This window comes from Aphelocoma coerulescens, chromosome 2 (assembly GCF_041296385.1).
Source record: "Aphelocoma coerulescens isolate FSJ_1873_10779 chromosome 2, UR_Acoe_1.0, whole genome shotgun sequence".
In the NCBI taxonomy this organism is placed as follows: Eukaryota; Metazoa; Chordata; class Aves; order Passeriformes; family Corvidae; genus Aphelocoma; species Aphelocoma coerulescens.
Window position 1 is genome coordinate 94,901,535 of NC_091015.1, and position 144,179 is coordinate 95,045,713.

General features: G+C 39.9%; 2 protein-coding genes across 6 annotated transcripts; both read left to right on the forward strand.

Moving 5' to 3' along the window:
• The first annotated feature begins 19,708 nt into the window (after positions 1-19,708).
• VWC2 (von Willebrand factor C domain containing 2) lies at positions 19,709-79,167 on the forward strand. 5 transcript variants are annotated; one of them, XM_069005908.1, is made up of 4 exons: positions 19,709-19,772; positions 22,838-23,619; positions 30,296-30,425; positions 78,710-79,167. In XM_069005908.1, exons 2-4 carry the CDS (start codon positions 22,906-22,908, stop codon positions 78,859-78,861), a joined length of 996 nt encoding a protein of 331 aa, XP_068862009.1. In that variant the 5' UTR covers positions 19,709-19,772; positions 22,838-22,905; the 3' UTR covers positions 78,862-79,167. The 5 variants fall into 5 exon arrangements, with proteins under 5 accessions (XP_068862009.1, XP_068862011.1, XP_068862010.1 ...); XM_069005910.1 differs by lacking the exons at positions 19,709-19,772; positions 78,710-79,167 and adding exons at positions 21,433-21,717; positions 39,889-39,971; XM_069005909.1 differs by lacking the exons at positions 19,709-19,772; positions 78,710-79,167 and adding exons at positions 21,433-21,717; positions 30,884-31,141.
• A 33,308-nt stretch (positions 79,168-112,475) lies between these two features.
• On the forward strand, positions 112,476-133,090 carry SPMIP7 (sperm microtubule inner protein 7). The gene is given in 8 exon segments (XM_069004927.1): positions 112,476-112,548; positions 112,551-112,649; positions 112,652-112,841; positions 112,843-112,884; positions 112,886-112,928; positions 119,639-119,814; positions 129,793-129,900; positions 133,066-133,090. Coding segments are annotated over 8 exon segments (756 nt in total).
• The last annotated feature ends 11,089 nt before the right edge of the window (positions 133,091-144,179 follow it).

The window sequence follows — 144,179 nt, forward strand, 5'->3', positions numbered from 1 at the left end:
GTTTCCTGAACCCATTTCCATCCACAAGATCCTTTGACGATCAATTTCACTGTTCAGTATGGAAGGTGTGGTCAAAATATGTGTTCAGCTGCTTCCTTCTAATTCTGGTATTATGAAAAAATTGAATCACCTTTATATATTCAAATTCTTTATGTCTCTCCTGACTATCATGTTTTCATAGAGTCATGTCTTTGATAAGTTGAGGAGTCTTGGTATGTACAGTGTCTACTTGGTGGTTGAGCAAACGAACGGTTCCTGCTTGTCACATTTTTCTGTTCCTTTCCTCAGTCAACCATATTCATTAGGAGATGATGAGAATCAAATCTGCAGGTATGGCAGTTCTCTATACTTTTCAAAAGGATGCCTAACATCCTAGTCCCTGTTTGATTAGCATCGACCTGATATTGTCTTAGATCTATTGATTATAACTCCAAAACCTCTTTCCTGAGTGGCAACAGCTGTTTTACAGCTCATCATTAGGGACTTGCTGGAATTCTTTTCCCCCCTCATTATTTTTGTTTCCTAAAAGAGGATCTATTCTGCTTTTTTATTGGTAATCTTTTTCATTATAAGAAAACATCTGCACTGGTTTTCAAAAGCTTCTCTTTTTACCCTTCAGACCATTTTCTTTGTATCCAATCACTTTCTAGATCACTTTTGAATGCAGTAGTGAACCCCAGCATAAACATCTATTTCTTTCAATTTCAAAAACTAATGCTTCATTAATGCCTTTTTTTTTTTGTCCTATGCTTTAGTCCATTATTAGTTCATGAGAATGCCTTCCTTTTTACCCATGTCAATTAAAGTCTTTTGGAAAAGATTTCTAAAGCCTTCTACCCTCCAGATTAGTGTCATTAGCTGGATCATACTCAACTACACCCTTCTCAGTTTCCTCAAACAATGCCAACAGATTTGTGGGGCATAAATATTCTGCTTGACTCTCCCATAGTGTACTATTTTTCTTATAGGCCTACAATTTTTATTTGTCAGTATTGTTTTAGCCAGTACACTATTTAGATTTTCTTCCACAGATTTTCACATCAAGTCAAGCTCTTCGGGTAAGTGATATCTCTGGGACTCCATGAAACCCTTAGAGTTAGTATTACAATCTTCTGATATGAAGGCTGATGTGAGAAACTGCACATTGCTGTAAATTTCAGTATTAGGCCAAAACTCTTGGTTGAATCCTGAGAAATGGTTCCTGTGCTTTGTATCAACTTTGTCCTGAAACAAAGATTTGTTTGAGATACAACCTCTGATGGGCCCCTGTAAAAAAAGATTCTTTCACAGTGAACAGACACAAAAAATTAAACTAGCTTCTCTGTTATGGCCTCATTTCCTCCAAGAGCGTCTGATGTAGCTTGTTTCAAAAAGATGCCGAGGCTTCTATTTCCTCTGCAAAACTAAAATATATTATTCTCCAGTGAGAGGAATCAAGGAATAGAATACACTGGGGGTTATCCTGTTATGGTCAGTACCAAGAACATACATGCACTCTTGGGTTGTACCTACATTTGGGATACTGTGCAGGAGATGGGTGTATGGCATAAAATGGGAAAGATGGGAATATTCATTCTAGTCTTGCTATACTTTATACAAATACAGGAGTAAATCTGGTGAAGCAGTTGAATAAAATCAGTATTGCAACTAAGTCCAGACACTCAGAGAAGAACACTCAGTGAAGGAGAAAAAGTCCATCTTGAGCAAGAAACTGAGGAAATTCTTTTCTGCCACAAATGAAAGCCTTACAATAGAGTTCTGCACTCTGCCAGGTGAAGATTTTTTAATGAGATGTTTTTCCAAACAGTTCTGATTAAATGAGTCAGACTGAGTACAGCCATGGAATCGTAGCTGCTTCACTGGGATTTTCATCAGAAGGTATTTGGGTGGCACTAAAATAACTGTCACTCAGGGGTTGTGGCAATTGCACAGGGTGCAGGAAATCTTCATGTTTATTCTTTACTGCCCATACAAGTTGCTAGTGAATCAGTTCCATTGGGTGCTCTTTGAGTCATGAATTTCTCTCTCCACACTTAAGTGTATAATACTTGATAGGGAGAGAGATGTTGGTATCTATAAATCATAGATGTGGGTCTGGACTATATGAAAAAGCAGCACTGAGAGTGCTACTGAAGTGTGGCCTTTGAGAATGAAAACCAGATATTCTAGAATTCTATGTACTCTTCACCATCAAACAAAATTTGATATGAATTATTTAATTTGATCACAATCCAAGTTTCTACTTCTTAAAAAGAATTGAAAATCACTTTACTTTTTTATACATCAGCGATCCAGAAACACCACAGAATTTTTCTCAGATGTATTCTCCCTCCTGAACACATCCTTCCATATTCTACCCTTCATGGTGTGATGGTCTCAAAGAAAACTTTAAACAGAGACAGTAAACCAGAAGATTAGGCTAGTTCAGTAAACTTTCTAGCTATACTTTTATCTGAATTTACATACCTGTCAAAAATCAAAGGATTTTGCAAACAGCGTGATGATGATCCAGCCCAATCCTCACAGTTAAAACTGCTCTCTGGTCCTCTGCTGCCTTCTTGCTTCCCTATCTGTCTCCCAGGCAGGCCATTTGCTGCATTGCCAGAGCAGTTCTACAGGCTGAGTTGAGACATCTTTTATTTTCCTATCCAGTGAGGCTTTATTGTGTGGGGAGGGAAAAGATCAGAGGAAGGAAGAGGATTTTTGTTTTGGTTTTTGTGGGGCTTGTGGGATTTGGTTGACTTCTAACATTTAAAAGATGCAATTCTGGGATGACATTTTCAGGTCTATTTTCCCAATTCCTCTTAGATGACTAGAGGTAACACAATTAATTATTTCTTTATGCTAGTTCGATTCTGAGTATGAAAAATCCAAGTTGTGATGCTCCAGCTTTGCCTGAATTACTGCTTCTTTCCCACCCTGACACAGTATCAATGCAACTGACAAAATATGGCATGTATCTGTGCTGAGAGATTTGACCTGAGGCTTGTCATCAGGTTCCTGCAGGCTTGATATAATTGACTGTTTGGTTTTGACAGTCCTTTCCAGCAATTGTATCAATTAACCCTGGGGACTGAGGGTTCCTCACACCAGCCCAACACTCAATATCTCCCCACTCGGCAAGGACTTAATGGATCATCTGAAGCAGAATTCTTCCCAAATCACCTACTGATACCTTGTTTAAAATGAAGAATTGGGGGACCTATGTGCCATAGATCAACAAACAAATAAATAAAACATTTTGAACAATTCAAGAGCCCTTGATTGTCCAGATTCCAGCTGGCAAATGAAAAGAGTAACACCTATGCACCCATCTTCTTGTGTCCTGTGGTGCGTTCAGCAATCTTGAGTTGCTAAGAATAAGGGCAAAAAGGTATTCTTTAATTTGAACCCAACTTCCTGGCAAATTAATCTCTGTCAGGCACATATCAAAACACAGTAACTTTCTCTTGGATAATCTGAGCACTGCAGCACAAAAACCAGAGAAATTGAATTACAGTTTGATCTGTGAAATGCAGACTCTAGAAAGCAATGTAAACACCAAACCTGGAAACCAAACATATGAACTAAAGCAGCAAAGGAAGCTGGGAACATTTTTGCACTAAATCTGTCTTCTATCAAAAGCCTGAGTCAACTTATCAAAGAAATCCCATTAGTACCAAAGCAAGAACCTAGATACAGATCCAGCGAACTACTACTGGATTTTTTGCCTCTGCTTCAGGGATTTTTCTTCCATCTACAAATCACCATGGATTTGTTTAACAGCAGGAACTGTTTGTTTAAAACCTCAGGTGTGCTTGATATTTTCTTTTTCCAAAATCAGTTATAACCTCTATCTTTCTAAAGAAAAATTAAACCCAAATGAAAAAGAAAAGCATTGGAGATAGAGGAAGGTTGGTTTTTTCCCTCTATCTCATTCAGTTCTGTTTAATCCAAAAAGTAGAAAAGTTCTGAGAACCTGCACTTATGTTTACTTCTTACTTAAGGCTTGGCTTGAAAAAAAAAAAAATTGTTTTAAAATAAACTCAGGCAAAAAATTTTGAGGAGAGTTGAGAGTTTGTACCATAATCAACCATCTCACTTCTGTTTAAAGCACAAAAGTGTTTTTCACCAGGCTTTCAGCCAAAGATAGCTAGCTCTTATTAATAACATATTCGTACTCTGGGAGAAATCCAGCCTAAGGGTCTGAGCTATAGAGGCACCGGTCACCTGCAGCTCTCATCAACTTCAATGGGAAGTAGATGTCTCTGTAGATCAGAATTTACTGGAACAGAATTTCAGCCTCAGGATAAAATGAGACTTTTTAAAGAAATTTAATTTACAGAGAGAAATATGACTGCTTGGGGTGGTTGCAAGCTGCTATGTAAGAATCTCTCCAAAGGCCCGAGCCAGAGTTTGATGGAGTAATGGCAAGGGCATCTCTACGGTGGCTACAACTCATATCAATTACTATTCTCCTTAATTTAAAAAAAACAACCAACCAACCAAATAAACCCCAAAACAAAACACCCTCACAGCTGAAAGTGATTGGTTCCAAAAGATACAGGAGGAAAATGAAAACTCCAACAGACTGTCAGGCATAATATGAATGGTATGACAGCTTTAGCACTACAGAATAACTTAGGCTCCCAGTTCCTTGAATGATCTTTATGTAGCAGTTACTGGCATTAAACAAAAATTACTTCTTGAATGAAATACCTATAAATCATTCCAATAGTAAAAGAAAATTGTAAATTTTAATGTATGTAAACACCTGTTCTTGAATCTATCAGGGAAAACAAATTTAAGTGGACCCTTGTAAGAAAAGAAAGGCAAAAGATGACATGAAGCAAAAGGAACCTAAGTTTCAGAAATCAAACAGCTGGTGAAACAAAGCTCATTTCAATGTCAACACCTAGATTACTTTCTCAGTAGATAGCTATTTTGGGGACAATAATGATGGGGGCTCAACTGTGGTTAGAAACCAAGTAAAAAAACAAGGCAGTGCTTATAGGGCATGCTGAGGACCAAATTTTCAGAAGTCCTGGACATTAATTAGTTTTTCCTGTAATACTAATTGCCACATTACTTCTGATTTCTCAAGAGGGGTATGGACATATTGTTTTCCACTATTTATATCTTCAGTTTTTTCTGTAATGTGCCAAATTATACACCTTGAATACTTGTGAAATTAACATATGCTATCAGTTAAATTACTACTAAGCAAAAATTTTTTTGAAATATCTTGTACATGGAATTTTGAGACTGTTTTCAAAGATAGGAATGGCAAAATTGTTTTCAGCCTAAAGCAAAATAAAAGAAAACTGTGATATTTGATCATTTTGTTTTCTCTGGGACAGGTGTCCCTGCTGGCAGCAGGGGTGTTGGAACTAGATGATCTTTAAGGTCCCTTCCAATCCAGGCCATTCTATGATTACATGATTCCTCAGAGCAGGCCACTGACCAGTGGGCTGAGGATCTTTGCCAAACAGGCTCCTTGTTATTGTAGCTATTTTCTTGGCCTGTCAAAAGTCCTAGCTAGCCAAATCCTTCCTGAGTCTTGAAGGTGCCAGATGCATTGATCTTCCTTGTCTTCTCATACTGCTGCTGCTGACCTTAGGCAGAAGCTGAGGTATAGATTTCTATAGAATTGGGTCAGCAGCCTGAATCTGCATTAGGTATCAGTAATCATGTTAAATCTCCATTAATTTTAATAACAGGGTGTACCGGTTTGGCCAAATTTAGAAATATATACTCTGAGAGAAGGCACAACCACCCCTCCCCCACCAGGTTCGGGAAAAAAAATAAATTTTCCTCGAAGGAAAGTGAAGAAGATAAAACTATTTATTTAACAAACACACGGGAAAGGAAAATGAGGTTAAATGGTAAAATCTTTTGCTGTGGAGGAAAAAACCTGGGAAAGCGTTAGAGTCCTTCCTTTGGTCTCCTCGGAGCCGGGGCTTGGCCCAGGGCCAGGCCCTCTGTGCCCGACGAAAAGTCCTCCCGATGTGCTCTGAGGCTGAAAAGCAGTCCAGTAGCAAAGGGAGAAAAATCCGGAATTCCAGAGAAGGAAAAGCAAAGTCCAGCTCTCAGTCTCTCTCCGGAGAACCAGAAACTGAAACAACTGGCCAAAAGCTGACTGGAACACAGCAAGTCGGGTGCTTCCTCACTCTCCTGCCGCGGCTGGGAAGAAAAAAACCTCCTATCTTTAAGTGACCTTGAACAAGCTGCAAACTGCTTTGAGAAAGTTTTGCTCAGTTTTTTTCTTCTCCCTCTCAGGCTCAGTTTAGAGGCACAGAAAGGCACAAAAATTAATTCCTGGGCATAGGCAGCGATATGGGATACACATCATAACGTCACCCCAAGACATTCCACCCCTTATCCCATATTGTTGGCTCAATGCCCAAACTAAGATATTCTAATCCTACACACACATTAATACATATATATATATACACAGCTATATATGAACAGTGACAGTGACAATCAGCAAGCAGGGGTATACAAGCATTTCACACTACAATCAGATCTCCCTGTGGTACACAACGTGTTGTTCCATCTTTCTTCATTACCCACCATGTGCAACCAGGTCCCTGAGCAAAGACAACCCCACGGGTGGATTTGTCTGTACTCGAGGCAGATTTTACCCACACAGTCTTTCCTAACAGACCTCTGACATGCACTACTGGGACCTTATCTCCATCTGTTGTATGCAGGGATTCAGATTGGGCTGGACCAGCTCTATTGGTGGAACCTCGGGTGTTAACTAACCAGGTGGCCTTTGCTAGATGCTGTTCCCAATTTTTGAAAGTTCCCCCACCTAGTGCCTTCAAAGTGGTTTTCAACAATCCATTACACCGTTCCACTTTGCCTGCAGCTGGTGCATGGTAAGGGATGTGGTACACCCACTCAATGCCATGTTCTCTAGCCCAGGTGTTAATAAGGCTGTTCTTAAAATGAGTCCCATTATCAGATTCAATTCTCTCAGGGGTACCATGCCTCCAAAGGACTTGCTTTTCAAGGCCCAGGATGGTGTTCCGGGCAGTAGCGTGAGGCACAGGGTAGGTCTCCAGCCATCCAGTGGTGGCTTCTACCATTGTGAGCACATGGCGCTTGCCTTGGCGGGTTTGAGGCAGTGTGATGTAATCAATCTGCCAGGCCTCCCCATACTTGTATTTGGACCACCGCCCACCATACCACAGGGGCTTCACCCGCTTGGCCTGCTTGATCGCAGCGCATGTCTCACAGTCATGGATGACCTGGGAGATACTGTCCATGGTTAGATCCACCCCTCGGTCTCGTGCCCACTTATAGGTGGCATCTCTGCCCTGATGGCCTGAGGCATCATGGGCCCATCGAGCTAGGAACAACTCTCCCTTGTGTTTCCAGTCCAAGTCTACCTGTGACACTTCTATCTTTGCAGCCTGATCTACCTGCTTGTTGTTTTGGTGTTCTTCATTAGCCCTACTCTTGGGGACATGAGCATCTACATGGCGGACTTTCACAACCAGCTTTCTTACTCGGGCAGCAATGTTTTTCCACTCTTCAGCAGCCCAGATTGGTTTTCCCCTACGCTGCCAATTAGCTTTTTCCCACTTCTCTAACCATCCCCACAGAGCATTGGCTACCATCCATGAATCAGTGTAGAGGTAGAGCTTTGGCCACTTCTCTCTTTCAGCAATGTCCAGGGCTAGTTGAACAGCTTTGAGTTCAGCGAGTTGGCTTGATCCACCTTCTCCCTCAGTAGCTTCTGCAACCCGTCGTGTGGGACTCCATACGGCTGCTTTCCACTTTCGTTTCATCCCTACGATGCGACAAGAACCGTCGGTGAAAAGAGCGTAGCGTGTGTCTTCTGATGGCAGTTGGTTGTACGGTGGAGCTTCTTCAGCACGTGTCACTTGTTCTTCTTCATCAGCGAGACCAAAGTTTTCACCTTCAGGCCAATTTGTGATTATTTCCAAAATCCCAGGGCGATTCAGTTTTCCAATACAGGCGCGCTGTGTGATGAGAGCAATCCATTTGCTCCATGTGGCATTGGTGGCGTGGTGGGTAGAGGGAACCTCTGCTTTGAACATCCACCCCAGCACTGGTAGTCGGGGTGCCAAGAGGAGTTGTGCCTCAGTTCCAATTACCTCTGAGGCGGCTTTGATTCCTTCATAGGCTGCCAGGATTTCCTTCTCTGTGGGAGTGTAGTTGGCTTCAGACCCTCTGTAGCTTCGGCTCCAAAACCCCAGTGGTCGACCATGAGTCTCACCAGACACCTTCTGCCAGAGGCTCCAGGACAGGCCATGGCTCCCAGCTGCAGAGTAGAGCACGTTCTTCACTTCGGGTCCTGTCCTAACTGGGCCAAGGGCTACCGCATGAGCGATTTCCTGCTTGATTTGGGTGAAAGCTTGTTGCTGCTCGGGGCCCCAGTGGAAATCGTTCTTCTTGCGGGTAACCAGGTAGAGAGGACTCACAATCTGGCTGTACTCGGGAATGTGCATCCTCCAAAAGCCTATGGCACCTAGGAAAGCTTGTGTTTCCTTCTTGTTGGTTGGTGGAGACATTGCAGTGATCTTATTGATGACCTCAACAGGAATCTGACGTCGTCCATCTTGCCACTTTACTCCCAGGAACTGGATCTCTCGGGCAGGTCCCTTGACTTTACTCTTCTTGATGGCGAAACCAGCTTCCAGGAGAATCCGGATAACTTTCTCTCCTTTCTCAAACACTTCTGCTGCAGTGTTCCCCCACACAATGATGTCATCAATGTACTGCAGATGTTCTGGAGCCTCACCCTTTTCTAGTGCAGTCTGGATTAGTCCATGGCAGATGGTGGGACTGTGCTTCCACCCCTGGGGCAGTCGGTTCCAGGTGTACTGCACACCTCTCCAGGTGAAAGCAAACTGAGGCCTGCACTCTGCTGCCAGAGGGATGGAGAAAAATGCATTGGCAATGTCAATAGTGGCATACCACTTCGCTGCTTTGGACTCCAGCTCATACTGGAGCTCCAACATGTCCGGCACAGCAGCACTCAGTGGTGGAGTCACTTCATTCAAGGCACGATAGTCCACAGTCAATCTCCATTCTCCTTCAGATTTGCGCACAGGCCAAATGGGGCTGTTGAAGGGTGAGTGGGTCTTGCTGACCACCCCTTGGCTCTCCAGCTCACGGATCATCTTGTGGATGGGGATCACAGCATCTCGAGTTGTCCGGTACTGTCGGCGATGCACTGTCGAGGTGGCAATTGGTACTTTTTGTTCTTCCACCTTCAGAAGGCCGACTGCAGACGGGTTCTCTGATAGCCCAGGCAAAGTGTTCAATTGCTTACTGCCCTCTGTCTCCACAGCAGCTATTCCAAAAGCCCACTTGAGTCCCTTTGGGTCTCTAAAATACCCGTTCCGGAGAAAGTCTATGCCCAAAATGCACGGGGCCTGTGGGCCAGTCACAATGAGGTGCTTCTTCCACTCAGTTCCAGTCAGGCTCACCTCAGCTTCCACCAAGGTCAAATTTTGTGATCCACCCGTTACACCAGAAATAGAAACAGATTCTACCCCCACATGCTGCGATGGAATTATTGTACACTGCGCACCAGTGTCAACCAAGGCATCATATTTTTGTGGTTCTGATGTACCAGGCCAACGAATCCACACAGTCCAAAAAACACGGTTTTCCCTGACCTCTACCTGGCTAGAGGCAGGGCCCCTCTATGCCTGGTTATCCTTCTTTCCCTGGGCCTGTATCTTAGAGGTTCCTTCATGGGAATTGGACATGCCATCGTCTTTTCCATCATTTCCGGCAGTTTGGCTACAGGCAACTGGTGCTACTTCCTTTTTGGTAGATCCTCCTTTCTGAGACTTGCGCTCCTTCAATTCACGCACTCGTGCTGCCAGAGCAGAAGTGGGTTGTCCACCCCACTTCCTCATGTTTTCCCCACTGTCACACAGGAAATCCCACAGCTCACTTCGTGGGATGTGCCTTCTCTCTGGGGAACGTCCGCGGAGAAGGCACTCTTTAATCTCCTGGAGACTCTTCTCCATCTTATCTTCCATTCTCTTCACATGTGTTTCCACAGCTGCGATCCTTGCATGTGTTGGGCCATGCACAGAGTCTGCATATGCTCGGAGCTTCACTGCCATATCCTTCACAGTCTCATTTGCACCGTAGTCCGGTTTCATTATTGCTAAAGCAGAAGCGTATTCTGGTGGCCCAAGTTGTATGAGTTTTCGCCACATGTATGGAATAACTCTGGCCCGGTCTGGACTCCTCAATCCTGGGTCATTTGCGAAGACAACCTCTACCACCCCTAGTTCTCTCAGGCGTTGGATCCCTTGCTCTATGGTCTTCCACGGGGTTTGCTGCATGTAGAGATCATCTCCACACATATATCTTTCAATCACGCCTGTCAAAACTCGTCTCCAGACACTGGTAGAGTCAGTCCCCCTTTTCATCGCTTGGTCAATCACTGGATCATGTGACAGGGATCCCAAATGCCTCGCTTCAGCACCATCCAGCATCACATCATCACCTGCCGCATCCCAAATACGGACCATCCAACTTATTATGGATTCATCAGACCGTCGGGTGTAATCCTTTCTTAGGCTGTGAAGGTCCTTTATGGACATGGACTCAGTAATGGTTTCTGTGCCTGAGTCAGATGGTGGTTTTGAGGTTCCTTCCCCTGCATCTTTTGAGGTTCCTTCCCCTCCATTATCCTCATCTTTCACTGGGCGATCAGTTTTGGTTATGTGCTTTTTCCTTGTAACAGGAGCCACTGTCAGTGGCTTAGACTCTCCATCTGGTTTGGGCTTGCTGTCTGGTTTATCTGCAGCCTGAGTGACTGGGGTATCTGCAGGCTTTGCTGATTGATCTTCCTGCCTCTCTACCCTTACCGGCTGCAGTGTGCGATAGGCATATGCCAAAACCCAACATATTGCAAGGAGCTTGTTCGTATTAGAATTGTCATTGTATTTCTCTTTCAGATATTTCGCCACCTCAGCTGGTTTCTGAACTTGTTCAGGGGAGAAATTGCAAACCATTGGGTCAGAGAATTTCTTCAGGATTAGGCCTATATCCTCCCATTCCCCACACCACTCAGGATGCTCCACCTCTGGGTCAGGTGTCTCATCAGTCACCCTGGAAATCTGAGCTCTTATTCTAGACAAGCTGCAAACCACATAGAGGAAGATTACCAGATTAAATACCAGGAGGGTGGTCTCTTTAACATCCAGGGGAAACTGAACACTCTCAAAAGAAAACCTATCAAATTTAAAGGGAAGGGAAACCCCGACTCCTCCTCCTCTAACAATCTGGGTGCAGTTACTAATAAATTCCCAAAACAGGCTACTGAAGCTAGGACTGGGGTTAGGAGGGAGAAACCATTTATCATACACACTTTGAACAGATGCCTGTACCTCTGTCAACTTCTTATAAATCATTATCACCGAGCACAGCAAAATAGAAATCCGAATTCGTGTCCCTGCTCTGCAAAAATTCCTTATCAAGGATAAGATCGGACCAAGTTGTGGATAGGCAAATAAGCCTAGGGACCAGAAAGGCACTAGCACCTTAAACAAGCCTACGGACCAGAAATACATGAATATATCAAGCCAGAGAAATGTTATGAACTCAACCAACATGATGACTATTTTACTCCAGCACAGAATAAGTAAAAACAAACCAAAATGTAATTAGCACAGGTTTTTCACTTTCCTTCGAGCCCCACGTTGGGCGCCACTAAATTTGTACCGGTTTGGCCAAATTTAGAAATATATACTCTGAGAGAAGGCACAACCACCCCTCCCCCACCAGGTTCGGGAAAAAAAATAAATTTTCCTCGAAGGAAAGTGAAGAAGATAAAACTATTTATTTAACAAACACACGGGAAAGGAAAATGAGGTTAAATGGTAAAATCTTTTGCTGTGGAGGAAAAAACCTGGGAAAGCGTTAGAGTCCTTCCTTTGGTCTCCTCGGAGCCGGGGCTTGGCCCAGGGCCAGGCCCTCTGTGCCCGACGAAAAGTCCTCCCGATGTGCTCTGAGGCTGAAAAGCAGTCCAGTAGCAAAGGGAGAAAAATCCGGAATTCCAGAGAAGGAAAAGCAAAGTCCAGCTCTCAGTCTCTCTCCGGAGAACCAGAAACTGAAACAACTGGCCAAAAGCTGACTGGAACACAGCAAGTCGGGTGCTTCCTCACTCTCCTGCCGCGGCTGGGAAGAAAAAAACCTCCTATCTTTAAGTGACCTTGAACAAGCTGCAAACTGCTTTGAGAAAGTTTTGCTCAGTTTTTTTCTTCTCCCTCTCAGGCTCAGTTTAGAGGCACAGAAAGGCACAAAAATTAATTCCTGGGCATAGGCAGCGATATGGGATACACATCATAACGTCACCCCAAGACACAGGGGAAGGAAGGATGTATTTTGAAAGCCTTCAAAGGCAAGAGTTTAACACTGTGAGGATACCAAGTTAGGGATGGTTGATTCAGGCAAACCAATTTATGGCTGATTTAATATCCTTATATTTCTCCAACAACCATTTTATCCCTAGAGTAAGATGCAACTTTTTTTTTTGTTTTTTTTTTTTTAGCTAGAGTTTTTTGTTCTTGATCTATGGTTTCTGCTCTAAAACCAAGTTGAAGAACAGGCAATGCAGAAGTAGGGACTGACAAATTAGAGCACAAGGCCTGTTCACGAGAAAATTTATTTGGGTCATGTTTACAGAATATTTTCTGGTAAGGTTAGAATTATTAGAAGAAAACACATAGAATCACAGAATTACTAAGTGAGGGAAAGACCTCTAGGATCACATCTCAAATCCAACCTGTCTCTAATCTCTGAGCAGAGCTGTAGATGGGCATTAGATGAGGTTTGCTCACCTTTTCCTGCTGAAGTTGGTTGCCTTGACAATGGGGATGACTGAGTCTTGGTCAATCTTTCTCCAATAAACTATTTTATGTATTTAAAGCAGAGCAGTATTAAGTGAGTAATTAATTGCCAGTAGCCTGGTGGTTAGGGAAGGTAGGACTGTAGGGTTAAATATCCTCAGGCAGGGGAGGGAAGAAACTTGTAGCTCTGTCTGGTGTTTGGTCCCTGATTCACTGTCACTAGTGTCACAGGGGATTTTTTGTGAGCATCTAGGCTGTCAGTTTCTTCACTGATTTGTCAAGGACCCAATCTGAAAAGTCAGTTACTTACCAGGTCCTGTCTGTAATAACTCTCAAGCAGCACTGTGAGTAGCAAGGGACACTGTGTTGTTCCCTGTTATCTTCTCCCAACAAACAGCAAACTCAACCAGCATGACCAGCTTGCATTCATTATTGCAATTACAGAATACCTCAATTTCTTTCATATTAAACCTTGTAACATGGTTCTGGAGTACCCTGCTCGCTACACTTGACCTGAGGACATCAGTACTTCAAGGACTGGTGGTAAACAAAGCAAACAAAGCACCAAGATTTTTGCACAAATGAGCACCTAAATTTTTGTAAATATATAAGGGATGTAGTACACCAGCTATGCAGCAGTGTGGTCAATATTCTACTAGGGAAGAGAGTCAACATGGACTAGTAAAGGTGGAATGAAAAGAGAAGATGAGAGAGAAACAGGAGTTTTACATAAACTTCTCAGCCCAGACCTGCTATATGACTTCAGGCCACTTATTTCTGCTATTTTCCTTCTTTCTTGGTCAATGAAAGATGTACAGTTCTAGGGATCCCAACCAATTTAAGGATTTGCGCAGAGCCTAGATATGGACACCCAGTTGCATCTGGAGTGTCTCAGTCCTTAGTGCAAACACAGCAATAAGCCTTCTGCTTGTTTCCTAATTCAAGTTCTAGCCCGAAGATTGTCTACTCTTTTTTGGCTCTGCTCTGTTAGCCTGAAGCCTAAATCATGAATTTTGAGCCATGTAACTATTTTCATTAGAGAGGAAACAGTATCACCAGGCACTGTGATTTCAGAAGTCCTCAATGTAATCTTCCTCCAGTAATTAGATCTAAGGACAGAACACTTGGGAATCTGCAATTCATGAAACTTTCAATATGTTACAAATCATAATTTACCTAGTTTTTAAATTATGACATTATCAAACGTATCTGAATTAATTTAAAGGCCTCATTGGGCCTTTAATTTAAGAAAAGCAACAAAATAATCCATCGCTCACCTGGTACTGTATCACAGACACTTGCTAAGGGACAAAGGGACTTCCACAGTAATGTAGGGAAGGGTAATGATAGGAAAGAAAAAGCATATGAACACAATAATTAGCAGCATTTTCTTATAGATTGGTGTCTTTAAATCAGTGAACTCCAGCATCCAAGGTGCAGACTGTACGTGCCTAACGTGGCCTTGGCACTTCTATGGGTGCTGTCCCCTGTGGAGTCACTGGTGGGTAACAAGGCACATCTTTGAGGACAATCAGTGTAATGTTGCTCATCTCTATCAATTCAAGTCTTTTTGTGAAACTTTCGGAATGCAATTCCTTCATCAAGTTTGGTTGAGCTTAGACAGCAGGTTCAAAAAGTAAGGAAGGCAGTAGGATCAGATGTGTATGCATTATGCATGAAGTGTCATTGCAAAAGCTTCAATTTTTACAAACTAGATAGTAATAATGAGAAAAAAAGAGGGCAAAGAATAGGAAAAGTTTGAAGATGTCTTCTGGAAAGCATATCACTGAGGCCTTTGTATCTAGGGGTTTATGCTCAGTAAGTTTTGGAGAATATCACTTAAGCTCCACGATGGTTCTCTGAGTCTACAGACTGTTAAGATTTTGGATTTTTTTTTTTTTATACTAAAGGATCAGGTGCCTGGAGGTTATGCTCTAATCCTATAAACTATGGGCAGAAGGCAGGCTTTTGCACAGATACTGTGAATTCCTTGTCTTTCTCATTCTTGACATAGGAAACAATTTCATTATTTTTAAGGATTTGTCTTGGTAGGAGACGAGTTTATAATTAACAACCATATAATAAATGGTTTTACTCTACACTAACAATATTAACAGAGTATTTGAATAAGAGCAATGTGTTTAAACACATTTTTATTTCATATCCATACATATTTCAGAAAACAACCTATGTTGTTTTGCAAATACTTCAAAGGAAAACAAATACTAAACAGTAAACTTCCTGTTATTGAAGTTCCAAAGAAAGTTATAGAAATAAATATTGGTGTTAGTTATAGTGCTAAATCAATTTTGTCATTAATAGTTTTTATTTTTCCCTATCTTCCTGTAAGGTACGTAAGTTGAGATTTTTCCTTCAATTGCATTTGTTCATTAAGTTTAGGTCAATGTTTAATACAATTAAAGTCAAGAAATCTTGTGAGAACTGGAGAGAGAGCAAAACTAGGTTTTTGATTTTAGGGGGTTGTTTTCTCTCTAGTAATACCAAAGAGCAGTGGAAGGATGAGACCTATTAACTTAAAATGTGGAACAACATAAGAACAAATTTTTTTATTAACTTTGTGATAGTTGATATTGCCTTTACTGAAGAAGTTTACTGTGAACAAAAATGTATCTGGAGAAACTTAAATATTATAAATAAATAAAACAAGAATCTAATCATAAATAATAAAGGAAAAAGTAATACTGATCTGTAATTTTAACTGAATTTCAGATTCTCTGTGAAGAGACCTAAACACAAGCCTAAGAAATACTTTGTTCACTTTTCCAAAACAACGACAATGTAAAAACTAAAAACATTGGTAGTACATCCTTTGGCTTTGCAAAACAGAAGAACAAGTATTAAGACTTGTTTATACAAAAGATTGTGTATTTAAGTATTTCATGTTATTTTGTGCATGTCCATGTGTATGTACATGCAAAAATTATTTATCTTTTTGAGAAAAAGGCACAAATATAAAAACATCTTTTGAGCCATGAATAACGTCTATTTTCCCTAGGCTACTGAAATTATGGTGAAAATAGGGGCATCAAAATTCATTTAACAATGTCTCTTATGTCCTGTAATTACAAGAACAAAACACTGCACTTTGAATAGAAAATTATTTTTTCCTCAGAATGAGCCCATATGCACAGGTCCTGAATTGAATCATCCTCTCCAAGGGTTTCACCGTGCAATTTTAAGTATTATTTAATTATTATGATTAAGATGGTAATAACACTTTTCTGAAGTTTATATTGCCAATACCTCCATTAGAGATGCAAGTCATGTAAAAATAGAAAAATTATTAAAAGTGGTGGAACTTGTAGACATCTCATATACAAAAAGGCAATCTCTACTTCCCTCTGAGGCAAAATATGTGCATCAAAATCTCTGTTGAGCTTGCAGGGCAAAGTTGATATTTTCAAGAAGAGCTTTGCAGAGTTTTTTTAAACAAAACCAGTCTTCTTTCCAACATTTTGAAACAAGCTTCATTATAGATACCTTTAATTAGGATATTTTGCATTAAATTAAGTATTTTATTTCTATTTGTCATGGTTTAACTCCAGATGTAATCTCAGCCCCATGCAGTGTCTTCTTCACTCACTAGTGTGATGGTGAGAATTGGAAGAGTAAAAGTGATAAAACTCCTGGGTTGAGATAAAGACAGTTTAATAGGTAAAGCAAAAGCAGCACACATAAGCAAAGCAGAACAAGGAATTCATTCACCCCTTCCCAGGGGCAGGCAGGTGTTCAGCCATTCCCATGAAAGCAGGGCTCCACCACACGTAATGGTGACTTGGGAAGACAAACTCCATCACTGCAGACTTATTCTTCATCACCCTTTGCTATTCTTCCCCCAGCTTTACACCCTGGCCATGATGCCATATAGTATGGTATGGGGTCAGCTGGGATCAGCTGATCTGGCTGTGTCCCTTCCCAGCTTCTTGTGAACCCTCAGCCTCCTTGCTGGTGGGGTGGGATGAGGACCAGAAAAGGCTCTGTGCAAGAATTGCTCAGCTACAATGAAAACTTCCCTGAATTATCAACACTGTTGATAGCCTCCTTGCTGGTGGGGTGGGATGAGGACCAGAAAAGGCTCTGTGCAAGAATTGCTCAGCTACAATGAAAACTTCCCTGAATTATCAACACTGTTTTCAGCACAAATCCAAAACATCTACTGAGAACCAAATTAACTCTACCCCAGTCAAAACCAGCGCAGCATTAGATTTATATTTTGCTTAATAAGGAGACAAATCATAAGCAAAAGGGGAGTTCCTAGAACATAAACCAGTAGCAGCAAAAACCTTGTTTAAAAGATGTTTTCTAAACTTACGACTTCTAAAGTTCAAATCTCCCCTTGGTCTACAGAGATTTTTTTGGTTTTGTTTTTGCATTACAGGTAATAAGCAAAATTTAAACCAAAAAATCATTATTAGTTATTTCCCAGCATGCAAACTGTGATCTACAGAAGTGTAAGGAGAGTACTGAAGATCCTAAACTCTAAATGACAGAGGGAGTTTTTAAGTTTTCATGAACACAAAACAGACAAAATAATGTTATATCAATATTTGTGAAAAACTAAATAAAATAATTTAAAAACAATTAATGAAGACAATTGTAACTACAACTTGTGCAATACTGTGTAATACTTCTTCAATAACTACTTATCAGAACTAAACAGGCATCAGAAAAGTGAAAAAAGAATGAACAGGAATATGTCTTGAGTATCCTTTGACAAGTGGCATAAAGAAAACAGAAGAAATAAAAATGAAAAGATGAAAGCTAACTTACTTTAAAAATAGTTATGGAAGCTTGCTTTTCTTTATTTATTTTTCAAGAGTTGTTTAAACTGCTTATTTATAATTGAGCCTTTCAAATACACATGATTTGTTAGAGTAATATGTACTTCAGCTTTGTCTCTCTCTTTCTGTCTTCAGACTGACTGCTATTTGAAGGCCTTATTTCATATGGCTGGACTAATGCTATTGCACAAATTGCCACCTTTTGAAGGCTGTGATTTGAACCTGCCTGAACAACTGCCATTTTAGCACCACAATAAAAAATACCTTTCATTAACAACTCTCTTCCTTTCAGGAGGAACAATGAAATAAAGCAAAATAAAAAGCCACAACCATCCCTTTTCCTAGAGGAGTCATGCTTTGGGGACATCTCCTCCCATCTCACCTTCCAGAGTTTCAGACACGGGCACTGCAGCACACAGTGGCTGCGGCAATGCTCCCCCCGAGCACGTCCTGTCCTCCCCTTGGCTCTGCAGATACTCTGTCACCAAAGCCAACCTCACTACTGTGTGGGGTTTTCCAACACCCACACCCACTCCCCAATTGCACTGGGGCTCCTCTTCTGCTCCCCATACCCTGCCCAGCTTCCCAGGGTCCAAGGAGCTTCCTCCTCTTTTCTCTCCCTGTCTCCTGACTGGAGGTAGGGGACACTTCTTTTAATAAAATGGTGCCTGCATGAGAACACGTGAAGGGATTGGATGTTTTAGGTGATTCCCTGGTGTGCAGGGTTGCATGCCTCCACTGGGGTGAGTATGTGCTTATCCAAGACTCACTTTATCATATATGAGGCTGAAAGTGGTTGTCTTCAGTACTCTCAGATGTCCAGATCTTGTCTGCCTAGCTGCATGGTTTTGACTTTATGTGGTAATTACCCAGCCAGACAATCAATTTTAACTTGGCAAAAGATCCTACATCTGAGTTCTTGTTATCCATAAAAAGGTCACTCTTAAAAAATATTCATCAAAATTTCAGTCCCCCTAATCACATGGAGCAGATGTTTAATTAAGTATTTGTGACTAATAGCCAGCTATCTTCAGCATGGATGTCCACTCTCAGTGTCTTGAGTCTGGTCTAATAGAGATGGTCAGCTTAAGTTATTCCTCACCATTTTTATTTCAACTACCAAGTTCTCTTTTGTTTTCCATTCAACTGCTTCCTAGTAAAATTAGGCCAATTCTTAGTAAAACTAAGCTATAAGAATGAGGACTGTTTTGTGCACATGACAGCTCTAATTTAGCTAATACACAGTTCTCATCATGCAGAAAAGACCCAGAGGAAGGGAAAGTCTTGAACTGGATGCAGAATTTGATCCTCACCCAGATACAGGGTTGTCCTCACTGCTGTTGACTAGGGAGAGAGCAGAGTAGGGAAACTTGGAGCTGTATTTTTATGCTGAGTTTGTCCTGTGAATAAACAGGATTTCAGTCTCCAGGACCTTAAGAGTTATAGCAGAAGTACACAACTTCTCATTATAAATGTTTTTAGAAGCTGCCTTCAGATGACAGATTTTCATTATTCTCTCTCTTTCAAGCTCGGACTTCACTTCACTGAAGAAAACACCAAACATTTCTTACCTACCTTTTATTTAACCATTTGGACTATAACATATTGCAAATTGATTCTATGACATTAATGAAGTGGTCAGGTGTCAGTTCTGCAAGGGTCCTAATGTCAGATACAATGCATCACTTAACAGACCTAAAAATCTGAATAAACAGAGACTGAAGTCCAATGATAAATCCTTTAGAAAAATAAATGAGGCTATTTACTTCTTACTTTGTCCGCTAGGCTAGGATGAGCTGATGATATTGTTAAGAAAGCTCTCTGAGGCTTTGCCCTTCTTGCTACAGAACAATATCTTGGACCATCAGCCCCAGCTGATGATCTGTGTGTTATATAACCAGGGGTGGGAGAGGCAGAGCTCCTACAAAGAGAGTCCTGGATGCTGAAGATCTCAATTTTGTACCAAAGTTTCACCTGGGAACACATGAAAATGTCAGAACCATAATTTGGCTTCTATCTGCTCTTTATCACAGATATAGCATTGCCTTCCCAAGGCCCTTATTTTCTTCTGCCTTGCTCTAGCCACAAGCAGATGCTGCTCAACAGCAGTGTTAACAGGCTTTTGAACTCAAAGGTAAGTCCCTCATTCAAGTCATTCTTCTACAATTAGCAATGGGGTGTACTGGTTGCTCACCCCATGTCAGGGTTTAAGCTATATACAGCATAAAATTAATAGGTTTAGAGATGGCAAAGATGAAATTCTTTATTCAGAGGTAATGAGATGAAAGGAAGTACTTAATGATTATTAGTCAGATAAGGAGAAAAGTCTATCTTAACTCCTTAGGAATTTGTCTGGAAACCCCCTAGCAATATGGGATTTCATTTTATTAGTTCAACCTATGGAAAAATTTGACTTCTTCATATCTTTCAAAACTTAAGTACTGTATTTTAAAGTTTCAGAGAATTAAAGCATTATTTAGCTGGCAAGCATCTGACTGGAAGATATGAGGTGGTTTCAAGAGAAATATTTTTGAAAACTAGACAGAAGTCAATGGCTTTTAATAGCAACAACCCAGCAGACAAAAGAGTTTAGCACCTGCATCCTCCTGTGGAGGAATTTAAGTATCTGGGTTTTCACAAATAACAGGCGCACATGAAGGTACTTAACAATGAAACATTAGTATCCAGCAGATTTTCATTGCTCTCCTGAGTACTAATATTGCAGTGCTACCATTTTAATGGGAAAAAAAAATCCAAAACCAACCTGAAAATTATACCTAGCCTAAAAATTTCAGATACAGTACCAAATACATTGGGAAATCCAGCCCTAGTCATGAGTAGGGCACAGCGGATGTTGAAGTGCTACTGCAGCAGAGGGTTAGTGCAGCTGGGACTGTTCTGGAACATCTGTAAAGCAAAATTCAGAAAAGAGGATTATACTGGTATGTCATCTAATGCAGCATAAAAATAAATAACTACATAAATAAATAACCTTTTGAGCTCCAAGCCCTTGCTTAGATCCTGAACCAGAGTACCTCTAGCTTTTCTTGTGCGTTTGTGTCCCGACACTCCTTTAGCAATCATTTCATTAACAGACCGTTCCGTCCTTTTTTTTTTTTTTTTTTTTTTTTTTTTGGTATCAAGAAAGTATAAAGGAAAAAAATGCAACTGTATTTAACTTCAGAACTGTCTATGAGCCATGCAAAAGTATAAGTATTTCAACTAGTAAACCACGTAGCACTTCGCTGCTATGGCAGGCTAGCGCTAACGCAGAGTCCTGCGGGATGCTGCGGCGCGGGCAGCCACAGACGGGCACAGCCCGCCCGTCCCGACTAAACGCTGCTCAGCCGCCCCGTCCGCGCCCGGGGCGGGTCCGCCACAGGATCCGCAGGTGTGCGCGGCGGTGCCCGCCCGGCCCCGGCAGCGGGGCCGCGTCCCGCACCGCGGGGAGAGCGCCCATCCCCGCCGCGCCGCACCGCGCCGCAGCGCGCAGCTCGCGTCCCGAACCGACGCCCCTCACACCGCCAAAAGTTTCAGCCGCCGGCGTGCGGGGCCGACCCCTCCCCGCTCCCCCACGCCCGTCTTGCCCCGCTTTATCTCCCGACAGCCGCTCGCCGTTCCCGGAGCGCGGCCGCGGCGGGGCCCTGCGGCAGGAGCGGGCTCCCCGCGCCCCGCACACGCTCCGGCGGCGGCAGGGGCGGGCAGGGCCGCGGCACTGCCGCCCCCCGGCGGGCACAGAGTCCCCTCCCCGCGCCGCGCCCTGCCCGCACCCGCGGCGCCGAGGGAGGCGGGGAGCGAGGCAGGGAGCGCCCCGTCCTGCCCCGCCGCCCCCGGGGACGGGGGCGCACGGCCGCCATGTGAGAGCAGCGGGGCCCGCGGCGGAGCCCGTCCCCGGGGCGGCGGGGCCGGACCGCCTGTGGCCGCCGCGCCGCGCTGCGAGCTCGGCAGGTCTGCGGAGGCGAGCGGGCAGCAACAAGCCGCCGCCGGCCGCCCGCCCGCGGCCCCGCCATGGGGGCCGGGCGCGGGGCGAGGCTCGCCGCCCCGAGCCGCCGCCGGGGCTGAGCGCGGCGTCAGCGCAGGTACGGACGGCGGGAGGCAGGGAGGGAGGCAGGCGTCGCGCCGGGCCACGGGGGAGGCGGCCGGGCTGGGGAAGGGGCTGGCCCGGCTCCCTCCCAGCCCCACCGGGAGAGGATCGGGCGGCGCAGCCCGGCCCTCCGGAAAGTTTGGGCGGGCGGCGCGGAGCCCCGGGTCCCCCGCGGCGGCCGGGCCGGGCCGGGTAGCGCTGCCGGGCGGGCGGAGCGCGGTGCCCCGCGGTGGCACCGCCGAGGGCCGGGGAGGCGGGCGGGCAGAGAGAGAGGCTTTTAAATGGCTTTGGGGAGCGGTACCGCGGAGGTGGGGTCCTGCCGGGAGGCTGCAGCGGCAGTGCTTGAGTGGCCGGAGTAGTGTACGTATTTTGGTTTGGGATTTTTTTCCGATTTGGCGTGCAGTGTTTCAGAGAGAGGAGCCGCGAGCGCTGCTAACTCCTGGAGGATGTGTGTTAAATGAGCTTCGGCTGCGGAAACTCGGAGCGGCTCTACCTTGCCTTTCGAACACGGGCGAGGAAGAGGAGGTGTTGTGTGCTGGTTTGGTTAGTTCGGAAGGCAGGTAGTTTGTCTCTGTTCGCTTTAGTGTGCTTGGTTTTAGTTGTCTGCAACAGAAACGTGCTCACTGGTAGGTATTTAAACAAAACCCCAACTAGCGTACTTCAGACTGAATAAGAGGTTAATGAAAATCATCGTGTGTGCATATAGTGAACAGCACTCAACTGGGTAATTTCTATTCCGCACCCTGCTGGATTTTGGGGAGCTCCGTTTAATTCATCGGGCGTCCGTCCTCTTCACATGTTGTCATCTGAAAGTTAAAAATAACTCCCAAGTGCTCCGGGTTTTGCCTGCACCTGCCTCTGCAAACGCTGACTCCCCGGAGTTCTGCGTGGTGCTCTCTTGGAGACGAAGACGCCCGGTCCGTGTCCAGAGCCCTGCTATTTATAAGACTTGGCAGAGCGGGGGAGGAGGGATGCAGCAGCAGGCTGTTTGCCTTTTGCATAAACTACCGAGGCAGGTTGCACATTGTTTGAGATGTTGCATCGGTGGAGGCGAGGCGGGGTGCTGGGGGGAAAAAGTGCAGAAGCTGAAGTATTCCTAATCCTTCTTTTCCTAGGGATTGTGGATCTATGAAGCGCTTCCCTCCGATGTGAATGCAGTGTCCCCTGTGGGATGCAGTAGGTGATGCCCAGCTCTACTGCAATGGCAATTGGAGCTCTCTCTAGTTCTCTTCTCGTAACCTGCTGCCTCATGGTTGCCCTCTGTAGCTCCACCGTACCTGTACAAAAACTGGCCAAGGCTCAAGACAAACAGGAGATAAAGGCGAGCCAGGAAAAGAGGGATCACACATCTACAAGGGACAGCCAGACAGGTCCAGGGAAAATGAATGAGATTGGCAGGAGCGGGAGGGAGGAGGGTGGCAGGGACTGGAAGAGCAAAGGAAACAGGAACTACTCGAACAAGGAATCTTGGACTAAGCAAAAGCAGGCTTGGAACAGCCAGGGGACAAGCAGTAAATCTGGGAGCATTCAAGTGCAGGAGCAAAGGGATGCTGCTCCTGAGGAACCTCAGGTGGCTGAAGATTCATCTCTCCCAGCATCTGTTGCAAGTGTCACTCCCGAGCCTCCGGAGGAGTACGCCTATCCGGACTACCGTGGGAAAGGCTGCGTGGACGAGAGCGGCTTCGTTTATGCCATCGGGGAGAAGTTTGCGCCGGGCCCTTCTGCCTGCCCCTGCCTCTGCACTGAGGAGGGCCCGCTATGTATCCAGCCCGAGTGCCCCAGGCTCCACCCTCGTTGCATCCATGTGGACACCACGCAGTGCTGCCCGCAGTGCAAGGAGAGGAAGAACTACTGCGAGTTCCGAGGGAAAACCTACCAGACCCTAGAGGAGTTCATGGTAAGGACTGAAGCCAAAAGTCATTTTGTGAATTCTTCTCTTGTTTAAAGAGGTATTATGTTCTTTAACTGCTTTCTCTGAAGGTGTTCTGGGTCTCCCCCTCCTCTTTTCATTTTTGTGTTAATATTACTTCTGCAGTCCTGTAAAATATTCCCCTTAAACATGACCTTTCTTGCTCTATGATACTCTAACATTTTTGAATGAGGGTGCTGATCTTTATTAATTCCTTTGGTATTTACAGTAAAAAATGCTACTTGGAAGGATGCTACTCGGTGGTGTTATGGATTTTATGAAAAATTTCAGCAGTACATTTGTTTCCTTATTTAACTATTAACTGGTAAACTTCTGCACTGCAGGGATCAAGCAGGGTTTTGTGGGCTGTCTTCTATTCCTAGTAATCACTCTGTGATGATCCCTTCCTTTTTAACAATTGTTTCTTTTTCCTTTTTAACTATTTAAGTAGTGCTGCCAAGGTTGCATAATGTTTGCTTTCTGAGAATGGGCCTTCTTTTTAATAACAGCATGGTCTGCAGTCTAGGTTGCAGTGATATTTAAAGAAAGGACTTGAAAAGCTTTATGTCCAGGGAAATCCTTTTAGAGTAGGGTCTTTTTAAGCATTGTTGTGCAAAGTCATTATCATTGAAAATGCAAGATGTTACAATGCACTCAAAAGTTGTGGAGTTGGGCCCAGTTTTCTGGTCGTTTACCTTGTCTTTTTCCATTTAGTATTTTATTGTGGCTGAGCAGGCTCTAAGAATGACTTGTGAATTTGCTTGTGAAAGACTGGTAGGTACAGAGCTGGTGCAAAACCCATTTCTGAATATGCCAGAGAGTTTCATGCTGAATATGTTGAGGGGAGTATGAAATACAGTTCAAGGTTCTGGAAGCTGAGCCCCTCTCAGGATGGAGAAAAAGAAAATGTATTTGTGAATGCTGAAAGTAAGTTGCCACATTTGCTGTCTGTGGTATTTGCGTGTTCCTGAAAACTTAACTTTGGTTCATAATGTCTTTCCATGTTCTTCAATTTAAGGGAAAATAAATAACGGAGCAGAACTACTTTCTCCATAATAAATAACAGTGTTGCCCTTTACTCTTTTTAGGCAGTAATGCACAGAGCACTGGTGAATTGCATGGTATGGCAGAAAACATTGTATCATCTTCCTTTTTCCATGTCACCCTCAAGGACTGCATTGAACTTCAGGGTGGCCGTTCTCTACTTATGAGGGAGCAGCTGCCCTAACAGCAGCTAGCTGGTGTGACCTTTTCAGAGATGGCTTGTGAGATCCTTCCTTTCCCAGCATACTTAATTCTTGGGGGGTGGCCAAAAGATGAAGCTTCTCCACACCTTTTTCATAGCTCATAGTTTTAAAGACTAATGAGTCTTAAAGAATTTTAAAGGCTCCTCCCTGGTCTTCATTCACACTCTTCTACAGAGTTCCATTTCCTAGCCTGTTTATGTAGTGGTGTTGTATTAATGGCTATAAAGCAAGCCTAAAATACTGTGTTAAATGTGTAGTGAGTGTAGAACCTTAATGTTCCCTGGTACATTTGAATATGGCTGGCAGCCTTGGTAAAAATGGAGTGTTGAACAGTGACATTTACAGAAATTTTCTGAAAAGATCTTGGCTTTCAGCTTTCTTTTCAACCCCATTCAGCTTTCGGCCCTTGTCTTCGTATCCTTCTCTAATGAAACTTCGGTTCCCTTAACCGCCTTCTTTTACTCAGCTTTGGAAACACAAATGAGAAGGGATGTCTGCTCAGGACAAGCAAGTTATTGATGCAGTTAGGCAGTGGAACTGCAGCCTGATTATTTTCCTATGTGAGAACCTTGTTTTTTAGTTGAGCTTCAGTGTTGGTTCCAATATTGTGAGCACAAGCTGTAAATGCAGCTGTTTGCCCAGGCCACAGCAATCAGTGGAGTTGTCTGGCAACACGAGGTGCAGATGTAGTCAGGTTGCTGCTGCTCAGTGGAAGCAATTGCAAAATGCAAGCAATTGCACACAGCTTCAAAGGTAATTTTGTGAGTTTAAAGTTGATGGTCTTAGAGAGGTTACTAATATGCTATCTCTTGATCAAGGTCAGGGAAGGAGTTGTGAATGGATAGTGGTGTGACTTTCTCTGTGTCTGCACCTACTATTAGTGGCAAAGAGTACCAGCCATCACTGAAGGAAGAAAAAGGTGACCTCCTAGCATTTAAGTGACATTATTTGCACAAACATTTATGTATAGATGTGTAATTGTGTGTGCAAGTTTGTGACTCTGCTTATATAAAATTCCTATGTGGCTTGGCATGGCACAGAATTGCCCTGACTGAAGCCAGAAGCTGAGTGTGCCAGGGAATTTGAGGTTTCATGTGTTTCTTCTTTGATTTGCAGTCTGTTCTTCTTGTGTGTGCACATTTTTCTGTTTTCAAAAAGGACATGGATGTCAACACAAAACACAACTTGGGTGTAGGGAAAGGACAAGGTCTCATAAAGCTGTTTCCATCAGCACCACTCTGGTCCCCTGTGGGTTTTGTGAGGCAGAATAGCAGTGTGATCACAGCATCCGTATGAGTGGAACTGGTAGCAAAACCTGTGTTCGGTGAAACGCAATGGGGATAAAGTTCTGCACTGAAGATGGAGATTTCTAAAGCACATGGTCCAGATCTTTCAAGTAAAATTTGAAAATGAGGGCTGACATAGAAAGTCTTACAAGAACCATAAATTATCTTCAGAAGTGCAATGTTTTGGAAAAGATCTATATTTTTGAAAGTTGTTGCTTTGTGTCTTTTAGAATTTTCTTGCTACCATGAGGAAGCAAATTGGGGTTTTTTGTGGGTAAATTACTTGGAAATCTGGAAGTCAACAAGCCCAAAAGAGTTTTGAAAGAACTCTGGTATTTTGAAGGCAGAGAGGAGTAAAAGCATGGCTGGTATGTTTATTGTCAGTGTAACCCCATTCATGTTCTCCTGAGTTGTGTAAGTGGCAAGAAAATATTAGTAAAAATTCCAGTGCAAAAGCAAGGAAGTTTGGGATTATGATTGTTTTCGGCGTTTGTTTTTTAATTTAGGTGTTTTCAAGGCTCAAGGAACCAATTGTAGGTTGTATATATATTTTTAATTCAGCTTTTTTGTTGGTTTGGTTTAGATGTCTTTTTATTTTCTAATTAAAGTTTGACATGTGGAAGGGAGTAGGGGAAAGCCTCAAATTACCTTGGACTACGAATGATTTGTCACTTCCCAATTATGAAAATTTGCACTAAGCTGTTGGATAAACCTACTAAGCTAGAGCTTTCTTCACACCCCACTAGTGGAAAACTTAGCGGTTTATACCATAGTGCATTTGCTCTTTTACAATGTCTGCAACTCCATTTGTACCTCTCCTCATAAACTTCCCTTTAGACAATTCTAAAGAAGTAGGGTTTTTTGCCATCTGCACTCTATTTTCTGCAGGTTTTATGGCTGCATGGTGAATACACAAGACTTCTGTTGCTCTTGTTGCCTTCCTGCAGTTTTTTCATAGGCAGAACTGCTGCTGCTATCGAGTTAACAGCTTCATCTGTAGACCGTGGAGACGTGGTATCATTAGTCTTCAGAGAGAGGTTGATAGGTGATATTATTTCCAGTCCGGCCTGGTTATGTCAGAAGTGCTGAGTGTTGAGTGCTGCTGGGCTGGTCGTTTCCCACAGGAACAAGTGGGATGCTCCTTGCATTGACTGCCACTAGGAACTGTGCAGCGGGGTGTGCTTGCATTGCATGAGTAGAGAGGGGAAATGGAGGACCAAATGGGTCTTTTCATTTTGATTTATTTAGCTGCTGTTACATACACAATGCTGTCTTACTGTCTCTCTCTAATGATTATGTCTCCAAGTACTGAGCTGCCATTAAGTTGTGGACAGTGGGGGTTTTCTACAATTCCTGCTATATCCTGATCATCTATAAAAAGAATGCACTGTTTAGTCCAAAGATGAACAGATAATGGCTGACACTGATACCATTTTAGCAGCCACTGTGGTTTACTTACATGCCTGAAAAGATCTCTCTAGAAATAAGCTTGTGGAGACCTTCCTTATCACTGCTGCCATTACTCAGATTGGTGGGTTGTGCAGATGACTGTACTTACCAAGGGTGTACTGTAAGTATTCCCCTAAAATCCCATGATCTATGACACTAGAAGTGTCTTCATTATGGCAGTATCACATTAACAGTGCACTCTGTTCATGAAAGATATAGTCTTCAGGTGTATGTGCTGTATAGGACAAAAATGTGTATTAGAAATCATCATTATTAGATAAGAATTAGATCAGCTTTATTTCTCAATCAATAGTATTTTCAGTGCTTCATCAAGTGACTTACTTTTTTGAGAATTTCAGCCTTTGTCAAATTTGGAAATCTAGCAAACCTATTTAATTAAAACATGCTTAAATTTTACAGAGGAGAGATTTTAGGAATAGCATCTGCGTGCTTGTCTTGTTTCCTGATTGTGATCAGATACTTTAGTTTTTATACCACTTTCAATATTGAATGGCACAGCTACTAAGCAGTGTCCTGGGCTAAGGAACATCTGTTGTCGTAGCTACTGGTCTTATTGAACTTTGATGGTTGGCAAATTTGCATCTTTTCCAAGTCATGGCAAAAAGTGTTAAAATCAACTGAAAGCTGTAGGTTTGGCTTGTTGATCCTGATCCTTGGAACTGAGTTCTGGTGTCTTTGATCAAGTAGAATTACTTAAAAATAATATTAAAAAAAATGAGTCCTCCTTAAAAACTATGTTTTTATCATTTAGTAAGTATTCTTTCTAGATGTAACTCTAGAAGGAAGGAGTCTTATTGTTGACTTAATACTTAGGATCTCAGGTTTGCTGACACTCAAAACTTCACATGTGGTTCAAGTGATTACTTAAAATACCTGAGCCTTTCAACTCTGAGCACTGGATCAGGAACCTCCTCATCTGCTGACACTCTAGCTCTGGAAGTGAATGTGGCAGTTTAAAACCAATTACAGGACAAAGTTGTCCCAAAGTCTGTAACAAAGATCTGCTGCACTGGGCTGTCAGCCTCTGTGTAGGATTTTATAAACATTCACTGTGGTGTTATGCTTGGTAGAGTGTAAAGCAAAGAGAAAACACAAACTGAGTAGGTAGCAAAGGAAACCTGAAATAAATAATAGTAATAAAAGCAGAAAGCAACACAGCAAGAGACCCTATTTAGGCTTTCTAAGCAGAGGGGAGGGCGTGAAAGATATGTGCATAAGCAAATAGCAGCTTTGGCAGGTGGGAAGGGAAGTAGCAAAGCATGAATGAGCATTTAGTTGGAGATGATGCTGTGCAAGCATCCACATGTTTGAACTTTGGAAGTGAGAAGGATGTGAGAGGCAAGTAAGAAGAGAATGGATTTGAGGAAAAAATGTGATAGACTGCCTAAAAAATAGGGAGAAGAAGCAGATGATCTCCAACTTAGACATCTGGGTGATTCTTCATAGCGAATAATTATTTTCTTTTTTAGCTTTTATTTTTTTCTGCTCTTATTGGAGAAATGCAGAGGGGCTTGTCTGCATCAGCTAGAATCTGGAATGAAAAAGGGTCCATAAAAAGAACAACCTCCTCCTTAAGTAAACCAGTAATCTGCACAGATTATAGATTTAGAGGATCACTAATAACGTTCAGCTGCATTTTCATCCTGTGTTCTGAGCATGGGTACCCATGTGGTTTTTTGGAGTGCAGCAATGAGATTTACAGTATGGCATTTATTGCTCTGCACATCCTCTGTCTTGTGTGGTATGAGGATGTCAGCAGTGCAGTGTGATGCGCCTGGTCAGGAATGCTGAAGAGGACAGCTGGAATTGTATATGTGGCAACTGCAGACATTTCAAAGTCCATTTTTTACTAAAGAGAGTCTTGCTACTGTTTTGTTCGGAATTAATTTCTTTGAAGTAGGTCTTTCAAGTAACTATCTCATGGTATTCCTATTCTGTAAGAGTTCTTCAAAGCCAGTAACGTTTCACTAGGTATAAAGGATTACCGGTATTTTCCTTCACCCCTTTCTTTGAATTTCAACTTCCTTTCAGAAAGTTACAAGTATTAGAAGAGTGGTCCAAATACAATTAACCTATGGCAAACACCTGAATTCAAAAGCATGTGTTTTTTCCTGAATTCTCTTTGAAAAATATAATTTTCAATAAAATTTTACTTCCTGCTATCACAATACTTTCAAACCTGAAAAAATTACGATAAGGTTTTACATTAAAAGAAGCTTCTAGCTTCATTTAGCAAAACTTTTCTTCTTAAAATAGAATGTTTTTCTCTAAAGTGTATTTTGAACCTCTAATAGAACTAAACTAGATAATGAACTTAATTTTCAGGAAGTTCATTAGAGATTCAATAAGGTAATTGTTGTTTTATTTGTATTAAAAGTCTTCACTGTTCTTGTTTTCAACATCCCTCTGACTTTCCCATTTGGTGTGTAGGTACAGAGAAGAACCTGCTTTGTTTTGGGTTTTTTTTCCTGCAGTAGTTCTGTAATTTTGCAGGAGCCCAGTCTTTCTCTCTGCATTATTTAGGCCACAAAACCCATTTGTTTTAGAGTGGGGAGGAAAAAGATGTGAAGGAAAGAACATTGCAGATGAGAAGGTGGGCATTGCACACTCCAGGAGTGCATGAAGTGAAGGAGTTAAAGGGTGACTGGGTTTGTGTTTCAGGTTTCTCCATGTGAAAGGTGTCGCTGTGAAGCCAACGGTGAAGTGCTGTGCACGGTCTCAGCCTGTCCCCAGACCGAGTGTGTGGATCCGGTGTATGAGCCCGACCAGTGCTGTCCCATCTGCAAAAATGGTGAGTGATGGCTGCAAAAGTAGGAGGAGGCCTCTGTCTGAGAGATCCATGTTTGCGGATACAAATATTGCTGCTAGCAAGAATTTTTCTTGCTTCTTTCCAGTCCCGTGAGATACTTTTCTCTCTCACGGAAGATACTTGTAGAGTTCTATAAACTATGAACACCTGCAACCTTGCAAGCCTTTGTTTATAGTACAGTAGAAAAATATTTTGACAATGGATGTTTTAGGATTTTAGCCAATCACCCCAAGGGGTGGCTGATCCCTTGACCAATTAGACTATGAAGAAAAAAGTCTATAAAAGAGTTGAAAAATAATTAAATAAATCAATCTTGCTGCACAATTTCTGCCTGCTGGATCTCTCTTCTCCTCCCTACCCCTGCGGGATACTGCAACACATGTTGTTCTATTCTGCTTTTGAAAAATAATTCAGATATTTTTCTTTTTCCTCGAGTGGAGATGGAGAAGAGTTTTGTGTGGATGGTGTAATCTCCCTTGACTGGGATGGACTCAGTTATGATCTATGGGGATTTTTGTTACCCAAGAGACAATTAAGACGTTAATACCAGCGGTTCATGTATCTCTTGGGTATAAAATCTGCATTAACTCATTGTGGCTGTGTTTTATATAGGCACACAAAATGGAACTCAGACTTTTCATGTTATCCACCTTTCAACATGAACAGAGAAAGCTACTTTTGTTCTCCATTCATATTTGTTTCCCTTTCAGATATTCTTCTCCTTTTTTTGTTTTGTTTTTTTTTTTTTTTTCTTAAGGCAAATCAAATGTACCTTATTGAGCTCATCTAATTTTCATAACTAAATGAATTAAACTCCGAAGTTTAATTGAATATTTTTCATAACTAAATTAGACAGAAAGTCTCTCTACTCCCAGCAAGGGCTTGCATTAGATCAAAGTCTTAGTCTATTTAGAGGAAAAAAATTACATGACATACTAGCTCATCACTTATAAAGAAGAAATGATAATTTATTAATAGAAATGAAAGCTGCAAAATCTCAAATGAAATTATATTTAAAATTAAAAAGGACATTTAGAAATACTCAGATAATGTGCAGACATCTATTATTTCTCTTGAATAGGTAGGTTTCATTACATTAGCTAAAACAAACTGATTAAAACTGTGGAAAAGTTGGGGGAGGAGTGAGTGTACAGCATATGGTTTCCACAAATTCAATAGTAGATGATAAGGGATTGTTAATTGCATTGGAGGAGTTTCATTTGTATGGATATAAAAGTAATTGCTTCACATCCCTTAATTGGTTGTTACAACCCTGAAGGAATTTGTTCTTGGCTGTACAGCTTAAGGGCACTCTTGTTTCTGGAGATGAGGACAGGCATTTTTTGAGGCATTTAGGGACAGTTCCTGAGAAAGTCTGAATTTGGAAGCTGGTGATATCATAGCTAGCTAGTCCGAAGGATCCTTCAGCACTTGTTTGATGGCAAGAATGTTGCTGGTGTTGTATGTGACGTGCTACAGTTCCCCAGGTCAAAGTGACTTTAGCTGGCAAAAGGTCTGTTTCCAGTATCAGGGATGGAGTTATAAGCAGAATACATCAAGACGCTGTATTCTTTCCTGCTGAATTTGTCCAGTTATCTTAACAGAGTTTGGAGCTGGATGGACTTTCCAGCAGCACACATTCTCCCACAAGCAGCAACATAAAGCACAGTAGTGGCAGTCTCCCAGTGATGGCTCTCTTTTGGCTTAAGGTGGTGTAGCAGTGCAGGGCTTGGCTTGGCTGTGTTACGATCCTGTTTAAACCCAGAAGAGTAAAGAAAATTATGTCTCAGGAAGAACTTAGAAGGTTCAAAATATACCCAAAAACGAGATTAAAACCAAACGAAGTTAGATGTTGGTGCCAAAAAATTGATGTGTTTTATTTAATAATAAAAGAGGCAAAGAGAAAGAAAGAGGAAAGAAAGAAAAAGAAGTGTGGGTGGGGGAACAGGAAGAGGTGACAGGGATTAGGTGGAAGCAGATCACCCATCTGAGGGTCCCAATGACGTCTCATTGCTCCCCTCCATCTGGTCTGATGGTGGTGAGGGTCCCCCGTTGCCACCGTGGCCACCACACACTATGCCACGCCATCACACGCCGAAGAGTACAGAATCCTGTGGATTAATACACACTGTGGGCCAGGTGGGAGCACCCACATGCCTCCTCTTGCAGGGGCTGGCTTGACACACTGTCCCTTGCAACACTGAGGGTCTCTTGCATCATCTCTGGTGCAGGGTCTGGGGACCCCTTTGAGGGGGCCCCTGTGATGGGCCATGTCACCCCCTTCTGCTGTGGATAAGCTTCCCCCCCCCCAGTGAGGACCCCTCAGCTGGGCTCCTCTGCACAGTGGAGGATGGGCAGTCACTGCACCTCTGACCAGAGGCTTTTCCAAGATACCCAAAGCCTCTCCTCCCCCCACCCTTTGGTGGAGGGTCTGTTGGAGCCTAGCAGCTGATAGCCCTGGGGCTGTGGTCTCCACCTTTGGAGGTGTTAAGCCTGTGCTTTGTGAATGTCCCCAGCCCTGAGTTGTTACTTTATCTTATCTTTATCAGCAAGCAATGTAAGGCCTCAGTCAGGGCCCCATTCAGGCTGTGGTAGTCTTCACTGCAGCTTTTGTAATACAGTTTTAAAAGTCCTTCATGAAAATGTTTAAGTCATAAACTGTAATATTTCAGTCTCTGACAGGCTGTTCACATAGATTCCTTGACACTTTTTCCAGAAATGAGGAAAAGTTACCAAAAATTGTACATGAAACATACCTTTTGTTGTGAGGAAGCTGCCTTTTCTCAGAGCTGTTAAAGCTCTATTGCTTGACTTCTGCCAGCAAGAAAAGGATGGTCTTGTCCTCAGCCTCTGAATCCCTAATATTACTTGCATATTTCTCCCGTATAACCATGAGCTGGCATCTCTGACCCAGTTTCAGACCAAGGTGACCACAGCTGCCTGTTTCTAGTGAGCTGTACTGTCACTTCTCTGCATGTCAGAGAACCAACAGTGGCTTTCCTTTAGCTTTTAGATGAAGAAGAAAACCATTAGCAATAACAACAAAACCAAGAAAGCTCAGAAGTAGCTTAACTTTTCCAGTTCAGCAGCTTCAGAATAATACCACAAAAAAACCTCTGAGGAAACTTCTCCATCTGGGGAGTGCATTTGAAAAAATAAAGGACTTAGAGCTTATTTTAAAGTGTGGTACACGTGCAGTTCTCTAGGAACTTCAGTGAATTGCTGAATGTTTTTAATTAGATTGGAGCAAAAACCTACGAAGCAGGAAAACCTAGCCTGCCTCATCCTCTCATTTTCAAGCCTGTTGGAACAAATGTGCTGTGAATGTGAGTTGAAGAAACAATCATCATGTTGTGCTTCGGGGTTGATTGTTACAGCGATGACATCAGTGACATCATGTTAGTGACACAAAAGAGCTTTGGGAGATGTACAGGGAGCTCAGCCATATAACCTGAACGGTGGGAAAGTTGGAGCCACAGAAAGCGCCTGAGTGAGGTAACTGCTGTCATGATCTGCAGTAGAGCAAGAAGGGCTGGGAGGTGACGTTTGGGTTCACTACATTTACTAGCATTTTTGTGTTAAAAATGCACACAATCAAACTGATTTCTCTCCCTTTCCTGACACTTCTTAACATACAACACCTTCCCAACTTGCCTGATCTGCAGATAGCTAGCAGTGACCTGACAGTGAGAACTGAGCAACTACCTCTCACTGATGAGAACATACACAAATGCCCAGTTAAGAAGTATGGAGGAGATCTTGTGAGAGCTTGTGATTGTTAGAAATTAATGAATTCACTGTCTTGACAGGTGTGAGACACTGCACCTTATCTCTTGTGGGAAGGAGGGTATGTAGCTGACCACTCTGACCTATTTTCACAAAATTGCTGGCAGCCCTTACGAGGAGGGGCCAATGTGTAACTGCACATAGGGCTTACACAACTGTGCACGTGTAGGTACAGACTTGCTTTGAATGTAAGAAGTGGTAAATGGAAGACTTGTGGAATTAAAGAATAGTTGTATGTGTAGTATTTAATAATCTTGTATATCGCATCCTGACTTTGAAAAAGAAGCCTGGATACTTCCATAGCTGAAGATATTATTTCCTCCTTTGTGGGCAGGGACAGCAAGGTGCTTTAAAAGAACATTTACTCTGAAAAGTAGCATGTAGAAGGGACAAAAGATAACACCTCACTGAGAAGATCTTGGGGTTATGGGAATTTTCCTGCTTTTTATGTCTCAAGTCACTGCAACTGTGGGAGCCGTTTTGTGTTTATAAATGCCCTGAAAGGAAACAGGGTGAGGACAGAGTGGGATGGAGAAGAAGCTTCCTTCCCATGTGGATTGACACATTGAGCTCCATGCTTTTGGTAAACATCAGCACCAGCCACAAGAAAAAATAAATCTGATTTCAGAAAGTTGCTTTAGCGAACAGGTGCCCAGTTCAGACCTCCATCCTGCTTTACAGTATTAGCATTGTGGTTACTTTTGCAGAAGCTATCCCTGTTCACAGTGATATCAATAACCTCAGATTCAGGTACAGTCACTTCTACAGTTTGTGCAGAGTTAAGGGTAGAGATAATGGGCATACGCTTGCCCTTACATTGAGAAAAGGTGGAGTACTTGTCACTGATGCATTTGGTGCTGTGGAAAAGGGTGGGGGGTAAGACTGGTAGTGAATTATCTTGCTCTAGATTGAATTGCCTTGGTTGTGTGTTCCGCTGCTATTCCCAGCATTAGAGCCCTAATAGGCATACACAGCTGAAGTCTGTCTGTTTTGCCTGAAGCCTGCAGCCATGGAGCAGCCGATGGAGTCAAGGGTGGCCCCACTCCTGCCGGTGCCTTTGCAGGAAGATGAGATTAAACCTGTAACCCACGTGGAGCCTGAGGGGGAGTTGTGGTTGCTAGACCAAAAAATGTTTTGAGCTAAGGTCCCCAAGAGATTTTTATTTCATTATATGGCTGAAAGATTGCCCCAGATAAAATGAAGCAGATCCTGTTGTCTTCCTATCATTTATCTATCTGTGTGTCAGTGTTGTTTCTCTGTCTGCAGCAGGGAGAACTGAGCTTCTCCTTTTGGCAAAGGCTCATAGCTGTACAGTCAAAAATAAAAACATTGATGCCCGGAGGATCAAGTCTGTTCTCAGGGCTGTAACATTTGCAGAAGATGTCTATTCTTACTGGCTGTGCACTAGGGAGACTTTACTCTGATTGCAGTCATTTCAGGTACATTGGGTGGAATGAGTCAGGACCTTACTTGGTATTTGTATTCATAGTTATGGTTGAAATACATGCATCATTTGGTTGAAATGATTGCTGCTAGTGAAGTGCAGGCCTAATGTGCTGTGGCTGGGGAGGGTGAGTGGTGATGGTTTTGTATCTCTGTGCTGTGAGGTTGACTCGCTGAGACTTGCTTTAGTACCTTTGTGTACAGTTACAGGATTTAGGCCCAAGGTGACCTGAGACTGCTGCTGAATGGCAAGTGGGACCTCCATTTGTGAGAAGGGACTCTCAAGGGAGCAAAACCCTGGTCATGGCTGGCAGAGGTGCTGTCCCCTTTTGCTACCGTTCGTACAACAGGAATTCAGGACTCAAATCTGTTAAAAAATGGTGCTGGTTGATGCAGTACTGTTGCCCCTGTCATCCCTCTAAAAATCCAGGTGGAGAGAGGGCTTGGAGAGCGGTTGGGCTGAGAGGCCTGTCTGGCCTTAAGAAAGATGAAGGTGTTTATTCTGGGCTGCTAAAGGGAAGCTGCACCTTGGCAGCTGTCACGTGAGTTGGCTGTTTGCTCTTCCCTGAAGCCCAAGCTTAGCTCAAGTACCATGCAGAATCTGAACTGTAAAATTTCATGTCCTTCTGCAGTGTGTTTAAATAAAATACGATATGGCCTTGACCATAAATGCCTTAATCTCAGCAATGAAGGAAGTATCATCATGCTGCTGTCCAGGTAGAGGTCAAGGCAGGACTATTGCAAACATCAGGAGTGTCACGCTGTAAAATTTAAGTAAGCAATGCCTTTGACTGTCCTCTCTTCCTCTTTCTTTTGTCACTTTAAATACTTTTTCAGTCATGCTTTGGCAGCTGATTTATATATAGCAAATGAGATCCAGAAGTTTTAAAGCCAGAGTGGTTGCTTCAGTCTGCATTTTAAGGAGGGGATTAAATCAGATGGTCAAGGTGGTCTCTTCTAGATGTAAAATGTAGGTACCATAGAATGATTGTAAATTCTAGTTGATAAGATTGAAACAGTATTTCATTTATTTAAAAAATGAAATGTACATTAAAAAGTAATAACCAAATGAACAAGAAATCTTTTCAAACTATTCCCAGTTCCACCCACACAGTATGCACCAATGTGATTTGCTCCCTTCTAATGTGTTTACTTCAGGCGTTTGAATGCTTGTGTATGCAGGGTAACATTTGCTCCATGTTTCTGTGCACACGAGTCGCTTAGCAAAAACTTCTGCATAGACTTTCCACTTTAGTAGACTGTATTTCACAAAATGATTTATAATGTGGGACTCTTAACCAAGAAATATTAATGTTCTAGGGGGGATGAATGTTTCAGGGAGAAAAACACCATTAAAATTGCACGAACAGCTGTATGTGATTAAAATTGCCTAGAGATTATGCAGGTAGGTTGAAAAACTGTAGCAGATATTTTGGCAGCCATGTATTGAAAACAACAGACGTGCTTCTTTTTGTTTGCATTGGGCATTGAAAGTGGCTTCCAAATCTGGTAGGTGAAGTTGGTAAACTAGTTGCAGTAGTTTTTATTCTTTGTTTCTGCTGTTGATGAAGTTGAGAATAAGTTTGGCCTGTATTGTCTTAAGGAATTCCTTTAAACTCCTTTAATCTCTCTGCTCACTTTCTCTCTCTACTGTGGGAAAGTTGGTGGCTCCATAAGCCATGTGTGCTTCCTGGGCAGAAATCACAGAATTTTATTCTTGTGCCATTTTTTCCACTTAGACCCAAAGCTGCTTAAATGTGCATGGATCAGCACTGCAGAGTGGGCTGAGCAAAACCTTCTGCCAAAGCCATACAGGCCTTGTTGTTTCCAGCTCACATCCATGTGTGTGCATGCATGCACGCAGATATGTGATCCACTGTTGGCATTGTTCCTGTTCAGCTGGCTAAGCAGTGGTAGGTGATGTTATCTCCTCTAAGGGTGTTTCTTTAGCATACAAGTTATGTTGGCTTCCAGGGTATACAATTATTTTCCTAACTATAGAAACCCATCAGAGGATGAAAAGGATCTGTCTGAAGACATGGCAAAAGTACCCAGTTATACTGAGCCTAGGTCAGTTACAAGGATAAATCAGTTTATATAGTGTATCTGTTGCAAATAAATATTGTGTGCATTTTTTTTGCACCCAGAGGCCAAAATGCTCTCAGTTGGGAGTTCTGCTATCAAGAGGCAGCTGTAACTGCCCCCGAGTATATAATGTCCCATCATTTTGTTCAGACACATGAGGACAATCCGAAACTCTACTAACCTTGGTATTTAAAGTGGTACTTTATACTTAAGTAGAAGGATGTAGAAAAGCCTATTAAGCTATAAAAGCAGTGTATCCTATAAGGTTTTCAGAACTCACTTTGCAATATTTTTTCATTCTATGCTGCTACAGTGAGTCTAAAAAGCATTCAGCAGTCAGTTTTTTGCCTCTTACTGGATACTGCAGGCTTAAGTCATATATCAAAGCTTAATTCTGCTGTATCAGTCTACTTTCATGGCAGCTACTTGCAGGGATTGTCATTTTACTGTAGGTTGAAGCAAAAGTCAATGATGATGTGCCCCAAACTGTTGTTTAGTGGTGATAGTCCCAGGTGAGTGTGGGAAACAAGCCACCAGTTCCTCATGGTGGTCAGAACTTCCATGTGTCACAGCTACCTGGCTTCTTAAAGGGTGTTTTGTGTCAGCCTCAGGAGCAGAAAAATGAAAAGGCTTACTTGTGCTTATAGAAAAAGAACAAACACTGAAATCCTGGGATGGGAAGAGAAAATAATTTTCTAGCAACTTTCATGTGTCTGATGTACCTTATAGTGTTTGTGATGGCAGTTTCATGTATCTGTCATCCTGTGTAGTTCTGGATGCTGGTTAGGGTTCAGACAGGAAAGTGCCTTCATGCCAATAGCCATAAGAAATTGGAGTAAGGAGTGGGCTATTGCTTGATTTGTCTTTACTGACACTTTCCCTGTTACACAGAGCTGTGTTTGGGCATTTGCTTGGTTTCTAGCAGAACAGCTAGCCCATGCTCCCCCAAATGAAGTCATCAATTGCTTTGGGGTTTTGTTTGCCTGTTTATTTTGTATTTTTAAGTTCTTCATGTAAGAATTTTCTGAGTTTATATTGCAGTTTTATTTACACACACACACAGATAGGTAAGATGTGAAAAGAAAAAAATTAGATCCCAGGTCTCACCTGCGGCCCACTCCTGTTCCGTACGCTGCCCCCAGTGCTATTCCTTTGCTGTTCAAAGAAAACAAACATTAAGGGAGTTGCTTTTTATCCTACATCCAGTATGCCTTTATATGCTGTTCCTTAGAGAAAATACTCCCAGTGTTAATTCTGCTCCTCCATTCTGCTATTGGATGTCTGTTTTAATTTTGTATGTGTCTTTAGCTGAAATTGTGGCAAACATTTGGGGGGCATGTAGGATTCCAAGGTCTGAAATATTTGTGTGCATCTTGCTGTATCCTACATCGTTGGAATAATATTTCCTATGAGTAGAACACAAAACTATTTGATTAAATGGTGAGCTCTTAGATTCTGAAACCCTGTCTTGGCCCAGACTGAGTTACCATAGTTTAATTCATTATCCAGCATTAGCTGAGCTACTGTCACTGTCCATGTGAGCTCTTAGTTGTGTTCTTTGCAGATAATCCTGCTTGTAAATACAAGCTGTTTACTAGCTAGGTGCTACAGTAGTCAGTCTGCATGGCTGATTAGTATTTTGTGGTGTGATCAAAAGGAGCAATGAAGAAAGATACACACCTTGTGTGTTTTGCTTTATGTTCTTTTGCATTTTTTCATTGCTATTTCATTATGTTCAGTGAGGCATCCAAGAGTTTGCTTGGCTTTGAGGGGAAATGGAGGCTTATATTAAAGTGCTGTGGCATGTTAGTATATCTCTCTCATATAAGAACACTCTCCCTCTGATGATAAATGATAAAATCAAAATCTCCTTTACTTCTAAGTGCAGTGTAATTTTCTCTGCTTATTTTTTCATAGGAAGTTGAGGTTTAGGCATTAAGGAAGATGTGAATTGATCCAAGTGACTTACTGGTTGATGGAAACAGGGAATTAGCTGATTTCATTAAATTTCATTTCCTTACCACTTGCTTTTCTGTGGTTGAGCTTTGCAATCACAATGGCCTTTCCACGCAGTGCAGGATTGCTAATGCCAGGTTTGTCTTAACTGAACATAACTCCTCTTTCTTTTCAGTCTGTCGTTGGTCTTACCGTGAGCATGACAGCAGCCTCAGAAGTTTTCTTCTAGTCCTGCTTAAACTGTATTTGTAAATGAACTCAAAATCTGATCAAGAACAGGAAAACCTGTTTCCTTTCCTGACATGAGCTTGACCAGGGGCTGACTTGGACACCTCTGCCAGTGTTTGGAAAAGGGTTCTGAAGAAAAAGGAATGATGAGTTCTTAGGGAAAAGGCTAAAAGCTTCTGTTATTTTTTATTAATGTTTGTAAAATTGCAGTGCTTGTTTTTCTTGTTGCTCTAAGTAGCATCTTACTGTTTCAAACTTCTGCACTGGGGATCCCCCCTGTGTTGTGTGCTGTGAGAGTCCTGAATTAAGTCCCTGGCGATTACCTTTGCCCAGCAGGTCAAACATCTTTATCAGCTGGAGACTTAAGTACTTTCCTAATTTAAAACCTTGATCTTTAAGGTGGAAGGAGCTTTTACTTTGTGAATGTTTGGATTGCTTCCATAGGGGTAATTAACCATACAGTTTTGTTTCCTTGAGCATGTGCAGCTGTAAAGGAGCAGTGATTAAAAAAAAACAAACAACAAAAAAACCAAAACTAGAAAAGAAAATAACACACTTTAAGTAATTCCTTACCTTCACCAACACAGCTACCATAATGATTAGCATTTCAAAGCTGATAGGCAATCAAAACCTTTGATTGCTGTTTTCGTTTAGGAAAACTGTATTTTTTTTTTTTTCTGCCTACACTAGTGCTTGTTAAATTTTCATTAGAGGAATGACTTCCTACTGGTAAACATCACTTTTTTCTAAATGCCCTGTTCTTTTGCTGAGTCTTCAGCTCTGTTTGCTTAATTCTGTGCTGCTAGCCCTTGGATAGGAGCCCATTAAAAAACTGCATGCATAAATTCTACTTACCTTACAGTCTTGTAGATGATGAGTTTTTTTTCTCCTGCATCATTTCTTCTCACTATTGCACACTGGTTACTGACCACCTTTCTTTGAAGCACTTGCAAGCAGGAAGTCACACACTTTTTATTACCCATGGAAAATATAACTGTATCTTCACTGTGTGCTCACCCAACGAGTTATTTAATTTTTTTTTGCTTTTTAAGTGGAATTGATCAGATGGAGCAGTGGCAAGAAGAAAAGAACAAGCAATGCATTGTAACAGGATTGAAAACACTGTTTGGTGAATAGCATTGAATAAAGAAGATCCATATCCAAACAATTCCTTTTGGGCCTCCTGTGTTTCAAATACTTGCAGCGTTATCTCCTTTCTCAGAAGTAGTTTCACTGAAGTGTGATGTTTATTCCTTTTTCCAGAAAAAGTGATGTTGTTGCTTGTTATGCTCCAAAACAGTTCCCATTCCTTTCTGATAGTACGATGTCAGACCTTCTCGAACATTTTGAATCCAAAAGGGAAATCACAGGTTAAGCTGGACAATTTGGGGGGAGATATGCAAATAATGAGTCCTGTTAAAGACAGGAAAGAAAGAAGGAGTAGTGACCATGAATAATATCTTACGGAGCCAAGCAACGAGGCAGCACAATAGTAAATGAAATTCGGCAAAACCATATGTTAAGTAGTGAAAGAATTTTTTGGGGTATTTTGATGACTTTTTGTTAAGATTTCTGCCAAGTGGTTTTATTTACATATCAGTGTGAAATACTGTTTGCAGACATCTTTCAGGCTTCATTAAGAAAGGCTTGCATTTATTAAAAGTACGCTATTATTTGAAGACTGGTTCCTCCCACCTGGTTTGTATAATCTTCTGTGTTTGCTGAGCACTCAGCAAGAAGAGCTTGCAGAAGTACAGAGAAGAGCAGCAAGAAAGCTGAATATTCCCTTGTGAGAACAGATAAGGTCTCTAGTAGTGATAGCACATGAATTAAAAATCATGTGATAAAGTGTGGTACCAGGGGAGAGGGATGGCACCAATGAAAATCTTCCCTGTGCTCACAAGTCAAGGGAGAAGCAAGAAAACCAAAGGCATTGTGCATAAGGTCTTTAAAGCACCATGTGATTAACCCATGAACTCACTGCAGAAGATAGTGCTGAAACACAGTTTCCTAGGATTAGAATAAAGATCTTGTCTTTGATAGAAGGAATAAAAGTACCTTCACCTAGCTACAGTGAAACTGCCTGGGGTGACATGCTGTAGAGCCTCCCAGAAACCTCATTTTCACATTAACAGAAAGGTAACGTTGTTTTCTACTGTCCACATCTTACAATTCCCTTTTGATGCCTTAGGTTTTAACTTTTATATTTTTCAAATTCTGTACTGCTTGGTGTGTGACTCTGAAGTTTCTTGTAGCCTGTTAATTTCTGCTCTCTCATGCTAGGTAGACATAACAAAGCCTCTCTGGCCCTGCTTTCCAAGGACCCCAAGAGTGTCCTAGGCCAAAAGTATAAACCAAAGAGCCTCTAAGGGGGGGGCAAGCTGAGGGGAAAACTGAAGCTTTAATTGGAGAATTAACCCTGCTATGCAAATGAACCAAACCTATAAAAGGGTGAAGAACTCGTCACGTGGGGTCCATCTTGGGGTCCATTTTGAGAATAGCTTCAGAGTCCCCAGGGTGTACCTTTGAAGGCCTTTTAAATAAATACCTCTTTTAATCCTTTACTCCTGTCTAGTCTCTGTTTCTAGGAGGCCTCTTAAGGCATCACTTTTTGATCTGCTTGTTTTTAGAGTACTTTGCAGAAAAAGAATTGGGCTATCTTGACTTTAGCCCAGCCAAACCCATCCTGGATGGGTACTTCCATGTTAAGGCAAGCAGACAGACCTAGTGAAGGGATGTTAAAACAGCAGCAATCCTTTTCCCACACAACCCTTGCACAGCCCTGGTGTTGTGTGCTGGGCCACAGTAGCACCTTACTCAGTACATGTAGGTGATGGAGATGAGATCTAATGAGGGTGCCTTTTGGCATGGTCTGCTTTCAGCTCTTCTGTCAACCTTTCTTTAAATGACCTAAAGGCAAGTCACCCATGAACTGCTTGTATAATAGCTATCCATGCTGCCTAAGGTTTCTGAGACTGGTCAAAGGACTCTCTGTATTTATAGTTTGTGCGGGTTTAATACAATCTGCTGAAGAACTAATGGGAAAAAAAAAGGCTCAGAAGCAAATAAATTATAGCAGTTTATGGAGTTATTTATTATGTCAGTGTGATACAGAATGTGCCATCCCACAATGAAAACTAATTATCTTCTGGCCATGACAGCTTGCTAACTTGGTATTTTGGTAATGAATGGATTAGATGGAGCTTTGACAGCCACTAACATGAGCGAATGATTGTTTTTAAGACCACTTTGTGCTGATGCCCAAGCTAGATGGTGATTAGGACAACTTAGAGACAATTCTGTATCCATTATTTAGCCCCTGCCTCCCTTTCTCTCTCCCCTACACTCTTCCGCCCCAACCCCCTTAGATAATTAAATCTAATTATACATGTAGGTCTTTAAGCACTCCTACATGCAGCTGGAATACATGAGGAAGCTTCATTTACTTAGTTTGTAACCTCAACATTAAATCTGCAAGTTAGGGTTTGATTTCAGTGTGTTTAAATAAGGTATGCTTTCCTTCCCATGTGACTGTTGTGTTTTGCTGTGATTAGATAAGCTGCTAAGACATGGAAGAATCATCAGGTCCAAGTGTTGGGGGAAGGAAGATCCAGGTTTGCTGCCAAAGGCTGCCTGGCTTGCTGGCAAGCAGGTGTTGAGTGTACCATTTATATGCCTGTGGAGCTGAAAAATAAATACTTCTTTGGATTTTCTTGCTGGCAGCTTGTTCAGCACAGAGGTTTTAACCATCATGCAGTCTTCATTATGAGAAGGTGATGTATTTGTCAGCATGAGAGGACTTTTTAATTTCACATCAGCTGAGTGTTTAATCTTCAGTCTTCTTAGTTAAGTTTGTTGTGACAGCTGATTCTTTCCAGTCAAAATGACTGAAGAGTCAAGTCAATTATCTTGAAATACATGGGTTTGTATTTGTGCCTAGGTATGACTGATTAGTCTTTGGCTCCACATTCTGTTGTGGTGCACGCTCCCTCAGGACCATGGGACTCTCTCCCTGACTGTGCTGCTGTCTGTGCTGTCACCTGGCCATGGCTGTGCACCAGAAGATGCTTCCATAAAAATCCCTGTGTTATCAGCTAAGTGGAGGGGCAGTCTGGAAACTTTTTACAGTCCTTTAAGCAAGCTTTCAGGAAGGCAGAAGTTTTCTCAGCTCTGGTTTTGAGGACTCTACCAGAGACAAATATTTGGGACAGACAGCTGACAGAATGTGAAAATCTCCTCTGACACCAGTCATGTCGATGTAAATGACATACACAGGTTACAACATCTGGACAATGTGAAAGGGAACTTCATCGATTCAGATAATGTAAAACTCACTTATATTCATCCCAAGCAGGGATCAGCTCCAAAGGGGGTTCCTCATCCTCTGAGGTCTGCCTGGCAGATTTCTAGCCTTCTGGCTAAGCATGCTCTTTCAAAGTGTGTGTGTGTGTATACACAGATATATATACACAAACATGTGCTGCAAGGGTCATCAAACACCATTCTTAATGAAAACATTTCCCACTTTTGAAACCCTCTCCAAACAGTTGTCTACAGTGGTCCATGGCCATCACCGTCTTACTTTGCCTCCCAGACACTGGGGCAAACTTTTTACTTGGGTCTCTTGTGATAGGACAAGGGGTAATGGTTTTAAACTAAAAGAAGATAGATTTAGACTTGATATAAGGAAGACATTTTTTATGATGAGGATGTTGTTGATGCTCCATCACTGGAAGCGTTCAAGGTCAGGTTGGATGGGGCTATGAGCAACCTGACCTAGTTAAGATGTCCATAGCAGGGGGATTAGTCTAGATGAGCATTAAAGGTTCCTTCCAACCCAAACTATTCTATGATTCTGCATGCAAAGACAGTAAGATGGGCTGCATTCTGGAGTGGCAGCTGTCATTTCCTCCCTGCTTTCATGAGACGAGGTGGTTGGTAACTTGCTGTAATCTGCGTGCTCTTCCATCTGGACTATGTTGCAATGGGTGTGTGGGTGAAATGCCTGCCCCCAAGGGCCCACAGAGCATCACACCCTTGTTTTGCAGAGAAAGCTGCAGCAATACTGCTGAAGCTGCAGGGCTGCTTTTGCTACAGAGCACTAGAGGACAAGAGGTTGCCTTGTTATTATGATCCCTGAGATGAAAGATGACATTTTGGTTGGCTGCCTGAAGATGTGGGCTGTTGTCTGTCATTAGTTGTGCCTAGCTTATACTGTAATGCATTTGTTACAGTTATGAGGCTCAAAATCTAGTATTTGTATTTTGTTGCCTTTTCCCCTTTTTAATAAGTGAAAGCAGAGGTTTGGATTTAATTATAAAATTTCTACACTCAGTTGTGAATTACCCTTAATTCACCTGTGACTGTAGCTAATAAATGTGCGTTCAAGGTCTCTCCTTGACTGCACACACCTTGCAGTGGGGGCAGCTGTGAACTCTGAGGCAAGCTCTGTGCTTAGAGAGAAGCCCAAAGATGCGTTCCCAAATGGGCAGGCCCATAAAAAGGTAAATTCCCATCAGTTGTCGCTAGAGGTCAGCGTTAAAGTAATTTTAAGATCAAATCTCTTCTTACCATGTAGCAAATTGTCTGTAAATTTGAGCTGTGGATGATTGTGACACAGGTGGGACTTGCATAAAATGAGTAAAATATGGAGCTTAAATAGTTGGGTTGAGTCATTTCATACATTTTTGTTATCTTGTTTTGATGGAGTGACTGCTTATTTACCTCAGGATAAGTAACAAAATGATTTTACTTACTATCTTCTCTTTTCCCATCCCTGCTTACTTGCCTGCTTTATAATAAAAAATCTGTGTTCCTTTTCAAATTTGTGGGTTATTTCTTTAGCAGAGTTCAAATCAAATAGCTGTTAACATAATTTTCAGTCAGGGATTGGAATCAGAAGTTAAATGTACAGATCCTGTTACAATTCTGTTGTGATTCCCTGGTTTTTGCACATCAGCAGCTGGATATATATATAGGAAGTGGTGTCCATGTGTATGAGTGCATCTTGTTTGGAATCAGAGACATAAAACTTGCTTACCAAAGCCCTGCCTCTAACTTTGGTGTAGGTCCCTTCAATCTCGTCTGAATACCCCAGCCAAAGAAGCACCGTTTGTAAAAGGCACATGCTGCTCTGAGTTGAATTAGAATATTTAGTTATTTTGATTTTTTGAATATATGTGTTTTATTAAAATGAGGACTAGCCCTTGATGCCTAATTTTTCCTTGTGGAAATAATATATACAGATCTAAGTCTCAAACAGCACAATGATCCATCCGTGCCAAGATGTCCAGGGCATGGCCAAGAGGAGCTGCCTGTCTGTGTTGGGGTATGAAATGTGTTTGTAGGCTGTGCCCATAGAAAGCTTCTGGATACATTAAATTTTTGGCTGCTTGAGAATGCCAGGCCATGGGTATACAAGAAAAGATGCTGCCAGTTGCTGCAGCTCACTGAGCCAGCCCTAATCTCCATGGGAATGATGGGCCTCTTGAGGAGTTGCAGTTATCTTCTGCCTGTGAACTTGCAAAATTGCTTGTGTTTGGGCTTGCAGTTTGGTCATAGCAGATTGTGCTTAGCAATAATTGGCACTGTGTCTAATCCTTTCTGGTTTAGGACATGGAAGAGAATTAGATGACATGACAATGCCTGGAAAATAAGAGAGTAGCCTTGTGTGAATGTGGTTATTCATCAACATGGGTATAAACGTAGTGGTACACATCAAGGAGGGGAAAATAGACTTGATGGGGGAAGGATGGAAACCTCCCTGACTTCAGGGAGAGTGTGGTGTCTCATTTGGCCTTTGAAACTCTAAAATAATGAATTTATTTTCAAGCATCAGATTATTTGATTATATTTACATTTCTAATTCCAGATAAAATGATGTTATTTAAATGGGTGTCATGCCTTCCATTTATGGAAGGTGAAAATGGCATTTGCATTCTGAGCTGTTTGAAAGCCTTGACTTCTCCAAAATTGCTTTAGTGTGAGAAACCAGCCTCAGTGATAATTATAGAGAGAATAGCTTAGCATAAATGCATGTGTATGTGCTTTCATCATTTTCATAGAAAGACAACTGAGTAGTTCCCAGCAGTGAAATCTCAGTGCATGTTTTCCATAAAGAAGATTCAAGAAATACTTAAGAGTGCACCAAACCAAATGATTTGTGCCCTCACAAGATGCACTAAGTTGCTGGGTGAGTCAGTATAGATGGCTTTCCATGGTCTGTTTAGGAGTTTGGTAACATGACACAGATTTCTTCAGTCAACCTCTATTTCTGGGTTATTTTTATTAGGAAGGTCAGTGAGCTGTCTGAGCCTAATTATCCCATCTGGCGAGTGAGCTTGAGGCACAGAAGTTTCCTGCAGTTTGTGTGCACAAAGAAATGCTGTGGTTACCACGTTATTTAGTCAGCTCTGACTCTTTGGCTGCACAGGAAGGTGTCTGCTGGCAGCTGCCTTGCCCAGGGTAGCCTTACATGTGACTCTGGAAAAGAGTTTGCCTCTCCAGTTTTATCAGGAGAGCTTGCTCTGCTGCTCTTCACTTTGATCCCATAATTTATTTTTTTTAACACATTGTTTTACTGGTCTCAGTTAAAAGCTGTGTGTTGGTTCAGAACTTCTCTTCAGTGTTTCAGAAGTTTCTTTCATTCTTCTTGCACCATGAAACATTAAGTGGACTTTACGGAAGGATCTCCAGGTCTTCAAGCTGCATCATCTTACAGCTAGCATTGTCTGTTTTAAGTGTTGATACAGACTTCTGCAAGCACAGGATGTAGTCAGCCCAACCATCTCCAGGGCAGTTCAGCCTCACAGTAACACCTGTAACAGCCTCTGTAACAAACAGAATGAGTGTTGGAGAAGAATCCTGGTGGGGCAAGTACCACATCACTGGTCATGTGCACATGAGACATGGACGAAAAAGGAAATTACATGTTAACTCTTGGGTTATGTCTTAGCCTATGAACTGCTAAATCCCTCTGTTCTTTCCTAGGGTACCCATTCAAAATGCCAGCTGAAATGAATATAGATTACTGACATATACTGTCGCTATATTTAAACCTTCACCAAGACTTTGTGCAAACACAAAATCTTAAGAGACATCTTTATTAATGAAGCTGCCTAGTCATATGCAATAATATAGATATATGTTTTATGACATTAATTTCCATGCTTTGTAATCCTATTTCAGATCTGAAAAGAATGTAATATAATTCTGGCTGGAAAATTTTTTAGATAAATCCATGAATTCAGTAAAAACTGTATGTTCTTTATCTGCTGCTAAGCTCTTTCATTAGTGGCTCTTGACAAAACTGTGCTGTGTAAAAGGTGGCAGTGAAACTGATAAAAATCCAATTTTCTTTGTTTAACCAGAAACGGGTGTGCAGTCTATGTATTTTCTCTGTGAGCCTTGAGACCTCTGGCAGGATTGAGATAGGTCTGTAGTTACGAGGTTTGCAGCTTCAATTCTGTCACTGGCCATTTTCCCATGGTATGAGCTATACCTATTTGCAGAGGCACAGAGCAAAGCCGTGCCAAACTGTGATAAAGATTATGTGCATAGGAATGATAAAAGGATACAAAATATTATTGTATCCCGGGAACACGCTGATGATAGGAGGTTTGAAAATATGCAATAAAGGAGGGAAAGCTTGCCTTTTTTCCCCCCCCCCCCCACCTCTGTCAGAAGAATTTAAAAAATGAATAAAACAAGAGTGTGCTAGCCCTTGTTATGTCCTCGTACACGTGCAGACTTGTAAAGAGAGTAAATTCATCTCTTCTGGTGTTGTAGTGAAAATGTGGGCACTTTTTCTGATATAATCATTGAAATGTGAAATGTTTCAATGAAAAGCTTATCATTCATTTGTTTGGAATATAGCTCAGAAGAAGTCTGGGGTACCTTGGCAATATGGAACAAAGTAATATTTTTTTCTTTTCCCAAGGAAGTTGTTCTGTGACACCTGTCTGGTGCGGCTATTTCTTGGTCCTCTAAGCTGGTCTTTAATTCTGCCAACATCTCTGTTCAAATAGTGCTTAAGTGATTTATGGAAAGGAGATGGAAGGTATGGGAATGAGGAAAAAATGAGAGAGAAGAATGAAGAGGAAGAAAGAGCAGAGAAGGAGTCAAAGAAGACGAGAGAGGGAGAATTAGGCACACACACTTAAGAAAAAGATTGTGTACCCATAGTGAGGTAGGCAAGAGATGCTTTTATTGCAGTCTGATGTATGTTGTTATCTGTGTTTGGGGAAGAAGAATATACCCAGCCATAGGGTCAAGTCCAAATGTTTGTCTAGTGAAGAATTAGGGAGTGTGAGGCATGGAAAGCAGAGCTGTGGTGGCCATATATTCTGCACAGACCCAGCTTGCATCTGCTTGGCTGGTCATAACCCTGCAAGGCAGACGGGAGCAAACTGTGTGGTGCATGTGTCTCTGTCTTCCCTGAATCCATCCGTCACCAGCACCAGATTTATTTCATTGTTGTAATCATCTTCAACAAAGTCATCCATCACCATCTTAAAACTTTCCACTCAGCATAGGAGCTAAGCAGCCATTTTACTGATGAGATTATCGAGATTTTATGTGTCTGACAATGTGGCTTTCGTCAAACCACAGTTCTGTTGCTTTGGCAGGAGATTTTTTTCTTTTTCTTTTTTTTTTTTTTTTAATGTATGAAACATAGCAGGACCTTGGCACAGATAAATGCTTATTAAAAATAAAAGGGAATGTGGTGGTAGAGATCTGTAGTCAGTAGAGGCACTGGGTGTTCAAAAAAATTGATAGGGTTTTTTGTTGGTGATTTGATTTTTTTAATTAGTTACTGCCTTTAGTCACAATAGATTTTTCATGACCTTGAAACTAATTGTGAACAACAGAGGAACTTGAGGAAAGATTGAATGATTTCACTTCTGAGTTGTTTTTTTTTTTTCTGGGTGAACAGGCATGATGCTTTTCCTTGTTGGCAAAATCTTTCAGTGCTGCAGATTGTAAGATACCATTTTGTCTTTTTCAAGTACAAAAATCACAAGGAAATTGTTTTGGTTTTTTTAAGAGAGTGTAGGAAAGATGAGAAGGTCCCCCTTTGTTCTAAGGTCAATATCATATGCAAATTCTGTGTTAGATACTTTAGGGACTCCCAGATTTTCAGTGTCTAGGGCAAGTATCCTAAGCATGAGAAACTTGGAATGGGGACCCAAGGGCATCTCATTCAGTATGAGTTCATTATATCCCTCTGCTGTGTTGTTTGAGGGAAGCCCATGATGCCCAGTTCTGCTTGTAGCCATCAAAGCTGGTGTCGGCAGGAAAAAAATATTTGAAGTTTGGGGAATGACTTGCTTTTTCTTCCCCTTTCATTTTAAGGACATGCCATCTGTTTCAAACAGGAAGTTCTGAAATAAGCATTTCTGATGTCTGGTGACACCTGCAGCTCACGTGACTTTTTGGTGATGGTAATGAATTCATTACTTGGATGAAATGACTCCCTCTCAGCTGCCTTTGGGTGGTTTTATGTTTACTTGCATAACTGAGAAAGGATTTCTAGCACAGATTTCTTGACCAGATCAAGCAGTGTATCTCAGCATCTCAATGCCTCCTTCCTCACACCACATGATCAGAAAAGTCTCTTGCTTAGAGAGGCTTCTAGTCTTGGGGCAGCATTCACTACATTTGCAGTTGGCTTATCTTGGAAATAGCAGTAAAGGTTCTAAATCCTTGAGCATTTGTATGAGTGGAAAATAAGACGTAAATCCCTGCTTTAACCAGTATACAGTCTAAATGCACATTTCTTGTAAGGAGTATGTTGTTATTTTCATTAATACAGTTCTTAATGCCATAGTCCCCACACTATCATTTCTTAAACTATCAATTGCCTATCCTATACACAGGGTGGTTTCCTCACCCTGACACATCATCTATTATAGCCACACAACATAGGGGATTTGGACAGAACTGAAGAATATGTAGTAAGTATGGAGGGAAAAAAATCTGATCATTATTATTACTAATGAGTGGAACAATTTAGTACATTGGACTGATAAACCTGTGCCAACATGGTTTGAAAGTATTGAAAAAACAGGAAATGGTGTCAGTCATTGATTTTGAAGCTTGGCCATTGAAGGAATCAAGGAACCTTCAGGACACCTTTAAAAGTAATTATTATTCATAAACATGCTTGTTCCAGTTTAATAAGCTTGTTTGTTTAACCCTGACTTCAGTTTCTTTAATTGCTTTTATTAAACCACAAAGAAGGTGTACATGTCTAGGTAAATGGGGAACTTTCCACTTCCACATTCCAGCCATTTATTAAGGGTATGTGTACTCAGGCGTTTATGAGTGCCATCAATACTGCCACGTTGCCCAGTTCATCTGGAAAAAAAAAAGTATAAGAGGCATTCTTAGATAAGGACTTAAGTCAGAATGAAGGTGTAGTGTCCCTCGGGTAGTTTTCTTGGATTAATATAATTGCCAACCTTCAGATTCAATGGTTTGGACCATAGCCAGGTCACATTCAGGTCATTGCCTATTTATAGTGTTTTCAAAATAGACAGGGCAGGTATTGATTTGTGTGCACTCTTGTGAGTGTTTCCTATGAGCTTCTGCTGTTTGCAGTTGTGCAAAACAGGAGAATTCAAATTGCCATTGCAACAATTTTACAGATTTTATTTAGCACAACTGCAAGGAAGGAGTTCCTTGTCCTAGATACAGACATCTAGAAACAATGATTGAGCTCCTTGAGTTACCCAGTCTGATTTAGCTGTGTTGCAGGGCTTGTGGTCATGCAGTCCTAACAGACTGAAACTAGGATACACTGTGCTCTAACCTTATCTCTGGAGAAAAAGGAAACAAACAAACAAAAGAGAAAAACCAAAGAAGATAACAACAGGATGACAGCACTTCAGCAGCATCCTGATCTAGGACAAGGTCTTTTGTTGCTACCTGTAATAAACACCAACAGTTGAGTTTCACCACAGAAAGAAAACCAATTAAGTAACCCACGTATATGTATTACATGTGCTTTACAGTAAAGTCAGAGTTTGGTTATTTTAAGATTTTTGATAACAGAAGAGCAGTTGTGAGGTGAGAAAGCAGATGGTCCTTCCTCTGAAGGAGGAATTACATCTTAAATAAATGATTGTGCAAGCATGAAGAGAACAGGAGAAGGAGGAGGGTGAGTTTGTGCACACACCGTCACGGTGTGTGAAGATGGCCTGTAACCCAGTACTTCTCAGTGCTGAAAGTGTTCAAGGTGTTGAACAATTCAGATCTCTTTTTCCCCTCTCCAGCCCATGAGTTTAACTCTCTATTGAGCTGTTGACCTCTGTGTCAACAGATGACTTGGAGTGTGTCCGACCATAGGAGACCATCCACAGCTTTCCTGTGTCTCTCAAGCTGTGATGTGGATGGCTTGGAAAGGTTTGACTGAGGAGAGGTCTCTCCACTCTTCCTTTGATCAAGGTTCCAGGTTACCTGCAGTGCTTCCTAGTCTTCTCCAAGATATTTAGGACTCTGTTTCTGCTATCTTTGGCCAGCAGTTTTCTGCACTTTTCAAGTTCCTATTCATCTGCAAAGGGACAGGAACCCCTTCCCCCTCAGCTCTTCACATGTGGATTGCTGCTACATCCTCTTCTGGCTTCCAGGTGTCCCAGCAAGCAAAAGAGGATTAAACCTGAGACTCAGCAGCTCATGTAGCATCAAACAACTGGCAGTGGAGAAACCAGGAGATTTTCTAGTGTGACCGCAGAGGGAGTTTGCACGTATGGCTGAAGCTGAAGGAGTGAGTTCTGCAGTGCCTCAGGAAGCCGAGCTGGCCAGCAGTGCTCAGCAAGAAACTTCTGTGGCACCAGAAAGCTGCTGTCGTTCAGGGCAGGATAGAAGCGAATCATCTCTAAACCACCTTGTTGTTTAAAGGATATGCTTAAGTATGTGGCAGTGTCATAGTCAGGTGTCCCCTCATATGGTCAGGGGCAACTCTGTTAAGCAGTAGAAACCAGGACAAAACCAGCAGCAGAGTTGGTGCATCAGAGTTGTCAGTCATGATCTCTTCAAGTCATCTTTGGATTACTGATAATTAGAGGATATCTTGGCTCATTTGCCTGTGCTGTGAAGCTGACAATTATTTGAAGAGGAAATAAAGTGACCTCTGAGAGAGGTGGTGCTGGCTGCTCTGAACTGGGGGTTGCCACTGTGAGAATCATGCAGCCAGGCATTTAGGATTGCACATCTCTTCTTTGCTGTAGGTTTAATGTGATTTTAAATAAATGGGAAAATTGAAAGGCGCGACACAAAGAGGAAAGTGCAAAGGAAAACTGGATGTCATTTAACTAAAAAAAAACCCCAACCTGTTAGAAAATGTAGTCTTTGATGTCTTGGTTGTTTAGATCACATAGCATTAAAAATTAGATTAAAAACAAGATTAAAAACATGCTTGTTTTATACATCATATCTCTACCATTGCCAGCACTTTCAAGTTGCAGTCAGTTAAGGAGCTTTTAATGATAATGATCTAATTATTTTTAAGACTTGGTAGTAAACACATCATGTCGATATTTTAAGGGTTTAAATTAATGATTTCAGTTTTACAACTTGGTAAAAGCTATTGTAAGAAATAGGCACACTGTCTGAAATTCCCTTGGCTTGGCACCCTTTAATCATACCCTATTCCTGCTACATTACAAAACATTAATCAAAATTGGAAGCCTGTGAGTAATTCTTTCTTTCCTTGCTGTTTTCTCTGGCCTTATTATGTTCAAATCCTGCATGGGTGTCGTGGTTGAGGATGTTTTCAACATCGGTGAATAGTTTGAGTCTTTCAGAGGTGAGGAACCACAAACTGGTGTTTTCCTGTACAGTATGCTGTCACAGTTGCACTGTTCTTTGTTTTGTTTTATTTTATTATTAGAGTTTTTAAGTACTTCCTTAAAAGTGGAGGAAGGAATTAAAATGGTTATAGTACAAATAGTGGATGATGAGCACAGGATCTGCTAATAATCTTTTGGGGATGATAGTGATTCTGGACAGGTGATATTACAGATACCACCTCTGTAATAATTACATAATTACATGCCTAATAGTAATTATACTCAAGTAGTTTACCCCTGGTTTTGAGCTTTGTGGAGCAACCAGCTCTGTTCACTGCAGGGATCAGACTCTGCTGCTGCTCTTGGCTTCCTGGCACAACAGCCTAAGTCCTGAGCCTTGATCACACCTTTAAGATATTCTCTTGAACCAGCTCCTTAAAACAGCTGCAGTTTCTCCTTTAGGCAAAGGTTCAAAAGAAGTGGTGAAAGAACTAAGAACGAGTTCATCTGAATTACTTGCCTTGTGTGCTGTTGTTTTTTGTTCCATCACAGCACTCAAAACAGAGGCACCTATCATGGTGTGGATGAGAGAGGGCTGTGCTAGCTGTGTGGAGAAAGAAGTCTGTTCTTGTGCACTCATTTATTTTATTTGCTAAGGGAGGCTGAGCACAGTTTTTGTGGGTTTTGGATAGCATAGTCTTGGTTTTAAAAAACAAACAAACAAACAAACAAACAATGATTCACAATTAAGCCTACAGTTTCAAATTTCATCTTGCAGAACAAAGATGTTGTCAGTCTTTTTGTGCTTTCCTTTGCTCTGAGTTTTCATGCCAGATGAACCAAAGCTGTTTATTCCCAGGATCAGTTCATCTTGCACTGTGGGCAGGTGAACGCTGACAGAGCTGAGCTCTCTTCATCAACAGCTTTAAATGAATCATGCTGAGCCAGTGGCCTCAGCACCCTTCCCACAGAGTCTGGTGTTCCTCTTCTGGAGCTCGTTGGCAGGCAGCTAGAGCACGTGCATATCCCTGCACCTTGTATGCTACTTTAGTGTTAGAAAAAAAATCAGTTGTTTCTAAAGCAGCATGATACAGGAAATCCAGATCTTACAAAAGAGGAAATTATTGTCATGGACAGTCTTGTGTTTGCTGCTATATTTTAATATTTTAACCAAATACATGGCATTTTTTTCTCTGATTTATAATGCTAAGTAGAATACTATCTTTCCTTTTACACTTTATGCAATGCATACAGATGGTGTAAGTATATAATAATTATATGTACAATACATTCTACAGTAATGTACTATATAGTACACACAACATACAGTTAGTTCTCTCTGTGTGTGTATACATAGGTGTATGTGTGCACACATGTATTCTTAATTTTGAAAACCCTGCTCCTGCAGTAGTGGGTTTAGGTGTAATTACAGCATCTCATTGACCAGGAGAGAGTTGTGTATAGAATCACACACTTACAATAAGTTAATGGCAGGATCACATCTTAGTCCCATTAGTGAATGTCCCCTGGTAAATATCCTGTAATTGCTTTAACTGGTCTCTCTCCTAGCTTTCCTGAGCAGAAAATGCCACTCAAAGGCTGCCATAATACATGGAAAATATATTTCAGTCCATGCTTCTAATACGGCAGATGTCTCCACCAATCTGTTTTAGTCATTGAGCTGTACTGAGAAATTTCAGCTTGTTACAGCCTGGAGTGATAAATTTTTGGGGTGTTTTTTGGATTGTGCCTGTTTGTAGGTTCTGATTTGGCCTTGATGACCACGTCTCAGTGGTAGCCTAGAAGTGATGAATACATTCTTACTGATGGCATATTTACAAATATATATATATGGGCTTGCTAGAGACAACCTTACTTAATTATAAAAAAAAAAAGAGTAAGTTTAATATAAGTATCCATGGATAACACTGAAGTACCAAATGTGAACTAAATTATTCCTATGACTGATTTTGTAAGAAAGGATGGAAATTCATTTCAAAAGCCCTGGGTTCCATCCATATACTTTGTTGGTGCTGCCAGGAAGTTTTTGCCTTGCAAGAGCTCTCTCCAGCTGCTACTTTGTTCTCCTATCTGCTGGGCCAGTAGATAGTGAATCAGGTTTTCTTTTGGGAGGGGAGTTTGCAGCAGTGTAAATTGGTAACAGTCATTGTGCTTTTAGGGATGTGGAGGTGGCACATGAATTGCTGGTTTCTTCAAGAGAGCAGTAGAAGCACTGTTCATGAACAGGAACTTTTCACAGATATAGAAAGGTCTACATTTCCCAACAAATATTTGTCCAAATGTGTAGATTGCCCAGTTTTCTTTGCCTGCAAGTGCACTAATTGATTATCATACCAAAAAGGCATTTTGATCTGTCAGTGCTGTGAAGATTTTGAGCCCATATATTCACATGATTAATTTTCAGTTAATTTGTGTTGCATGTTCTGAATTTCTGGTATCGTGGACATTTTAGATCACCAAAGAGCCCAAGCACTGTGTGCACTTACATGGGGACTGAATTGGGTCTGCTAGGTGTAGGATGAAGCACAAGCAAAGTGATTTGTGGTGTACAGGGGTTTTGAGAAAGACTTTTTTGTCTTTGATTAGCTGGAAGAAGAACTCATCAAAGACATGGAGAAACTTTTTTTGCAGCTCCTCTCTGTTGTTAGATAGGTTGAGCCAACTTTCCTTGACCCACAGGTTCATGAGCCTTCAATAAATGTTGATGAGATGATAGTTTTTGACCTCTGCTATTGTAAGCTGCAGCTGTTTGCTTCTGTCGTGGTTTAACCCCAGCTGGTAGTAAATACCATGCAGCTGCTCACTGACTTCCTTCCCTCCCTGCCCCCAGTGGGATGGGGAGGAGAATCAGAAAAAAGGTAAAACCTGTAGGTTGAGATTAAAAGAATTTAATAATTGAAATAAAGTAAAATAAGAAGAATGAATAATAATAGTAATGAAAATCAGCATCTCAGTGATCTTTTCATATATTAAATATAGGGCCAATATGCATCTGTGCTTTGGATTGTTCAGTGCAACATGTCCCACAGCAGTCTTTGGCAAGTGCTTTGATTACCAAAAACCTGTGGTATATCTGAGTAAATTCCCAAAGTGATACCAGCATTCTTATTCACTAGTATCTCACCTTAATTCAAAGTATTGTCAGGAGCTGGAATTGCACTTTGCATGCAGATCTGTGCAACTTACTTAAGAATATTCCATGAATTTATGTCCTGTGATGAGCTGAAACTTGGGTCTTACATAGTGGGACTTGTAGCGTCCCACGTTTGGAAAACTTTACTGAGAATGTAGCTGTGGAATAGTATGTGACACACTTCAAGCAGCTCTTTTTTTTTCCTTTATAGCACAAAATCTTTCTTTTTTAGCAAGTCCCTAGGTATCAGTAGAAGAGCATGAGTCCAAAGGACACTGGCTCTCAGTACAACTCTTTTCCATTGCAAGGCACTTCATTCTGTCTATTGTTGTTGTGAGAGCATGATCAGCACAGAGCAGCAATTCGAGGAGTTACACGCTGGCACGCTGAGGAGACCGAGGAGTGCCAGCTGGGCCTGAGGAGCAGCATGATCCCTGGTTGTGTTTTCCTGAAAGTGCTTGGACAAGTTCCATGTTGTGAGCAAGATGGACAAAACTCATACATCCAACAGCAGTCCTTGCAGCGCTTTTTAAGTGTGGTCTCCAGCTGTGTTTAATTACACCTCTAGCTGACTAAAACTTCCCACAAGTTTTAAAAGTCCCTGGCCTGTACCTGGACTCATGCAGCTTAAGGTATGTGACACTGTTCCAGACTTCCTACTATTTGTCTTCTAATCCTTAAAAGAATCTTTGTCTTTTAATCCTTCAAACAAACATATTTTCAAAAGCCTTTTTCTTTTTCTTTATAGTCAGCTGCTAAAATGATTTGGCATCTGCGCCTTTTTACATCATCTATCAAGGGAGCAGGAACTGAGAGACAAATCCTAGTCCAGCATGTCCAGTGATAAGTTCTGAGTGATGACTGCTTTTCCACTAAACTCTTGTCTGTCTTTATAGAATTAATGTAATTTCTGCAGGCACTGTAAAGGTCTGATGGGGAGAGGAGAGTAATTTTTGGGGAGGTTTCTTAAAAAAAATCAACTAGAATATGTTCGGGGGTTTGCAGAAAATTATTCTAATAATAAAACCAGGGCCTCAGAGGTTTACTATCTTGGAACATATATACTAGTGAGACAAACATCTCAGATGAGAATTGTCAGCTGTACATGCTAGAAGAATTATCTGCAAATCCTGTCTGCAGCTGCTGAGGGCAGGGCTGAGGTTAGTCAGCCTGCAAGCCATGCTCGTTTCTGTGGGCGATCCAAATGCTTCTCCAACACTAGGATGGTTTGGAAGGCTCAGTGCTTATCCTGTGCTGTTCTTCTGGGGTGTGCAGAAAGATGATAGGGTGCAGAAGCAGGTCTGTGTGTAGTCTCTGTGTCATCAACCACCCCTCTGCCCTGGGGGAGCTCTCTGGGGCCCCTGCACATTTCCATGTTTTAGTTCAGATTCATCTAGCTGTGTGCCTACCATGAGTCCCACTCTGGCTCTTCCCTTTCAGGAGCACTGGTCACTGGGAAGGACTGGAGCACATTCTTGGCACACATGGGTCTCTGAAGAGCTTGCAGCTGGGTCTGGCGCAGATTCATGTTTGAGTCCATTTCAGAAGATATTCCAGAAATGTTTTCAATCATAGACCTGGCCACCATGTGTCTTACCCTGATCCATTTCAAAGCCTCATCCAGTTGTTCTCCCAAAGTTATCTCATAACACAAAAAGTCTCTCTGCATCGGACATTTCCCGCTGTGCCAGGCTGTGTGTCTGTGCCGCACTCCCTGTACCGCTTAGGCATCACTGCACCAGGTAGGTTTATCTCCCTCAGGCTGGGCACAGCTTTGCTTCCTTTCCATTTGCAAAGGTGCTGGCTATATGCTGAAACATTAGTCTTGCCTTCAAAAGAAAACACTTAAATTCTTGCCCTCATTCATAATCACATAGTTAACTACTCTGCAGCAAAGTAGCACTGGTCTGCTTTCTCGGCAAGGCCCTATTAATGCAAGTCATTCAAGCTCATACTTCAAAGTCCATGGAGGTAATCTGGTGTATAACAGCCATGGATCTGGCTCATTTTTCACGTGCTGTGAACGCCACTAAACATATTCATACAAACCTTTGCTTTGCCACAGAGTTTCCTCATGACCTTGAAAAAAAGATTTTAGAACTTTCTTATGCTGAAAATTATGAGAATGAAAATCTCTCTTCCCTCATCTGCTTTTTCTTGCTTGAATATGGATTATAGCAGAACAAGTTTTATTATACAGTAGTACATTGTATCATGATTAGGGTCTCTGCTGGAGCATTAAACATTACTATTCTATATAATTTTCATTTAAGCAACTGTTCTTGCTCTTCCATTGCCTTCCATGCTGGTCCTCTGTTTATGTGTGGGCATAGGTGCTTCATTTCATATTGCACAGACAGGTAATACTAAATTTCATAGTAATTTGAGCGTGTGTCTGTGTGTGGGCCACCTGAACACAGAATCAACAACAGAAGTTATTTGTCTTATCTAAAACTAATCTATTTATTGAACAGATGTCGGGAGGGAGGATAGTGGTCTTTCTTCAGAGTGGCACTTTGATTGTTACTCCAATATATTCTTACTTTCCAAAGCCTTGGTAGAATTTTATTGATTTGATATGTTCATTGCAAATGAAAGTTTCAAATGCATATAGAAATTATCATAACAAGCACCGGTGTGTGATCCTATTTGAAATTGATGATGTTTTGAATTACCTTAGCCATGTATAACATTTTAGTGAAGTAAAAAAATTTCATGATGTGAGTTTGGGAAGCCAGTTTATTCTGTTCTCCCCTTCTTCCCAAGCTCTTTAAAAGAAACACCTTCCCTCCATTTGTCCTGGGTCTTATTTGGCTGAATGTGTAGATTCTTTCTAAGCCTGACAGTCTGACATCTCTTTTGGTCTTTGGAATGATCAGCACTGCCCATGCTGCACCAGGGTCTGCAGGAGGACAGGCTGCTTTAGCCATGTGGTCTTGGGGCTCTGACTGATCATGTATTTTGATTTCTTATGTGCATTAAATCTATACCAAAAAAACCTTGACGTGTATCTATCAGAAGATGACAGGTGTCTATTTGTCCCCTCCTTAAAAGTTCACAGGCTGCTATTAATGCTCTGAAAGGTGTTTGGCAGTCTGCTTGGCCTGTGACTTCTGCAAGTATATTACTCTAAAAGCATGAATTAGGGAACATCCAAATACATATATTTATAATATACTAAAAGCATAGATTATAAGTGTCCAAGTGCCCATAATTATTCACTGTGTCTCCTTAGTTTCATTCTTTTTGGGAAAGGAGATTTGAATCCTCCTCAAATCGCTGAACTTCTTTGGAGTTAATCGTTGTAGTGGTTTGGTCCAAAATACTCATTACTTACTTATTTACCTTCTGTGCGATAAGAATTAGGAGAAAGCAAAGCAGGCACAAAACTTAAAAAAATATAAAGAAGTTTATTAACAGACCTAAAAGGAAGGGAAAGAAAAATCAGAAAAATCAGACCACACCTTCAGAACACTTCTCCTCCCCCCACCTTTCCCCTTCTCCCACTGTAAAAAGACAACCCTTGAGATGTTCATTCTGTTGACCACTTCCATAATAACCTTGTTCAGTTCACTTAGGGAGAGGAGTCTCTCTTGCTCATGCTATGGAGACATCTCCACAAGAAATTCTCTCATGGCTTCAGTATCACAATGAGACAGCTGCTCGGGTTGGTTCTCTGCTTGCATGTGAGAGTCCCTTCCCCTGACTTACAGCTTTTCCCACAACTGCTTTCAAGGGTCCAGTCTTGAGCTACTAGGGTACCATTTTAAGGCTGAGCTGTTCAAAAAACAAAGGTTCTCTTCACCCATCTCTGGGAGCATCTTCATCTCTAGGAATAGAGGCCCTCCCCCTTCCCTGGGAGCAAAAGGGTCCTCATCATCTTCATCTCTAGGACTATCTCTGGGAGTATCTCTAGGAACAGGTCTTCTCCTTCCGACTGGAGCAAGAGTCCTCATCACTTCCATCGCTCCCTGTTCAAATTTCTCATGTAATTACAGTTGCTTCAGCATTTGCTTATTACAGCACAGGTGCTTTTGCTCACAAGTTGAACGCTCCACCCCCCATGCTGTCATGAAATTACAACGGGTACTCTGATATATCATAGTCCATCACCACCATAGCTTTACAACAGAATTTCAGCTTTAAGCATCTCCTCTTTCTCCTCCCTCAGGGTTTCAGGTCTTCTTTCTTTACTTCATGTCTGCAGGCTCCATCTATTCTGGAGGGAATTTACAGCACTAAAAGGGTTAATCTCACCTGGGCCTTGCAGCTGGAATTTCGCTTATCTCTGTTGGCCACATGATCTTTGCTGGGCAGCAGAGCAGCTTCAGCTGAATCTTCAGCTGCACTGGAGAGGGGGAGCCAGGCTGCGCTGTCTGCACGTAGCAGGGCTGTGGGGGGCTGCGGCTGGAACAGGGCCCATCAGCTCCAGGATGGCTGTGTCCTGACCTGGGCCCGGCCAAGCGGGGCCTGGCCCGGCCCCACTGGGGCCCCATACAGGCCCAGCCCAGTTACCCGTCCCCCAGCTGGAAGCAAGAGAGAGCTTTCCCAGGGTTTGTCCATTCTTAAATGTAGACCACAGAGGCGGTCAAAATTTTAAGTGGCTTAAAAAATTGTCAATACTCAAACTAGCCACTTGATAGTTTCTGTCAGGTCATAAGCAGCTGTAAGCTGTCAGCTGTAAGCACCTCTTTGCAAGAAAATCACTTCTGGAGTTATGCTAACCCATGACAATCGTTTATATGAGTGTGTGCACAGGTGCATGAAGACAGCAGTTTCCAGCAATGTGACATCAGAGTTTTGGTCTGGAGTTGCATGTGCAACTTTATTTCTTAAAATCTGTGGGGAATCTTTAGGTTTTGGATGGTTTAGAAAAGTCTATCAAAATGCAGAGTAAAAAAATGAGAAAAGATGTGGATGGTCAGCAGTATTCAGTGCTCAAACTTGCAATGTAATAACCATAGGCCAAAAAGTCATACAGCAAGGGACTCCCACAACTGTAAAGTAACACAGCATACTGGATAGAGAAAAAGAAATAATTTGAACTTTGTTAAGGTATTCAATATGCTAATATTGGGTAAATCTTTAAAAGAAAATGTTACTGATTGAAAAGAAATTATATGAAGAAGCTCTTTATGTCCCCAGTGCTATCAACTGAAGCCAATGACTAGCCTGAATTAGAAACAGAGAAATTTTCAAGAACCTGAGCCTGTCATAAAAAAAAAAATAGGCAATTATTTTTCTTGATTTCCACTGGGATCTTAATCAAACTCTTTGATTTCTGCTGGGGAAAAAAGTCCAAAAAATGCCCCTCTGAGACATGCAAACTTACAGTAGCTTTTCAAAAGCACTAAAGTCATCGCAGTATTTTTGATCTGCCTTGAACATACCTCAGAATTTTAGGGACAGCCAAGGTGTCAGGACCAGCTTTTTTATCCATGTTCTGCAGGAGCTGAGGAGATACATAAGAAAGTTCTAAAATCTTTTTTTCAAGGTCATGAGGAAACTCTGTGGCAAAGCAAAGGTTTGTATGAATATGTTTAGTGGCATCCACAGCACGTGAAAAATGAGCCAGATCCATGTAGGAGATACATGCAACATGAATTACTACAGTGAAAGCCGTAGTACTCACAAGGAGAAAGCAAATCCCTCACCAGGGTGAAGTGAATGTGCAGCTCAGAATACTTGTGGTGCCTGTCTGTGAGAACATGATGCAGTGCACCTTTCTGGTCAGGTCTGCTGTCTGTGCTTGCTACTGCACAGCAGACAGGGTCCTGCAGCGTTCTCAGAAATCAGGAGGAGTTAAGGGCAAGAAAGAAAGCAAGGTGGTAAATCTGACTGTAGCGGAAGGAGATGGAAAGGCTAGAGGCAAAGACAGGAAGATAAATGAAATGAGAACTTGGAGATCTTTGCTTACAGCAATTTTATTTTATAGAACTTTAAACTTTTTTAAAAGGTAGGAAAATTTCTTACAGATGTTGCTTGTGGGTACATGGCAGGTGAGGGACTTAGGTAGTAAGAAAAGTAATGTGCTGAGGGTAATGCTGGGGACTGCAGCACCTGTAGACTTGGCGCTGGGGTAGATTTGAGAAAACTTGCTTAGATGTGAGGTGCTCATGCCCTGATAGCTGGAGGAGGAGAAAGTGCTTTTAAGTTTTATTTATATTCCATGACCTCTTTTGAAATCTTTTTAATGCCTTGGGCCTGGTTTCCTTAACATGTAGACTTGCACATTTCTGCATGGGAACCTTGCAGATTCTTTCATTTCCTCACTTTCTTATTTTTCACTTTTGTTTGTTTGTTTGTTGTTTTTTGTTTGGTTGGTTTGTTTTTTTATCATCCCCATTACTCCTCTACTGCAGTATGGCCAAGGTGCTCTCTTCTCCTAAGTCTATATGCTTAAATGCCCTGCACAGTCTTCCTACAATCTTTTCACACAGCTCACATCTGGAAACTGAACACAGGGCAGAACTTAAGGGGGGAAAAATAAATGTGGTGAGGGTCGAAGCTTTTCTTAAAATCTTTCTCTGAACACTAAGCAAATGAATAAGAAACAAAGAGCCACAGGCAGTCTGTCTGTAATGGGAGTCAAATTTTATCAGATATGGCTAGGCAGGCTAGCCCACTCCTTTAGACATTTTTTCGCACTTTCTAACAGCCTGGAAGTGGAATCTGTCTTTCAACCAGAAACCTGTGTTAGAAATGATCTTTTAAAAGCAATGTCATCTGCAGGAAGAACCCACGACAGATTAGTTATTGCGGAAAAATAAGTGACTTAGTGCGGCTTTTAGGAGTTCCACTTTGAAAAGAAGTGAAAGTTAAGGAGAGGAAGTGCCAAAAAGCAAAGTTTTTCTTCTTGCCTTCCATTATAGCTGCAATTTCATCCTATTTTAAGACTTTTCCCCTCTCTGGCTTGTCAGCATCTGTATTCAGTCACACAGTTTTATTCACTGAGAATAAATATGCCATAATTAGCTGAAAGATGAGTCTCATAATGACAGGTATAGAGGTGTTTTATTTGCTAGGACTTTGTGCCCAGAGGAAAAAATTACATAATATGCCAAGAAGGCTTAAAATCTGAAATCTAAATGTATCAATTTGATTATTTAACCATGATTAGGGTATTTTGACTTAGTTCCAATATCCTTTGACATTTCAGGTGTTTGCAGCCCTAGCCAAAGATGAAGATGTGTTTAACCATGCTTTTTATTGCTGGCATATTGAAGAGATGTTTGAAAGAGGTCTGTTTGCATATGATTCCCTCATGGAATCCCATATTTGCAGCTACATTGTTTTGCCCTGCTACTAGATGCTTTTACCTGGAGCAGTGCTCCTAATACAGTAGAAATCAGCTGACAATCATGCTTGAGGAAAGAGACCCCTTGATGTATTTTATTCCTTGAGGTAATGTGCCTGGAATGATACAAATTCTATATAAAAGTTTCCATTCCAAAGTGCTTTAGTTTATTTTAAAGCATTTACATGGTCTTATTCAGTGTTGTGGTCAAGACTTCCCTTAAAATCTGTTGCAGAGTTTTGGTTTTGGTTTTTGGTTTGGAGTTACTTTGTGATTTTCCTTCTGTTCTGACCAATTGTCTCTCCTCTCTAGAAAACCCATCCACAGCTTTCGTTCCACAAAGATTCCATACAGTATTCATTTTTTATGCATGTTAATACATGGATTGCAATTGCACATGCATAACCTACATATAGACTTGGAATAAAGAATCAGAAAATAATTTACTAATCCAGTAATGGTTGTAGACTTTACAAGTACATATTGTGTTATTAATGGTTATGGTATGAAGTGCAGAGGGAGTAATTGCAAATTAAACCCCAGAGCAAGACAGGAATGAGCCTCACCTTGCAAAAGGGAGCAAATTAGAGGATCTGCTGGTTTCTTCCACTTGGGCTGATATTCCCCCCTTTGCTAGGACATCAGTTCTCCTGCAGGAAACATCCCCTTTCCACATCTCTGAATCTCATATGTTTTGCAACACTCCAATCTACTCTGTAATTAAGAGCTTCTCATTTTAATTTGGTTTGGTCTTCTAGGGAGGTTCTTGAAAATAGTAAGTTCTATTCAACACAAATTTCCCAAGTTTTCTTTATACTTATGCTGTGTATGCAGCAGGTGAGCAGTGATCATTTTTATCACCAGAGAGAAGAATACCCCAAAGACAGATTGAGTAACTAGTAGATGTAATCATGCATCAAGTGTTTAATTGTTTTAGGTTGTAATTGGTTGTAGGACATTCTGAAGTAATAACTTCATTAGAAAACTAAAATTTAATTTTTAGTTTCACCACTTTTGTATTATTTTATTACTCTTTTTCTAGTGCACTAATCTGAGTTTTAAGAAAATCAGTTCAAAATGTCTTGGGAATCATTTACAGTTTCATAATGCTTTGGTTCTGCCTAGGAAAAAACAAATGTAACTTTCAGATAAACATAAAAGCTCCAGCTGTTTTCCCCCAGAATTTTTATTTCCATAATAATTGCCTTTGGAGAATAATTTTACAAGAAGAAGCATATAATATGTGGAAATATTTAAGAATAGGTTTACAATCATTCTATTGCTGTAAATACAAAGACTGGTTTTCATGCCTCACTAACTGCTCCAGAGGTCTTACATGTTAGGGAAAAAAAAAGGAAAAGAAAGTTCTAGGATGCAGCCCAGCTTCCCAGTGCCAGCTTGGCCATCTTGGGGGCCATTTCTGGAAGACAATTTGGTTTTTTTCAGAGTTTTCTGGACTATTAAATTAATGGAAGGCCTGATCTGATTTCTTACTTTTCCCTGAGCATCTTTGCAGGAACTTGATGGCTACTTCTGTGAACAGGAACTTCAGTAATATTGGTAGTGCCCGTCTCCTCTTGGGCTTTGTGCCTTGACTTAGTAGTAGGGTATTTACATAGCTCAGCCCCTCACTGGGAATATCTTGTCTGTCCTTAGAAGAGCAGACATCTTTGCAACCTCCATCATACGAATTTTGGCTTCTTAGATTGTGAGTTTGCATTGGCTAAAACCAGAGGGCTCTACATGAGCCCTGGTGTTTTTTGAAGGTGTCTGTATCCTGCTGTGTGACTGGGATAAACTGCTGAATCTTCCTAGCCAAAATAGCCCACCCTGTGATGTTAGTGTTGGTGGCTAAATATGCAGACTCAATCCATTGATACCTCTTAACAAGTTGCCATGGGAATGTTGAAGGGAATGAGCTTGTTATCCTCATTTTGTGTTTCTTTGACTAGCCCCTGGTCCAGCTGTAATCTGTCCAGGTAGCCAGAGATCTGGCTGCTCCAAGGGGGTTGTGCTCTTCACTGGGCTCTGCCCAATTTCTCACACCTGTGGAATGGAATGAAAGAGCCTGCACTAACATCATCATGGGAGAAGAGCACTGCAGTATCAAATGATGCTCCTGGCTTTGCAGCACATGGGAAAATAAATGCTGTTTAAGACTCTAAAAGTGAAGAAGTTGAGTGATGTTATGTGGAAGATTTCTTTTGGGTAGTATGTGTCCTTTTATGCATGCCCCTGTGAGTGACATGCAATTTCTGTGTGGCTGCACTTCTCTTGGATGAAAGGATTTGTGTAACTCAGAGAGGCAATCCTTACATTTAACAAAGCTGGTTCTCGTATCTTTTATGATTCATGTCTCTCACTTCAAACCATCTGTCTTTCCATCTCAATAAAAAGGTGATTCCTTAAAATAATTTTGCCAGTCACCCTGCCTGCTTTCTTGCCTTTTTCCTTCCTGCTTGAAATCCCACTAATTTGGTTTCTTCCAACAGCAGTGGCTTCCTAATCTTTTGCTTTTGCAATGAATCACCCTTCCGTCTTCTGGTTTCCCACTCTTCCTTCTCCAAAGCATCCCTGTATGCTAGTTTTTGATTGATGAGTTGTGTGAGGGTGATGCAAATGGAAATAAGAGGAAATCAACCTCAGGTAGTGATGGAGTTTCATGTTGCAACCTAATACATTTAGATTTGCATAGTACCAGGTTGTACTTCTAAAAAGCTGGCTTTAGACATGGTCCTAAGTGGAGTATGTGAAATCTCCTCAGGAATGTCATCTCAAATTTTCAGCTCTGACTTGTTGAGTTTCTGATCAACAGAAAAATAACTATTATTAAATGCACCCCTTCCCATCCAGAGTATTTCTTTCATCTAAATGGTGGTGTTTTAGCATCTCACTCAGTATGCTGTGCAAGACCTTAACAAGATAAGAGAGTGGTACTAGGAGCCCATGTGAGAAATGGGGCTGAAATGTGAGGAGGATGCCTGTATGCTGGTGAAGGGCTCAACCTGCAGACCAGACTAGTGAGCAGCTGTGGCAGCATCTGTCTGCAGGATTGAGCAAGGACTTGCCTCTTTCTTTTCCTCCATGTACGGGGTCTGTAGGTGGCTGGCTTGCACCAGATCCCTGGTTTTTAGGTGGCAATCCATGGCATCCAGGCCATGGAGCCGTGGGAGCAGGGCTGCTCAGGGTACCCTGCTTGGGCTACCAGGGGCAGGAAGAGTGTGTTCGCACAGAGAGATTTTCCTGTGATTTTAAATTCAGCTTCCTCCACGGGTACAAAATGCAGTCTTTCCAAAGCAAGCTGTGTCAGGGTTGCGTTTCATAACCACCAGGGGAAAATCGTTACAGGGGATGAAAAGGTAGAATTATTGATTGAGTAGCATGGAGGGCAAAGTATAACCTTTCTTTTGCTCATAAAAATACTGTGATTTTTCTCTGTTGTCGAGTAACTTAGGTACATCTTAAAACTAGCTGATACAGAATTTTTCCTTAAAAGTCAGTTCTTTACAGGTATATTCACCCAGTAAAAATATTACATTAAAACAACTAGCAATTACAACTGTATATTTTGTAAATTTTCACACCTAAAGATAGAAATAATTTGTTAATAGTGGTGACTAAACAGGTTCTTCATTTCCCTGTTCTGGTTCCCATGCATTACACCTGTTTTACACAAGGACAGCTTTTTATTTCAGTCAATGAAGCTAACAATGCACAGCAAAGGACATTGTTAGAATTCATTGTATTTTAAAACGATGCGTGACATGCCAACAGTTGTAATTCATTCTTTGGCACCAATCCCTGTCACTTCTATTCCTGTAAGAAAGGGTACTGTTTTTCTGGTTCTAGGAGGAAGATTACTGGAAACATTCTAAATAAGAAAGGTAGAAGAGGGAAAGAAGGTGGTCAGTCTTCTGACCATGCTGAAGAAAGTCCTTTGTGGAACTGTTTGGGTTTTTTAATGTTTTAAATAACAGTTGTGCTGGGGTTCATCTTGGCTGGGTATTACCTTTTGTAACTCAAAGGAAATGGATAAAATAAGCACAAAAATTGCAGATACAGTCAAGAAACTGCCACAGGGCCAAAGTTTTCAAGTAGAAAGCTGAGCAGTTCAGATGGGACAGACCACTTATTTCTGTTACTGCACAAACTTTATTCCCTTTAAGAGTCTTAACCTCTGCTTCCTCTTTCTGCAGCTGTCAGCTTTGCTCACAGCTCGCCTGTATGAGAGGGTTACACAGGTGTCTGAGATCCCAAACTGCAGCTCCTTCAGTGAGGACACCTCTTGCTCGTTGGTGTGTATCACTTCAGCAGCAGATTACCTAGAGGGAGGCACGTTAGGTACATCTGTACCCTACAACCAGAGCAAACCAGCTCTAGTGAAGAGAGGCTAGAAATCTGTGCATGCAAGCCCCTAAGATCATAACTAAAACAAAGAAGCCCAAAAGGATCAGTAATGATGACACAAAACATAAAATAACAAAAAAGCCAAACCAAGCCTTTATACAACACCTAAACTTGCAAGGGGACTGTTTAATTGGAAGAGTTGTCACTGTCTGCTGTGAAGTGTATCAGGACTTGAAGGATTCTGCATTCAGGATTTTGTTATAAATCATTCTCAGTAAGAAAGATAACCTCTGGTTTAACTGTATTCATTGTGTTTATTCTAAAATGTTGTGAAAAATGGCTGATGCTTGACTGATGATGTTTTGTTGGTTTGATTGAATAATTCCTTGTAGTAGTAGGTAGCCACTGGCCATCCTCTCATATTGTATTCTCGCTAGCCAGTGATTTATAGTGACTAAAAAATATACTGATTTAGATTCTTCTTTATACTGTACTTTGGTACCACTTTAGCTTTTGATTTAGTTGAAGTCTTTAGGGATTTTCCAAAAATAATTCTCTAAATCTTATCCTTCATTATCCTGCATTTAGCCTGTGTTTCAGGACATAAAAAATCCTGACTGTATGTGCATTTTTTGCCTAAGTTACTGACCGCTTCTCAGCAACCTAATTAACCTGTCTGATAGACACTACAGCCCGCCACTGCTGCAGTGTTTTGGCTAATTAAAATGTGCTTTTAGTTAACAGTGTTTGCAGCAAATCTCTGAGGCATGCAGTTACTGGCCTGTATCATGTGCTTTTGGAAGAGCAGAATCTGTTTAAACTTGCGTAACAGTTTTTTAGGATAACTTATGGAGGATCTTTCAACAAAGGCATTTCACATGGCTTGCTTAATCTGAAGAGTAAGCTGATGTTCCCAGTGCAGATATCTTAGTGCTGGGCAGGTCTGTCACCAGGTCCCCAGTTATCCTGCCAAGCGCAGCAGGGTCTCTGGGATGAATAAACAGCTTAAGAAAGGGAAGGATTAGCCCCATTAACCTCAACAGCAGGGTTTTCAAGCTCCGATGCTACAAGTGCTGGGGCAGGCAGGCATCTCACCCTGCTGCAGCCACAGACTGCCCCATCACTGTTGCCAGTCACCACAGTGCGTGGCAATTCTTCTGCAGTTTCTGTAACAGGGGGGAAAACAGCAATGATTCAGTTTGTTTTCTTAGATGTGACTGCCCTCTCTGGGCTTCAGAAGTAATTTCCAAGTAGCCAGTGCTACTCCCACGCACTCCCTGGGCTCAACTCCATTGCAAGCACCTCTGCAGAATGCTGCACACAGGTCACGTCCCAGACCAAACCACCAGGCTCTCTTCCAGGCTGGCTTTAGCCCAGGCTGGTTCACAGTCCAGTCTGGATGGTGCAGGGTGGAGCAGAGAGAGAGCTGCAGGGAGTGCAGGCAGGGAGTGCAGGCAGGCAGCTTTCTGCAAGTGTAACCTGGTCCCAGCAGGGAGGGACAGTGCTAAGCAGGGTCAGGAGTGCCAGCCCTCAAGATTTACTTTTTCTCCCACAGCATTCTCCTGGAGAAATTGGCTGCTCATGGCTTGGACTGGTTCACTGTTCACTTGGTAAAAAAGCATCTGGATGACTGGACCCAGTGAGTGGTGGTGAATGGAGTTCCATCCAGCTGGCAGCTGGTCACTACTGGTGTTCCCCAGGGCTCAGCATTGGGGCCACACCTCGAATCCTGTGTCCAGTTCTGGGCCCCTCACTACAAGAACATTGATGTGCTGGAGTGTGTCCAGAGAAGGGCAATGGAGCTGGTGTACAGAGTGCATGTCCTATGAAGAGCACCTGAGGGAGCTGGGGTTGCTTAGCCTGGGGAGAGGGAGGCTCAGGGGTGACCTTACTGTTCTCTAAAACTACCTGAAAGGAGGCTGTAGCCAGGTGCGGGTCACTTCTCCCAAGTAACAAGTGACAGGATGAGAGGAAGTGGCCTCAAGTTGTGTCAGGGGAGGTTTAGATTGGATATTAAGAAAAATTTCTTAATGAAAGGGTGGTCAGGCATTGGAACAGGCTGCCCAGGGAAACAGGGGAGTCACCATGCCTGAAAGCATTCAATAGGCCTGTGGATGTGGCACTTGGGGACATGGTTTAGTGGCAGACTTGGCAGTACTGGGTTAACGTATGGACTCAATGATCTTAAAGATCTTCTCCAACATAAAAAATTCTGTGATTCTTTGCTATCTCAGGCATCTGACATGGTTTTTCTCCATACATTCAAGCCCAATGTCTCTAATTTCCTAATCATCTGGGTTGTGACAGATCTGCAAGAAAGCTGAGCCTAAAATCAATGCACAGCTTGCTGTCTTCTAAGTGCTTATGTAATTTTCTGTGAGATATCCACAGTGTTCAGCTCATGTCTAATTGTTGCCATTTCTGGGTAGAATACAATGTCCCTTTACAAGTCCCAGGAACTTTGAAAACCATTTTAAGTAGCCTATTTTAGTATTTCTGTATTTTCTCTGATAAAGGACGTTGTTTGATGCATTTATTTTTATGGCAGTCAAGCCTCATGTTTAATTGGGCCCTTTATGCTTCAAGGCTTTCTATTTGGCTCATGTGGTATTGGATTGTGTAGTGTTCGATGCTCCTTTGCTTCTTTGTATTCAGTACACAAAAAGCAGATATCTGAAATGCAGCTCACTGGATACACCTGAAAATCGAAGGAGACAGCAGCAGTGGCAGGTTGCAGACTGTTCCCTTCCTGCAGGCCATTTCTATCTGTGCAAAACTGTGCAGCCCTTTTTGGTAGTGGTAGCACTGGCGTTGTCAGTGGTTTCGGTAGAATTTGGCATTGTCATTCCAGGGATGCTAACATCACCACCAAGTGCAGAGTGATGGAGAATCAGAGCTGGGAAGAAGCAGTAGTGAAAAGGACCAGTCCAGTGGCTGTGGTGGCATTGTTTCATGTTCTGTGGGTCTTTTTGGACACTACTCCAATTTCTAGGACTGGAGGCAGAATAAAACACTCATCAGTAGTGCTGTCAGACATGGTGAATGAAAAAGTAAAACAACGGAACATGGTTGTAAACAGGGCTTGCGAGTCTCATCAGCAGAACGCTAAAACCCAACTCTTAAGTAGATTAGAGCTGGTTTATGTTCTGGATTAAAGCACATGCACGCACAGAGGCACACGTAGGCTACAGCAAGTGCCAGAGCTTTGATACCCACTTTGTCACAGCAGTGCCACTGATGACATGGTCACCCTCTTTAGTTACAGAAGAGCTTCCTTGGGTTCTCTTTTGTCTGTCCACTCACAGCAGACACTGTTATACACATCCTTCTAAATTAGATGGCAAAATGTTAATTGTTTCTTCCAATCTGTCATCTCCATATGCATCTAAAAAATATGGCCCTAACGGAGGGACGGGTTTCATTATTCTTAAAATCACCAAAGTTCTGTGAGAATGAAAAATATGATGCTTTCATGGAAGGTTGCATATTGCACCCACTGCTTTTTCGTTACTTCCCATAGCAGCTAGGAAATATCACAAAATGGACGAATACTTTTATTTTGCTTTTCCTTGTCATATACACACACATTTATTGGAAGTCTGTTAGGATATCTGCCATGGTTCTCTGGCTGCCAGTATCTTAAAGCATTGATAAACTATGGAAATAGTACATGGTTTTTCAGGGTCTCAAATAGCTTTTAAAGTTGGGTCTACCTGAATCCTTCTTCTGTAATTGAAAATTGAAACTGGACTTGGTTCAGTTGTGTCCAGAGGAACTGAGGCAAGTAAAAGTTTGGGATAGACTGGGAGAACTCAGAATCATGACAGTAGCAGGGGTGATGAACTTATTTTTGTGCAAGAATGAGAGTCTGCTGTAATCCTGGTCACAGACTCCTTTTGCCAGCTGTTCTTTGTGCTTTATCTTCTAAGCTGACATTTCGCAGGAGCTAGATGTATTATATATATATACACATCCATGTGAGAGGGAAACAAAATCAAGTCAGGGAGATACAGACTCTTTAGAAGAGATTAGAGATTGGCAGGACACAAAGTAGGTACCGATACCATCTCTGGAGAAAGTGATTAGATTTGAGAGGGACGAGGAGATAATGCTTGTATCTCAAAAATCTTTCTGTTGTGGTGCTACGTGGCACAGCAGCCTTATTTTAGTGACTCACCATGCCACGTTAGAACATTTCAAAAACCTATCTCAAATATCTAAGCAGGTGAGAAGGAGCTTTGTGTCCCTGTGCACTGGGAAGCAGGCACAGCCAACATCTGTTCATGGTTTGGTCCTTGGCTGTCCTAGCTCCCCAGTGTAACTTCCAAAATGTCCTTGGCTTTGTATTGTGGCATCCCAGGTCACTGGCAGCAGTAGACAGCTTGAAATGAAGGCAGGTAGCTTGGCTACGTTTTCCAGCTCAGTGTTTCATTAGTCTCCCTGGCACCTGCAATGGAGGAAGTCTCGAAACATCAGAAAGAAGATCTGAGAGATGGGAGGGAAGGCTTTGCTTTCCCCAGCATGTTCCTGGAATTACTGAGCAACAGAAACACTCTTGCTGTACATGGAAGACTGTCAAGTAGCATTTCTGGACAGTGAAACTTTTATGTAACACAGGCAGCGGCAGATTTTACTTGAGTGCAGTGATACGTTTTTTTTCTGTAAGATTTCTATCTGATGTAAAATTCGTAAGTGTAATGAAAACATCAGCTCAACTTTTTCATCAGTGGTCACAACAGAAAAGTGAATGTCAGGAAGTAGGAGGAAGATAGGAAGCAAAACAGGAAATATCACTGTGCTGCTGTACAGGAGAGGTTAATCATAAAGTAATATTTTAACTCCATCCATTAACTCCACTAACTCAGCAAGGAGGAGCCATTTACCAAATTTCTGATTCAGACAGTGCTGGAAGCTGGTTATGTGTGCTTGCTCTGTCCTTGTATACCTCCCCATGCATCTCCTTCTGGCTGCTGCTGGTGCAGGTGGACCTCTGATCTCACCCAGCACAGCTCCTTCTTGTATATTGTCATGGTTCTCAACACTTCCAGGGCAAAGTGGAAATCTGTCTTTCCACGTTTTAACTGTTGGAACTGTCTCCATGAAAAATGAAAAAGAAGTGTAAATAAAGCCAGGGGGGTAAGCTAAATATTGAGGTTATGCAGTTTACAAAGTGCTCTAATACCACATGAATGAAGCCAGAATGAGTGATGCCAGTGATGAATGCCAGAAAACTGTCAGGGTAGATGGGGCTGTTGTCAGGTGCCTTGGAAGTGGCCTGTTTGACTGCTGCAAGGAGCTATTAGAGGGGCAGCTGTGAGGAAGTTTAGTACAAACTAGAGCCCAAAGCAGTCTTACATCAAAGTGTTGAATTACAGAGGTTGTCACTGTAGTTTTAATTGGCAAAAATCTGCTGTGACTTATTCTCCAGGCAAGCACATTAACTTGCAGTTGAACAGATTTCTTTGTCCATGATTTGGTTTAACGCATGATGAAAACAGTTGATTAAATTGTGATTTACCAAATTGCTGTATCTCCTATTTTTTTAACTGATTAGAACATGTGCCCATACAAAAGCAAGGGCAGGAGGAAGAGGAAACAGGAACAGCTCTGTGACATACAGCTGTGATTTTGTGGAAGGAGGGGAGGAGGAGTTTCAGAGAGGCACTTCTGAGGTTGTCAAGGTTACAGGTGCTTCTGTAGGTGAGTGGCTTGGGCATTCTCTACTGAGAATTGGCATCAGCTGTTTCCTTCCGAGATAACAAAATTTGCATTTTAATTAGATTGTTGCCTTTGTCAACACTGAAGCATAGCATATAAGTTGTTGGAAACTTTCCACAGGACCAGTGTAAGTATTTAAAAAAAAAATTACAACAGCAGTGTTTACCCCAATAATATTTTGAAACTTTTTTAGTTTTTTAAGTATTTCTAAGATGAGGATCTCTTTATAATTGCTCCGTGAATTAACCATTCAATCTGCCTTCCTCCTTCTTTAGATCCCAGTAAAAATGTTGCTTTTGGAAGCTAGGATTCAGTGTTTCAGATGCAGGGAAGCCAAGAGCTGCATGCCAGTCTGGTGCTCAGTGTGAGAACTGAAGATTTGCACTGAACTTGCTGCTTTGAGACATCGCTGCAATGGCAGCAACTGTGCCTTAGCCCTGGGAAAGAAATCTGTGCTGATGCCAGCATGGTATGGCTCGAGTGGAGTCTGACAGCACCAGTTGTATACTTTAGGAAAACAAACGATGCCGTGGTAAATTTCAAGCTGTACTCAGAATTGATACAATATGTCATAATGAATTTTCTGCCAGGTTTAAGAGTGATAGAGCAAGATCTTCATCTGCTGTGAAGAAGTGCAGCACCACTGACTGCCTTAGAGCTATTATATAAGTGTACGCAGTTGGGGATGGGGCCAGCAGGTTTATAGAGCAAACAAGCCAGTGCTGCACTGAGCAAGTACCAGGTGCTGAAGTTGGGCAGAGTAGTGATGTTGTCAAGAAGGAGCTCAGAAAGCAGGCAACCTCCTTTGTAGACCAAGGAGAACAAATTCACTGCTCCTGCAGCAGCAGCATCTAGTGAGAAAGGGCACTACTGCTGTGGGGTTGGAACAGCCACGATTCACTTGGAAATGCTTTTCATGTGCTAAGTCAGGTCATTTCACAAACTTGAAAACTGAAAAATGGCTCACCTTTTGAAAATCTTACTATATCAATATAAAATGCCCAGTTTTAAGTAAAGCAGTAGTTTCAGCAAATGCCTTGCCATCGGGGCAGCTCATCCACTCTGAATGTGGAGGAAACACATTTCTGCCTCCCTCTTCTAAGGGAGACTGAGGAAATGGCACTCAGTGGCTTTCAGAACCAGGCTTTGTGTGCCTGCTGTGCCTCCTGGCCTTCCTGGCCTGTCTGTTCAAAATCACCCATTCCTCGGTTTCCCTACTGTCCTTTTAGACTGGCAGAGAATCATTAGCAGCTTCATCATCACTGTCCCTCCAACTGGACTTGATGATCCTTGTGGGTCTCTTCCAGCTGAGAGTATTCTGTGACTGTGTGACAGGCAGGGGCCAGAGCAGGGCTGCTGGAGGCACAGGGGAGCTAGAGCAGCCCTTCACCAAGGGTCCCACCAGTGCTGTCCCACATACACCCCATCACTGCAGGCTGGTCTCAACAGTCCAGCCATGTACGTCTGGGTTCTGTGACTGCTCCTCAGAGGAAGAGGAAAGGGACACGCATTCCCTGGTTGGTGGGAAGGGAGGCACAGGACACCAAGAGCCAGGACAAGCTCATGCAGCTTCAAAATCGAATGAGGGTTTGGGGTGAAGCTCAGAGCTATTTTCCCTAGAAGTCTGAGAGTTTGGAGAAATAATAAAAGGAGAGTTGTGGAATTATTTTCCCGTGTTTGGACACTATATTGCACTGACATTTATGTGCATGATGTTGTAGCAATCCAGTCAGTTCAGCCTTTTAATTGATGACCTTTTCTGTAACATTACCCACAACGTTGTGCATGATATTGCAGAGAAAAAGGTGAGGGCAAGGATGCCACTTGACTGTTGTCAGCTTAAGTACGATGCAAGATTTGCAGTTACCGTAATGATGGGTGCAAAAGCAGAACCAGAAAATGGGCAGTTTTCTAAGGAAAAGTTCCATGGTACTAAAACAGCATTTGTTGCTGCCATTTATTTTTTTCAGGTCCCTTTCCCAGGTAGATGGTTATTGCTCTTCTGTGGATTTACTAAAGCAATGACTTTCCTCCATATAAAATAGTTTAGCAGTTGAGGTCTAACTTGTTGAATCTTTACATTAAATAATTTTCTGATGTAAAAAGGACTCGTCACACATGACACTAAGGTGTTGCTAATTGTGACTGGAGGCATTTACATGCTGAATCCGAGTGAATTATATTATGTGTGTTGCACCCTTTTTACTTCATTCCCTGGTTGGTTTTTATAACCAAGTATAACCTATAACATTTGCTTTTCCAGAATGAAATAAATCCTGTACAGGGGATTGACATCACTTTTGTTCCGCCGGTTTCTTTCAAATAGTGTTTAAATTTCAAGTGGTCTTGCAGGTTTCATACAAATTTTCCATGGAAAGTAGGTTCTGCTTTTAATATTTTAACTCTATATATCATATAGATTTGTAAATCATGGGGCTGTTACAGTCCAACATGCAAAACATCCAGGTATCTTTACCTAATGTGCAGGTGAACTCATCTTGGGATAAAACTTTATTAGGTGCAAGAAGAATATGTATTTTACTGAAACAGAACTATACAGATCAACATTCAAATATTTTAAACAAAGTTCCACCGAGGACAGCATAGTGAACTCTGCTTTATCTTGGTTGAAACCCAGGGCACCTCCCAGTGTGCAGTGGGGACTCAGGAGCCATTGCTTCCACCCCAAAAGTCCTCCTTCCAGTGTTTCCAGCTCAGTAATACTTTGCATGGACAGATGGAGGGACTGAAAACACAGAAGTATCACAGTAACATTAGGACAGTAAAGTCGGTGATTTTAAATGAGATATGCTCTATTTTGCTGGACATTCTGTATCCAGATGGGCAGGAAGTCACCCAAAATTGTGCAAGAAGCCACGTGTTGAAGATAATTGTCAAGTCAATTCCAAAACTGGAATAGGCTGCCCATGGGAAATGGTGGAATCACTATCCCTGGAAGTGTTGAAAAGGTATGTGGATGTGGCACATGGGGATATGGTTAAGTGGTGAACATGGTGGTGCTGGGTTAACAGTTGGACTCAATGACCTTAGAGGTCTTTTCCAACCTTAATGATTCTACAGTCTGTGATTCTATGGAAACAAAGAATGGGCTTAAATATTCAGAGCATTAAGGGGTACCACTTGGGGAAGCAAATTTCTGCAAGTCTTGCAGGTTTCTTCTAGAGATAACTCTTCAGTGAGGAAAGGCTTTCTTTATGGCAAATTTGGCATCTAATTCTCAGGCTGTTGTGTGCACACAAAGGCATAACCTGTTTCAAAGAGATAACTATTGAAACCGATTTCTGAACTATTTGGTTTGTGCTTTAAAATGCGCCCCCCAGGAGGTGGGCTACATTTCTGTAGAAGAAGCAGCCATGCTCTTTGGTGCTGGTCTTGGAGTAAACCCTTAGCAATGGAAGACTGAGCCTATGTGGGATATATTTATTTGTATGGCAAACAGGCAGGCAGTCAACAAGTGCTTTGTGCATCCATCGCCTTTAAGAATTTCAGCAGTATCAGATCAGTGTATCCTGGCCCCTGCTACAAATCCTGCCCTGATGACAGTGGTGTCAAAGTGCTGTGGAGTGGCCAGGCTGTGCCTGAGCAGCTGCTGTGTGTGCTCATTAAATGGAAGGGCCGAGTTCCACTGGCGGCATAACAGTAGATAGATAAGTGGTTGGAGGGTTTAGTGCTGCTCTGCAAGTGCATGTGGATTTTCAAGGCAGAAATAGACTTCTTTTTTGACATAAATATAGATAAAACAGCCCTCACAGCCTTCTGCTTTTTGAAAGAACCAGACTGGTCTTCGGAACGTTGTGCTGGTGGGTTTTTCTCCTGTTTCATCCTTGGAAATGAAGTCATTTCAGTGTACTATGAAAAGGGACGTTTCTAGACTTACTGACTTACATAAAATGGAATATTTCATTTTTTACATGAAAAGTGTCCTCACTCAGAAGAGGCTAAAGCTATTCCACTCTGCTGGAAGAAGACTATTTTCTCATGAAAGGGAAGGCGCTAATATGATACTATGATTACTACAAAAACTAAAATGCTTGTTTCCTGTGGGAAAAAAGTAATAAAATGTGTAAGAGGTTCTCTAGTAGCTTACAGTAGGACTGTTGAATTATCAACAGCTGGCATTTTCTCTAGCTTCAGTCTGTGTTCATCTGCACCATCAGTGTGTGCCCAGGTCTCTGGCACAGTTGCAGGTTGCAAAAGGTTTTATTGCACCTTCCCATGTGGAGGGCAGGACAATCTGTACCAGAAACCTCCAGCCTCTTTGGAGGGCAGGGTCCTTGCATTCTTGGCTGCTTTTATGCCTTGTACACGATGCCCATGTTTGTTCAGTGTGCCCAGCGTTACTCACTTTGTGGGAGGTTTTCCATGCCCAGGTCTAGGATTGTGCTAGGATGGATTGCAGTGTGCTGTGGGTGTCACATAATGAACTCTCTCCTTCTTTTAGGCCCGAACTGCTTTGCAGAAACCCTTGTCATTCCAGCAGGCCGGGAGGTGAAAACTGATGAATGCACTATATGTCACTGTACTTACGAAGAAGGCACTTGGAGGATTGAACGGCAAGCGATGTGCACTAGACATGAATGCAAGCAAATATAGGAAATCTACAATTCTATGGACTTTTCGTGGTTTTTATAAAATATCCCACAGCAGAGAGCACCTGAGATGACCCAGGGAAATCCTAGTGAGAAGATTCTGGCAAGGAGCAAAGAACAAAATACTGATATTTTGTTTTTCAAAGTAACATAATACTGCAAAGCAAAGAAGTGCATATATTTAAAACGTTTGGACATAAGAATACCTGTCTTAAATGTGTTATTTTCACAGTGAGTACACTAAAATACACTATAAAATATTCTATGTATTTCTATAATACCATTATAGAGCTTAAAAATAAATGTTTTATATAGACAATACAGATTAAAGTATCATTGCCTCTCTTCTTGTATACATGTGCCATGGCTAAAACATTACATTTCTGTTCCAGTTTCACTATACGAGGGTTTTCTTGTGTGTTTTTTTTTGTTCTGTTTTGGGTTTGGGGTTTTTTGCTTATTTTGAGTTTATTGGGGCAGGCAAGAGATAGCACATGACAAAACTTTGACATTCTCAGTTTTGGAAAAAAGAGGAGTAGAATTTGCTTTCAGAGAACATGTGTTCTTTTATGCACATAAATTTGCTGTAATGTAGAGGTGGGTCAGCTCCATATCTTAGTTTTATTTGTGCTCCTGTCTCCTGCTCCACAGCCAAGACAACTTGGAGCAGTGTTTTGAAACTGGTCTCTCGTAGCTGCTGCTATAGATATTTATTGAGACAAATTTGATTCTTAATATTCATTTCAGACATAAATTTATCAGAGGGACAAATATCTCTGTGATATAATATGGCATCACCAAGCTGGTGGAAATGATGGTAAGTAACCGCAGAGCATCATTAATGTGATGCATAATGGATATGGAGAAGTGCAGCTTGGGAGGGCTACAGCAGCCAAACAAGCCTTCAGTGATGTGGCTCCACATTGCTCAATTGTGGGTAGGAGAGCTGGTTAGTAGCTGCACCATTCCTCAGACCCTGCTCCTGCCACCTTGTTTGAACGTGGCTCAGCATTTTGTTTGGCAGCGTGTACAGGGTCTGTGACACTCTATTAAAGTGAAAGGTTTAAAACTCCATCTTTGCATCCATCAGAGGATTTCTAGTACATAATCTGAGCCTGACTACATGTGAGGTGAATCACATCTCCCTGCTTCAGCCACCCACAGCCTTTGCTTAAATTCATTTCAGTTTTAGTTTAGTTTATCACCAAATCCAACAATACGTCAGCTCTGAATACCTACTCGAAGGGGATGAGTGAAAAGCAGAGAAGACCTTGGCACTGTGCCCACCCTATTCAGCAACAGCCAAAACACGTGTCTCAGCAGTGCTTTGGTCACAAGTCTAAACCACAGCATCCTAATGCCTATGTGATTCCACCAGCAACCCCACACAGGCACAGAGGCAAACACACCAAAAGACCCCAAAAGCCAGACTCCAACCAGAGACTGCACCAAGCAGCATGTGGGCCTTTGGCAGCAGAGCTGGGGTGCTGACGTTTGCAGCCTGATGCGTAATGTCACTTCACACAGACAGGCTTAAAACTTTCTTGTTATTGGAGTCAATAATGAAAATGTGGAAATTAAAATATTTAAAGATAGCCGTTATGGAATGCATTTGGGAACCATTTGCCTTTAAACTAATTTAATCTCAAAGCAATAAAAAACAACCGCAGAACTGCTGTGGTGGCCACATGTACTAATCGAAATGTTACGCATTGGTTATGTAATATACCTGTTCATATGTAACCTTAAAAAATAAGGCAAAAGCTATCTGCATCACTTCCAGTGAACTGAACTCCAGGGAATATTGTCTTCCCTACTGAAGCCTAGATACTCGGCTGGTTTTTGCTTCAGTGCAAACAGGATTATTCATCCTGCACATGAGGAGTCCTTCAGCTTTGCAGGTGGGTTGTGTCTATTAAAGCTGTATTTCCAGACATACTGATAGCTCATGAATAATTTTGTATTTGAAGGTCTGTTGCTTGGATAATGAATATTCTTCTCAGATGTTCTCATGTAGCTGCATTGGCATGAATATGAGATTTCTGCTTCTGCTTCACTTGCTTCTGCTTATTTCCCAGTTGAAATCAAAACAATCTGTTTCTGTAGCAGTGCATTATACATGAATTTGTCTTCCAACCTGGGTAAGCAGGTGCCTGAAGAGATTACATTCTAGATGGTTTCAGGTAATTATAAAATTGCCCAGTTAGTGTGCAGTAGGATTCTCTATACTACTCATTTAAGCCACAAAAATGGAGCAGCTGATATTCACTTAAATATTGAGTTTTAAAAGGGAAAAGGGGAAAAAGAGGAAATATGAGAGACAGATGAGCTGAGCATTACAATAGGAATGTTCAAAAAAAGAAAACCATAGATTTTCACAGAATATGATAAGAAAATTAAATGAGAAAAGTATTTGGGCACAAATTGAAATACAGGAAATTCTAGTTGGTGATGAAAAAAAAATCATACAGTAATGGTGAATGAATACTGGAGGATGTTGCCCAGAGATGTTTTGGAGTCTCCGTCTTTGAGGATGGCCAAATTCCAACTGGACACAGCCCTTAGCAGCCTGCTGTAGCTGAACTTGCATTCAACAAGGTGTTGGACAGGACGATCTCCAGAGGTGCAAAATTGAAAGCCAGGTTCAAATGACACTGAATTAAAGTCTTTAATACAACTAAGAAAGAAAAAGATATGATGAAAGGTTCCCTCACTTTGGAAAACACCTCTTCTAATGGGGAACTGTACTGTTGTGCTTGTAAATACTTGTAAAGTATTTGATGTGACTTTTGACAGTAGCTTTAATACCTAAATTATGATAGCTCTGTGATACATAGGAGGCTTTTAAAGGCACACATTATTTGAGAATCTAATGCAATCCAATTAAATGCTGCATTTATTCCCCTTATCAGGCAATGAGTTTTCTTCACAGCCTGTGTCAACTCAGGGTTTCTCTGTGCAAAAATACTACCTCCTGCTGCACTAAAAACCAAACTCAAACTGGGGAGACAGCACTGAACTGAATATCACGGACTATTTTCTGACTATCCAAGAATTCAAATTTTTCATCACTTTTTGGTTAAAGTAAGTACTAATTCAGAAAGTACATAATTTGTTCAGTTTTGAGATGACTCCACTCCTTCCGAGAATCCTCTTTCCTTTGAAAATATATTTAGGCTCAACCACACTGAAAATGAAAATTTACAGTCTCTTGAAGTGTCACATTAAACAACTTCCATAGCAGACAAAAAAATAAGCACAGCCTAGTATGTTATTTATTTCTTTATTAATTTTATATGCCTTTAAAAGAAATGCAGGAAAACTCCAAACTAGTGTGTCACTTATTAGTTACAGAGAAGTGGAAATAATGATATGGAATATTAAATTATCAGTAATAGGAAAAAATTATTTTCTTGGCTAACTCAACATAAACCAAGAGTATTTCAGAAACCCGGGTTAATACTGTTAACTGAGATCAGGATTTCTTCCACAGGTAAAAGTAATTAAGTCTGTACTTGACTACAGTCAGTGAATGAGAGGGAACATTCACAAATCCTGGTGTAAAGTGCCTTTGTTCATAGTAGGCAGTATTAAAGACAAACCTTTATAATCATTTACTTTACTTTTTCTAGTAAGTCCTGAAAGGTGTGCAAACTTTGTTTCACAAAGTGAATTTCACCTGTCAGGAGGACCAAATCCCACTGTTTCTATACTCTGCTAAAATCTGTAAATGCGTGCATGGAGAAAAATGCAATATTCTGGTGTGTGTAATACCCTAGGGAAAAATATATTAGCTTTGTTATTGTCCCTCAAAGTATAGATGCAAATCTATAAATGCCTTTAATGGATGAAATCATCTGACAACCAGAGCTTTTCATTTCTGATGTAAAGGAAGGCAAATTATAAAAATGTCCAAACGTTGCTTAACCTAGGTGGGTATTTCCTTAAAAAGCTGCATCCCTTTCAGAGGATAATTCTCAAACTAGGTTGCTATCCCTGCCACAGTAAGGTCCGTGTACTGTATTGGTACAGGTTTTTTAACAAAATCAAAGTCTGTATTTTCACAAAAGCAGTACTGCATATTGTGTTGTTAGCCACTGCTAATTCAAATGAATGCTAGCTAATTTAATGCTGTCATGAGTGGGAAGTCGTGGAGATAACGTAGGCATGCAGTGCTTCAGCCTAACCTAACAACCCAGTGGGCTCTTTAATGCTGGTTACCACAAGAGAATTAGGATTAGGTGGCCTTTAGTCGTTCTAAGGGTTGCAGTAAAAGAAAGTTCAATTTCTTAACTGCCAAACATTTTGTAAGCTTCTTTCCCAGCTCTTTATTTTCAAATGGCATGTCATAAAAAGAGCTATTTTATATATTCTGCTAGTTATGCCATTTGTACTGATGTTTGAGCAGTTAATAGTGTAACTCTGTAGAATGCTAATAATGCCTGCTTTCCATTTTTCTTCCAAGTGCCTTAGTTGCACATGTGTTATACACAAAGCTTCATATATACTTAATTCAAACTGGAAATGCAAATAATACAGTCTAGGTAGTTACTTTCAAATGTACTGTTTTCAGTTTGGTATCCTTCAAATCAAAATATCTTTGGAGCTTGACAGGCTGTGTCACGTTAACAAGATATTAGTGGGAATCTTACATTATCTGAAGATAATGCATCATATTGAGAAATTATTTCTTAGATGTAGGACAGTATTTCTTTTTAGTCCTTTTGTCAGAGTAGAGTTTCTGAAGACACATATTTACCTCTGTGGTCCATAATATTTGTGCTTGAAAAAACAAATACCTGAAAAAAACCTCATTTTCCATATTGGACAAAGAGGTGAAAATGGTGTCATGGTTTCACCCCAGCCAGCAACCAAGGCCTGTGCAGCCATTTGCTCACTGCCCCACCAGCAGGATCGGGAAGAGAATCAGAAGAGTAAAAGCTAGAAAACATGTGGGTTGAGATAAAGACAATTTAATAGGGAAACCAAAAACCACATGCACAGACGAAGCAAAACAAGGAATTAATTCACTCCTTCCCATGGGCAGGCGGCTGTTCAGCCATCTCCAGGAGAGCGGGGCCCCATCACACATAATGGTGACTTGGGAACACAAACACCATCACTCCAAATGTCCCCCCCACTTCTTCCCCCGCTTTATATCTGAGCATGATGTCACATGGTCTGGAACATCCCTTTGGTCAGTTGGGGTCAGCTGTCCTGGCTGTGTCTCCTCCCAACCTCACAGTCTCCTCCCCAACATGGCAGTACAAAAAGCAGAGAAGATCTTGGCTCTGTGTAAACCGTGCTCAGCAACAACAAAAACATCTCTGTATTGTCAACCCTTCAGCGCAAATCCACAATATAGGCCCATAACTGCCACTGTGAAGAAAATTAATTCTACCCCAGCCAAAACCAGCACAAATGACTTTCTCATCTGGCTCATTGTTACACATGAACTAGATGGAAAAAAAAGAAAAGAGTTAGGTGGAAAAAGATTACAAACTGTGTAATATTTATTAAAAACTAAGCAATTTGTGAATACTAAACAAATAGGATTTTAAACAGGAGTCCACTAGTGAATACCAATTTAAATAAGGCCCTTGGTGAATGATGATGACAAGGAATGCATTGAGTCAACCACTTAGTAATTCTGAGCAGTCTTAAAAAAGTAAAGGGATGACTCCCAAGAAAAGTATCGTGGTGTGTGACTGTTTTCTTCAGGTAAGACCAAAAGTCTCGTGCTCAACATGGTCCCTTAAAGATGGACAGATGACTGACCCAAGTGGAATGTTACATTCTTCGGGAAGAAGTTACCAGTTGGTCAGTAGTGATACTGTAATTAACCTTGAAAGAAAGTCTTAAGGATGTTTTTGCGTCGAAGGCCACACGGCATCATTCGTGACCTTTCAGGTACACTGTGAGCTGCTCACTCTAATCCTCTTAACCAAGGACTGAATGGGCAGGTGGCTGAAAACTACAGTACAGGCTCCTTACATCAGCCCTTGTGGAGAGAACTGAGGTCTGTCAGCAAAGGACTAAGTATGCAAAACACCTCTACTTTTGTATTCAAATAGCTTTGTGATTCAAATACTTGTATAATAATATTAGCCTAGCAGATACTCTAAAGACCTTAAAAATCAAATAGTCCTAAGTGGTATGACCTAAAATATTTTACCAATATGATGATAAATCATTATTTCTTAAAAACATATGTGTTCTATTTATGTAAACAAAACAAACTGTACACATTTTAAAAAGATTAATATTACTATGTTTACTTATGTAAGACCTATTGCAAGAGTGAAAATCCCTCAGTTGTTAGCACTTTCTTACCACGTATGTCAAACCACTGTTGCACCAAAGACAGTGAATTCCATTACTGCATACAACTATGGCCAAAAAAAGAAAAAGGAAAAAATGTGGAATTTAAGTGGCATTAATAAATAATATTTACATTCAAAATGTTTAGAATGGATCTTTATTTGAAAAAGGAAATTTCTTCAGCATTCTATGTTGAAGATGAAAAAAATTGTATATATTTTATACATCATCCATTTCTTACATCATACTTTCCATCACTTTTTACTGCATTTACATATAGGGGATATGTCCATCAATTACAGTATAACACGTCCTATATGCAGTAATATTTTAAATATTCTTCTATATCTACTTCTGTATTTCTATACTTCTATACTTCTATAGCTCCTTGTTTAAGTATTACAAGACAAAATAAAGCTGGAATTTAAGCTCCTGTCATTATTAAGAAGTAGTGCAAAACTAATACATCAAACCAGAAGTCCATGTACGATGCAGAACAAGTGTTCTGAACGAAATCTTCTTCTCCTGTTGGCTCACGTTACGCCATTTGACAAAGTCTGCACAGTCACCTGCAGAATGACTTCATCCAAAAGGCAGACTCAGCATTGTGCTCTTGGCAGAAAAAAGCAGGATTTGAGCTACTTGGTTATGACTATCCTGAATCATACTTGGAGCTGGCAATGGTAGCCTTTCTTTGGGATAGACCTTTCAGTCACAGCATTCACTGTGCAAAGGTGTTTGCGGCTTTCTTCCCTTTTGCAGAGTTGGCATTTCCCTTGTTGCTGGGTTCTGCCTGTCTCAATGTTGACATCACAGCCACTGCTACACAAACCTCCAGCAGGATTTTCAGTACTTGGTTTGGGTTATCTTTGTTTGTTGAGGCTGGCAGGATTCCCTGGATCCCCAGTGGCTGTTAGCAGCTCACCGAGCATTTTTTGCCACTGCTATTGATGGAAGGGGTTTCAGAGGTTATGAAATGTAAGAGAGAAGGAGTCCTCTGCAGGTGATGTAGCCTTTCCTTTTACTGTACAGTAGTACAGGCAGACCAAGATGGCTTCATTGGAAAGAGAAAGCTTTACCAGTAACTAAAGGCGTTTTCCAACCTTTCTGTCTGGAAAATCCATCATCTTGTGCACCAGAGGAATAATTCTTCTCTTTTTATTGAAGATTATAAGCATATTTCTACTCAATTCTTCAGAATTTTCGGTTTCTTTAATTGTAGGAAGGTAGACTTTTCTTACAATGGGATAAAAACTCTATTTCTCAGAAGTGTCATCTGCTTGCTGTCTAGCAGAAAGCATGAAAAGCAGAAGGGAATCTGAAGTAAGGACCAGTAGCATATTTAGCCAGCTACTGGAAAGTTTCTCTAACTGTTAAATTGTTTTAGTCTTTTCACTAATGGAAAACTCCTATTTCTCTATATTCACATTGAAAGTATAAAGATCTTAGCAAAATACTCTTTACAGCGTATTTTACACACTTGCCACATCACACCTCACAAACAAAAATGGACACGTCCCAATTTGTTCTTGTATTGTACAAACTAAATAGTATTTTGCACTTTCTTTTGATTTTTAGGACTATTTCAATATTCTTTGAATAATGCTTTTCCTTTTGAACTTTCAAGTTACTATGTTTCTGTAATATAAATAACCACCATACTGTGAGAAAGAGGTGAAGAAAACCAAATTAGAACTGACTATTCAGTATCTAGCCTACTAAAAATACCACAGAAATCAAGCTCTGCAGAATAAAAATATTTCATTAAGTTACTACAGCATCTCATATCAAATTGTCTCTCCAGAGAAGGCCTAAAAGACATGACATTTTGTACTGTATTAATCTCACAGCTGCATATAATTAATATATATATAAAGCATACAAATTATATTTAAAAGTTTTGATGACATGAAAGTGACTCCATTGCTTATGTTAAGTAAAATTTAATGGTGGATCAAACACATATTGCCAAAATATTTAATTAACTTATTCTGAAATAGCATGCTTTATTTAACATAAAGCAGGATTTTAAAAGCAGAAAAGCATTAAAATTAATACAAAATTATATTAAATAAGTTCTGATATGTTTGCACTTATCAATTCTGTTCATTCAAGATTGCTTTAAAGAAATCAGAAGACTAAATGGAATTACTAATCATCATTAACTCTGTGTCTTTAAGGCGTTGCCTCTACAAAATTGCTCAGTAAAGGATTGGCCTGAGGCTTATCTAGTACCTGATAAACAAAACTTTGATATGTTTTACCACCTGTGTTTTCAGCCAAAAAGATTTCTCAGTAGATAGATACAGCACACAATGGCTAATCAGGATAACAAGTTTCACTGACTAATTCAGAAAGAGATTTAGACTAGAAAATAGGAGTAGAAGTTGAGACAATAGCTCATTGTTTCCTGCCATTTTAATAGAAAAGCAGAGGTGGAAAAACAAATCAGGATAGTTTGATATTGAAGAGCATGAGACTGATGTGTGGAGGAGAAAATGAATTCAGACTGGCAGATAATGCAATAAGTGAAAGGGGTTTATGCTTAGTGCACAGATTGTGTGATGGCAGTGTGAAATAAATGATGCATTGCACAACAGAGCCCTGCACAACAGCGTGCAGGAACAGAACTACTGGAACACCATGTGGAAAGAGATATTCTAAAAATAATAGAGGAAAGAACAGGTGTAACTGAACACCCAGCTAATTTGCTGTATTAAGAAGTAAAAGTAGAGCAGGCTTGGTTATGAAACCTGCAGAGACTGTGCACAGGTTTTTAAATTTTTCCATGATCTTGGGCCTACTCCATAACCTCTTTCATTTGGTCATATCCTTATCAAGACATGGAGACTAGAAACAGATGCACTAGTCAAAGTTTAATGTAGTTTAAAAAAAATTTAAAAGTCTGAGTGACATCTGTTCCAAAATAGAACTGGCCCACGGATGATGATATGAGGTTTTCAACATGTCTGTGGTGATAACCTATGACGGGTAAGAAATGTACTATAAATTTTTCAGAAAAGGGAAAAAATTATCCAAGAAATCACAGACCATCTGATCAGACATGTATAATATGTAAAGATTTCATGAATACTGAAAACCATGCAGTTAAGTGTAAAGCAATACAATCTGATGTGTTTTTTGCATTAAGTTAAACATGTAATTAATTTGAAAGCACCTGATATGGCAGCACATACAAATGTAATTAACTACAAAAGACAATGTTTAGAATGGAATTTTAAAAAGAGTACTGAGTGATCCTTAAAGGGAAATGAGAGTTGGAAAGAAATTGCTAAAGGGGTTGCTCAGGAGCTTGCATTTAGACAGACTTTACTATTTCCACTAATAAGATTATCAGAAAAAGTCCCCATGGACAATGCTGACAATAAAATGTGAGAAGCTGTGAATAAAGGCAATGTGGAAGTAGGCAAGAAGAAACAGAAGAATGAGAGTGGCCTGTATATTTGCTTGGTTAAAGAGGACTGTGAGCACAAACAGTCACAATGGAAAGGGGACGCGTGTGCTGTTACATGATTTGAGAAAGAGGTTCTTTGGAGCAAAAGAAAAGAACTAATGATGTAAAAGGCACTTGTAAAAGCTCATCTGAAATACCATGTTATAATCTAGTGACCCCTTTGTAAGGATATTAAAATCAAACACAACATGTAGGATACAGGCTTGCTTTTCAGTGGGGAGGATGTGCAGTACAGAGTTTTATTTCCTTGGGAGTCTGTGTAGCCGCCTGGGATTTTTAAAGATTATAGGGGATACATCTCTCAGGTATAACTGAAACTCATATCTTGCCTTGAGGTAGAATGATAAGCAGAGGATGATAAGCAATGTGATTTGGATTCTGGGAAAGGAAATTCATGATTTTACCAAGAGGTAAACCAGGGAAAAGAGTGTATTTTTGAGCATGCTGGCACTCAAACTATGGGACATCCCCAACTATGGGAAGTAGGAGTCAGTCAAGTTTCAGGACAGGCAGTTTCAGCTTCTTGGGTCCTTCACATGTGGAAGCTTTTGCCACAGCCTCTACCAAAGAGGTGTTTGCTGCAGTCCCTGCTGAGCAGGGATCAGCTCCTTGGGTTGACACTGACATAAGGCTATGTAATATTTCTGTCTAGTGCAGGAGGTAATGGAGCATGGAAGCTAAGAAGAGAGTATTAGTTTTTACTACTGACATTAAAAGGCCACCAGAGCTAATATGGAAGTTACGTTTTGAAGAAAAAAAGAAATACAAATTAGTTTAGTATCAAGTAAAATATTCTGAGGGAAAGGCCATAACAAAACTACAGTCCATGCAAAGCAAGTGATCCTAAAAAACCCCTGCTTTTCTAAACTTGATTTTCAAATTTAGATTTATTTTGCAAATTTATATAGAGTAATTATTTTACCTATTATTCTTATTATATTTAGACTTGGAATGGAGCATTTGAGTTTGTAATTAGATGAAACATTGCATTATGATGATCCCCACTATCAATTTAAGAACAAAAATAATTGTCTTATTTGTCTCACTGTAAAAGGGCCCTTGAAACCTACCTTGTCAGAATACAGATTTTATATCCTAATTACAAAAACACCATCATTGCTACTTAGAGGTCTGAACTCAATCTGATTGGTTTTAATTTGAATCAGGCCATAGAAATTTAGGGTCTAGCTTAAAATCTAAATCAACAAGGTCTTATGAAAGTTCTAGCTAAGTGCTAACCTGATCTAGTGCTTTTTGCCTTGATAGACTTGTTCCAAAATGGTCTGGCATAATAATCTTATAAGGTGAAATATGAAAGTACTGAGTTCAATCAGAGCAAAAAGCATTGTAACAGTATTTAATACTTCATATGATAAATGAATTTGCCTCTTAAGGCAACAGTATGGATGTATTAGAGCATTCATTCCATGGATATTGCCTGGATGCTCCTGGGACAGAAGCAATGAACTCATACCATTTGCAGAGTACCTTCAATGTGGTGTATTGCAGGGAATAAATCAGAACTTTCCCTTCTGACTTCAAGTAGTTCCACAAAGAAAACACCTCCATACAGTATTTTGCCTAAATTGAAGCAAACAATGTTTTTTTCAGAATCTTTGATTTAAAGAGGTCAGAATACAAGAAAAGACAAAAACATCTAAGTATGAGTTAGGATTAAGATGTAAAGGATGTACCACTGAATCTTTGAGCTGTAGCTAAATAGAAACAGGACAACTGATATTCTTGGATATGTTTGGTTTAATTTAGATAAACCTTGATCCATTAGTTCAATGCCTTTGAAAGTGTTCAGGATTATACAAATAGAACTTTCAAAGTTAATCTATGGCAACTTTGCCTACATTAGACTGCAGCTCACTATCAATAGACTTGCAGCTTTCCCATCTGCATAGATACTATTGTTTATGTCCACTTATATTTCAGAAATGCTTTCCATCTTTATTAGCTGTTTCTGTTCAATAAAGAGAAAATGTCAAAAGCCTCCTGAACCCAAGTTAAATGAAGGTGATGATGATGGTGAAGATGATGATGATGGTGATGATGATGATAAGAAAGAATCAATCAAATATAATCATGGAAGACTAAAGCCCTTACTCAGAATTATTTCTACAAATACAGTCCTAGATAGGAAAAAACATTAATTTCAATCAGAGCAGAACCTGCAGCACAGAATCACAGAAATGTTAGGATGCAAAAGAGCTCTGTTCCATCACATGTATTCCATCTCCCTAGCCAAAGACAACGTTCATTTTTAAGAATGCTTTATTTTCTTATGAATTTTGGACTACTTTTTATACACTGTTTTCCATTTGAATATTAACGGTTTTAAGTCACAGCAGTTAAATTTAAAGATGTGACTTCTAACTGAATAAAATACATAGAATACATTAAAAAAAAAATAGACCCATTAGCAATCTGAGAAAATGTAGCATTAAAAGGTGTCCGTGCTCCACATCCAGACAGTGCTTTATTTGTGTAAAGGGACTAGTTATATAGAGAGAAAGCTAAGAGGAAAAAGAAAAAAAAAAGTCTTTATAATGCTTACAAGGTTCAGTACACACACAAATTGGCAAAAACAAATTTATTCATGCTCTTTTAACTTGATCCCCTTGTATCAAAAAGATGCACTTTGCTCATGAGCTTTCCCTATGAATTTAGACTTTTTTCAGTGACAGGATGGAGGCTACTCAATGAATATGATGTTATTTTAGACTCCCTCATCCCTATGTTGGAATCCCAAAGCACAGTAGGTATACAAAAGTATACCTCTTTCTTGGTGTTCCCCTGTACTTCCCTTCCCCTTTATCCTTTCCCCTCTAAAAACCTTTGAATTAACAGTTAACTTGGTAAGCAGGACTCCGGCTTCTGGCTCGAGTGTAACAGCCAAATGCCCTCAAGCAGCTAAAATGCTGCCCAATCAATAACAAAATCACTTTGAAGTGATGGAAAGGCACTCCCATTGCAGAACAGCATGTTTGTTATTTATAAGATAGCACATGTTCAAAATTTCCTGGTTGTCTTGCCACTTTTCATACTCTTAATATAGACTGATAGTGATCTGCCTTACCCATAATGGCAATACAATATTAGCAATTGTAACTGATAAAATTCTATATCCACTAGGACTTTTCTATCGATTTATTAATTTACTAAACAAAGTAAGTTTCATTTTTTAGTACTGTTATTCTTTATTGTGAGAGTAGCTTACTTTGTTAGATGTCTCTTTATTCTTCCATCTACCATACCTTGTTCAGTCTCTGAGGTGCATCACAAGCACTTTGCTAACATAAGGTGATTTTTTGCCTCTGTCTAAGGAAGCTACTGTAACAAAACATAACCTGATTATAGAAGAACAAAGCCGATGAAATAATTTTTTTTTTTTATTTACTTGTTTAATATTCTAGTCAGCTTTGATGCAAGTATTTAGGAAATTTATCCCTCTAATAGATACCACACAGCTACACCTAATTTTCAGTATACTTAAATATTTCATGGGAACTGTCATTTATTTGCAAATTCTAATGGCAAGGAAATGTATAATTCTGGGCTCTACCCAGATTTACGTAATCAGAATCACTTAAACAAAATAAGCTACTCCCTCTCAACTTCCCTGCTGTTGTGGTTTTATGAGGATTCAGCTTTATAATACAGTTGTACAGGAACCATAACAGTTCAAGCTCCTGGCTGTTTCTGTTATGGACTCCACTTTTACCTCAAGAATAATTAACATCTAGTGCTCCAGCCCCCTACACAAACATATCAGTTCTTGAGCCTCCTGCGGTCAGCCCTTTGCATTTTCCCTGGAATGTCTCTGACACATAGGAACAAAGGGAGATTTCAAGTACAGACTGAAGAAGAAGCATAATTACATTTTAGTAATCCATTTGCATGGGTCCACACTCCTTATCAGCTAACTAGTACCAACATGTTGTGGTCAAGACTGGGGAATTATTAACTAAGCTGCTGGACTTCTCTCCAGGACTGACATTAGAGTAAGCTGCCATATTAAGCATGAAATAAACTGTTAGCATTTGATTTTAACTCTTTATATTACAAGCTTTACCTGCCTCTGTCATGGAAGTTATTCTGAAACACCAGATGCTACGTAGAAATCAAAAAGTACTTTCTAAGACTTGAAGCTACTTAAGACGACATATTTTATGACAGGCTCATATCAAAGTTTATGTTCATCTAAATCTCTCACTGAAGAATTCCTCCTACTAACGTTCCAGTATTCTATAAAGCCTGCACATTGGCCAAATCTCATTTGTGTAGTCTCAATAACCTTAGAATTAACCTTAACTAACGACATTTGTGAGGAAAGAGACTTTTTGAGTACGTCAGTGCCATCCACTACAAATACAGTTTTCAGAGAAACACAACTGACTAAAGATTTCATTGCTTTTATGAAAAAGAATGAAGCATAATTGGTATACTTTGTTCAGAAAGGGACCTTTTCAAATTACATATCTTGATACATAGTGACTAATCTAATACAGCATAGAGAAACAATGGCCTTTTTAGAACTGAAATAATTAGAAACAGTAAGTCCAATAAATTGTTGAGTTCCGCTCAACAATTATGAGTAGCATCTCTTTGGTGTTTAGACATCTCTTTTAATAACAAAACACTTCAAGTGAACTGATTGTGTATTGGGACTCTTTTATAGGCTCATTCTGAACTCACAGCGTAAATGAGACTTTTTTTTTGTGTGGCTTCAGTGTTCAGAATGAAGGTTTTAAGAACAGATCTCAGGTAAAAAATCTCTTTTGATTGACATGACACTGAGATTTTGTCACTGTTGTACCAAGAAACGGCAAGAATCACGACAGAGGTCCAAGGAGAAATGGAATTATTTTATTAATTACAAGCTGGGTTATATATGGTCTGCAAGATTTGTCCCTTCATCAACCACCCTCTAGAATGATAGGTGGAGGTTCCACAACGCCCATTCAAAATATTTTCTCCAGTGTACCAAAAACAATAGTTGGAAAACAAGTTTGCAGCTGTGAGATAAAGTCTTGGTTTACAAAAATCTCAAACTGATTCTCAGCTGGCTTGCATGAGAAAGAAAAACTTCACAGGATGCTGCAGCAGCTGGAAAATTCCTCTGCTCCTAGCTTTTTAGTATCCACAAGATTTCTGACTTCCACACTTAATGCCTTTAGTGAAAATCTGGTAGCGAAAATATTTTATAAAAACAAATTCATGCTGAAGCAAAAATGTATTTTTAACAACTTTATCAAAGGAGAATGAGTAACTAAGACACTAAATGGTCTTCATTTTTGTATAAACTCATTTATGTTCAAACATCTAAATACCTGGATATCAAATATAAAGTTTTATAACTATTACAATACACAATCACACTCAATAAGAATCCTTAAATATCCTGTAGTTTGGTGACATCTTCCCTAGACACATAATCACTTGCTATAAATCAAGCCAACTCAATATTTCTGGCAACTCAGTTTTACCCAAATCTCCTTTAGGCTCCTTTTGTTTTAAAGAAATGTAAAATTACAAAATCTCTCTCTTTGACTGCTGCCACTTAAAGAAGAGAAAGTATTTAGGTTCATCTCATTCAACTTCAGTTCCTGAAAATCAGACATCCACCCTTAGACTGTCATTTGGAAGCTGTTTATAAAGACCAAGGCACATCCACGGAGTGATTTATATGCCTGTTGTGCATGGCTAGATGAAGGTTATTGGGGCAGTCAAAGAATGCCCTGTATCACTTTCCTTCCTCTGATACTGTGCAACAAGGGACATTATAATGGTTTATGATACAAAATTAAAAATATCTTATCCACAGCTATAAAATGTTCTAAAGCTATTTGAAGTAATGTCAAATATGCACTTTTGAGCAGATCAACTATCCTTTTGCTATTGACATGAATTTCACATTCAATACTTGGAAGCACTTTTAAAATCAAGAAACTTTATTATTGAACCCTTGCAATACTTTCTGCATGTAAGCAGTAAATACTGTTAAATATAAAAATTCCAATTGTGCTTTTAAAGCAAGGCAGATTTTTACCTGAAAACATAAAATTCTGTAGACCTCCTCTCTGCATTTTTACATGATGGCAAGTTGACTTAATTAATGGACACTCACAAAGGTCAGAAACTACTCTCCTTAGTATCAGAAGCAATACTTCCTCAAAAGTGTTTCAGGAACTGTTGCAGGGGGGCTGTTTGATACCAGGCTATGAACTCATGGTAATTTTTAGAATGAGAATAAGCTGTGGGAAAAAATGTGGAAGATAATGGGGAACATATATAAAATCAAAAGAAGAAAATTATTTGCATATTTGAAAATAAAATTTCCAATTTAAGTCCTCAGTGTATAAACAAAACTCATTTTGCACCCATACAGAATTTTAAATGATAAAATAGCGTATGCTGGGCCAGTTGGAAACACTAATGAGATTTTTACAATTCAACATTCTTATTTGCATCCAGAAGTAAGTCTTACTCTTTCTTACTGTAATTTTTTTTATAGCTTTTAAACTAACAGAAGATTACAGTAAGGGAATCAGGAATATGAACTCTAAGGTTAAGAAGCATACAAAATACCCTTTAGTATGTGGCACAATATTTCATCTCACATATTTTGGCCAGTTACAGTACATATTTTTAGTCAGCTATCACAAAAGTGTTTTCAAGGGCATAAAAACTGAACCCTCTTCCCCAGGGATCAAGAAGATGAACTACTAGATGAACTAATAGATGAACAGGCACTCCTCTGTCAGCAGAGGCAAGTGAAAAAGTTTCTGTATAGGTAAGAAATTTACTTCTATGGATGGGTTGGCTATTTCACATTTACTGTGAAGCTAAGTGCACACCTGAGCATCTTTTACAATCAATTCAATGTACCATGTATGTGTTTCTAGTTCTTTCATGATAATCACTCTACTTATCCAAAGCTGAAAATCAACAGAGCACAATGTTAAATAGGAAATAGGAATAAAGAAATGAAGAAGAGGTGCCATGGTGTGGGTACAATCACAAAAATGAGAAGGGGTGGCAAGGAAGAAAGAAGCAATAGAAACCAAACCAGCTGAGAGGAGAAGCAGAACACCAAAAATATAGTACCAAATCAAGGCAGCTCATGAGAAACCGTATCTGAAATGTGCTGCTGCGTATTTCGGAAAATTTTTGTGTATGTGTAAACTGTAGCTTTTCTGTCAAAACTGTTTCAAAGAAACCTTTTTCTTTCCTATTCTATCAGGGAAGAGAGGTGCTAAAAGTCATGGTTATTCTGAATGAAGGCTACGCTACCAATTTTTAAACTGTCTGAGGTTAACTTCAGCTATTGGTCTGTACCTTGTTTCTAAATGAGCACTGGTATGCATTGTAAATTTGAGAACAGAGGTAGTTCCTGCTGAGGGCAAAAGGAGCTCCTGCCTGCATCTTCCCAAGAAAAAAATACCCTTTAAAGAAGAAAAGAAGAGCTAGTTATTAATAAATAATGTTGCCTTTACAATCTTGCACTTTGTCAAAGACTTTTTACCTGCTGACAGAAGAAAATGTAATCAGAGCAGGAAAAAATAAGCTACAAGTATTACATCATTAAATTATAGGTTCTTTAAAAACACAATCAAGATAACCAAAGCATTAACATGTGTAAAATAAATTAATATGGCTGTGCTAAAATTAATCTAAAGAATAATTCAGTTTAAAATTATAGTACTTTAATGTGATTAAGGATTACTGCCTATTCAAGTTATTACATTTAGTGGATTATTTTTCTTTTTTTAGTCAAGAACTGTGTCATAAGTTTCTCAGTTAGCCACTGAGCTTCACTTAAGGCTCTGTAAATTATATTAAATGAACTGCCTGGTAGTAAATAATATTAAAAACTATTTCCCAGAGAAACAGAATGTTCTTATCTCTGCATATTAAATTCTAAATAAACTTATTTATTTAAAATTGGCGGGATATATTTTAAAAAGTAAAACTTCTTCCAGGCAACAGCACCCCACTTACCTGGACTGATAACTCAAAATAAGCAAAGTACCTTATTACGAGGGTTCTATCAGGTTTCGCTGCTGTTAGTTTATAAATAACGGGGGGAAATGGAGATTCCACTCATAAAACTTCCCAGAAAAAAAGGACAAAGGTATTACCACAGGCCTAGGGTATATCACCGTGTCCCGCAGCCGTAGGGAGGAGGAGGAGAGAAGATCCAGCAGGCAGGAATTGTGCAGCAAGATTGATTTATTTATTTATTTTACAAACTCTTTTATACACTTTTTTCTTCATAGTCTAATTGGACAAAGGATCAGCCACTCCTTGGGGGTGATTGGCCAAAATCCTAAAACATCCATTGTCAAAATATTTTCCTACTGTACCATAAACAAGACTTTTCAAGGCTGAAGGTGTTTGGTTGTTTACATTCCCTGCTACCTCTTCTGTGAGAGAGAAAAGTCTCTCACAGGCTTAGAAAATAGCAAGAAAATCCTTGCTAGCAGCATTTTTGTATCCACACAAAGTGGGTAAACAATCTCTTTTTATACCTCTATATAGTCAAACAGACTAACAACCTTTCAGTCTTCAGAGCTACTTCATGAGCTAGCTGCTGGTGGAGTTTAACCTGCAGTAAACCTCAAAGTAAGCAAGACAGGAAGTTTATGTTAAGCAAGTACTGCACAATGGACCTTCAAAAATTATATTTCTATGCCAAAATGAGAAATGTGTTTAATACCATAAAATAATCCTTCTGCATGGGAAGATATGCATTATTATGGTGGCCAAAGTCTTACCACAACTCCTTAGTTCAAGGCAGAGTGGAAGTAGGGTCCTGCTTGAAAGGACAGGTCATGAGCACAGCTCTTAAACAAAGTTTTTAAAGTGAAAGGGAAGCGCTGCTCAAGGTCTGAGTTGGGCACTGAGCATGAGCCAGAGTCATCCCAGGCATTCTGCATCTGGGTCACTTGGTGACAGTTGTAGAGTCCTTTCCTCAAAAGGACTTCCTTCACGCAGTAACGATAAAGGTAGGGGTTTAATAATAATGATATGCAGCTTATCTTGCTGTCAAAAAAAGCCTTGGGAACCTCTGTATTAGAGTCAATTGTAATAGAATTCAAGGTAAAATTCTCACTTTGATAAAATATTTTTAGAAAATAATTTTGTTTCCATTTTCAGACCAAAAAGCCCCCAAGACTTATAACATTCTTAACTTTTAACATTCATTAACATAATTCAGGCCTTCTATGGAGACAATGCAAGGTTAGACAGTGTGGTGCAACAGCAGCATACTTTCAGACTGAAAAAAATCAATGAAATATCTGTATTACACACATCTTAGGTCTTTTACTTCAGACCAGTCCTAATCTGGTTTTACAGGCAGAGCACGTATTTCCTGAAGCAAACCTCTCCAATAAGCTTAATCCAAAATGAACTCAGTTTGTGCACTCAAGAAAACAGACAATGATCCAAAAAAAATGTGGTAAGTGGGTACGATCAAGCAATTCACTTCAAAGTCACACTCCTATTCAAAAAAACATGTTACTTACTGTAGACACATGCTGTTTTTCTTGATTCGTGATTTTAAGAAAGATATTGAGGAATAAAAATAACACAATCCTACTTTGCAGGAGGATATAGGACAACTTTTTTCCACAAGAAACTATTTAAGCTTTAATTAGCTTTGTTGTATGTAACATGACAGTGTTTTTTTAAAAAAATGAAGTGCTAGTAAAAAGGAGCACTATTAAAAAGAAAATGCAATTTCTTTGACAAGAATGGTTTGAGATTCCATATTTGCCTAGGCTCTTACAATAATGGTACACTGTCCTTCATTTTTTGGATGATGAAAAGGTTTTCAGTCTATGAACTAGATGTCATTTTCTCCTGTACACTGCAGTAGCTAACAGATTAACATTGTCAGAAAAACTTCAGAGATTTGAGATCTGGAGTTCTGAGCTTTGACATATGCAACTGTCCCGTGTGGGCCAAAAGCAACAACACTGTTAGTTGACTGATGGCTGAAACACCTTTAAGAAACACCCTTAAGATCAAGGACAGCTTTGCTATACTTATATGTTACTGAACTACAAAAATGACAGGTATCTGCAAAAGACAAAACTTGGAAATCCAGTGAAGAGATCTGAAGTCACTGACTTTATTATAGATTTTTTTATCCTACCTGTAAGGGTGAATGCTTCATATACCAGAAAAGATCAGAATTTCTACATGGGAACAATTAATTATTTTAATGGTATGTCTGTGTGTAAGGAATCTCCTTTCCAATCATGTAATCATGAGCCTGTTATACTGTTGGTTTCTAAAAAAGAAAAAGTTGTATAAAAGAAACCAAACTTAAAATGCCTTGTTCCATGGGATTATCTAAATGAATACTGCCTACTCAGCTTAATTTGGGTTCACATACAGAGTTATTTTTAAAGGAAAATTTTTAAAGTGGCTAAGGTATCCACCCTTCCCTGAAATCTAACATTTTTTCCATGTTACTTCTCTGCAGCAGGTTCAGTAAGACAAGTGAGCAGGTTTGTGATGTGAATCACATTATATATTATTCAACATGTTTGATGGCAAGTTGAACATGAGTCAGCAGTGCCCTGGCAGCCAGGAGGGCCAAGTGTGTCCTGGGGGCATCAGGCACAGCATCACCAGCCGGGCAAGGGAGGGGATTGTCCTGCTCTGCTCTGCACTGGGGCAGCCTCACCTCGAGTGCTGGGGGCAGTTTTGGGTGCCACAATATAAAAAAGACATTAAACTATTAGAGAGCATCCAAAGGAGGGCTCTGAGGACAGTGAAGAGCCTCGAGGAGAAGTTGTATGAAGAATGGCTGAGATCACTTGTTCTGTTCAGCCTGGAGGAGACTGAGGGGAGACCTCATTGCAGTCTGCAGCTTCCTCATGAGGGGAAGAGGAGGGGCAGGCACTGATCTCTTCTCTGTGGTCACCAGTGACAGGACCCAAGGGAATGGCCTGAAGTTGTGTCGGGGGAGATTTAGGTTGGATGGTAGAGAAAGGTTCTTCCCCAAGAGGGTGGTTGGGCACTGGAACAGCTCCCCAGGGCAGTGGTGACAGCACCAGCCTGACAGAGCTCAAGAAGTGTTTGGACAACACCCTCAGGCACATGGTGTGACTCTTGGGGTGTCCTGTGCAGGGCCAGGAGTTGGACTCAATGATCCTTGTGGGTCAGTTCCAGCTGGGCTTATTTTGTGATTCTGTGATGCTGTCAACTGCAAAACTAAATGAGAAAGGGAGTTAAGGGAACAATTTTTCAGCATTTGGTGTGATATAGAAAGTAGGGGTACCCATTGAAAAGTAAAAAATTTTAGACCAAACCAAAGCCCCTGTTTTTTAATATTATATGTATTTGAATGGTGGAGGTTTTGTTTTGTTGGTTTGTTGGGTTTTTTGGTTGGTTTTTTTGGTTTGTTTTTTTTTTTTTTTTTTTTTTGTCAGAGTTTTGTTTTTAAAGAACAGTTAAAAATTATAGAAGTAATGTCAGAGACTATTAAATGGGATGGTCCTGATGCAACCTCTGGTTCAGGGTGTCTCTAACCTGCAGACTGCCAAGAGCAAGAGTCAGCACCATGAAATCTTTATTCCATTTTTGGCCTGTTTTTACATTTTTCCCCTAGCAATCCTTTCTTTATATGTTACTGTAAGAGACAGAAAAACAAGACTAGAAATGGACCTCTTAGGTAAACCTGTCTTTGGGATTACATGTAGCCTCTCATTTGCTGTAGGTATCAGGAAAAGGTTCTTCTCCCAGAGGGTGGTTGGTCCCTGGAACAGCTCCCCAGGGAAGTGGTCACAGCACCAGCCTGACAGAGTTCAAGAAGTGTTTGGACAACGCTCTCAGGCACAGGGTGTGACTCCTGAGGATGGTCCTGTGCAGGGCCAGGAGTTGGACTCAGTGATCCTTGTGGGTCCCTTTCAACTCAGTTTATTCTGTGATTCTGTGAATATCTCTCTATTACACAGGATGCTTTTCACAAAAGCAAATTCAGAGGTTCCCTGGAGTCAGTGGAAATTGGCTTGTTTTAAAACTGAAGGGTTTTTTTAAATTAATGATAAGAGAGGAAGCTAGACCATTTTCTAGGACCCTCTGGAATTAGAAGGATGCAAAGCAGAGCTATTTCTGTGAGAACTATGTTACAGATTCTAAATCCCACTGAAAAAGTATGAAATCATGTATCAAGTAAGGTTTATGTATCCCTTAATTTTGTATAATTGTATTTAAAGCTAATGTTCCTATATTTTAGTTTCTCTGTTTATTAAACTTAAAACCAACAGATTGATTCTTCTTCTAGTTCTTTCAGTGTGAAAAATGAAGTTACTCCCCATCCTTTCACCCCATCTCTTATTCAGACCAGTTTTACATCAGATCAACTTTTGTATTTCAAAATTATACCATAAGAACAAAATTAAATTACAGCAGAATCATGCCAATGGGCTTTTCAGAAACAGGTTTAGAAACAGCTATCAGTCCAAACCATAAATTCGGATGAAACTACTGGGCATGCTCAAATTTAAATAAGCAATATATAAAGGGAATAGGGAATATTATAATGAATATTAATGAATAGGGAAATTCAGTGATTATTCATGCACAGAAGCAAAAGCTAACATATATAATAGTTATATATGTACATATAAAACACATAAGTGTGTATATATATGTACATGTGTACTTATATAATAAACTTGAGTTCACTGAAAATCTTCTCAGGAATGAAACATGCTCTGTTTTGTAGGAGTCTGACAGTCTTATCAGGAAATAACTCATGTATCAGTTATAAAGATAAAGTGAGTATACAGACAGGCACATCCACTAAAAGCTTCTTCCACATATTTCTTCTGATTCTTTTTTCTTTCCTCTACACAGAAGAACTGCTTGATATACCAATAGAAGGTTTTAGAATATCTGGGGTTTAGCTTGTACTTGAGAGGCTGAGTGCAGCTATCTAACTTCTCAGTTGCTTCGTTTTACAAAATTCTAGGATGCTCTTTGTTCAGTCCTATGAAAGGACAGTCACAATTTTGCCACACATATATGCATATATCTTCTGCCCCTCTTCCATGCATATATTAGAGGGCGGTGTGTCTGAAAAGCAGTTACTTTCCTGTAAATCCAAATTCCTATGTTCATTTTCACCCAACTAGAACAGGCCTATTCCAGTGTTTGCATTTGGAAATAAAAATTTAAACACTATCTTTTTATTTGTTCTATTTGGCTGCTTAGAAGAACATCAAAAATTCTGGTTTATGCAGTAAAACTCTAAGATTCTGAACTTAAGAAGCAATTATTTTGAAGAGTTTTTTCCTCCATTCAACGTATATTTTAAAAACCTCTTATTCTCGGCCAGCCCAACAGCTGCTCAAAAACTTCAATTTCCAGATCTTAGTACAAAAGAGCCACTATGCCAACTGAAGAAAAATTACTTGCTAATTTTAAAGTTGTAGTGATTTTAAATTAAATTTTATGCAGTATTTAATTTTTCATTACTCTATATGTGGACTGGAACAATCTGTGAACAAAGCAGCTTGCTCAAAAGTGACTGGGTTTTAATGCTACAGAAAGGAAAGTTCTTACTGCACTTTGTGGGCTTTTATTGTAGTCAAGATATTTGAATGCATTTAGCTAGAAGGACTTTTGGGGCACAAACCACCTTCTTAGGCTGTGTATGTGTCAAGAGCTAATGTGTCTGAAAGAGAATCTGCTTTTTCTAACTCTGACAGTGCAATGAAAGATAGGCTCTCTTCCTGCAGATTTTATGCTTAAACAATTGCATTTATTTATTTTAAAACATCACAAGAAGAGGTATTTTATTAGTCTTTCCTAAAACTTGATTCACAATTCAACATTTCCATTTTTTCTTTCCTACAACGATACTGAAAAAGTATGAAATTATGAATCAAGCAAGGGTTATGAATCTTAGTTTCCCACTGCTATGGAGATTTGCTGTGACAGATATTAGAAGACTCAGTAGTCACACAAAACCCCAGATATTTTACCACCTGCAGAGGATTACACCCATTCTAAAAGGAGGCAAAGTGATCAAATTCTTTTTTCACAGCAAATATTTAATGAGCTAGAAACTTTAAATGTTTTTTTGTCTGTTTATATTTTCTTTGAAATAAAAAAAAATATCACAGCTCTAAAATAAGGAGTGTCTCAGTGGTATTTACCAAATTGTGTTGGCTGAAGCTGAAGTCCTTTGATTAACACTTTTCAAAAATATTTTTTCCCAAACCTATCTCATCCCTATACAAAGTTACATCAGGAAATCATAAGTTTTCTTCCCTTACTGAAGTGGTTTTTGCCCTCCTGCTGCTGATTGCAGTACACCTGAAGTTGCCACAGAGCCAAGAATCCTTGCCACCATGGTTTTTTTGCTCGTGAACCAAGGTTGGCATAGCAACTTGGGATACCACTCAAGCAATCTGCCCTAAGGGATTTAACCCTGTCAACTGGAAGAAGTCTGAGGTCTCCATGGTTTTCTGTTCTACACAGATGAAACTGCAGTTTGAGTAAACAGAAGCCAGAGGAGTGAAACAGGCAATTTTTGTTAATTGTGAATCAGAGGTTTTCTTCTGTCAGATCAGATTAGGCTCAGTACTTAGACACATGACAATACTCCTGGCACTGTGTCTGTCATGCATCACAGACTGGGCATCAAAATATCTCAGTTACAGTGCAGGGCGCTCAGATAACCAGAATACATCCATCCAAAGGGAGATTAACAGCTTGAACTACAACATCGCCTGCAGCCTTAAATACAAATGAAACCACTTTGAGGCAAAGAATGCTAAAGCTTCAGAGGGCAAAGTCCATTATCAGATTGAGAGCAAAAACACAGGGCAGTGTTAGACAGAAATCACAGAAATGAGAGATGCTCTACCATGAAGGTTGGCACGTAGAGGATTAAGAATGAAGAATCACTGTGGTATAAATGGTATTTCAGATTGTGTAGTAGGAAAATATCAGACCAAGGACAGAGTTCTAGTGGACACTAGTATAGACTATGAGGAAAGCAAATAGAATAGGATTTGCTTTGTAAAAGGATGAATGGTTCACAGTCTAAATTGTAAAATTAATAAGAGTTTAAACAGGCTTATAATTCAATCATAACTCTTGTTATTCTTTTTAAAATTGAAATTACACTAAAGGGTAATTGAGACATAGAAGTAAACAAAAAAGCAGAACTTGGGTTCCATGTTCAGACTTCAAAAGATACTGTTGGTGAGCCAGTCATTATCTCTAAGCACTCCTTATTATTTGAGAAAAATAACTATGTACAAGTAACCCAACATACTCCATGAAGAAACAATGACTCAGGGTTTTCATGCCGTGCTAGCATATACAGACAATGACATCATTAGAGGCATCTTTCTGAAAAAGAATTTTGATACCCTTAAAATCAACAGGTATGTCCATCCCAGCTAATACTCAGATTTTTTACAGCACCATATAATGCAGAAAACAGCAAACTACATTCTCAATTGTACAGTACTATACTATGGAAATAAATGCCATTTACAGGTTTCAGTTTTTAACCATGAAGCATGAAAATTATGAATTCTACATTTTAATGCATTTACCAAGTCATTTTCCATTGCAAATCTTTAATACTTTTTCTCAAAGTTTACTAACCAGCAGGTTAATTAGTAGTTTATTGGTGTAAAATTTTATATGTTGCACCTCTTTCCTTCTTTGCCTTCTTTTATTTCAGCAAGCTCTCTTTGTTCTCTCTTAGAGCAATAGGAAAAAAACCCCTGTGTATCCATAAGTAACAAAATTATTGTGTCATTATCACCATAACCTGCCAAGGTGGTAAATTTATCAGACCACTGTAAATTTCCATTACTGTTTTCTAAGCATGTATCATAGGATACAGAAGGGCATCTGATAGAAAATGAAGGCTGAAAAAAAATATGTACAACCTTTTCTTCCTCCTTTCAAAACAAAATCTTACTCTTTAATTAAAGTTCTTTGCTATTGTTCTTATTTTTTCATATTTTCTCCATCATAAAAATATTTACCTTAGATTAGATACGGTTCCAAAAAAAGAACATTTATGTCAGGTATTTTTTAGCTGCAGGATTTAAAAAGTGCAGGATTGAATTTAACCAAATTTTGGTGGGGAAAAAAGAAAAACACACCTCAAAATAAAGATGTTGCCCGGCATCTCAAAAGAACACTGGACCCAAGCCTACTATACTCACAATGGTGTGTCCCAGAGATAGTGAAAATATTCTTTCTTAATACTAAATTGTTTAGAAACAGAGTTGGGATAAAACATTTAAATCTTACCTTTTAACTTTCAAAGTGCGCTGAGCCATTCAAGTAGTAGTCACGTTTACAGGCACCAGAGTCAGAAAAGAGAAAGAATACACCAGTAGGATGAAGCTTTATACCATTCAGAGCCATAACTGAACATTAAATAATGTTACAAAATACTAAAAGAAATATTTAAATTATTTCCCATAATTGTTTTACCTTTAGAGAAAATTTTAACTGTCAGATTTTCCAGTAATTGTTTTGTTTAATGAGAAAATAAAGTTATAACTTTGTATTCTAAAGTTAGATACATGCAACTTAGGAAGAAATACATTCTTAACTCTTCCTTTTTTGTTTTTTTGTAGAATATAGCATAAACGTTAAGCTTCAGGTTCTGTGAGCACAACAAATTAGATGGAGTTGAAATACCTACAATGGAAGAAAGCAATATTTTAAAGTAAACAGTCCTACAGACAGGTGGAAGAGTACACAGAATGTTGTTATTGTCACAACAATCACAGAAAATAATTATCTTGGTTTCATGAAAATTACGAGCAAGAATCCAACGAAATACAAAAAAACCTCTTAAAAATGCTGTGGGATGACTTGTTAAGCATATGTCAGTCAGTACAGAGTTGTAATTAATCAAAACACTTAAAAACCATTTAAAACCATTCAGCAACAAGGGATTTGATAAAGAAGGGCCTTTTCTTTTAAAAATATTTTTACTGAATTTGTTACTTTATACTTAAAGAGGAACAGTGGGAATACAATGCATCCCACTATTTTTAAGCTGTTTTGTCTTGGTGCCACACTTAAAAACTCTTTGAGAGTTGAACTTGGGAGATAGAACAACGATATTAATACAACTACTTAATTTATAAGAAAAAACAATCAGGAAACTTTAGGTTAAGCTACACTCTTTAATAATTGGGGTTTTTTAGTAAGTATTCAGTTAATATCTGCTTAATATCTTTACAACTGTGAGTCACTATGGTAACAAAAACCAACGCCAATGGTCTGATATTGAAGAACACCCTTATTCTAAATAGCATTTAATTTTAGATTTAGTTTTAAATACAGTAATGTTTTACTAAAGATCTGTCACATTTTACATTAAGAGTGTTCATATTGGGAAAAATGGGAATAGACACTGTCCAAAATGCAGATTCAATTTATCTGCCTTGTTACAATATCCTATGTCAATCAATAGATGCATAAACCATCAACGAAGCAATAAACTTGGGTTCTGTCATTACTGCGACCTTAATTTCTTCATTAAATGAAGTATAAGGTATTTTGCTTCTATTTTAGTTTGCATTTCTTTTATTTTAAATAGAAATTAAAAACATGTGTATAAAGATTGAAAAGCTTTGCGAGACGTTCAAGATTTCTGGAAGAAAACCGAAGTCTCGTTCAGGTGGCATTCATGTGCAAGTCAGATCTGAGGTTCTCTGACAGACTTTTCAGAGGCACAGACCTGAAGCCAGCAGGAAGATGAGGACAGCTTTTAGCCTCTGAGCATTTTGTGTTCTTTGTCTCCACCTTCTGCTTGGAAAGAATGTGAGTTATATGGAGTTAAGGCATTGTGATTTCTAATTCATTTGAAGAAATCTGAGAAAGAAAGCAAATAATACTGGAGGAAAAAGTCTCAAATGCAAGAGGCAACAATAAAATACTGAATGTACCATCAGTAGCAATTATTTTGTGAAGACAGGCTAAATAATTATGTGGCACCAGATTGGTGCTTGTTGCTAACTCAGATTCAGTGGGCAAAAACTAAAAGCAACAATAGTCACATGAACTGATTATAGATTGAGATATTTGCTGGGGACAACAAGAAAGATGGTGTCGAGTCACAACTTGAATTTGATTTATCTTGATTGAAGTAATAATTTAAGCAATAATGGGTAATCATCAAGTCACCCCTTCTATTATAAAAATTGCAGTTGTACTTCTCTACAGTGTTGTCATGGAAAGCAGAAGCAAGGAAAATTCTCCAGCTCCAAGGGCAAGAAAATTGGGGTAAAAGGACTGCCTGTACTTGTGATTTCAGAATGTCAACAGAGTAAGCCACTGAAAATACTTAGAAAGGAGGAAGAAATAAAACTTTACCTGGGGAAAAAAGAAAGGAGACAGAAGATACTCATAAGAGTATCTCATAGATGGTGGATTTCTGTGATTAACAGTTTAATTTACTTCACAATATTTTTTTGTTATGTACCACTTTCACAACTGTGTTTGAGGAGCAAAATTTTTCAAAAGCTTTATTTCCCCCAAATACTTCCTGGAATAATTAGAGGCTTTTAATTGAAAAATAAAATGGATTAAAATCTTTTCACTCTAATATTTAATTCTTTTAGAACTCTGCTGCACTGGCAGAAACACAATTAATTTTTCACTAAAATGCTGCTCCCAAAAGAACATGAACAGGTTCCCCATTGACAAAAATCAGCATAGGTTCTGATTTTAATAAAAGCATAGTAATTTCTAACAAATAACAAAGCCTACCTGAAAAACAGCTCATTTTAAAATTCCATCTGCCATTATTTTCTGTCATGGTCCATAAATATTTTATGGACTGTCAAATTGATTTATGTATCACAATTGAAAGGGAAAAACATAATCCACCAAAACCAAGTAAGTTAATGAAAGAAGAACTGAAAACAACTATATTAAAAAGAGAGTATTCAAAGGTCGCCACAAGGCAATGGAATAAATGTATCTAGGAATGTTAAGCACTGCAAACTGACAAGGTATGAGCAGATGTACATAACTTGCAGGATGTTTAGGTACTACTTAATGGAAGAAGAAATTTTTTTTTACAGTAACACCTTAAACCCGAAGATGGAGCTCTTGAACTGTTTATTTTAAAAGAAGTAGAAAAAGTGAAAGCAATACAGTTACCAGAGGAAGATACTGTAGAACTTCGGGATTTGCTTTCTTAGTATCTTCAATGGCATTGCGTGCTGGATTGTGAGAAAGTCGGGCTAAATGCTCTTTCATGTGCATACACATTTCACTTGCAAAGCAGCCATTTCACTTGGCAAATCTTCCTGTCCACATACGAATCCCAACTCTCAAACACTCCTTTCCTCACATTTGAGACAGTCTTTCAAAATTTTTTCAAATCTTTCTTTTAGATTTCTTACTGGAACTCCTTTGGAATTGAAATGGTACTTCCTGCAGAAGTGTCTTGTATAAATGATTTTCCCATTCCTCCTCTCTGTTTAAAGAATACATATGACCAGGTTAAAGACACCCTTTCCATAGAGGAAAAAAAAAGTATCAAGTAGTCAGTAAGTCCCACAGAAAGAGCCACAGAAAATAAAATACAAGGGAACTGCTTAAACCACATTTTAAAGTCATTAAATATATTATTCCATCTCTTCTGTCTGAACCTGTACTTAACAAGCAGTGGGAAGAATCCTTTGTTTCAGTACTTTCTGAGAAAAAAATTAATGAATTTATGAAATAATTCCCCAATTAAGTTTTTTAATCAGCCAAATACGCAGAAATACATAGGGTCTGATTCCTCATTCGCTTGCACTTCTTACAGGTGTTATACAAAGGGTGAACAACAGCTCTTTTTGCAGAAGAACACGAAGAAATATAGTTTACATCACTATCAGACACATAGAACTTTGGGGCAATTCCCCTCCCATATCCAGGGTAGCTCAAACCTCCCAGTTTTATATGAGCATGCCCCCAAAAGGTACATTTGACATATAAAATGTCTGCTGTTTGATGATTCCTTGTGCAGCTTTAAAATCAGACTGAGGTAATTCAACAGCTTTACTACTAATTTATGACACAGAAACAGGCCAAAAGAGTTAAATTTGAATGTAAAATGCTAACATCCCGTTCAATGCATTTAAAATCAACTTGGGCAGCAGTACAGAAAACACAGGGAAATTGAACTCTTGTATTTCTAAGGGGTTCTGCATATTGGAGAAGAGACTGAATTCAAGATAAGAAATAGTAGGTGGATTGTACCCTCACAGAAAAACAAACCTGAGGAGGAAGTTACAACAGCCTCAGGTACAGAGGGGTCTCTTCCCACTTCTTGTCCAAAGGAGGAATCAGGGTATATTAGACCAAATTAACATTATTCCTATGCCCATTGAGTTGAAAGGAAATGCCATTCACCCCCTTAAAGTCTCACATCAAGTACATTCTACTGTTCCATAAAATATTTTATTCTGACCTTTTAGCCTTAAAATCAGCATTAGAGTTGCAAAATCAAGCATCTTCACCATAATTTATCAGAAAATTAAATCTAGTCTGAATCTTGTATTGGCAGGAAACAGTTTAGGATGAGCCTTAAATAATTAAACAGTCAATTTATTAATTAATAAAATGCTGTATTATTATAATGTGCGATTGGCATAGTTTCAATTAACTTATTTAGAAATGAAAAATCTATGAAGTGATAGAAAAAGATTTAAGTTATGGTAACTGCTAAAAGTTTTTTCAAAGTAATTATAGTAATTATAGACATAGTTTTTGTAAAGAGATTTCTGTACCAAAATATTATGTAAATAGCAATTCTACTTAGTTAAATTACTTTTCTCAGTCATGCTAATAGTCAAGTAGTTTTCTAGATCCAAGTATTTTAATTACATCTGGCATTTCTAAACTGCCTATTCAGTGTAAGTACTGTGTAGAAATATTACCATTTCTATTACTTGTTTTGTTAAAGTCATACAGGAGAAACAACTCCAGTTTCTAATCTGTCTCATTTAAGTGTAATACTTTAGACAAAAAGCCTGCAAGATATGAACTATATTGTGTTTTTCAAGTGGCTATTCATATTTTCTTTCTGACAATTATACCACTCATGTTTCATAAGTTCAAAAAGAAACTTTTCCTTATCATATAACATGCAGAACTTAAAAATGTAATGTCTTTTCAGCCAGACGGAAACTTCCTTCAGATGGCTCAGAAAACTCAAATGTAATTAAGACACTTCAGGAAACATGCTCCACATTGTACTCAAAAAGTTTAATTAATCACTTAAGGTAAAATATATATGCTACAACTGTCAGCATTGGTAAATAAATAACAACAACAACAAAACTAAACAAACCAACCAAACAAAATTTAAAAGTCTCATCTTCTTTACATCAGTCTGAAACTCAGATTATATTAATAACACTCCAGTGCAATAAAATTGAAGTGTCTTTTTGGAGCAGACAATGTCTAGTATGCAAAGACAGAAGAAATACTCTGATGTTTTAGTGACTATGTACTAAAATACTGCATATGGGTTTCCCTTTTTCGTCAGAGAGCAGAACTTTGAACTTCCTCTTTGATCACAACCATAGACCATAGAATAAATCCAGCACACATGTACACTAATGTACAAATTAAATAACCTAACTTAATACTACCAGACAGCCTAAGCAACTTACTATGGTCAAATTTCAAAACCTCCCTAGGAAGCAGAGACTCTTCCCCCTACCCCCAGCATGAAGCTTCCTTGGCACATGGGAAGGAGAAACACCCCTCTCTCTAGCACTCACTGCTCATTTTTTGGGGGGGGCGGAAAGTGTCAAATTATATCATCCTTTACTTTTCCTGCATCTATCTGCAAATTCACACATGGAAAGGAAGTCTGATCCCACTGGGTGAGCATAGATGGGTAAAGAAAGCACTGGCAGGTGTAACACAAAACCTCCAGCGACACGAACTTAAAACTGCCGGGCTGCAGAGAGGGCGCTCCCAAGTCACCGGCGACAGGAGCAGAGGAAACGGCCTCAAGCGGCACCAGGGAGGTTTAGATTGGAACAGGTTGCTTGGGTGGGAGGGTGAGGAGGAGGAGGAGGAGGCGGTGGCGGCGGGCCGAGAGGCGGCACCTCGGGGCCCGTCGTGGCTCCCTTCCCTGGAGCTGCCGAGGCGGCGGTGGGGCTTTCCCGGCCGCAGTGCCCAGCTCTGCGCTTGCATCTCTGGCGAAAGCAGGGAAGGGAGGGGAGGGGAGAAGAGGCTTTCACATCCTCAAACCCCGGGGAAACATCTGCTGCTGCTGCCGCCGCGGCGCCATCCGAACTCGTCCCGCGGCTGGGTTTAATCCCAATCCCCGCCCGCTCCAGGGGCAGCTCCTCTGAAGCAGCCGGGCTTGCGGCAGCGCCGAAAGCGCCCGGCCGAGGCACGGGGAGCCGGCCTCGTGCTCCCCGCAGCTGTTCCGAAAAAAAAAGAGCGACCAAGGAAGTTTCGGCTGCAGAGCTAAAGAGCTGTGCTGGACCAGACACTGCCGTGGGCACCCACAGCTCTGCTGCTCCGTTCTCATTGCGCTGCTACAAAAAAAAAAAGGCAATTGATGCCTGGAATCCGAGGACATTTGTATATTTGCATGTTTCTGTGGCATTCGAGTATTTAGAATCTGTAGTGGAGAAGAGAAGGGGTTTTTTTGAAAGGTGGAGGGAGAGGGAAGAGGGGTGGGACATGAGCAGCTAGCTGGGAAGCAAATAAAGTCTTACAGAAAAATATCACTTTATTGGAAGATTTGGGGTATTGTTTCTTTTCCAGAGAATGAAAGCAGCTGTTTATGTCAAAGAATCAAGGAGAATGATCCACAGGAATCTTGAAGCAAATTAAAAGGCAGAGGTAGCAGAGAGGACTAGCTTGGACACATGACCAACTCATCCATGTGCTTCTTTAGGTACGGATCGCTTCAGAATGTTGACAGTAGAAATAACTCAGCCTTCCCTGGCAGATTCACTTACCAGGATAAACTGGATAGAACCCTGTCAACAAAATCCAAGACAGTTTAAATTGCATTTCACTTTACAAAATGAATGCAACAAAACATGAGTCATTCTTGTGATGTCTTCCATCCTATGCCTTACCTGGGTCCCATGTCTTTACCTCACCTGTCATCTCTTTCTAAAGAGGAGGAGCTAAGAAGGCATGCAGGAAAAAGTCAATCTGCACCACTGAATGTAATTTCTAGTGTTAAACTGATTCTATTTAGTATGGAAATTACTGAGTGTCAGTAGACTTAGACACCAGTATGTCATTTTAAAGGCCTGTTACTGGTAGGAATCAAATTTTGGAAGTTTCTTTTCACTCAGATGAATGTACAGTTATGATAGAAAACAGGCACAGGATGTATCAGACTGAGTTCTGTGTTTTCAGTGTGTTGCCTTAGCCTTGCAGTGCCTGTACTGCATATAAGACATTCTCAGCTGTCACTACAATTTGTTATGTGTGTCCACTCAAAGGACTACATTACAGTGGTAGGCATGAACTAAGCTTCACATCAGGAGAAATTTCATTATGAGGTGTTTCCCATCATTACCAAGCAACAGAAAAAATCTGAGCATTCAGTGGCCCTCTTCTTTTTGTACCATACTTGATAAGTCTTTTTTCAGGAAAGATTTCAGCAGATACACCGCTGCAATGCAGTGATATGCACTGTTTTTTCTGGAGAATGACCTCTAGTTTTACTGTGATTTATTGGCTAGAACTTCAGAATCTTGGAAAAACAGAAGCAAGTTGCATCTTTTAAGTTTACTGCCGCAAAAAGGACATAGAAGAAAATGACTGATGGACCTGAAAGGCAGGCAAGTGCCTTTGAAAAGTCTGCCTTGTCAGTTGAACCAGTTTACAACATGATCACCAACAGTATCCAAGCCTGTTGAAGATGTGCATGCCTGTTTTGAGGGGTCTTGAGAGCAATCATGGTTTTGTCAGCTTTGAAGAGAAAACAGTAAATATTTCCTTAAATTCTATCTATTCACCCCTCCAGTAGTGGCAAATTACGCTTTATTTCCACACCAGGATGTTGTGTCTTTACTAGATCCCTGCTCAGGTTTTGTGAGTCCAGCAGCAGATGCTGAACAGCAGCCAAGTGTTGGAAGAACTACTGAATCTCAGGTAGACTACAGCAATAGGAAACCTCACCAGTGTCCCCATCACAGGAGAGAGAGCCCAGCCTGGCCACGGGAGACCTCCTGGAAGAAACCAGCCAGGACTGAAAGTGGAAGTCCAGGGTATGACTCAGACATAAGGCAAATTATATTTTTTTAATCACCAAAGAAATTGGTGGTGCTTAACAAATAAATAAAATGAGTTTCTGAACTCCATTCCCCAGGGTCCTAAAGGAATGACCATATAAAGTATATTTGTCTGGATATTTGAACTGAAAATAACAACTGCAGTAGAGTGTTTGTATGAGTCATTGTCCCTGCTGTAGCAAAGAGGTACCAGTCATAAGATTCCAATGAGAATTCTAATGCTAAAAAAACCCCAAAACAACTGTGAAGGTAATAAATGTTTTTTAAAAATTTATTTATGTAAGTTGTGAAGTTATTTATCATAGTTCTAATGAACACCTACTTTAATGCAAACCAAGAAACCCAAATCACTCCAGAGTCAGGAAATCCCCTGGATATTTCTGTGTATTTTAGCGTTTCCTGACAAGTTGTGGTGCAGCACATTTAGACACCTGTTCCAGTGTCTAGTTGATCAGAGAACAGAAATTCTTCAAGACTGCCATCACATATTGGTCAAAGTACCATATTACCCTCTTATTTTATATCAATGTCTTACACATAAATTTGAGTCTGATCATTTTGTAGTGATTGTAGCATTAAAATGGAAATTCACTCCTTATAACATAAAGTTAAATTGGCTTGATTGTTTCAAAAAATTCTCATAAAAATTGTGGAAAGCAGAAATACCTGCCCTGGGCTTCTAAGGATAGACATAATTAGCAATAAGCAATATGTTTGATGTTAATTTCAGTGATTTTCATAGAGACATGCTCATTACAGCTAGAACGAAATTTTATGGTATCTCATGCTACACGCTCATAGATGAGGGGAGGCATTTCTTAGAACATGACAGAGAAATGTAAATAAACTCCTAGTGCCATTTTGCTATTAAGTAGAGCAGTTACTGCACAGTTAGCAATATTTTACACATGTTATTGTCACCAAAAAGTCTCTAAGAGCCATAAATTCTGGCAGTGGTTTTAGTTCCCAGTTTCTGTCTTCAAACTTTGCATTTTAAATCACTTTCTGCTTACTGCAGCCATGTGATAGAACCCTAAAGAACCCAAGAAACCACAAGGGCTAAATATAGACTAATAGAATACATATTTTTCCTTTTTTTTCTTGCCCATACCATGTAATTTTCACTCTTATTTCTCATTTACTGTGTTCTTCATTTACATATGAAAATTAGACCCCAGACATCAGTCAGAACTGTTCAGCTATTTTTTTCTGCAAGCCTCTGGGAAAGTGAAGGAGAAAGAAGATTTGAGATAAGCAATTCTATCTGCCCATTAATTTTCCCAATGCAAAGAAAAGCAGACAGAGACAGAGATACTCTGGCACATAGAGACACACCTGAAAAGAACACAGACAAAGTATGAAACTGAATGCCATCAAGTCAGTAATCTGGGTTACAGTGAAGAAAGTGATCTGAAATGGACAGTAGTTCCAAGAGGCAGATAGAAACTGTCTGATGGCTTTCTGGTGTTCTTTTGTTGGGGAAAGTTCACTGTTAGACTAAAATGCTGACTCCACTGAAGTTGTCAGGGAAAGTCAAACTGAATCCAGGGACAAACCTTGAAACTTATAGTTCAGCACCAATTTCTTAAGGAAGCGGTGTAAGTGCTCTTCCAAACCTAGAATGCATTTACAAGTTTTCCTGTGATGGTGAGGTATTAACTACAAATGTTTAAATATCAATATAAAAAGCAGATGAGTTTTTAGGTACTATTTTTAATGAGACTGCATAAACAAATTCCAGATTTTAACTGTATGATTCAGAGCCCAACCACCAGCCCCCAGGCATGTGATGTAAGTTGCTAACCTTTCTAGATACCAGTCCCAAGACATTCCACAGCTAAGTTGTTTGGGGAAGCTGTGCTGAAAGAGAGATCAGTCAAGCATTTTGCAAGCAAATTCTACAGTCACTTTCTCCGCTGTGTCTGGGATGGATGTAAAAAACAAAAGAGACAGAAGCAGCCTTTGAGACGGATGAGCTGTGGTGTATAAAAATCTGCAGCAGACAGCAGCTTCTCTATTGTGAGAAGATATAGCACCATGGCTTTGGCAGTCCACAACTTTGAACTTCTCTAGCACTCCTTTGCATGTGCTGGCCGAAGCAAACTCAGTGAAGCTCTGCAATAGCAAAGCAAATGTGAGGAGCTGATGATGAAGGTTGTTCTAAGACTGGAGAATCAGAGCCTGCCAGAGAAAGGATGACAGCTGAGGAGCTATTCTCCAAGTGGTCTCAGTCTGTATAGGGGAGGTGCTCTGTGCTACAAGACCAGGCCTTGAGAATGTTTGCCTGTGGAGTCCGCTTCACTCACTCACATGACAACAGAATTTTCTACCCTTTTCTCTGTGGTCTCAAGTTTTCTTTGCAGTGGTTAGGAGGAGGAGGACCTCAGAATTTGACCATACAGGTGTATTTGTACTGGGGACCTGGTGATGAAGTCCCCCTGTCCAGTTTGTAGATATTATTCTATTCATAGGCCTTAACACAAAGTTTATGGGGATTGCAGAACTAACCAGGTTGTCTGACAAGCCTGATAAGGAACAGAGATGACTTCTTGCCCCTGCTGGGAGCTAGTACATCTGTAGACACAGTTTTCTCCAAAGCTGGAAAATGGGGAATACTATAGAGTTTACTTATAGACTTCTTGTAACCATTTCTTAAATAAATAAGTAGTTAACTCATGCTAGTACTAGATTTTTTGATTTCTCCAAAAGCCCACCTAGTCCAGTATTTCATCCAAGACTGTGGATAGTTAATAAAGTCATCATCCTTCCTCCAAATATTTTCCTATCATGTGATGATTTGTTGATCAGGGATTTGTGTCCAGGAGATGGTGTGTTTCTAATTAATAGTCATGGATTCACAGATTTACCTTTATGAATATATACATTTGCTCTTTGAGCACATCACTTACACTCCAACTCTCTACTTCCAGATAATTTGTGAATATGTTAGGCAAAAATGTCCTAGGCCCAGACAGGTTATCTGAAGTTCTCGCTACCAGTGATCTCTATCCACCTGGAAATCTGATAATTTGTCCCTTCCTTTGATCTCTGATCTTCGAACCAATTATTTATCCATGTGAATGTCTTATCTTTCTTCTACTGTTTCTTTAAGAGGCTCAGTTGAAGAATTTTATGCAGAATTTACTGAAATAATTGTGGTCGGATTATACTAATTTCCCTGTGGCCTTTGTGCAGGAAGAGCTCCTGCTGAAAGGCTGAAGCAATAGCATTTTCTCCAGAGTAATCACTACTCTGGAGAAGTAATCATCCAGGAGTAATGCAGTGTTAAGCAGCACGTTGAGTGAGAGGTATATCAAGGAAGGATTCCAGCTTCTTCTACGTTTCAAATAATGATAGAAAATTACCGTAGGCAGTACTTAGGTACTTAGTGAGTTAAAACTTTTGACCTGCCTGTAGAAAGAGAAAGAAGAAAGTTTAATCAGAGGCAACAACATATAAAGTAAAACAAAAAAAGGTGCAACTTGAACAACAACAAATGAACTATTTAAGGACATTCAGACCTTGACAAATTAGAGGGCTGGACAATCACCAGCCATATGCAGTTCAACAAGGGGAAGTGATGGATTCTGCTCTCTGGCTGTACAGACAGACTGGGGAATGAGAATCTGGAAAGTAGTGCCATGGAAAGTAACCTGGAGGTCCTGGTGTATGGAAAGCTGAACATGAGTCAGCAGTGCCCTGGCAGCCTGGAGGGCCAAGTGTGTCCTGGGGGCATCAGGCACAGCATCACCAGCCAGGCAAAGGAGGGGATTGTCCTGCTCTGCTCTGCACTGGGGCAGCCTCACCTCGAGTGCTGGGGGCAGTTTTGGGTGCCACAATATAAAAAAGACAATAAACTATTAGAGAGCATCCAAAGATGGTGAGGGGCCTTGAGGGGAAGTTGTATGAGGAGCAGCTGAGGTCCCTTGGTCTGTTCAGCCTGGAGGAGACTGAGGGGAGACCTCATTATAGTCTACAAGTTGTGAGGGGAAGAGGAGGGGCAGGCACTGATCTCTTCTCTGTGGTGACCAAGGACAGAACCTGAGGGAATGGCCTGAAGTTGTGTCAGGGGAGGTTTAGGTTGGATAATTAGAGAAAGGTTCTTCACCCAGAGGGTGGTTGGGCACTGGAACAGCTCCCCAGGGAAGTGGTCACAGCACCAGTCTGACACAGTTCAAGAAGTGTTTGGACAATGTTCTCAGGCACAGGGTGTGACTCCTGAAGATGGTCCTGTGTAGGGCCAGGAGTTGGACTCAGTGATCCATGTGGGTCCCTTCCAACTCAGATTATTCTGTGATTCTGTGAAAAAATGGCCTACAGTATGCTCAAAAATATCTGTGCTATTAAATACTCATAAAACAATGACATGTGAAATAGCAATCTGCCTAATAAGATAATAGGTTATCTGGAAATAATGTAAAAAACTTGAAATAATCCTGTTAAGGCTGAGTGTCATTGAACAAAACAACGGTGGTTTCACTAAGGGTTAGATTATTCATCATCCCTACAGTTATATTTCACTTTGCATTTGCTTTTCACTTGCCCAACAGCAGAGTGATTCTTTCTTTATTCAATAACTTAGGTTTTTTTCTGTTACTTATTATGCATGTCCTCTCCAACACAAACTGGTGGGGTTTATGCTTAGTTACAAGTAGTTTTTAGGGGGTCATTAGTAGCCTTTTCTTTCAAAAGACTAAAAGAGAGACAAGAAGTAATGGTAATAGGTTATATTTATCTTCCACATACAAAGAGAAATGGAATAAGTAACCAAGGAATCAAGTGAAAGCATCTGGAAGAGTTATCTGAAAATCTTGTATTTGGCATAAACAGCTGCTGGGCTCACATTAAGTTAGTTTACTTGTGATTATTAACTGTAATAATTATTATTTTTAATAAACTAAAATTCAGTCCTGCAATTGTTTTTGATTGCTGCGTGAAAAAACTATTAAGTCAGATTAATTAGCCAACGTTTCCAAAAGGAGCATGTAATTGTGATTTTAGGTTGTTGGAGGCTTCTGGGACAGATTTCAAACAGGATCTTTTACCTCTCCCCAGAGATCTGGTGTTTTGTAAATTTCAGGTTTTGTGAATACTGGAGTTGCCTGAACATTTCCTTTATGAAGTCTGTGGACAGTTAAATATTTCAAAATACTAAATTTGGCAGCATTCTATAACTATAGAAGTTAAGATATTCAGTTAATACATATAGGAAAAATATGTTCTGCATGCTTCTCCTGTGAGAGAGTTAAATATAAAAAGCAGAACAGAAGAAACTTGTAAAGGGAATGACTGTCATGATTCCGTACATCTGCATTAAGACATTACATTTATGAAAACGCTGTGGTAATCATACCCACGCTCAAACTCAAGGGGTTTTTTGCTGCCTGTCCAAAACAATCACTTCTGCATTGGTGCCTTTTATTTACTCTGTATTTCACCTGTTCAAATCTATCTCAGTGTGGAGCATTTTGGATGAGTCCAGTAAAGGGCCACAGAAGTGTTAAAAGGGGTCAAACAAGAGCCAAGTTGAGACAAGAAAAGAAAAGCTGGTCAAAGTATGATAGAGAAATAAGAACATGTCTCCTTTCCAGACCATGAGCCAGAAGGTTTTCTCAGGCAAACTCAGTGGGTAGGTGAGTTACTGGGCACAGTCAGGCATACAATGGGAGAGACAGGTACCTCAGCAGGGTGGAAGAAAAGCAAGATAGGTAGGCAGATAGATAGAAAATGCTATCATGGTTTCTTGAATGACGCTCTTTCAAGGGAACATACAGTTGTGGACGGTGAGAGTTGCTTGAAGGGACAGACCAAGAGAGAAACTCAGACCTGATGTTAAATTCTCCTGAGTTCTCAAGAACTGAATTAAATAAGTATTGCAAGAAGGGAAGTAGTTAATTTTTAAAGAAGACTTGCTTATACTGTCCTATGAAATTTACTGAAGTCCTAGTATCAGAAGAGATTAAAAGATAAGATTCTGCTTGCTGAGCTGTTCATTTAGCATATATGCCAAACTACTCATTTGCCATGGTCTTTTACCAAATTCAAATGAGCACTGCATTATTGCAAGAGCAAAACTTTGACCTGTCACCACCTGTCTTTTGGGACCTCATAAATATTCTGTCAGACTGTTCTGTCTGGACAAAAAAAAAAAAAATATTGATCCATTTTGGCTTTAACAGTGTAAGACAAATCTCTCAAACCTGTCATATCCCTTTGTACATGTAAGTACAATGTCTCTGGGTTGTTTCAACTTTCTGCATTTTTGATTAAGCCCAAGCAGTTCTTCTCTCATTTTCTGAAACAAGAATTGTAGCTGGAATATGGTATCTAATATTAAGGCATTTTCTGGTGCCAAAGGAGAGCATATGCTGAGTCTCCTTTGCTTGTGGGTATCTCCAACTTTTTACCTGTAAACTAGAAATCAGAATCTATTATGTCCTCTTTGTAAGAGTATCCCAGTCTGATCATAAGTATAGCCAAAAGGATGAGAAATGACACATTTCTATCTTATTTCCCTTTTTTCCCAAGCCTCCTCTCAGCACATATGTATTAGAGCTGTCATTTGCTATGTGCTGCAAGTTCAGCAGATGATTGTTTTCATCTTGGGACATGCCAAGCACACAGGGCCATTCATCTCTGTGGTTTTTTCTTGTGAACCATTTTAATAAATAACTGGAACTTTGGAGTGTGCAGTGTATGGTTCAGCTGCCTCCACCAGCTGTCTTATGAATAATGTACATATCTTTGATTTACTTTCTATCTGCTGTGTTGGTGCAGTAAATTTTGAAGACAGTGCCAGTGTATACTTAGTCCCACTTAACCGTGTGCTGACTTCAAAGCCTCACTACACAAGCACTGCAGAGCGTTTCACTTATTAGCAAGGTTGTGGTACTGCCTCTTGAGTTCTTGTTTCTTGGGAAAGGGGACAAAACAGTTAAAAATCTGATCTTGGGTGAAAAGAATGGAAATGTGTTTATTTTCAAACTATACCATACTTTCATTCTTCAAATGCTTTCTGTTCTTAAGTATTAATGAACAGGTCTGTTGCATGTTTGATGGGTAGTATGACTTGAATATTCCCATGTCAAAAGGGTGTGATTGTTAACATTTGTCACTAGATGGCCTTTGAGTGTGCATGCAAAAGCTCCCTGAATGCTATTAGGAACACTATACTTTTAGCTAGATCATGAACTTTGAAATTTGAAGGTTTTCACTTTAAGCCTTTCCTAAACCAGTCTTTAGTAGCTTGAGCTGATATTAAGTGTTTATTTGCAAACTTTTGAGACAGGAAAATGGTAAAAGTAACAGGTTAATAGTAGGAATTAAAATAATAAAACGAAAGAGGAAAAAAGTTCTGTTTACTTAAACCAGAATTTCTCTTTGCATCAGCCTTTCCTGTGTGTCCTTGGAACCTTGGTCTTGCTCAGTTTGCATTTGTGAGGAAACTACAGAAAGGATATTTCACTGGGTAAAGAGGAGGGTCAGAAGCTGTAGAAATATTGTCCTCTCTGTTCTAAAGAAAAGACATGATGCTGGGCCTTATTCACTTATGTTGGAGTACGTGCTAAACATTCCTGGTTGTTGGGAGCTGCCTTGTGAGTAGCTGGAATTTCTGAGCTACAGCTTCGATCTGTTAATGTATGTTTCTTACTTCCACTCTAGGGTGAATGCATATCCTTTTGCAGTGCATCACATGCTGTCACATGTATGGGGAACAGCACATCATTCTTCACACAGCAGCAGGTTCATAGGCAAAGTAAGGTGCTAATAAGGATTGTAAGGTCATCACATTTGACTCATATTACTGCAGCTGAGCCTATTAATGCCAAGCTTTTATGACATAATGCACCATTCTGATTGTTTTATTCCACCTTCTGCATAAGTGATCTGGTTTCTCAGAGCCTGCATCTAACTTTTCTGCTTGAATAATAACATAAAATATCATAAAATGGTTATTGAGAAATGAATGTGCTTTCAAAATACAGCACATACAGAATACAACATAGTGCTGAACAGAGATGTCTGAGTTGCAGTGAAATTAGAGAGTTGTTAACCCTTAGTTCTGCTAGGTTGTACTGCTGTTATGGTGGAGCTTCGAAGAAGAGAAGCAGATGTGTGCACTCTGCTGCAGGCAGACATCCTGTCTGGGACTATTTGCATCATGTGGAGGATTTGTACTGCCTTCTCTGGAATGCTGCATCTCTTTTTTCTGGGTTTTGGTGAGTGAGGCTATGGATTTCATTGATTTCTGTCAACAAGGAGATCCAGATCTCAGAGATTTAAAAGATTCTTACATCTCAAAGCTCAAAAAGTCAATTGTGAAAAACTCAATTCCATCTGGAAAATTTTATTAAGTTTTTCACACTTATTGTCTGTCCATGACTGTCAGGCATCAAGATTAATATGATTTTAAGAAGATGAAAGAAGAAAGTCAGAAGGCATAAAACTTGGCCTATAATTTGTTTTTCTCACTTTGTGTGTTTGACAGTAGTTTTGGAAAGATATGTGAAGGTATAATGGCCTTTAAACTCCCACCAAAATCCTTGAAAAGTCAGATACATACTTTGGATTGAGAAGCCTAAATATGATTTGTAACTATAAAGTGTAAAAATCTCGTTGTAAATAGTTACTTTCCCTCTCATGGAGCAGCAGCTGCACTTCCTGCCTGTAGCACTTGGGCAACAGCATCAGTGCCTGGGCATTACTCCGGAGTGAGACACTGTTCTTCCCCAAAGTATGCAAGAAAGTGGTTGCCATTCAAATTATTAGCAAAGGTGAAAGTAACTAAGAGTCATCTGTCATGTAGCTGCAGAGACAAACAGGAAGAGTGGTGAACCTGGGCATGTTTTGTATGTTAGCCTTGCACCCACCCTCTCTTCCTTTTGGCAGAACAGGAAACCATCTTCTGTTTTTCTTCTTTTTTCTTAAGGAATTAGAAAAAAGATAAAAGTCTTGACCTGTGCTGTAGTTGAGCCTAAAAGCCCCTAACATAAGATCAGCATTGTGAAGAGCTGCTGTGCATATATCCAGCACTCTAGATAGTATTCTGAAGTCCTTACCATGCAATTTGGAAGCTTTACAGACATAAATCCAGGTGCAGTGTGATAAGGTCATTCACCAAATTCCCATTGGGAACCTGTAGCATAGTTAGGAATGAAACTTCATATATCCTGAGCCCAAACATGTGCTATTTTTTTAACTGAACTCTTGTCTTTAAAATGGTGCTGTGCTCAAACTCGGTTTCATATAGTATTAATTAGGACACAGTGATGGTCACAGTTCTTAAAAATTTGGCTGAAAGGCAAGTGAAAAATTAGGAATCTTAGTCATGTGTTATCCCATTTTTCCCAGTGGTTCAGACATGGAATATGTATGGGAGCCTTCAGCACATGTAAAAAGCCATGTCATAAATGTTGTGATTCACCTAGAAGTGCTAAATTTATTAATATGAATTTTTTAATAACTATGTTTGTAATCTGGTGGCAGTCTAGGATGATCAGTGAGAACTGCCCAAAGAGAGCTATGGATGTGCTATTCAGGTCAGACTCTTCCTCTTTGCACTTGACCAAAAATCCTGGATCATAATTCAGTTTTTCTCATTTTCTTCCAGGATTTCATTAAAACCTGTCTTTGGAGAAGGTCATGAATGGCATAGTCTCTTGAGGTCTGTTGCAGCCCTGGAATGTAGGATCATTCTTAATATCCATGGTTTGTATATGCACTCCTGAATTTGCTTTAGAGTGAGCTTGTTGCTCTCTTTCATCCCCAGATATGTTGCAATGTATGCCTAAATGCTGGAATCTTCTACCATTTCTTTGCCAAGGGTAACATAGAAATAACTTTTTTGTAGAAAGTCATAGTCAAAAAATTAGGAAGCTGTTGTGAAAGAGCACTGTGAAAATCTCTCTCTGATGCAGTCCTCTTTCACGAGCAGATCTTATAAATTTTTTTATAAAATTTATGACCTCAATTTACAACTCAGTGCTTCACTGAGTGGACTACATTGTCAGAACACACATGTTGTAAGCTTGAATCTTTTCTTTTTACACCACTAATGAATGAGGTTCCAAGTTGAATGTATTGATGCTTTTTTTAATTTTCAATGTGTGTTGCTTGTGTGATTGTTTTAGGTTTACTGGATAGCAATTGCCCAGTGGCTCTAATGGCTTTTGTGGTATTTTGAAATGTACCAATTTTTTGTGCTTATTTTCTTCAGTTTTGTTTTCCTACCTTCTCTACTTGTCTGCTGACTGTAAACTCTCTTGTATTTGCATTCTTGTTTTTCAAACCCACAAAGTGTAAATTCCATTGGAATCAGTGAGTTAAAGGTATCTGCTTAACAAGATTTCCTGAACAGGGATAGGACTGAGAATCTGTTCACATACTTTGCAGAACTGAGACCTCTGGGATTTCTTTTACAAGACTTTAAACTCTGAATTTATTGTGTCTGTTTTTCTTGGTTATTTTTTCTTTGTTTTTAGTGGTTTGATTATTAATTATATCCTTGTAATATTTGTTTATTTGTGGGAGATGAATACAGCATTTGGCTTTATATGTCACATAACTACCCATATATTAGGTAGGTAAGCAACAGAGTGCTAACGAGTATGTTTTGTGCAGCCAGCCAGGCTTTCAAAAATAGCTCAGCAACCACATATGAAAACCAGAATTCTGAAAGAACTCACATTCTGGGTGCACGTTGATCGCTAAGCTCCTGCGAAAATCTGGCCACAAACACCACAATCTGATCTCCTGTGTCTAACTGCTGCTCCAAGTCAAATATGTACCAAGAAAGAGGAGGACAGCCCAAATTCTGGAAAAACATTGTGTTTTCATCTCCCTTGGGTAAGTTACACAGGAGAGGAAATTTTGCAGCAGAGCTACAGTGACTTCCAGGAAGGCTCAGACTGATAAATTCTCTGGGCACTTTTGAGAGGTTCCATGTTATTAAAAAGTGAAAATAGGTAATGACCCAAATCATTGTTTCTTGTTATTAACAACTACTTTGAAAAATTGCCTTTCTTATTCAGAAGTGCATTTTGAACTCAACAATTCTGAAAACTGTAGATAAAATGTTTTTACTGGATCATATGGATTTCCAACATAATCATCCTCTGTTCCTTTTTTCTTTAAAATCTTTATTTGTATATTTTATTTTGTATAATTCTACTTCACCCATGGCCACAAGGTTTTTTCTGTTGTTGACTTCTTCCCCAATCAGCTACTGAAAAAAGGTTATGCTCTATGTGGTATTTTAGATTCTGCAGGTGTTTTAAGGGTCAATGGAAAAAAAGCCTCCCACGCTGGTGATGGGGATTTCCTCTGTAGCATTCATGGGCAGGGCTCTGGTCTGATAGGCACAAATAACTCTTCTCCCTGGTATTATTAGAGCTTGCTTACACCTTTAGTGAGCTGACAGAACTTAGTGCAGTAATAGTAGCACACTTAGTGCATTGCAGACTACGCAGCAACAGTTCATACCAATCCAGGTTCATTTCCTATGTCTGACTTGTGCTTTTCTCTTTAGCGTGTCTTTCGTATTACAGCAGAAAAACGTCCTGATTTCACTGTGGTGCTTATTGTAACCTGCCTCCTGACACTTGACAAAAGCAGTTAGGACAGCGATTATGTTTTCTTGTTCCACAATAAAAGCCTCTTCCTCAACAATTGAGTAAAAAATTTGGCAGTCATCGGCTTTCAAAACTTGCTACTCATTCCTCAGCGTTCCTAGTCCACAGTAGAGGGCAGTGCTTACACAATGCATGTGCATTCTTGCAAAGTGTTAGTTACTTAGTAGCACTTTTGAAACATCAACTAATGCTTTGCCAGAACACTGGTAAAATAAGTTACAATATTGGTTTTTGACAGATACAGACTGACAAGGCTACAGTGACCTGTCCAAGGCCAGAGGGGTTGTGTGTGTGAGGAAGACAACAGGATCTGATCAAAAGCACTCAATTGAAATGGGGAACATGCAGTTTCTAGGAAGACAAAGTCCTAACTGCTTCAAGTCCTGCAGTTCTTGCACAGAGCTATTCTCTGAAACCACCCTTTATTCATGGTTTCTCAAGTACATTGAGCAAAATGCTACTATCACAGTATATCTGTAGTGACTTCGCATATTTCTTCAGTGTAGTCATTTTCCATCTGACTGCGTGCATGATTCCCCTGTAAATTCAAGTTAACAGAAACCTCACAGGCCACAAATAAGTGGGAACAGGACCCTCTGCTGTCTTTCACCTTACGCAGTCATTTCCATGGGCTGCCAAAGAGCTTTCTCACAAAGTATTCTTTCTTCAGAAACTGACAGCTTGTCTACCATGTATGCCTGTTTAGTGATTCTCCAGTTTGACTCATTCATGGGGTTGTGGAGGGAAGTGTGTGTTGAAATATCCTACTTTGACATTTTCCAAATGAGGTTTTATTGCTGGCTTGAAATGCTTCATTGTGTCTGAAAAATATTACCCCATACTACAAAGGGGGACTGAAAAATTTGAAAGAAGAAAAAAATTGTTGGAAATGGTAGAAACAAAATTTTCCAGTTCAACATGATTCAAAAATATTTTGGGGAGTTGCCATTTTGATGGTTTTATCTTTTCAGGAACCCTGAATCCATTTATAAGTACCCATTCCCTATCCTGCTTTGATGGCTGAGGGAGATGAGTATGAAATGAAACTCAGAATGCTGTCGGTCCCATTCTCTGCTCTGCATAAAGTACTTTGTTTTGTCTTCATAAGTATTCTTAAGTATATTCTTTTACAGCACAAGGGAGTGTATGCATGAATTGCCTGACATAGGATCGTTCCTGAGGCATTTTTACCAGAGGTTGTTCTGTTTGACAAATAGGATCATGGAGGCAAAAGGGATGTAGAAGGCCACAAACGTGTTACATGTCAGTCTTCCTGGAAGTGATTTTGAGGTGGAAGCCAGTTGAGAGCCTTATATGCTGTGAGTGAGATGTGAGAGGCCTATTTTATAATTGCAATAATGAAAAGAGCTAGGTAATGACTTCATATGGTGATTTAGTTCTATTGCATTTATACAGGAGTGTTTATAAGAAAGTAAGATGTTTGGAACTCTTTGCTTGTAAATGCAAGGTAAGAATCTAGCAGGTAGCTTTCACTGGACAGAATTTTTGCACAAAAATCTTGGATACCTCCATTGCTCAAGCTGAAGTGCTAGATCCAAGTTTTCAATAATTACAGATTACTTGGGGGAATCTAGATTTCATTCCCATATAAACATGTGATGTGGAATTTACATGGCAAACCTGGGCATCCAATACCCTGGAGGCACTCTAGATCATCCCTTCCAGCTTCTGCTTTTGAACAATATATTATAGGCAATATCTCAGATACCTTAAGGCATCTCAAATAGATCTAAATATCAGTACGGAGGGCCTCCTAAATTAAGTCCACACTGATCTTCCTGAACATTACCAGGAAATAAAAATCTACAAAGTTATCTCAATATTGTGAGGCTGCACCTCAAATCCACTGTCCAGTTCTGTACCCCTCACTACATGAGGACATTGAGGTGCTGGAGCATGTGCAGAGAAGGGCAACGGAGCTGGTGAAGGGTCTGGAGCACCAAGTCTAATGAGGAGCAGCTGAGGGAGGTGGAGTTGTTTGGCCTGGAGAAAACGAGGCTCAGGGGGGACCTTATGACTCTCTACAGCTACCCAAAAGCCAGGTGGGGGTCAGTCTCTTCTCCCAGGTAACAAGCAATAGGACAAGACAAAATGGCCACCCAAGGAAGTGGTGGAGTCACCACCCCTGGAGGCATTTGAAAGATGTGTAGATGTGGCACATGGGGACACGGTTTAGTGGTGGGCTTGGAAGTCCTGGGTTAACAATGAACTCGATGATTCTTACAGGTCCTTTCCAACCTCAGTAATTCTATGATTCTATGGACATACAAAGCAGAGGCACTCAGAATCACTACAATTCACTTGAAAAATTTAGTGCCTGCACAGATTAAACTATCAACACTATATATTTGTTACTGTTGGGCCCAAGAGCTGCTAGGATGATAACAAGGAAGTGTAAGAACAAGAAAGATGTCATGGTTACAGAAAGAAAGCTTGATGACGGCAGCATAACCACAGAGGAGTTTTGTGTGTTGCCCAGTGGTAGGCTGGCACTTGGTTGTTTTCTTCTTCAACACAGGTTTGCAGCTCATCAGAGAAAGCACACAAGAGCTAACTAGACAGCATGATCCAAAAAAACAAAAACACAAAGGGGTACTTTTTTAACCTCAGCTTCTTCTGCTTTATCACCTACATAACCGCAGCACAGTTTTGCATCTTCTCTGCAGGTTCCCAGGAGAGCAGCTGCTTTACTGTAGTGTAACCTTGCTTACTTTCCTGGTACCTTTAGCTTCTCTCTGCTCACTTTTTTTCAGATCCATTTCCATCCCACATATTATGAATGTAACAACTTCTGTCAATTGTTTTAACAAACAGTCTAAAATAAGTCTTCATCTTGGGTCATCTCTCAGATAGACTTTTGGGTCACGTTTGCCCATTTATGATGCTTTTGTCTTTTCTTCTACTTTTGCCTTTTCTTCTACTTTTGCAAGTTTTAAAGGTTAGGAGATTTTATCAATGAGACACCTCACAGTTGTATAGTTATTGAGTGATTTAACTTCAAATAGACTTATAAAATGTTGCAAGCTAATATTGTACTTCTTGTTGTCATCTACTTCTCTTTGTGATGCCCGTACACTTCCAAGGAAATCACTGGAATTTCACGACGTGAGAGACGTATCTTGGTATGTAGCCTATCACCAGGGTAATAAAACTGGTTCACAGTTTTACTGAGTCCTTCAAAGTGGCATCACGTATATTTTCAGTTTTGGATGAATGCATGTGCTTACAGTCACAACCACCCAATATCCATTGGCGGATCCTTGGTGGGATCTTGAGATACAGATGGAATTTTCTACAGAGTCACCTAATGTGCACATAACCTAACAGTTGTCTACTTTGACATGAAAAAGCAAATTTGAATGCAAGCCATTTTGGCCAATTCTGAAAACATGTTCTATAACTGTAAAAGATTTTCAAGCCTACTTGTTGCCCCTGCACAGCTGCTGTCAAGACAGGGAGCAAATTTGTTCCTTGTCCAGCCAACTACTATAGTAGTGATTCTGTGTGGGCAACAGCTTCCCAAGTGCTACGAAATCTCTGTACTGGCTCTACAAAGCCATCTTCTCTGGAGAGTCGTAGACTGGAGCATGGCCCAGGGAGTGTAGCAGTGGATGAACGTACAGGTAAGTGCAAGGTTACTCCAAACTAAGAGAATTAGATGGTCCTTCTGCTAACTGTGGGTACAAGGGCTACAACTTACACCACCAATGCTCCCATGGCAAATACAGTTGACTCAGAGTCCTGTGTTATAACTCTGGTAGGTAGATACAGCATTTTGTCATTACCTCTGCTATTCTGGTGAGGAATTTCAGAGCCAAGTTTCCCACTACAAAAGTCAGAGATACACAAAGTCTGATAAACTGCATGTCTCACATGTGTCCATTTTTGCATCCTGTGCTGAACTTAGTTGTGGAGAAGGAGCTCATCAGCTGCATGATACTAGTAAATTTATGCACTTTATAATTGAAGAAACTGTTTCTTTTACACAGAGTACAGGGGAAACAAAGAGTACCCCAGAAATTGTTTGAAAAGAGGCACTGTTATCAGTTACATGGTGTGAAGACCCACAAAGGGCTAATGGAGGCAAGGTGTAAAATCCCAAATATTTAGTTGATTCAGCAGATGAAACAGCTTGTTGTGAGCCTTTATTTCCATGTGTATGGGCAGTCTGGATGTTTATGTATAATTCATGTGTGTCTTATGTATAATTGTATAATTCAACAGTGTCCTACTTTGAGATGTCAATACAGAACAATATTGATGATATTCTCTGAAAAACTTTGAGTTGCAAAAAAAAGGTACTATATTGGGGTTTTATATTGTTTTATTTCTAATATTCATGGATTATCTGAATTCATATTAGTACCTATTTTTTTCTTTAATTTTGTCCATCTCGGCTTCGTCTTGCAGCAACTGTCATCAAAATTTTCTTTGTGCTGCTTCAGATAAGTAGTTTTTTTACTCCATCTCTTTAAGGAACTCTGTTTTTCATTTTCACATTAAAACAGCATTGGAATTAACAAAAGGCTTTAGTTTTCCAAGATGTGGCACATACTGTCTCAGTTCACTGGGGCACTCACACTAGAATTTAAGTTGGTGTGTCTAAGCAGCGTTGTTAATACTACCCCTTAATATATTCTACGGGAAATTTGGAGCACCTTAGAATAATTTGGGAAATCACTTATGTTTTAGCCCATGAGAAATTGTACCTGTTGGCTTAAAGTCTGTTATGTAAATTCTATATTTGAAACTGGAAACTACATATGAGCTAAATCTGTATAACATTTTAAAAGAATACTTCCTTGCTTTTTGTTCTCTATGCAAACTCTGTGACTTCATTTCTTCTTTGTGATTAAATGTTGCTTCTAATAATGAATATCATACAGATACTAAACATAAACAAATTGAAAAAAAAAATCTCTAAAGAGCTCACCTTTACAATGTCTAACCAGAGATTTTGGCCCAAATCATAAGCTAGATCATCATAAAGTTGTTTCCCTGACCTTAAAGAAGCTATGAAAGTTTATACCTTCTAAGAACTTCTCATTTTATTATGAAGAGATTTTATCCCATCTATCTTTGATAAACCCTATTCTTTCTAGTACTTACCTATAAGTCAAATTTCAATCCTACAGTCATTTAGTTTACCCTTTCTCCACCCCCATCCACCTTTTAACTGTTTCCTTTAGCACTCCAAATATTCCTGGATACACTGGCAAGGTTCATTGGTTAGCAACTCACCCGGCAAATTCTAATCTTCCATCAACAGCCCCACCAGTAATTGCAGGAATGCATGGGTAGGTATGAGTTATATTTCTCAGCTTGTTCAGAAAAATTACAGGAAAAATAGTAATTGCATTTATTTAGTTAAAGAACAATTAAATGTATGACATGACATTCTATTGGCTTAAAAAATACAGAACAGTTGGGGTTGGATCCCACCGCATTATTATCATGCATATCTGAAGTCCTTTTGAGGTTTTAGAATTTTGCTGGAACATGGTAAGTTATGTGTTGGGGAGGTGACTTTTTTTTTTTTAATAGCAAATCTCTTTGTTTTTTCAAAAAGGCCCATGAATGTCAAGGTTATCAATTCCCAAAAGAAAACTATGTGGAGTTTCTCAGTTGGTCTTGGCAGACTCATGAAACAGGTATTTGCTATGAAAAAAATGGTTGTTAAAAATGGCTGGGTTGACTTAAAAGGCAGTGAGAAGCAAAGTCATGCCATGCCAGCAGGCTGATGCAGCCTGGGACCCTGCGAGCATGAAATCATCATAGCTCCCCATCACGGTCATGGCTGCCTCATGAAGGGAATTAGTCATCTTTATTCTCTTTTGCTCTTCCATACAAGGCAGGTTAAAACTATGTGCCAATATAAGTATTTAGATGTCTAGCTTGTTGATTTCAAAAGACCTGTACACTTCAAAACTGCTGAAAAATCCTTTTCCTTTTGTTAGCATGAAGAGCTTCTGATGCTGGCAAAGGACTAACCTAGCCTTTCTCACAGTGGCTTCAAAACAGCTTTGTAACTTTGTTTCACCTCTCTCCTTTAGGATTTTGTGCTTTAGATTCTGCTTTCTTGTTATCTGTAATGAACTAGGATATGGTGACACTATCCTGAGTTTCCATGTTTTTCTCAGAAATTTATCTTCTCATTGAACTTTTAATTGGCCTTAGCATTCTGTTCACAACACAACACATTCTTTTTCAGCACTGTCAGTGAAAAGTATGCAGAAAAGGCTCGAGGAGATTTAAGGAGCTGCATGGCTTTTAAAGAATTCACCTTGTCAAGAGTTTCACCATTTTGATGAATGCCCTGACTTCCTTTTCTGCTGCCCTCCATCCAGTCACCTCTGCTCTTTTTCTCTTGTGGTTATACTTGGAAAATAGGCAGTCACCTGTAGTCATGGGCTGCTGTTGACAGGGAATGGAAAGATGCAACAAAGTCCTGAGTCTCCATAGTCTAATAAAGCTGAACTCAAAGCAGCCTGATGCAACACTAATATGCTTGGAAATGTCACAGACAAATAAAACAGGCAAAGGCATCTTAGCAAAAATCATTGAGAGACTTCATTCAGGTACCAAAATTCAAGAGCAAAAATGACAGGTGCCACTGTGATATGAAGAAAACACTTCAGTTACTTCCTTTTACTTTACACAGATGTCACTGTGGGTGTAGTTCACAGTGGAGGAATTTTCTTCATTTTTAGTGGATAGCAAGAACAGGGTCCTCATTCTGTGCTAATGGATACTTTCCAGAACTAGGACAGAATCTCCTGACATTTTTGAAGAAGGTTGTGTAGGAATAAACTAGCAAGCATAATCATATCCAGAGATTGCAGAGCAGGTTTTGCCACCCTTTTCCTGAGGTGTATGGTACAGTTCCCTGAGGAGGTGTATCTCTGATAGCAAAACTATAATAGTTCTATGGTCTCACTTGTGGAGTAAGTTAATGTTTACTGAGCTAAGGTGGAAAGTTCTAGGCCTTCATGAAACTACTATATAAAACTACGACGGATGCTGAGAATCTCCCCTCAACATTAGTTACTGATGCCCATAAAAGAGAGATGCTTAACATTTGATTCCTTCCCTTTATAAAATAAATTATAAAAATTCCCACTGATTTCAGGGGTCACAGGTCAAGCTAGACTATAGTGGAGGGGTGAAGAGAAATTATTCCTGTAATTTGGAGTCAGACATTTGCCTCCATGTGCTTTTGATGTAGGACATGATCCCACCCTCACCATTTTTGCAATGGTGGCCCCTTTTTTTGTCTCTTTGCTCATTCTCAAGCAATGATTGTAATAATTTCTCAGAAAGTAGCAAGTGATTGCATGTGGTGGATGTTTTATAGCTGCTGTCTACATCATATGGCCAGTGTCCTGAAGACAACTACAGGTATCAAAGGGAGTCTCTTGTCTACTGCTAACCTGATCTAATAAATATTCCTGTCAAAAGTATCAGCAATGTCAGATAGACCAGGCAGCATGCAACCACTTCTGCACTGCATTTCTATTGTACAGTGCTCCCACAGGACATGCAGCAAAATCCTGTACACCAGTGTCAAGCACTTTGAAGTCAACAGGATTGTATAGGACATGAAGCAGTAGAAATACGGTTTTTTCATCTTTGAATATGAGTAGCGCTTTTATATGTCAGGATTTATTGATACATTTTTACTGTATTTTTATTTCCAGGTAATCTCAAGGTGAAGACAGAAAATTTTATTTAAAGTCCCCTAGAGAAATTGAATTCTGTCAAATTTGCTTAGCTTTTGCATAAGAAGGAATGTTTTATGTGTTGTTTTGTCTTGTGTCCATTGCTACCCAGAAAATACAAATTCAATTGTGCCTCAGGTTGCATGGAAACCTACTGGTTTCACCAGAGTTAATCTAAGATAGTGCTAGATTTCGTTTGATTATTGAGAGAAGAGTTTCACTCTTCAGCAAGTTGCTTTGAAGATTTCAAAAGGTATCTCTAGGTCAAAAAATATTTTTTATATGGGGAGTGAGGGAACATAAATGTCTGTGGTCAGTTTTGTGTCAACCATGAGAACTGGGCATCTAAAGCAGACATGTGACAGTGCTAACAAAGTCTTTCTAGAAGGCTTGAAAGCCAAATCTCCAGCATGATCTTCAGGCACCACAGGGCCTTATGTGCTTGAAAACATTTGGCATGGTCATGACAGTTCTGCACATATACTGTGCAGGTTAGGTGTGAAACAGCTCTGTGTGTGTGTGTGTGTGCGTGCTCAAGAAAGGCTGAAGAAGCTCTTCAGGAAGATTTACCCCACGGTCCTTAAGGGGGCTGATTCTAATACTATGGAATATTGCAAATGGTTAATACTCTCTGTGGCAAATGGGCATAAGCGTTTGTGAAGAAAGCAGTGAGAGGGAAAAAGAATGTTTAGGAATATGAGAACTTGTTTTAGAAGTCTTTTTACTGTCTTCATGTGACTGCAGATACATAGCAAAACATGGAATTTGACTCGTATAAGCACCAAGGACTTTCTTCTCAACTCCAGTTGGTCCTCAGATTTCTTTCAAGGCAGAATAAAAAACTATTATAATTTAGAAAATGTCAGTCCTTTTTACCTGGATAACTGAGAGCCTCTCTGTCTGACAGTGAGGAGGAAGGAAATGTATGAAGATATGCAGACACTTTAAATACAGAACAAAAAATAATACAGAAGTAGGTGTTTGTGGTAGTCCTTATTGCATTATTCTCATATTTATGACTTACCAACACTGACAGTTAAAACCATATTAAGAACAAGAAGAGACATAATTCAAAGTCTTGAAACTTGTCTGTACTAGATTGCTTTGTTAAGTAAGGTTGATAATGATGCTGTAGCTGTTCCATACATTGATAAAAACATTTTGTGTACACAGACACACAAACCTGGACACACATATGTGAATGTATTATCAACTATGAAATCATTACAGGGCAGCAGCCCTTCTCAAGTTATTCTGATTGTGCATTTCAAAGGTGGTTAAATGTCACAGAATGAGATTTTAACCTTTACCTCTACTGGCTTTATGTGTGTAGTGAATAAAAGGAGCCATGTTACGTTCCCTGCTTTGGAGGCTAATTAAGACTGTGTACCTTACACCCATGCTTAAATTATTTTATGCTTAATCTGAAAAGGGAAAATCTAGACAGGGCAAATAGAGGACCTCTACTGTTTATTTTCTGGTGTTGGTGTAGACAATATGAGGAAGGAGCATGCCAGAGAAAGAGAAGATCAAATGCAAATTTGTCAGTCAGGAAGTTCTACTGTGCTCCAGGGGCCAAAATAGTCCAAATAGTTATTCTAATTTGGACAGCCTTGCAGATTCCTCAGAATTTTGTCCTGAGGTCTCTGGTATTATCTGAATACTCTATATTCCTACTCTGTTACCTCTAATGCTTCCTTTTCTCCAGTATAGCCTCCTCCAGGCTTTTAAGGTACGTACATGTGTCAAAATGTTTGTAAGAAGTAGCTTTTTCGCAGCCACTTAAGGGCTTTCTGTGAAGGATTACAAAGTGCGTCAATGGTGAAAGACCCTTTCAAGAGTAGACTGAAGACTTATTGGAAATATTGAAAGGTAGGGAAAATAAACCACAGAGCCAAAAGACACAAAATCCTCAGAAAAAACTAACATCCCTTAACAAAGGCATTAGATCCTCAGCAACAATAATGGGAACTAAGCCTCCAAATCCCTGACATTGCTGTGCAAATCTCAGTCACAGAGGATATACAAGCCCCTAGGGAATGTAAGATGACGGCTAAGCAAGACACTAGGGTATACCATTTCTCCTAATAAGACTGCAGCAGGCTGTTTTTCCCAAAGCGGGGCAGAAAGGTACCAATTCTTGAAATGTCTGACCTACACAGAAACTACTACCCTTCTAGCTTTCAGTATTTTCCATGTGCACAAATCAGCAGTCCCAGATTTTTTAAGAGAAGCTTTCATGCAATCACTTTCTCTGTATACATTAAATTTATACCTATACATGTGCAAAATGAAAGCATATGTAGATGTAGAGGAAGGTTTCAACCGGCTTTTGCTTTTTTTCTTGTCTCCTTGGAGCTACACATGTATACAAGCCAGTGAATATTTCAGATGAAAACAGCCACTTCTGCAAATTTGGCTTATTATGTCCTATCAAATTATTATGCACCATGTAAAAATATTTGCAGATTTGTTACTGATTACAAAGGCTATGTTGTTCTATGCTTGAGAAAGATCCCTATGAAATCTTTCAGAGCCCCAGTTGTGTAGTGCAAAGAGAGATGTGACATTAGGTACAAAGGTAGGAGTTCTCTTTGTGCAATGCAATGCAGTATCACCGCTGTATCTTGAACAGAAGCTTAAATTCCATTCAAACTAGCAGATGAAAACAGATGAAAACATTTTAAACCAGCAGCGGGCTGAGAACGTTGACTGCAAAGACAGATGCCATTGCTCAAGTAAGTTCAGATTGGTTGTTTTATATATAAAAACATTTTACACGTGGCATAATTAACGCATGGTAATCTAAGAATATGAGAGCTATATTTGAAATAGGTGGGTTCTCAGTGGGATAACTCAGCATAGTTTCCTCTAACTTTACAGATTGGTTAAGAGCCAGAATCTCTGGCTCTAATGAGGGATGGCTGTGTCTTAGAAATCCTCTAGATAAATCCAAATTGTGAAAAAATATAAGGATGTTGTACACTTTTTTATACTGGTGGATCAATCTGATAACATTTATTAAGAAAAAAACAGAACTAAACAATGAGGAGGAAAAGTATTTTTAAAGTTGGTTTCTAGTTACTTTCCATTTCTCTGAAAGTTTGAGTAAAGAATAACAATCTCTAGGACTTAAAGACCAAGTGCAAGGGAAATGCTTGTATCCAAATTATAAAGAAGTCCCTCATTTCACCTAAAATAAACTAAAACAACAATACTCATAATTTCAAACACTTGCTTCCCATTAAGAAGTTCTTATGATTATAAAAATCTATGTTTTTTTCCTGAAATGAAAATATAGTATTCCCTGAAATCTCAAGGAGGGAAAATTTTCATGTAGAAGAACTTAAAAAGTAGTAATTAAAAAATAGGTATGTGACACACTCAAAATAAGGTCTAGCCCAATTCTACTGGATGCAATAGCATTGCTCTTGATAGCAAGGATGGAAGGGGATTCTTGCCACCATGTCCATCCTGTAACTAGTACCAGTTGATTTAATCTGAACCCTTCTAGATTCATGTGATTCATGGTATGATGATCTGGTTACTGCTATTTCTAAATTTTCTGACTCTTCCACACTACCCTAAAGAGAATTAACCCACACCTCCTCCCCTGCCCCGAATATCCTTTCACTTGATGCAGTAGCAAATGATATAAAGTATATGTTAGAAATTTTATGAAAGACACTTGTTATTAAATAACCTGTTTTCCCTCAAGTGGAAACCAGTGAATAAATACTTTAGTCCACGGGCAACTTTTGCTTTCCATCTGTTAAATGCCTTGCTGAATAGGTGGTGTTAATCTGCTCGTAGGGTTCATAAAGCAGTCAAATTTCAAGTCACTAGCAATGATTTTTGGAACTGTTCCTTTGAGAACAGATCCAAAAATTGACAGCTAGATGAACAGGAACAGAGTTGGCTTCCGGTGTGTAGTCAAACCACTGAAAAACAATGCTGCTGTGAGAGAAATGGTTTCCTGGGTAGAATTTAGTTGGTTTTCCCCCTACAGCTGTCTAAAGCTTTCTGAAAGTATAGTCCTCTAACGCAGAGAACTTACACCATGCACAAGTCACTACATTTGCATCTTGTTTCACAGAATTTCTCTTTATAACCAGCAGGCTTTGGAAGTTAAATGACTTGAAGTTGTTTTGTGTAAAGTAGTTGTTGGTATAGTGACCATGCTTTTAATTTGATGTGCACAGTAAATAATCATGTCTTAAACTATTCTATTTCTTTCTAAATATCTCTAAATAGTATCTATATACTTTTGTATGCATAGCTACTAAACCCTTTCAAATACATTTATGCATTATGCTGAGTGGATTGATCATAAAGAAGAATTTTGATATGGAAAATAGGTACAATAGAGCAATTATCATGACTCCAGCTAAAGTTCATATTTTTTAGACTAAATTCTTTTTCCTCTTGCTTCTTTCAGAAATACACATTTTAAAAAATTGGTTTCCTTTGGTTTGTTTGTTATTTTATTCCTAATGCTTCTCATCTGCCATCTAGTAAAGGTCATAGAAATATTAATGTACTTCCAAAGCAAGAGGACCAAAAAGCTTTGCTTTCAACATAGCTTAGAGTATGGGGATGCAAATTGCAAAAAATCAGTGGCCTGTATCTTCTCACAGAATTATTTAGTAATGAATATACCAAGTGAAAGAGAAATGTCTGTTGGATAAACAATACACATAAACAACTTCATGGTAGGAAAATAATATAAGAGGCAGTGGTGATCCTAGCCTGAAATCTTGAAAATGACTGGAGAAAATATAATGCTTATGGAGAAGTCAGAAACCAAATGCATTTGATAACTGGAAACTTTGGTTTGTTTTACTGTAGATGGGAGACTCTTTTATTTGATAAAGTGCAATTAAAACCAGAAAAATATCATAAACAAGTAGAGAATTCGTGTTGCTTTGAGAAATTGAGACACTAAGTACGATTTACATGGCGATGCCTGGCAAAGCAGAGGAGAAAACAACGTTTAATTGGGGTATTCCCCTTCACTGGTGGCTAAAATCTCCTTGTTTTGGGTCTCAGAATCTCTTAGCCCTTGCTGTCTTTTCTGCCTCCCCAGCAGTGTGGGACTCAAGAGGCCTGACTTACACTTTAGAACAGGAGTCTATGTTTTCCTCAGTGTGCAGGAACACAAAGCAGCGCTTCAAAGCATGTATCAAGCCATCCCAGAGGAGATTACTCCCAAAACCCTGACCTGAGTGCTGAGACAGGATGGCTGCTTTTCACCTCCTCCATGTCTATTTGCACTTAGAACATGTAATTGCTGGCTTTGCAGTAAGGATTGAGGACACCCCTTCACCCCTTCTCGTGCAAATACCAGCATGTGACATTTACTGGTGGTAAGTCAAGACCGTGCCTCATATGTTCTCTGAAAAACACCAGCTCTGAGAGCAGCCTTAGGAAATAGTCTGTAAAGGCTGAGAAGGGAAATAAGTGCCCAAATCATCCCTCATTTACAAAATGTGATTTTCATTGGGGGCTTCTCAGAGAAATAGGAAGCAAGCCTAAGTGTAGTTGCTTATGGAACCAGACAAAACCTTGCAGCTGCTCTGTCCTAATTACTTAGTCTAGAAATGAGCATACATAGTAAGTTTATCACATATAGGCCCTAAAAGTCGAAGGCCTTTAGGCATCCACATTCCACTGACTGGTAGTTTTGCTAGCCTGCAAGGGCAACTTTGGAGCATCACTGATTCAGCAGCTGGTCACATTGGAATGTCATGAGAGGTGCTCCTGTTTATACTGCAAACCTCTGGCATTATGTATCCACATCTATCTTATTTATAGATAGAGATATCTGCTGCCATAAAAAAGATAATAATCAGGTTCCATCTTCAGATAAAAGGCATTGTATGGCTCCTTGTTGTCATCCTGCATGAAACAAATCTGTATGTGTAAATTACATGTACACTCATTACCTCAGGATTTTGTCATGAACTCCAGCATTCTCAGAACTGGAATAAACAATGAATGTCTCTCAGCTTATTGCTGGCTCTCAGTTTTAGAATAGCATAGCCTTGCTGAATCCTGTAGTATAAACCTTTTCATTGATATTTATATCCTCTAAAAACCCCGTAGAACACTCCCTCAACATCACTTAAGCTAGTTAACTGTTTCATTTCTGGTATGAAATCTAATGCGCAAATATTGCACTTATTCAATAAATATTGCAGTTTTTCAATAAAGTAAGAATGCATTTATTAAATCCATTAATTTCCTTCAACAAGAACCTTTGAGTATTCAGTGCATCCACTAGTTTAAGTTGAAAAATTATTCTTAGACTTTCTCCTTAAAAACTGAACCAAGTTTCTTACAGGACCTCTATATTTTCAAAGAAAGAATGTCCAGTGTATTCTGCGTGAAGTAAAAGTAAAGCTCTCAGCTGAAAACACTCCTTACAGCTTTCTGTCATGTTCAGTTCACCAGTCACAGCCAGTCAATTCAAGACAAAAAGCCTACCCAAGATCAGAAAAAAGTCCTGTTCAGTTAACCAGCTACAGACTTAATTTCCAATTTACCTACATCATGCTCTCGGTTCTCTTAACCTTTTTCTGCTACATACAACACTCCTTTAGTACAGGATAAGAGATCCTTGCTTTGTAAAAAAAGTAAGAATATCAAGGAGGAAAAGGGATAGACAAAACCTAAGTGCTCCTACTATTATTTTTATTGAAATTAAAATGTGAGCTACTTTCTTTTCCCACAGGCTCCAAGTTCCTCTTGCTATTTCTCTGTCTAATTCTAACACTAACCTGGAGAGCTATTACTGTGAAATCTCATAGAACTTCCTAGGCTCATTTACATTTTTTTTTTCTGACAGCCTTGCATGAAACAATTAAATAATTTGGGTAAGCAGTCACCCCAATCAAAATATTTTCCAGTTAATTAACAGATTAGATATCAGTGAAAAAAAGCATATAATTGTATTAGCCACTATCAGTTTGAAAGAGTAAATATTCTAGTATGTACACAACTCAGATAATGACAAAACCAGCAGGCTGTAGATCAAATTAATTTACACTTAAAATAATTAAAGAATAAAGGAGAAATGATTGAAATTACTGAAGATTTTGTAGAAGGCAAGCAACAACACAAATGCAAGTGATTAAAAAGAAAAGCTTTAATGACAATGTCCAATGACTTCAGTGCTATGTAAATCAGGCTGCAGCTTTCCAATGGCTAAAGATTCAGTGCAAGGAAGGCAATATATGCCTAAACCAGAAATCAGATGGGATTTAATTATTCAAATAAAAGCCTGAGGTTAATTCTCCTCCCCATGATATGCATGAAGCTGCACAACTTCCAGCACATCCTGAGGCTGCTACTTTGGCCTGAAAGTTGCCTGAACACTGAAGCTGTGACCATACTGCTGAATTAAAATACATCAAGAGCCATTTGATGGCACTTGGGTCAAGAATGGCAAATATCCATACTGTTGACAAGACTCCAAAGCAAGGGTGCGACAGATAAGAAGAATTGATAGTTTCTGCCAATTTTGAAATTTATGTCTGAGATATTTTTCAGTGTGTGAAGAAGAATGCTGTTCAGCATGAAGCAAAAATATGCTAAACACCAGGCTAAAAATCTAATGGTATAGCTGGTCCTGTTATATAGCCAGGAACAGTCTCCAGTGGCGTTTAATTAGCTCACATAGACAAAATTGCAGAAATTTGCTTCAGATCTTGCACAGTTACCTGATAATGTGCATACATAAGCCAGATTAAGTTCCAGAAATGAACAATGATAAAGAAGCTGTTTTCCCAAGAAGCCTGTCCCCTGAGGATTAGGATATGTCCTTGGAAAGAAGAGATATGGATAGGACTCAAAACTGCAACGGGAATAAGATGGCCATAAGTCTCAGAAAAGAATCATGGCATCATAAAAAAACGTAGTTTGGAGAGGAACTCTGGAGGTCATCTGTATAAACCCCAAATTTGCAATGAGGCCCACGGTAAAGACAAAGCATTTTGCTCAGGGCCTTGCCCAGCTGGATTATGAAAATTCTCCAAGAATGGATGCTCCACAACCTGTCTGGGCAACATGTCCCAATTCTTCCCACCTCTACTTTTGAGTGCATTTTTCTCTTAGTGCCTTTGTTACAGTTTGTGACCATTGCCTCCTGTCACTTGGCATTGAAACATCTCACAAAACATCTGGCGCTGTCTATTCTGTAACCTACTACACCCTCCCATCTGACTCCTTTCTTTTTGATTAGAAAGACTCTTATAGATGGTTTTTTGTTGTTGTTGTGAAGTATATACTCCTAGTATAAATAGGGTTTTATACAGACATGGTAAATCTGCTAGTGCACATATATATGCATGTGTGTGCTTACGTATTGATGTGTATGTGTGTATCTCCCACTGTCTGGGTTAAAGTGGCTACACACCAAGTGCTTCAGACAGCCCATCTTCAGGTTTTCACCTGCACCTGCTGTTCCTGCCTCTGTTTAGGCACCCTTCCCCACATTCCCCCTATTTAAATTAGGGATGTGGCTTTCCCTATGAGAGAAGGTTACCTCAAAATTTGACCTTGTACTACCTTCAAGGTACTTAGGCTTTTTCTGTTTTGCCTCCAAGAGACTGCTTATTATAAGAGAATTTACTTACATACTTGTTTTTGCCCTGCTCTGAGAGCAATATGGTACTTTACAACCCCAACCCTCCTTTCTTAGAGGCAGCTCGGTAGCATGGATGAGATTTTTTATCCCAGACAAGGTGTGAGTTGACTTGCAACAACTAACCTGCCTCCATATAACACTTGCTGGCAGAGTGCTGTGAATTGCTTTTATATCAACTACTCCTCACTCTAATTTACCTTTCAAGTGGGCTAATGAAATGCATTGCTACAGTCCGTCTGTCTTTAAAAATAAAAACCCAACCCACTACCCCAATTCTGCAGTACAGAATAGCAGAGAAAAAGAACCTAATATGACAGAGACAGGCTCCCATCATATTTGTAAAACTTTCCTAGGAAGGAAATCCTGTCAATTTTCAAAAGTTCCTCATCTATCCAGACGTTTCATTTAGACCTCTGTTTTTGTGTATAATAAATTGCTTCTAGTTGGCTGAAAATCATTTTTAGCTCTTATCTCTGTGATCGGTTACCCCTGCTGTTCTTTAATGGCCTTCACCTCATTATGCAACTAGTCATTAAAAGCTTAGTATCCAGTACAATGGTAGCTTATGTAAAGTGATCTATGAGAGCTTTATATAGGCTTACCAGCCGCAGCCTTAATTTTACTCATTCGTCTTAATTTTTTGTAATCATTTTTTGTAAAAAGGGTATAATGTCAGGCATGCTTCCCTGCGACTGACAGATCCAATCTAGCAGATAATTACCATAAGGAAATTGATGTTTTAGTGTGCAGGGGAGAATTTAATTTACTCAGACATCCTACAGTACAATGCATTCCAAAAGATATGAGGATTTAAGTTTTTAAGAAATTAAATTTCACTATTTAACATGATTACTTATGTTGAACATCATTAACTAGCTTTTTTTTTAACTGTTTGATATAATTACAAGAACAGTTATTTGGTCTAAAATCCAAAGTCGTCTTTAAATAAGGGTTAAGGATCCATGAAGTAGAGAAAAGAAGGTTGCATTCTTTCTCTCTCCCTCTCCAACACCAGCCTTCCAGCAACAGCATTAAAAAATCTATAGAGATTAACTGAGCCAATGTACGAACTATAGAGCTTTTTCCAATGATGTTTTAATAGATACTTTGTTATCAGCCCATTCCACCTCAACTCCAGCGGTCAGGAAACTCTTTAGTCCTATTCACAAATACAAATTGCCTATAATGTTTCAAAATGATAGAACCATGAAAGAGTTGTGGATATCCCAATTAAACAAGGTGATTAATTTATGTTTAATTTGGTCCATTTGATTACTTTAATTGAAATCTTTGTGATTTAGAATTGGATTAATTTAATTAATCTCTATAAAACTGTTTACCCTCCATGAGAAGGCATTATTTCTAACATACAGCATGTGTACCTTGCAAGCAGAACTCACAAAGCACAACCAGGAAGGCCCAAAAGGCTGGGTCTTTCGAAAAATAAAATTTTTTAATCTTTAAAAGCCTTCTCATATAAAGTCCAGAAGATTTGCTTGTTCACTAAACTTCCTTATTAGTAATAGTTGAACCAGAGAATTAGAGCAATGGAATTTTATAAGCCTTCTCTTTTTTCTCATTTGTTTGTTTGAAGTTTTGCTAAATATTTGAAGACAACTCTTCCATGTTTCATTTTTTCATGAGGTTTGTACAGTCAGAGAACAAAAAATACAAAACTGTCAAGAGTGTGTGACAAATACTTGTAAGATGCCAGATCTGTCAATAGAATTTGAATAGCATGTGCACAACTGTTGTACAAACAGAGCTAATGCTGATTTAAAATATTCTCTTATGACTCACTTTTCATTCTGGATTGAAGTGCCCTCTCCAAAGATGGGAAGCTCCTATCACATGATGTTCTAGGAATTATGCTGGTCAGAACCTTGACTGATACCCACTAGGGGCACAGTCAGGACAGCGGATCTTCGCTTCAGCCTGAAACTGGAGAAAATTCATGGGCGACTAACCATCCATGGTCTGATGGCATGGTACAGAGGACTTCTGCTCAGATATCATTTTCTCTTATTCTTTATTATTTAAATAAAAGACACTAAAGCCAAAGGAAGAATTATTTTAGTATGGATAGAATAAGACCAACTGTTGGTGCTTCGGATAATCTACTTGAAAATAACTTCTGTCTGTCTTTTCTTGCAACAGCTCTGCAAAAGGCATGCTTTTTGTATTTGCAGAAGAGAAGCTAAGAGACTGCAAATAGAAGGAGGGAATTATGTGACTCAGTATTATTTCTAAAGTTAAATGTAAAACTGTGCCATTTTTAGTTAAAACCAGAGATACACGATGTAAAATGGAAAGAGCACTATGTCAGTAATGACATCAGTGCTAACTCCAAATTAGTTGTTTTTAAGAAGAACTGTGCTCATAAGAATGCCCCAAAATGCAGAGAAGAGCCAGTCAATAACACCAGAAGCACAGCGGATATGATGAATCTGAAGGGACTGCATGGCACTGAAGTCAACATCTCTCCCAGGTCATGGCTTACCTGGGGGTGACAGGAAAGAAGTAAGAGGGAGCAGCAGTGGCTATAGCAGACATTGCCTGCTGGCATGCTGTCTTGAGCAATTTCTATTCCAAGTGATTAGGTCCACTTACAACGGAAAATATTTTCTCTGTTTTTGACCGTAATCAATCTTCTGCTAGCAAAATCCTTCTACAGAAATTCTTAGGAAATTAAAACAGAAAAACGGTAGTTTAAAAGGAATTATTTCTCTTTCTGAAGCTTGCCAAAGATTCACCACCTTGCATAAAAATTCCTTGCTCTGAGAAAAGAAAGAAAAGATCTTGCCTGCTAGATGTTTGCCTGAGCTTGGCTTGTCTGTGATTAAGGCGGGGCCTTGGCATCTGAGGAGATGAGCAGCTGGGGAAGCTACATTCATCATCTGTGCCAAAATAACAAGGCCTTCCTCCCATAGGTGTTTGCAGTCTTTAAAATATCACAGTCCTAAAACTTTCAAAATAAGTAAAGGAAAAATTATAAAATTCAATGGGCCTTCAGTCAGTGACCCTGGCTGTACTTTCTGAACCATTGCCTACCTTAGGCAGTCTAGACAGGAATTCGGCTGGTGTGTGACAGACATCCCAGCTGTGCCTTTGCCAGGCACTGCATTGCCTCCCCTCAAAAAACCTGATTCTCAGTAGATACCTTGCAAACTTACATATATCTGTATCTGTATGGAGAACACACGCTTGTGCA

Bases quoted from the DNA above. Each gene is read 5' to 3' on its own strand.
- VWC2 (XM_069005908.1), top strand. From the start codon at position 22,906: ATGCCCAGCTCTACTGCAATGGCAATTGGAGCTCTCTCTAGTTCTCTT. The intron at 23,620-30,295 runs GTAAGGACTGAA...TTTGTGTTTCAG, and splicing joins AGACCCTAGAGGAGTTCATG to GTTTCTCCATGTGAAAGGTG. The intron at 30,426-78,709 runs GTGAGTGATGGC...TCCTTCTTTTAG, and splicing joins CTGTCCCATCTGCAAAAATG to GCCCGAACTGCTTTGCAGAA.